The 125,831-nt window shown below is 39.7% G+C and overlaps 2 protein-coding genes across 2 annotated transcripts in view; one reads left to right on the forward strand and one right to left on the reverse strand.

The window, feature by feature from the left end:
* ANGPTL5 (angiopoietin like 5) overlaps nt 1–10,606 on the reverse strand; it is a 14,624-nt gene extending 4,018 nt beyond the window's left edge. Inside the window, exons 1-6 of the mRNA XM_047070215.1 lie at nt 10,511–10,606; nt 8,777–8,921; nt 6,601–6,704; nt 5,460–5,553; nt 3,258–3,358; nt 1,105–1,225 (exon numbers count right to left, since the gene is read on the reverse strand). Coding sequence (XP_046926171.1) covers nt 1,105–1,225; nt 3,258–3,358; nt 5,460–5,553; nt 6,601–6,704; nt 8,777–8,921; nt 10,511–10,606 — 661 coding nt within the window. The remainder of the gene's footprint in view (nt 1–1,104; nt 1,226–3,257; nt 3,359–5,459; nt 5,554–6,600; nt 6,705–8,776; nt 8,922–10,510) is intronic.
* Nucleotides 10,607–16,362: 5,756 nt separating this feature from the next.
* On the forward strand, nt 16,363–119,721 carry CEP126 (centrosomal protein 126). The gene is made up of 12 exons (XM_047070717.1): nt 16,363–16,490; nt 19,325–19,444; nt 52,360–52,505; nt 59,039–59,150; nt 70,026–70,224; nt 73,943–76,079; nt 92,561–92,673; nt 95,331–95,406; nt 97,629–97,838; nt 108,647–108,711; nt 118,390–118,472; nt 119,514–119,721. The coding sequence occupies exons 1-12, from the start codon at nt 16,363–16,365 to the stop codon at nt 119,719–119,721; spliced, it is 3,597 nt and encodes a 1,198-aa protein (XP_046926673.1).
* Nucleotides 119,722–125,831: the final 6,110 nt, after the last annotated feature.

Here is a 125,831-nt window from a genome sequence, read left to right on the forward strand (position 1 = left end):
CTTAACAGTATATTTTCCTTAATCCCAAATTTATTATTTTTTTTTTGAAATACACAAAGTACAAGGCAGTCTGTTCCCATGAACTGTACCTGCCTGAAGACATTTTTCTCAAAATTCAGTTAATTTCCCCATAGAAATAAGCATAAAGTGAGGAAGATGACAATTTGGAGCCTGTAGATCTAGGACTACTTGAATCAGGAGGTAGCACTTACCAGAAAATTAGGGGTCATGCTAAGAAGACACAATGTATTAGCTGCACTCCATAACATGGCAGCTATTCAGCTTTATTCATAATACATAATTACATTTCACATCCTTTCTACAATCACTAGCATGCAGTGGGGTTTTTGGCAACACAATACCACCACTTACTGAATCTTTGGATGACCTTATTATGGGATGTTAAGGCTTTTAAATTAAAACAACAGCAACTTAAAATAACAGCATAAAAGTGATCAAAATCATCTGCAAAAATTCCAACAAAGGTAAAATTTTGCAGTGTTCACAAATACTAGAATTTCTGTTTGCCGGCAAAAGAAATACTGTCATGCAGCAATAATGTAAACAGATTTTACAATTCTCTTGAGGTTTACAGTTTTCAAATTTTGAGGCATTGATTCTTACTGATATTTTTATACACTCCTCCCAAGTCATATAATTTGAATCTGTACACCATGTACCTCGATTCTCCGTTGGTGTAGACCCAGCACACACCTCAAGAATTTCAAGGTTCATGACAACCCTGCCTGCCATTCAGTGTTCCTTTCTACAAAAGGTTGTTGAGTATCTACCAGAATTCTGCTGGGTGCACAGTAAATACCTAATAGATACCCATTTTAGAATTTTCACTCAACCTCATTTCAGCAGGTATCCAAAGATAACAATTTCCATCGCCCAACCGAAAACCCGCATGTTCTAAAATAATACGACATGAAGAGAAAGTAAGTCCTATTTTGATATTCACAAGGATTTGCTATTTTTACTAATGATTTTGACCGACAGATAAACTATCAGTGTCATGCGAAAGAAAGAAAGAAAGAAAGAAAGAAAGAAAGAAAGAAAGAAAGAAAGAAAGAAAAAGAAAAAGGAGAAATAAAATATGACCTAAAAGGTCACCAAATCCGTCCAGATAATCACACCACAGCCTCTGGAAATCAGTGATCCCGTCAACCCTTTTCTGTATCACAGTCCATCCACCTCCTCTATAATCCATGTCACACATCACCTAAAACAGGCCCAGAAAAGACAAAAATCACATACTATCATTTTCACTCATTGATGGAAAATTTATGCTTCACTCTCAAGCCTAGAGAAAGAGAAGACCGTTGCACTAAAAGTTTCAATGCAATTGTATGCTATTAATATATTCAGACATTTTTAAATCTCTAGAAAGGACACTTTATTAAAAGGCAAACTTGAGGCCAACCTAATTACAGTCTCCTGTGTCAGTCATTCCGTTACAGATGCAGTGTTGGTAGCATTTGAGGTCACCCTCTTATTCCTCATGTCCACAGATAGTTTTCAGTTGAGTGGTGACCCTGCCAACCTGTAGCAGAATGAGGAATCTGCTAACTCCTTCATATTAAAACAGTGATGTTTTTTAAGTTTTAACCACATATGCGTGTGGGCCTGTCTTTGATCCCTCTTTTCCCCAGAGGCATGAACGGCCTATGTCCAGATGGGATCTTCAGACAGGAAGGTGTGATCTGTACCTCACCACAGCCTGTGATCCTGGGTGCATCTGTCAGTGCTCTGTAAAATCCCCCTAAGAGGACAATGGTAAGGACGCAGAAAATCAGATGCAGTTGTCCCCATTAGAAACTTCCTGCTCACAGAGAAAGGCAGTGTGGAGGAAGTTAGGGAATCAACACCTTCCCATGATTACAAAAGGTAATAACGCTTCCCACTGTTCACAAAATTAAAAGTCTTCCTTCCCTCTCCATGTGGGTTCAGGCTCAGTTTTGAATCTGTAGGTGAAGCAAGTTAGGTAATTTTTTTTTTTTAACGCTTATTTATTTTTGAAGGAGAGACGGAGTGTGAGTGGGGGAGGGGCAGAGAGAGAGGGAGACACTCTGAATCTGAAGCAGGCTCCAGACGTGGGGCTCAAACCCATGAACCGTGAGATCGTGACCTGAGCCGAAGTCAGATGCTTAACCGACTGAGCCACCCAGGCGCCCCAGTTAATTTTTTAAGTTTTCAGTTTATTTTATTATTTGAGAAGGGTGGAGAGACAGAGAGAGAAAGAGAATCCCAAGCAGGCTCTGCACTGTCGGCACAAAGTCTGACTCAGGGCTGGATCCCATGAACTGTGAGGGGCTGACCTGAGCCAGAATCAAGAGTCGGACACCTACCCGACTAAGCCACCCAGGTGCCCTGCAAGTTAGATAATTTTAAAATTATTTCCCTCCTAAATCCCAATTTTTTAACATCTGGTCAATGGATGTCAAAAAGCAAGGTTAGTAAAAAAAAAAAAAAAAATTAGTGAATAATGTTGGGAATTTCAAGATGAGGAACTGGTAGTATCTATTCAGAAAAAAAACTACTGTGTAATGAAGATTATCAATAAGGTGTGAGATTGGCATCATAAACTTTCTTATGCACAAAAAAGCAAGCAGAAAAAAATATGTGTAAATAACTTATACGTTACCATATATATTACTATGTTAGTATTATATGATATTATATATATCCTGCCAATAATAGATAATTTGGATAGAAGTTTCTTCCAGAAATCCTAGACATAAGGGTAATGTATTTTGTTCAATTTAAAAATGGATTAGCTTCTCGATCTATCTCATAGTGTAGTGAAAGCGGTTTCTTATTTATTAATTTCTTATATAACCACGTAAAATCGTTTATCACCCAAAGAAAGTATAACCACGTACAGGAAGGGAAATCTAAGTATGTTTGGCAAGCTCCAAGGCACAGCACCGCACTGCTTTCTAATATCCACAAGCTAATTAAAGCGAGCGTTTCTACTGCATATTTAGATTGTATATAAGATCCTGCACGAAATGTACCTACTGCAGAGTGTAAACATGACACCTCACGTGGAAAAGCGAAAGACTCTCAGGTCCTTTTACTGGCTTGTGGTTTGGGCAAAGAATTTCAGAAAACCAAAATTGGGAAACTGGAACTTCTACCCATTTATTTTAAAAATTTCAAGGAAAAATAAAATATGAGAAGAATTAAAATTTTAATATTAATTAAATAGATAGGTTGCTTATCCTATTCCACATAATAAGGGAAGACTTTACCTCAAATGGGTAACTAGATCCTTCCGGGTAGATTATATATAAACCACTTGGTGTTTTGGTGACAGAGCCAATGGTGTCTTTAATATCAGTACAATCTAAACCTAGAAAAGTAAAATTAGTTATTTAGGATATTTTCAAGTGTATACTTAATCATTTTGCTGTAGACATCTGACAGTGCTATCTGAAATTATGAATATAATTTCCATTGTGATATGATTTTAACTTCTTAGAAATAAAAAAAAATGATCTTGATTTTAGAAATCAGGAGAAAATACATGCAAGAAATGAGACTAGAGAATTTATGTTGAAATAAACCTTCACTAATAACATCACTGTTAGTGATTAGCCCTCCATACTACTTAAAATTTTCATTTGGGACCCACATTGATTTAATATAATTTATAATCATGCATTCTCACCCAATAAGTAATTCCCTTTCAGGAATCTAGGCTTATCTTGGGGACATAATGTGTAAAGGAAGTCTATGTGAATGGGAAGGAGAAACCCAAATGAATAAGTTGATTAACTACTACTGACACATCCTTGACTACTGGAGACTGCGGAGACTCTCATTGGGGACCACTGTTACAAAGAGCCAAGGGAGAGGACAAGGAAATCCCTCCTCCCCAAGAGGAAATTATGCCTGCGGCCAGAGCCTGCACTGCCGCCTATAGTTAAAAGTGGAGCGCCCCAGAATTGCCTTCTCCAAAGCATCCCGCTTCCCAGGGGACTGGAAGCACATTCTGTGGGTAAGGGTGTTGCATTTATTCTAAGACATTTTACTGTGTATTATCTTCTATAGTAATAAAATAAAATCAACTCTCATATTGTTAATCACCTGGTGAAACAAACACACGAAAGCCTGAGACTCCAGAGCCAAAAGCCTGCTTACCGCCCTAGCTCTTCTCCTCGGCAGCCGAGAACCCTCAGCAAACTTACCTGCCCGCTCTTCTTCTATCCTTTTAATAGTACTGTCCACTTTGTAGTGTTATTCTGGCAATTTACATACAAGGCATAGGGAGAGCACTTAGCACAGTGCCCAGCACACAATACGTGTGCAGAAAATGTCACCTACAGAAAATTCGCTGTGAAAAATTGTTTGCTTCCCCCTTATTGCTGGAAGATATGGATCCGTTGCTTGTGTTCTGAATTGCTAAGACATTCTCACACAACCTTATGCTCAGAGCTGTGCTAGATGTTCACAACGAAGGACCGATCTGGGCTGGAATCTCCACTCTGCCATCACCATTCACATAAGTATGAACGCATTATTTAGATTTTTCTGGGCTGCATATTCCTCCTCTGATGATCCTCGTCACCACAGCAAACCCTTCTATTGTCTTACTGTCATTCAGGCAGTATTCGAAGAGCTTTTCGTGTACTTAGCCATGCAATCCCCACAACAACTGTGAGGTACGTACTGCAGTTTGCTGATGAGGAAACGATCGAGGAAACAGGCCTCAGTGATTTGAAGACAGGTGGTCTGACCTCAGAGTCCACACTCTTAACTACATGAGCTAAAATAAAAATGTAAAATAAAATGCCATGCGGAAGTGCCTTAGTACCTGACACTTAGGAGACTCTCAGTAATTCTTTATTTCCTTCCCTTTGTAAGCAAAAAAATCATACAGTAGGCCCTCACTAATAGTTATTTACTTGGAACTCTGGTGTGAATTCATAATTGTAAGAGTGATGGGCTATTTTTCTTAGAAACACAAGCCTCTAGGAATTACTACACTGCATCTGAATACAAAAGGTTCTAAATTCCAGTTTATTTCTGTCTTAAGTTCCTTTTTTATTTCAAACTTTATGTCCCAATTTGAAATATTTCAGACAATTCAAAAAAACTGTTTGCAGGCAGAAAGAACTCTGAAAACTTTCTTTTCTTCTGACTGAAGACTAATTATGACTAAAATGTAAAGGACAGCCCAGAAACTAGTTACATAAAAGTGTTCCATCTGCGGTGGACTCGGGTTATCTGTGAACAGCCACGGCTTTTGGGCACCTGGAAAAGTTTCCCGATTCAGGAAAGTACATTTGTCTGGGCGGACGGCGGCCTCAGGGAACGTATTACCCCTCCAGTCTGTTAGATAATAAGGAGCTGTATTTTATAAACAAAACCTCTCAATGCACCAACCCGTCCAGGAAATTTTTACGCAATGAAAGTCAAGTCGTAAGAGGCAGAAATAGAAAAGTTCTCACCATGTGACTGCACTGGCCTGTGAGGAAGAGGGTCCAGCTGTTTTCGGAGAACTTCTGTCGTCAGAAGGAGAACTCGATTCATGAGCTCGTTAACCTGAACACACGGGCGTACCTTTCAGCACGTTTATATTTGAACAAAACTCCTTCCTCTGAATTGTGTAGCTGGCGTCCCTCAGCCTCTTACAAAGCAGCTCCGCGGTGTGTAACAGTGTCCGCCGCCCCACCCTGACGCCCCCAGCGCCGCAGCAAGGCCGCCAAGGCACCTGTCCAGTGGGCGCCGTGTACCCCACAAGTGGCTCACACCTGCCCAGGTGGGCTTGCAGGCCCCTCGTGGACGCGAAGGCACCTGGCGGGGGGTGGGGGGAGTGGGGGGCGCCGTGTACCCCGCAGGTGGCTCACACCTGCCCAGGTGGGCTTGCAGGCCATTCGTGGACGTGAAGGCACCTGGCGGGGGGGGGGGGGTGAGTGGGGGGGGCGCTGTGTACCCCGCAGGTGGCTCACACCTGCCCTGGTGATCTAGCAGGCCCCTCGTGGACGCGAAGGCACCTGGCGGGGGGGGGGGGTGAGTGGGGGGGCGCTGTGTACCCCGCAGGTGGCTCGCACCTGCATAGGTGGGCGGCTCCCCCGCCGGTCTCCCACCCTCGCTCACCTCCAGACCGGTCCCCAAGTGGGTCCTTCCCCTCCCCGATCACACACTACTGGCTGCCCCTGTACACCTGCCGCCTGCCCGCACCGCTGCAAACAGCAACCCCGAGCCGAAGAGACTGCTTTCTGAGCCGTCTCTGCGGCTTCCGAAGCAGGTGTGCGTCTTCGGAGACTCAAACCTCCGGCTCTCGCACCTGGAAAGCTATATCCCCTAGCGCGGACCTCGGAGTTCTCTTCTGCAAAACGCTGACAGCGTTCACAACAGGCTTTCAGCGCGTCTTCCTGTCCCCTTGACTGCGCACCCCTGGAGTGAAGGTCCATTTTTTTATGTTTGTTTTTGTTTTTTAATGTTTGCCTGAGGCTTCCTGGGATGCCTCTAATTGAGCAGGCAGTAAACACATGTCTAGACACAAATGCATTAAAAAAGTAAACAGTTGTACCTCTAATTGTATCGCTGTATCTGTGCAATAACAACACAAGAGGAAAAGGTCCGTACCTGACTGGATAAATAATCCAAGGAGGTTTGTTGCTCATCCATCATGTTTCTTAGCAGTTTTTTGGTACTTCGTGTGTAGGTAACAATAGAATTTTGCAAATTTCCTTAAATCATAATAAAAAGTGTTTGCTAAATATTGTTAGAGAAAATACGGTGAAAAATAATGAGCTTAAATGATTTTGGATAAACATAAGACACAATATATCTCCATCTATCTAAATACTCCAGTTTAACTTTTGTTTAACTCAGGATCACCCAAGAAAATAATTGTATCCACACTGGTTAATGAAACTATGCTTTCTAATAGTTTAGATTACCCCCAAATAAGTGAATCTGATGAAACAGAGAGACAGAATTTTGAATATTAATTTTCACTTTATGAAATGAGAGATACAGGGGCACCTTTGAGGCTCAGGCAGTTAAACGATTGACTTCAGCTCAGGTCATGATCTTGTGGTTAGTGAGTTCAAGCCCAACGTAGGGCTCTGTGCTGACAGCTCAGAGCCTGGAACCCACTTCAGATTCTGTGTCTCCCTCTCTCTCTGCCCATCCCCAGCTCATGGGCTCTCTCTCTCTCTGAGAAATAATAAATGAGTAAACTTTATAAAAAAAAATAAGATGAGAGATATGGAAGGAGGAGGTCTGGGAGTCCTCAATCCTTATCATATAAGAAAGGAAAAGGCAATAATCTATATCATGCAAGTTAATTTTCAAAATAAATATTTCTTTTGTTCTATTGACGCTATGTATTTTTATATAAACAAATGGCAAACAAATATAAATGATATATCTTTTTAAAAAATTTTTTTAACGTTTATTCATTTTTGAGAGAGAGAGACAGAGCGTGAGTGGGGGAGGGTCAGAGAGAGAGGGAGACACAGAATCTGAAACAGGCTCCAGGCTCCAAGCTGGCAGCACGGAGCCCAATGTGGGGCTCAAACTCACTGACCACAAGATCATGACCTGAGCCGAAGTCGGATACTCAACCGACTGAGCCACCCAGGCGCCCCTATAAATGATAAATCTTAGAGTTTTGGTTGGTCGGTTTCTGATTGAACTTTTACTATATATTTTCCTTTTTTTAGAAGGTTGTTTTTTTTTTTTATGTCAAAGGAATCTTACTCAGAGAATAGTTGCAAAAACAGTTTAAATAACTTTCCTAAATCATTTGACACCAGGCTGCCATGATGTCCCTTGATATTTCAGTCTGTATTTCTTACACCAAAGACATTCCTTACAACACAACTCTCAAAATCGGGAAGTAATCATTGACTACCATGTATTCCCCGGTCTCATACAAATTTCGCCCTTTACAGCAAAAGCATCTACACATTATTGCACACATTATTCTTTAAGAGGTGACTTTACCTCTACATTCCTAATTTTCACATTAATAATCCTTGGTATCTTAAAATGCACCCCATCCAGGCTCATCTCTCATTTCTACTTTCAGTCTCTTGCTTTCCATTAGAGCCTTCCTGGATTTAGGTGTCTGTCTTTATGGACCTAAGTGCAACTCACAGGTTTGAGAAATAGGAGATGCTTGTGTTGCACATAGAATTAAACACATTAAAGTGGGCTTTTTATGCTTTCTGGCCTAGGATTTACATCCTTTAAGACCTAGACCAGATCACCACTCCCTCCCTTTCTGATTCTCCTTCTTCATCCCACCCCCCATGTGCATATAACAGGCCATGAAAATTCCCACACTGTCACTCAACAGTTGCAGACAAAAATCAAGACTTTGAAAGTTTATTTTTACATTTTGCTACATAAATTGGCTATGAATTTGTAATATGCCTAATGTAGTATTCATTCAGTATTAATGAATTTCTCCCTCAAAACTAAGGTGAAATTTCGTAATGGCTCAGATATGGAAGTTTGAGAGTAGCCTCTGGTGAACTGATAAAACGTAACTCTCAGTGCCGTCTGGCTCGCCCCTCTCCTCTGCTGCCAGCTGAAAGGGCTACCTGGAAGGATTCATTCATTCATTCATTTACCAAACACTTACTAAGCACCTACTATGTGCCAAACACAGGAAACCTCTGACCTAGAAGGATCAAGATACATATAAAATGACCCAAACAAAGCTAAGGCGTATTTCTTTCTATGTATTCCATACCTTAGAAGTAATAAATCATATACCCTTATAATTGTGATTATTTTTATTACTTACTACACATGAAATGTTTTTCTTCTCGTGTAATTTTAATTTTAACATCACACAACTCTTCACAGTCTTCCTTATAAACAGTATCGTTACTTTTACTCTCATCTTTTGCATTAGATACATCTTCTACAGTGTTGACTCCTGGAGAATCCTTGACATTAAAAAAATAGAAATGAGAAAAGAATATATGAAGTATGTTATGTGACCTATACATAATAAATATAAAAGTACATGGAAAAGGTGAAATCTCAGGACATACACAAGGATTATCACTAGACAAGAACATAATGAACTGGTTAGAAGTCTACAAATAAACCTTATGGGTAAATTTTAAGGATCAATAAAAAGTATACATTAATTCAATATTTTTGCTCTCCCCTTTTCTTCCAAATACCAAAAGGATATACTTAGGGTCTACTTTCTATAACCGTGACTCCATGGCCTTTATCCTTAACTTTGGCATGTTTCCACATCTGATACAGCGCTGAGTCAGCCTTCTGCCAAACATCTGGAATCTGAAGTTCCTTGAACAGAACTAAGAAGGTTCCCTGATTATTCTCCATAGATTACATTTCTATGCCAAATGGACTTTCTGCCAGCAATTATCAGGAATTAGGGGTAGAGATGGATGTGTGGGAGGCTTGTCACTTTTATGTAAGCTAAAGTATTTACAGATTTGAAAGGTAAAGTACTCATTGATTTGAAAGATATCAAAACAGAAAAAAAGCCTGGGATTTTCCTTTGCAAAATCAACAACAGATGTCATCTTGAAAAGCCAGCTACCAGCCGCCGTTCCAAAGGTATTTATTCTTGTTAGTAAATGCTGGTTTGTCTACATAAAACATTCTTTGGTGGAAGTTATACAGACTTAAATAACTGTTTTTAAAAGAAAATAGTAACAAGCTTTATCTTCCTTTGACCTGGATATTGAGAGAAAGGTGAAAAGCTAATCATAGTATGAAAGATATTTGCCACCTAAAGATGCTTATATTTTGTTACATGGACCTACTTTTAACTTCTTATTCTTTCCCTTCTACTCCTGTAATAATAGGCATCCTAGATGTTTTCAAAAACCTGACAACAACTACATTTTTCCAGATCTAAAATAAGGTTTTTAAATTTTGAGTATTTTAGAGAACTATATTATTATTACTTCTGTAGCTTTCCTAAAATTTATCTTTATGAAACCTTGGAACTTTGGAATTTGGGATTGATATCACGGTAATACATTGTAGAACATTTTAAAATCATAAGCCAATATTTAACTATGTGAAGATTCAAATCACCATCTACTCAGAGTATTGCATATACTTTATTAGCTGTCACTTTCATATTGTTTTAAATGAAATTTTCTAGTTTCCTGGGAAAGGAAGCACAAGACTGTGTTTGAAATATAAACGTTTATAAAATATTTATTTTTTTAAATAACAAAATAAATTTTTTATCACCTACCAGGTATCTCATTATCAAAGTTAACCAGAAAGTTGCCAGCTGTTTTTTAAGTTAGGCCTGTAATTTCTTTAAAATTTTTTTCACGAGAAATATGTTAAGTGTCAATCCTCGGTTATGGTTTCCTAAGTTTAAAAATAATATTTAAGCAGAATCTCAGCATTTCTAAATACTTTAAGTTTTCCATAATTATATTGGATGGTACAATTAATCTTTTCAAATTTTAAACATGTATCTTGAAAACTATATAATCATACTTCCTAGGTCAAATAATATTGCTGAAATTCTTACCGTAGAATGATGTACACAGTTACCTTGTATAACTTCTCCACAAATAAAAATAAATGTATTTAAGAATAGAAGTGAAGCTTGAGGAAGATACATCATATTCTTCTTGAAGAAAAGAAAAACTTCTTCAAATACCAGTCAGCTCTCTGTGGAAAGAACTACAGTGCATAGAGTCTTCAGTTAAAAACTTCTGGAAAGTGTACAACAAAAACAGAAGCCAAAACTTACTGGTTCCATGCCCTCGTTTGAAACAACACCCTTCATACGAAAAACAAAGTAGCCTCTAGAGATCCTGTCCTTTTTAAGTTATGCAAGCCTTTTTTTATCACTACATGCCTGCTTTTAGAATACAGGCAATAACTAGATAAATAAATAAATGGATGAAACGTGAATTTATAAAGTCATCTAATGGTAAAGTATCCCTCAATAACTGTAAACCAGTTTGCATAAAAACAGGAAGTAGAAATGAATGATGGAGTAGAAAGAATGTTATATTGAAACTATTTTGGGGCATCTGGGTGGCTCAGTCCTTAAGTGTTGGACTTCGTCTTAGGTCATGATCTCGCACTCTGTGAGTTCGAGCCCCACATCAGGCTCTGTGCTGACAGCTCAGAGCACGGAGCTTGCTTCAGATTCTGTGTCTGTCTGTCTCTCTCCCTTCCCCCACTTGTGCTGTCTCTCTCTCTCTCTCTCTCTCTCTCTCTCTCAAAAATCAATAAATGTTAAAAAAAAAAAAAAGAAAAAAAAGAAACTTTTTACGAAACACCAAGCAGAAATGCAACCAATGTGGACATGCAGGGAAGCTAATTCAGATGTAAAATATGCTTCTACTTATTTTGAATTTAGCCACCAATGATGGTCACATGAATCCTATCATTACCAAATTTTAGATCTCTGATTTGTATGTTTTACATCTGTATTACTAAAACTTCAAAAATTGGGGCGCCTGGGTGGCGCAGTCGGTTAAGCATCCGACTTCAGCCAGGTCACGATCTCGCGGTCCGTGAGTTCGAGCCCCGCGTCAGGCTCTGGGCTGATGGCTCAGAGCCTAGAGCCTGTTTCCGATTCTGTGTCTCCCTCTCTCTCTGCCCCTCCCCCGTTCATGCTCTGTCTCTCTCTGTCCCAAAAATAAATAAACGTTAAAAAAAAAATTATTAACATAAGGGAACTATTGTTATTGAAAATGATCACTCTCTCAAAGCTGATAGATCAATGTCTGTAATGACTCTTCAAACACTCCCTTACAACAGTTCCTTCTCTTCAGTATAGAAGAAACATGTTTCTATACTGAAGAGTATAGTATTCATTATGCTAAAATAAAATAAAATAATCCAAAACTTTCCTGAGTCTTGCTTTCAAGGTATTATTTTCTCCATTTCATTTGCCAGCCTCAGAAGTACCAGATGGGGACCACGCCATGGTTTTAATGGCACTAATATAGTGACTGGGACCACAGGCACTAAAATATTAATTAATGAAATAATATCTTAAACCAGTTATGTATTCTCTGACTTTACTTCCTCACCACCACTGTTTAACCCAACCACTTATCTCCTACTCTCCTGAGGAGTTTGGGCAAGCCGGCTCTGGGACCAATCTGCCTGGGTTTGAACCTTGACTGCACCACTCCTTTGCTCTGGGACCTAATATCACTATATCTTGATTACTTCCTTTGTAGAATGAGGACAACTGTGTGGATTCGATGATTTTTATACATAAGCACCTACCACAATGCATGACAAAAACAAACATCCAAATGTTAGGTATTACTATTATTAGTATTATTTGACTTGATCTATATTGCAGTTCTAACATTGCTGACAATATTGATGACCTTTATCATCTATATTAGGGGTAGATGAGAAGTTACCTCTAATCCTAAATTTCTAGTTGAGATCTTGCAAAATTGTGACACCTATAGCAGAACTTCAGTAATTTTACATCAGCCATCAGATGTTAAAATTCTTCCTTCTTTCACACCTTTCCCAGAGACAAATCCAGGAAATTCTTACCAGAGCAAGAAAATACTTCAGCAGAAGATGCAAAAAATAGCCTCAGTCAAGATGAAAGTGGAAGCTCAAGGATTGTCCATCTCAGGCTGCTTTGTGTAATTCACAAGGTTTTTATGGTATTCAAATTAGATAAGCTATGTGAACATGCTTTGCAACCATAAAGGCATTATTATTGATTTCTTTTGTAGATAGAACATCATTAACAACTTATGAAACGTGTGAATGAAGTGGGGTGTCTACTAGACGTGTCCTAATCAGCTCATGTCTGAAGCCCAAGTCTTATTCCTCCCCCTTCAACTTGCTCCTCCCCATCTTAGTAACTGGCAATACCTCTCATCCACTTGGTTCAAGCCCAAATCACAGAGTCACATTTGACTTTTTTTTCACTCACAACCATTTCACTCACTTGCCACAACCATTCATCAAAACATCTTATTGGGTCAAGGTTGAAAATTCTGAACACTTTTTGGGGCGCCTGGGTGGCTCAGTCCGTTGAGCGTCTGACTTTGGCTCAGGTCATGATCTCGTGGTCTGTGAGCCCAAGCCGCGCATTGGGCTCTGTACTGACAGCTCAGAGCCTTGAGCCTGCTTCCAATTCTGTGTCTCCCTCTCTCTCTGCCCCTCCCCTGCTCATGTTCTGTTTCTCTGTGTCAAAAATAAATAAATAAATAAATAAATACGTTAAAATTCTGAACACTTTTTACCACTTCAATCACCACCATCTAATCTCTCCCCTGACCTACTGTAATGACATTCAAACTAACCTCCTCATTTCTAGCCTTATCAACTAGAGTCTAAGTTTCCCTATAGCAACTAGAGTGATATATTTCTCTCTCTCTCTCTTTTAAATTTGAGAAAGAGAGAGCATGAGTGAGTGGAGAAAAGAGGCAGAGGGAGAGGGAGAGAATCCCAAGCAGGCTCCATGCTCATCTCGGAGCTGGACATGGGGCTTGATCCCACAACCCTGGGTTCATGACCTGAGCCAAAATCAAGAGTCTGGAGCTCAACTGACTTAGCCACCTAGGTGCCCCTAGAGTTATCCTTTCTAAAGAGTGACTTACATCATATTTTTCTCATACTCAAAACTCTCCAATGGCTCCCTCTTCATTTCAAGTTGGATATTATACTGATTCCTTGAATACTGTCTAAATCCCTGGTAAGGCTCAAGTACATCCACAAGGCATTTCTATAATTTCATGTCCTTGCGCACTTCCCCTGCCTCACCCTCTTCTAGATACAGTGTCTTCTCTCTGGTCTACAAATATGTCAAATATAGGTCTTCCCTCAGAGCTTTCTGTATCTACAGCACCCTCTGCCTCTGACATTCTTCATCCAGACATCTGAATGGTAACCTCCGTTCTTCGTTCAGACCGCTGCCCTAATTTCCCTTCTTCTGAGGCTTTCCCTGAGCACCCTACCCAAAATACAGCTGGGTCAGTCTCTGTCCCCTACACTACTCCATCTCTGCTTATAATGCTTTTCACTCCCTAATATATTCGCTGGGGGGAGGGGAAGAAAACTAAATACAAGCTTCATGAGCATAGGGACTTTGAAGTTTTGTTCACCGCTGTATTCCCAGCACCTAGAATGTGCTTGGCACATAGTAAGTGTTCAATGTATATTTCCTTAATAAAAGAATGAAGTTTGTTATTATATAGAATATATCATGGTTTTAAAGTGCAAAAGAATTAAGCATTATATTCAATTCAGATGTCTTCTGACAAAATACAGAGATTTTAGTGTAATATTCTTTTTTATTGCTTGAATCATACTTGACTTTCTGCCAAGAGATGAAGTTGATAAATGCCTCAAATTATCTATTATCCAAATATTTAATCGTAAAGGCTCTTTCTTTAGAATCTAGGACTATACAAGTCGAATAAACATGGAAACCTAATATTTTGAAGAAATAATTTAAAGGTTAAAAAAATCCTATGATTAAAAAAAAAAAAAAAAAAGTAACTAGGGCGCCTGGGTAGCCCAGTCAGTTAAGTGTCCTACTTCAGCTCAGGTCATGATCTTACGGTTCAGGAGCCCGTTGATGGGCTGTGTGCTAACAGCTCTGAGCCTGAAGCCTGATTCAGATTCTGTGTCTCCCCTCTCTGACTCTCCCCTGCTCGTACCTGCCTCTCTCCCTCTCTCTCTCTCTCTCTCTCTCTCTCTCTCTCAAAAAAAAAAAAAAAACTAACAACGCTGTTTAAATTTTCTTTTCTTCTTGGTCATCATTGTAAAGCAACATTTGAACAAAGAATGATTATATAAACAAGCATTTCCAGGCAATTGAGAAACCAAGCCTTGCTTCTTAATGCTAATAAACCATGCAACAAAGCACAAAAGTGCCAGACTAATAACAAAAGTTAGACTTTCGAGAAGTCTAAGCATGCCTAAATACTCCACAAGAGTACTTAGTCCCACAACAGCAACCACAATCTTCTGTTGTTTGCACTGTGTGTGCCCTGCCCGCTTTTCTTCCTCTCTTTCAAATAGGCCCTAGAGAGACAGACTTGTGATGATAGGTCAGCGCCCTGGCTAGGCTGGTCTAAAACTTGCCAAGATAGCTAATGATCCGTGTATGCACAGTTAGCTTCTCTTTGTCAACATTATACATTCTATCCTCTAGGCATGGTCCTGAAGGGAGCTTATGTGTTCTGTGTTTTAAGTCAAAGCTGGATATGTTGTGGCACTTTTAAATCTCCGTCACCAGATGACATTTCAATTTGAGTCACTGCATCCAACTTGGCAAAAACTGTTTTAAATAGTTTCAACTGGAAAAGTTTATCTTTGAACTCCAAAAATGAACAAACTGATTCACAAAGGCAGAGGCATTTTAATGGTGGATGAGTGATTTTTATTTGGTTTGTACATTCTGCTTCCAGTCTGGGAGTTTTTCCACCGGAGGGGAAAAAAAAAAAAAAGAACCCTGGCTGAAACAGAATTTATATGTACTTTTCTAATGAGCTCCAACAAAATGTTGCAGCCTTTTTTCAAAACTTCACTAGCAAAGCCATTACATTAATGGCCCTAAACTCCATTCTGTTCTCCACGCCCCCTGCAGCAATGCCAGCGTGGTGACCACCGTAGGCACATCCTCCCGGGGGAATGTGTCCAGGCCACACTGGGGTGGTCGGCTCCCAGCGTCTGGCAGCGAGACAGGCAGCGTCCGGAGCCTCTGAAAGGCAGACCTTTCCAGCGGGGAGCTGGCAGACAAGAAAGACTGCGGAGGGACTGGCCGAGCATCCCGGAGCGGCGCGGGGATTCGGGGCAAGGAAATTTCCACGTCAGCAAACCTTGTCAGGGATGCTGACTCCCAGAAGACTCCCAGCTGGAACCCCACCGGAGTCGGCGGTTCCAACACAACCCCGGCCACGCCGCCCGGAAAGATCCGCACCGCAAACCCCACCCCGCTCTCAACGCTCCCGCGACCACGCCCCGCGAAGGCGGGGGTAAGACTGAACGCGGCGCTCAGGCGCCGCGCAGCGAGGGGCTGCTGCGCAGACTCGGCTCTGGGAGAGGCCGGAGCCCCGCCCCCGGCGCCTATTGGCTGCCCGGCGCGCCGTGGTTTCGGTCGCCAAGGACGCGGCGTCCGTTGGTTGCCAAGATGGCGGCGGCGTCGGCTGGGCTGCTGCCGCCCCCTCTGCCGGTGCCGGGCAAGGTCGCCGCCGCCACAGCTACCGTCGCTGCTGCACGGGAACCGGGGCTGCCGCGGCCAAGCCTCCCGCGCCCGTGACGCGAGGCCTGAGAGACGGAGTGGGGGGGGGGAGGGGGGCCGAGGAGGACGACGGGGCCGGGGCTGCCATGAGGGAGGCGCCGGCGGCGGGCCGGACGGCGGCGCTGAGGTGAAGGATGCTGGCCTGGAGGCCTGGAGCCCGGAGCGCAGTTGCGGCGCGCGGCACCGAGTGTTCGGACGCCCGCGACGGAGCCCCCCTTAGCCCCCGCTCGGGCCGCGAGTGCCGCCGGCCTGGCGCCGACCTGTATCCTTCCAGGAGGCGGCGGGGGCCGGGTGCGCGGAGGTGACTGGGGTGCGCGCCGGAGGGGATGGGCAAGGGTGAGCGCCGGAGGGGATGGGCAAGGGTGAGCAGGGTGACGGCGGTGCGCGGAGGTGACGGGGATCGGTGGCTGCGGTGAGGGCGGTGCGTGGAGGTGATGGGGATGGGCGGCTGGGATGACGGCGGGGGGGCGGCGGGGGTGACGGCCGTGCGTGGAGGTGACGGAGATGGGCGGCTGGGGTGACGGCGGCGGGGCGGCGGGTCCCCGGCCCCGCGAATGAGGCTGCGCGCGGGACGCCCCCACCCGGCTCCGACCCGCTCAGCCCGGCTGACGAAGCTGTGCGGGGCCCCGCGGACGGAGGCGCGGAGCCGGGACCTGGCCTCTCTTCCCCCGGACTCGGTGCAGCCCACCTTCGGTCGAAAATTGTGCGAGTTTTGTTGTCCGAATCCGTGGGCCGATTTGAGTTCTGCAGAGCACGGCAGCACAGTCAGAATTAGCCCCTGTGTCCGCGAAGGGCGCGTTGGCGGCGGTGGGGACCGTCCGCAAGCGAGCGGGGAACGGCGTGTCTCCTGTTCCAGTTCGTCTTACGTCCGGGTCGGTCGGTCTCTCTCTGTCTCTCTCTGTGTCTCTGTCTGTCTCTCTCTCTCTTTCTCAGACACACACACACGCACACACACACACGGAGTATGAGTGGGGGAGGGGCAGAGAGGCAGCCCCAGAATCTGAACCAGGTTCCAGGCTCCCAGCTGCCAGCACAGAGCGCGACGCTGGGCTCGAACTCTCGAGCTGTGAGATCATGGCCTGAGCCGAAGTGGGACGCTTAACCAGCTGAGCCACCCGGGCGCCCCTACGGCAGTAGAAATATTGCTGCACCCACCTTGCCTCTTTCCTCCCTGCCCAGTCTCCTACCCTACTCTTGATTTCCTGCACATGCTCTCTCACCAACATCCTTGGTTCTTTGCAGCCCTGGTCTTCGGCCTCAACCACCCCGTAGCTACTACAGCCCTACTTCTCTGTTCCTTCACTCGAGTAAGAAAAATGCTGCAGAGAAGAATCGCAGAACAACACAGACCGCCACCACACAGACTACCAGTTTCCAGCTTTACCTGAACAAGAACAGGGTCCTCTGTTGTTCCTCTGAACGCCTGTGCCAGGTCGACGCCTCCAGCTCTCAGTGGACTGTCCTTCCACTTCCTAAGACAGCAGCACCACGAAGGCTCTCAGGTCCCTCCTCACAAACCCCACAAACTCCCATACTCCCAAGCACCACCCCCTACCCCCAACCTTGTTTCAGGCTCACTGATGGGATGTCACGGTGCAAGGTGCGTCTGTTCACCTGTGCCCTTATTTGCATAGCTTTTCTTCTCCTCAGCACCCCTGGATTGTAAGTTATCCCACCGCTCTTATAATTTACCTTCAACTGCTGATGCCATTCCTTCCCTACAGCTTTATAAACACACTCAGGTCTTGACTATCCTTAAAATTAACTAAGACTCAAACCCCTTGATCCTAAGAACCCTTTTGACTTTATTCTAGTATCTTCTCAGTCTCTGTATTCAGACCTCTGAAAAGAGTAATCTAAATTCGCCATCTCTACCTTGTGTCACACTTGGTACTGCCTTCTGAAATAAACTTAAGTCAATAAAATAGAAGTATAAAGTTGTAAAAGAATACAGACAGAAAGTAGAATCTCCTGTTTTTTTTCATGTGTTTGAAGGTATAGGACGTTTACCTTTGGAAACGAAAGAAATTTTAAAGAAAAGCTACTTCAAAGATGACTCATTAGTTTAAAACTTTAGTGTAAGGAGAAATTGTGTCAGTGCAATGAACTGGGGAAAATACTTCCACTATAGTAGATGATTACTGTCTACACTGTCTACACTACACTACAACACTAAAAACTATAAAATATATATATACATTGTATATATATAAACATGTATTTATATGTATATATATAATATATATATATTTATATGTATATAAACAACACTAAAAACTATAATATATATATATATATATATATATATATATATATATATATATATATATCTTGTCCTGTATGTCTGTGGAGAATTTTCTCCAAGGAAATGGTTCAGTGAGGTTTTATTAAGCCATTACTATATTCTAAGCACCATGCCATGCATTGGAGTTCTAGAAATGTAGAGACAGATATTTGTAGCATGTACTCAGGAAGATGTCAAGTTCTCCAGTGGCTAGAAAATAGGAGAGGAACTGTGTGCGGTGGCCCCAGGCAGATGTGGGGAGTTAGCCAAGGAGGTGCTGGGCGGTGGTAATGGTATGAAGCACCCGATCTGTTCCGTCAGTGTCTTCATGTGTCTGGACATAGGATTCATGCAGGGAAACGTTGAAAATTGAAGCGGAACAAACAGACCGGATTATAAAATGCTTTATATACTGGGTCTAGAGATAGAGAATTTATTGCAAATGTGACAGGGAGCTATAGAGAACAACAAAGAATGAGAAATCCAATCCAGATTTGCATTTAGCTGGTTTTGTGGAGGTTCGTAATGAATGTAAAGCTATGCAGTCTCATTATCTGAATTCATAATACCTAAAAGTACAATTTTTTCCCCAGGGAAAGTGAGATGTGTCTTCAGTGCTAATACTAATTCAGAATCTTTTTTACGTAAAACATTTGCTGGCCATATGCTAACACTAATGTATACACATATTAATTGTTCCGCAAAAAATCATTGCATCATTAATATGAGGCTGTGATTATATCTATCAGATAGCACTGACACTCATCCACTGAAGACATGAGCCATTGTCCTTAACTTTGTGCTATCATTAGAGATATGAAAATCCATCTAGAGAAAAATTTGGAAGAAGAGCGCCAGATATTACTGCAGCAACAAAAAATATGTCGAAATCGAGCTCGTAAATATTTTGTGGAATCAAACCGGAGAAAAAAGTAAGTAATCGTATTTTCTTCAGAATTGTAGAAAATCAAAGTCATTATACATTAATAGTTTCTCTACTTTGTAGCATTTTATGAACTTAAGTCGTGACATTGCTTTGTCTGTAAAACACTGATCAAGATTTTTGTCCCTTCATAAATTTTCTTACTGTTTTTTTTGCCTAAAGCACAAAGATGTTGGTATGTTGTCTAATTCCACTGACTGTGACCATAGCAGTCTTTTCTTGTCACAGAACTTCCTATAACAGTGTCATGTGACTGCAAAATGTACTGTTCTCTTTGTCTTCCGTATCATTTCATGACAAATTAAAAGATGACCAATTAGAGCCTTAGTCTCTAATGGAATGTAACTTGATTTTGTTATTCACTTCTATATAATTTTTTATATGGCTGTCTTCATTCATCCAATCAGAAAAATGGGGGAAAATATAAACAATTGTGGAAATATGATACAAAGAATATTATAAATGACTTCCATAAAAAAATGCAGTTTTCTAGTGTAAACTGGAAGCCTAATAAAGTAAAAGTGTAAACCATCCAGTCACTGCTTCACATTTTTCAAGGTTTCTTTGAATTATTAGATTTTGGTTTTTTAGACAGATTGGTAACAATGTTTTTGCTACCTTGTCTATATTTCCACAATACGTCAATAGCAGCAAATCCCTAGCGTTTATCAACTGCATCATTGGGCATGTGTTGCAAATCCCATTTGGGGAATACAAAATTGTTTACCTGTAATTTTTTTCTGGCATGGTATTTCTCTTTAGATTAACTCTTTCATTATCTGGTATAAAGTTATTTAATGAAGTTTTGTTTTGTATTTGTGTCTTACTGTGTTTCCCCTACCTTTTGGCTCTGGGGACCTATAAAAGGCACGTGCCAGGTGTTCAATGAAGATGAATAGTCATATGTTGGAACAGTCATGGGCTAGATCAAATATCTAGGTTTAAATCCTCGTTCCATGAGTTAGAGCAAGGTATTTAATCTCTCAGCCTCAGTTTCTTGTTTTTATGATTGGAATCAATAACATGTAACTCAAGGGATTATTATGTAGAGCAAAAAGGTAATGTTAGAAGAGGAATAGTTGAAAACATGTGGAAAAATACGTATCACAGTGTCTGACCAGTACTGCTTCTTCCTTATTTAGTTTATTTTGTTGATTAATAATATTTGTCAATTGTGTGTTTTCTAATAATTGAGTTGCTTTGTAAAATAGCACAAAGTGACTTCCTGTTTTCTCTCATCAAATACTTTTCTCATCAAAAAAAAATTCTGATGTAGAAAGAAGAGAAATTTTGGTTTAAAATTCTAAGAGGACATTTTCCAATATAATTTAATTATGTTTTATTTTTGTTACCTTACAGTGCTGTGTAAAGACATGTAAAAATTTCCTTTTAAACACTAATCATTTCATTTTTTAAAATTTTTAAAAATTTTGTTATTTTTTTTAATGTTTATTTATTTTTGAGACAGAGACAGAGCATGAACAGGGGAGGGGCAGAGAGAGGGAGACACAGAATCTGAAACAGGCTCTAGGCTCTGAGCTGTCAGCACAGAGCCTGACGCGGGGTTCGAACCCACGAACTGTGAGATCATGACCTGAGCCGAAGTCGGACACTTAAACGACTGAGCCACCCAGGTGCCCCAAATCATTTCATTTTTTATAAAGGGGGCCACGTTATTTTTGCACTCCTGAATTTCAAAATGTGTCTATTATAATGGCCTTTTGGGCCTTGCTGTTATCTATTTATGTTTTACTTCATGTAAGTTTATGCTGTCTGCTCCCATCATGGTCACAGTTTCTGTCTAAAAACCATTTTTTCCTACAAGCAGAGCTGTTCTCCTTCCACTCTTAGATAAGTTATACTTTGACATTGTCAGTGCTGTGTCCCCAGTAGTATTCAAAGAAAGTGTCCGTAGCATCAATTTTTCTTTATTTATTCCCATTCATTGCTTAAAATCACGCACATTTAATTTTCTTGTTATTTACTACTGTTTTGCTTTTCTATCTGCCAGTATTTTTCTTAAATGTTTTTATCACATTCTCAAGTTTTCCATTCTTTTATTCAGTATCTGTAGAACGGAGTCCCCTTTCTTTTACTCCAAGACCTCCTACCTTCTGTAGATACTGCCCCCATATGTACTGGCTATCTGTAGGCCTAATGCATAACTGGCATTCTGGGACTTCCCCTTTTTGCTCTTGGGATTTGGAGACACAGTTTCTTATTTCCCATAGCATCCCTTTTGTTTTGTTTTATAACAGTTTGCTGGAGCACATCCTCACATAGTTTTCTATTATGCTACTATGTAGACCAAGTAATCTTAAGATACACACACACACACACACACACACACACACACACAAAGAAATGAACTATTTCCTACATTTTTAAAAATTTCAATTTTGGAACTATCTTTTATCTATAACTAAAAAGGCATCTATTTACTGAACAAGCATAACTGGTTGAGTACAAATGATTAAACATTATATCAGGAGAAAAAAAAATTGTGTTTATTCTATTATTAAACTTTAGAAATGACGATCTGATTTAATGTGACTTCATAAGGGTAAGAAATTGAAACAGATGTTAAGAAGAGTCCAAAAGGAGCCTCAGATAGTTGTGGTTTTCTTTAAGTTTGTTTTAATTTTGTTTGGTTTGTATTTTTTTTTAATTTATTTGTTAAACTCCAAGTTAGTTAACATACAGTGTAGTATTGATTCAGAAGTAGAACCCAGTGATTCATCACTTACATATGACACCCAGCGCTCATCCCAACAAGTGCCCTTCTTAATGCCCATCACCCATTTAGCCCATCCCCCCATCCACCTCCCCTCCAGCAACCCTCAGTTTGTTCTCTGTATTTAAGTCTCTTATGGTTTGCCTCCCTCTGGTTTTTATCTTATTTCTCCTTCCCATTCTCCTATCTTCTTCTATAGTGTTTCCTAAACATATGAGTGAAATCATATGAAATTTGTCATTTGCTGCCTTTGGTTCCATGGATCTGTGTGTTTATTTTTATACCAATATCATACTGTTTTGATTAGTCTAGGTTTGCAGCATAGTTTGAGATCAAGAAGTGTGATACCTCCAGCTCTGTTCTTTCTCAAGATTGTTTTGGCTCTTTGAGATCTTTTGTGGCTCCATATAAATTGTAGAATTATTCTGGTTTTATAAAATATGCCATTGGTATTTTGACAGGGATTGCATTGAATCTTTAGATTGCCTTGTGTGGTATGGACAGTCTAACAATATTAATTCTCCCAATCCATGAGCACAGAACATCTTTCTGTTTGTTTGCATCTTCTTTTTTTTTTTTTAATTATTTGTTGGCGGGGGGAGCAAGCAAGCGAGGGGCAAAGAGAGGGGGCAGAGGATCCAAAGTGGGCTCTGCACTGACAGGCTGACAGCAGTGAGCCCAATGTGGGGCCTGAGGTCACGAACCACAAGATCATGACCTGAGCTGAAGTCGGAAGCTCAACCTCAACTGACTGAGCCACCCAGGGGCCCCTTATTTACATCTTCTTGAGTTTCTTTCACCAACGTCTTCCAGTTTTCAGTGTAGAGGTCTTTCATCTCCTTGGTTACATTTATTGCCAGATATCTTATTCTTTTTTATGGAATTATAAATGGGATTGTTTTCTTGATTCTCATTATTAGCGCATAGAAATGAAATGGATTTCTGAATACTGATTTTGTATCCGCAACTTTACTGAATTTATAGATTCGTTCTAGCAGTCTTTTGGTGGATTCTTTAGGGTTTTCTGTATATAATATCATGTCATCTGCCAATAGTGACAGTTTTGTTTCTGTCTTTCCGATTTGAATGACTTTTTTTTTCCTTGCCTAATTGCCATGTCTGGGACTTCCAGTTCTCTATTGAATACTAGTGCCACGAGTGAGCATCCCTGTTCTTAGAGGATCACCATTATGATGTTAACGGTGGGATTGTCATATATGGCCTTTATTATGTTTAGGTACATTCTTTTCTACCCACTTCGTTGAGTGGTTTTTATCATAAATAGATGTTGACTTTTGTCATGCTTTTTCTGCATCTATTGAGATGTTCATATATTTTTTATCTTTCATTTTGTTAATATAGTGAATCATTTTAATTGATTTGCAGATGTTGAACCAAGCTTGCATCGTTGGAATATATCCCAGTTGATTCTGGTGTATGACTCTTTTTTTTTTTCTTTTTCTTTTTTAAAGTTAATTTATTTATTCTGAGAGAGAGAGAGAGAGAAAGACACGAGAGGGACAGAGAGAGAATCCCTACCAGGCTCTGCACTGTCAGCGCAGAGCCCAGTGTGGGGCTTGATCTCATGAACCATTAGATCATGACTTGAGCCGAAATCAAGAGTTGGACTCCTAACCAACTGAGTCACCCAGGCGGCCGTGGTTTATGATCCTTTTAACGTATTGTTGGAATTGGTTTGCTAATATTTGTTGATTTTTACACCTGTGTTCATCAAGGATGTTGGCCTGTAATTTCCTTTTTTTGTGATGTTCTTGTGTAGTTTTGCTCTCAGGGTAATGCTGACCTTGTAGAATTTGTTTGGAAGCTTTCCTTCCTCTTCTATTTTTTGGAAGAGTGTGAGAAGTATAGGTATTAAATCTTCTTTGAATGTTTGGTAGACAATACCAGTAAAGCCATCTGGTCCTGGACTTTTGTTTTTTGGGGGATTTTTGATTACTGATTCATTCTCCTTACTAATAATTGGTCTGTTCTGATTTTCTGTTTCGTCATGATTCAGTCTTGGAAGATTGTGTGTTCCTAAGAATTTTTTCGTTTCTTCTATATTTTCCAATTTGTTGATGTATAATTGCTCCTAGTAATCTGGTATGATCCTTTGTATATCTGTGATATCAGTTGTAATTTCTCCTCTTTCCTTTCTGATTGTATTTGTTTGAGTCCTCTCTCTTCTGTTCTTGGTTAGTCTAGCTAAGGATTTGTTGATTTTATCTTTTCAGAGAACCAGCTCTTAGTTTCAGTGATCTTTTCTATTGTCCTTTTAGTCTCTCTGCATTTCTTTCTCCTCTGATCTTTATTATTTTCCTTCTTCTAGTTTGGGGCTTTGTTTGTTCTTTTTCTAGTTCCTGTAGGTGTAAAGTTAGATTGACATTTTTCTTGTTTTTTGAGGTAGACCTGTATTGTTATGAACTTACCGCTTAGAACCGCTTTTGCTATATATAGATTTTGGCACGTCATATTTCTGTTTTCATTTGTCTCTAGATTTTTTTTTAATTTCTTCCTTGATTTCTTCTCTTACACAGCTGGTCAGTAACATATTGTTAAACTCCACATATTTATAGTTTTCCCATTTATCTTCTTGTAATTAATTTCTAGTTTTACACTATTGTGGCTGGAAAAGATGCTTGATATGATTTCAGTCTTCTTGAATTCATTGAGACTTGTTTTGTTATCCAATGCATGATCTATTCAAGAGAATGTTTAATGGGCACTTGAGAAGAATGTGTATGCTGCAACTTTTGGATGGAATGTTCTGTGTATATTTATTAAGTCTGTGTAGTCTAATGTGTTTTTTAAGGCTGATGTTTCCATATTGATTTTTTTATCTGAATGATCTATTGATTAATGAAAGTGGGTATTGAGGTTTCCTACTGTTATTGTATTGCTTTCATTTTCTCTCTTTAGGTCTGTTAAAATTTGCTTTATATATTTTGGTGCTTGTACATTGGGTTCCTATGTATTTATAAATTTTATGTTTTCTTGCTGGATTGACCCTTTTGTCATTATACAGTACCCTCTTTGCCTTAAATTACAGTCTTTGTTTTCAAGTCTCTTTTGTCTGATATGAGTATAGCTCCTCCATCTTTCTTTTCATTTTCATTTGCATGGAATATCTTTTTCCATCCCTTTCTTTCAGTCCATGCATGCTTATTTCTGAAGTTAGTCTCTTGTAGGCAGCATGTAGATAGGTCTTGTTTTTCCTTTTTCTTTTTTTATTTTCTTTTTTTTTTTTTTATCTCTTCAGTCACTGTCTTTTGATTGGTGAGTTTAGGCCATTTACTTTTAAAATAATTATTGGTAAGTATACACTTATTGCCATTTTGCTCATTGTTTTATGGCAATTTTATTGTTCTTTCTTGTTTCTTTCTTCTCTTGTCTTTTGTGATTTGGCTTTCTATAGTGTCATGTTTAGATTCCTTTCTTATTTTCTTTTGTGTATTTGTTATAAGTTTTTTCCTTGTGATTGCTGTCAGATTCACATAAAATATCGTATGTAAATAACAGTCTAAGTCGATAGCAACTTAATTTTAAGCATATTCCAAAACTTTACCTTTTTACAACACCCCCCCAGCTTTTATATTTTCAATAACACATTTTACATCTTTTTGTCCTATGTTTCCTTTAATTAATTATTGTACTTTTAATAATTTTAACTACTTTTGTCTTTTAACCTTCATGCTAGCTTTATAAGTGATTGATCTACTACCTTTGTTATATATTACCTTTTCTAGTAAGGTTTTTACTTTTCTGTGTTTTCTTATTAATTAGTGCCATTTCTTTTCAGCTGAAAGAAGACCCTTTAATGCTTCTTACAGAGCTGGTTTGGTGGCGATGAACTCCTTTAACTCCAAATCTGTCCTTCAATCCTGAGTGGTAACTTCACTGTGTAGAGAATTCTTGATTGAAAGATTCTGTTTTCTTTCAGCATCTTAAATATGTCATGCCACACCCTTCTGGCCCATAATGTTTCTGCTGGAAATTCTGCTGTGAGTTTTTGGGGTTTCCCCTTGTGTGTAACAAGTTGTTTTTCTCTTGCTGCTTTTAGGATTCTCTCTTTATCCTTAACTTTTATCATTTTGATTATAATATGTCTCAGTGTAGATTTCTTTGTGTTCATCTTATTTGGAACTCTCTGGGCTTCCTGGACTTAGATGTCTGATTCCTTCCCCTGATTGAAGAAGTTTTCAACCATTATTTCTCACATAATTTTTCTGGCTCTTTCCTCTGTCTTCTTCTTCTGGGATCTCTATAATGCGAACATTATTCTGCTTGATAATTGTCCCAAAGGTCCCTTAGAGTATCATCACTGTTCTTAATTCATTTTTACATTTGCTGCTCAGTCTCTGTGAGTTTCATTGCTTTGTTTTCCAACTTACCGATTTGTTCGACCTCATTCAGGCTGCTGTTGAACCCTTCTAGTGAATTTTTCAGTTCAGTTACAACTTTCTGTTCAGTTACAACTTCTGTTACAAGTTCAGTTCAGAATCTCTTATTCCTCCAGCAAACATTACATACCTTTTATGTTTCTGTCTCTTTGTTGAGGTTCTCTCCGTGTTCATCCATTTTTCTCTGAAGTTCGGTGAACTTTATAACTATTACTTTAAACTCTTTATTAGGCAGACTACTTATCACCATTTCATTTAGTTTTTTTCCTTTTTTTACTTTTTTTTTTACATTTATTCATTTTTGAGAGACAGAAAGAGCACAAGCGGGGGAGGGACAGAGAGAGAGGGAGACACAGAATCTGAAGCAGGCTCCAGGCCCTGAGCTATCAGCACAGATCCTGATGTGGGGCTCAAACTCACAAACCGCGAGATCATGACCTGAGCCGAAGTCGGACACTTAACCAACTGAGCCACCCAGGCGCTCCTCATTTAGTTTTTCTGTGGTATTATCTTGTTCTTTCTTTTGGAACGTATTTGTTTTTCTCCTCCTTTTTCTTGATGCTCTGTGTTTGTTTCTATATATTTAGGTAAGACAACCACCTCTCCCAGTCTGGAAGGGGTAACCTTATGTAAGAGATGTCTTACGAGGCTCAAAAGTTCAGTATCCTCTGGTCACCAGAGCATGGCACTCAAGGATGGTCTTCTGTGTGGGCTGTGTGCACCCTCTTACTACAGTGAGGCCATAGCTGTGCGTGCTAGTGGGCGGGGCCGGGACTCAGTCTAGCTGCAGGAAACCCCTGTGACTGCTGTCATGGGTTGGCAGGTAGGGGTGGCTCCCGACCCCAGTTGCAAAGCACATTCCTGACTGTGCAGCATGTTGGTGGGCACAGCTCTCAGGGGCATAGGCATTGGTGCTAGCAGATTAGAGGAAGAATTTCACAAGGGTGCTCCCTGGTACTAGAATTAGGAAGGTAAACTGAGTGGCTTCTGCCATTGTTTCTTTCCCCAGGGGAAAGTCCCTGCTGTTTCCAGTCCCTCCCACAGACTTTTTAAGGTGAACGAATGGGTCTCCTTTCCCTATTGTCTGTGTGCAGTTCAGACTAGTGTTTGAGTCTGTGCCAAAGCCCGTTAGAGTGAGTTTTCTGTTCCCTATGGTTTTATAGTTTTCCTGAACATAATCCCTGTTCACTGTTTTGGGGGCTCCTCTCTCCTGTGCAGGATCTAAGGTTTGGGATATGGAGTTCGAATCTCTTACTCCTCCAGCAAACATTGCATACCTTTTATATCCCTTCTGATTGTGACCCATAGCAGCTGGGGTGTTGTTTTCCCCTAACAAGTTCGTGTTTCTGCCTCCCTCTCTTACTGATGTTGCCCTTTTATCCTTTGTTTTGGAGGCTCCGTTCATTCCATTTTCAGGTCCCTTTCAGTGGGAATTATTCCACACATAGTTGTAGATTTGTGTCCAGGGGAGGACATGGTTCAGGACTTGCTGTGCTGCTATCTTGGACCCAACTCAACCTCCAAATAGTTTTAAAATACTAATGTAAGCATATAGACTTAAAAGATCAGATTACCAGACAAAATTCCTATGTAACTAACTGGCAGAAAAAGAGAAAAAAAGGACAGAATGGGGAAATTTTCCCAAATAAAGAGAACAAAGACTACCAGGTAATAAATGAAGGGCAAATACTTTGGAAGAGTCGCTAAAATTTGTAAGACAGATTTCTTAAATATCCTAAAGGCAGAAGAAAATTGGCTAGAGAATCATGTAATGAATTACCTGGTGAACATGAAATATGGGGTAACTGCATTATCTGTTTGGGAAAATGATGAAGTTTGAAGTTTCCCATGAAGCCGAAAATATATACCCTTAGAATAAATAAGAAGAAATTATACTTTACATAGTAAGTCATGTTTACCAAACCTCTACATGTGGATATATATCGTAAGCTAAAAAATATAAATAGATTCAAGTAGGTTTAGATATCAGTATGTGTGAATATCCATGGTTATATTATCCATAATATATTAAAAGAAAAATTCAAGGAATTTAAGACATTTACAAGTGATTTTTGAACATTTAAAAATAATCTAGAAGACAGCCATTTATTCACTAAAGTAATATTTGCTGGGAGACTTAAAGATTTCATATACTGAAGAATAAAAAAGTAAATGCATGATTCCTGCCCTCAACTTACTAATAGTGAAGGAATAAAGGCTGGCGATGCTATGCAATGAATACTGTGACGTACTATGGCAGCACATTCACATAGTCCGGAACAAAGAACTTCTGGAAGTCTTGTTAGATGACCAGGAGTTATCCAGGCGGCCGGAGCAGGAAGGGAATTTAACTCAAAGAGGACAATATGTGGAGAGGTTTAATGTTATGGAATATAAGAGAGAAACGTTATGTGATTTACACACGGGAAAATGTGGAAGAGCATTAGGAGATGAAGCTATAGAGTGGGTAAGGAGATATTTCATAAAACCACTTGTGTGCTGATCTAAAAAGCAATTAAACCCTGTCCTTAGTACTCGGAGATGCTGTTGAAGGAGGAAGACCAGAGTGTCATGACTGCATTTACATTTTAGCTGATTACAGCCAAGGACTAGAGGATGAAATGAAAGCACCTGGAGACAAGAACAAAAGAACAAGTAGAGAGTTGTTACACTGACCTGGCAAGAAGGGGGGGAGGGTCACTGGGGGGTCTCAAGTCATGGGTGGTGTGTAAGGAGCATTGTCAAAATGGGATACTTATGGATTTTGTAAACCTTAACGTTTTTAATACCAGTCTTCCTAAATTTCTGTGATCTTTTATACAAATTATGATAAATTTTTGATTTTTCCTTTATGCCCTAGGATTATTATGATAAGCATCAAATATTCCCTGTTGTATTGCTGTTTTGCCTTGAGCTGTTAACCTTTATTTAGTTTATAATAGTAGCCTGACAGGTAAGCTTGGTGAGTTTATCTATTAAAGATTTTCTCTCTATTGGCTGAAATTTCTCTTTTTTAAACTGAAGTCTTTATTTTAAGATAGTTGTAGATTCACATGCTGTTGTAAAAAAAAAAATAATAGGAATCCCATAATACCCTTTACTTAGTTTTCCCCAATGGTAACATTTTGCAAAACTATAGTTCAACCTCAAAACCAGAATAATGACACTTAGGCAGGCAAGATACAGAACATCGTCGCAGAGATTCCTGACGTTGCCTTTTATAGTGACACCCACTTCCCTCCCACTCCCACCCTCTGGAGATCACTAATCTGTTCTCATTTCATCTCAGGTTTTGCATTTCTAGAGCGCTCTATAAATGCCGTCATACTGTATGTAACCTTTAGTGATGGACTTTTTTCCCTCGGTGCAGCACGCTGGGATCCGTCCAGGTTGTTGTGTGCACCAGCAGTTCACTGTTTTTATTGCTGAGTGTTCTCCGTGATGTGGGTGGTGCACCAAAGGGGGGTTAACCTGAAGGACATCTGGGTGATTTCCAGTTTGGGTTATGACAAATAAAGCTGCTGTAAATACTCATGTATATGTTTTGTGTGAACAGAAATTTTTATTTCTTTGGATAAATGACTGAAAGTACAATTGCTGGATCATATGGTGATCGCATATTCGTGTTTTTAAAAAATTGCCAAACTGTTTTTCAGAGTGACTGTACCCATCACCACTGTAAGATTGATCAGTGTTTCACATCCTCACCAGCTGGCACCATTGTTGTTAATAGTTTTCATTTTATCCATTTTTATGGGTGTGTAGTAATAGCTCATCGTATTAATTTTCATTTCCCTAATGGCTAATGATGACAATATCTTTTCATGTCTGTATTTGCTATCTATCCTCTTTAATGAAGTTTCTCTTAATGTCTTTTGTACATTTTCTAATTAGATTACTTGCTGTTTTACTGTTGAATGTCAGAGAACTGTATACATTCTAGATACTTTGTCAGGCATGTGCTCCTCTGGAGCTTAGCTTTTCATCTCCTTAGTTGGGTCTTTCCCAGAGCACAAGTTATTATTTCTATGAAGTCCAATTTATCCACTTTTCTTTTTATAGATTGTGCTTTGATGTCAAGTCTAAGAACTCTGTGCTTAACGACCTAGATCCTAAAAATTTTCTCTTTTTCCTAAACGTTCTATTTTAATGTTTTATAGTTAAGTCCATGATTCATTTTTAAAAAAATTTTTTAAGTTTATTTATTTTGAGAGAAAGAGAGAGGAGAGTATCCCAAGCAGGCGCATGCAATCAGCACAGAGCCCGACACAGGGCTAGAACCTACAAACCGTGAGATCATGACCTGAGCCAAAATCAAGAATCAGACACTTAACCAAATGAGCCACCCAGGCACCCTCCCCCCATGATTCATTTTGAGTTAACTTTTGTATAAGGTGTGAGACTTAGGACCCCCTCATCAGAATTCAGTTGAGCGTATTCGTGTGGGTCTATATCTGGGTTCTCTCTTCTGTTAATCTCTTTTGTTAAACCTCCACCATTACTTCAGTTTTTATTGTGATTATGTAGCTATATAATATGTAGTTATATAATTATTCTTGTGTAATAAGGTAGGTCTTCAAATCACATAGACTGATTCCTCCCACTTTATTCTTTCTCAGAATTATTTTAGGTATTCTAATTCCTTTGCCTTTATATATAAACTGTAGAATAATCTTATCTGTATCTGCAAAAAACATTGATGAGTTTTTTAATAAGAATTGCATTATACCTTTACATCTATGTGGTGTGGAGAGAACTGACATCTTTTCTTTAATCAATCTGAGTTTTTTATTTCAGTTATTGTATTTTTCAGTTCTAACATTTTCAATTGGTTCTTCATAGTGATTCTGTAATCATCTATTCTTGAGGCTATTTTTTTCATTTGCAAACATGTTCATAATTGCTGGTTGAGCACTTTTATCAATCATGGCTGCTGTAAAATCTTTGTCAGATAATTCTGACATCTCTGTCATTTTGGTGTTGATATCTGTTGTCTTTTTTCACTCAGTTTGAGATCTTCCTGGTTCTTGGAATAAGTGGTTTTCTATTAAAACCTGGACATTTTTGTATTATGTTATGAGACTCTGGAACTTCCTAAAGTGTCACCTTTAGCTGGCTCTGGCACCGTACCAGCTGGGGAAGGCTATGGGGGTGGACGCTGCCTCATTACTGACAGATGGAGGTGGCGGTCTAGTTCACCCCTCAGTCTCTGTGGACACCAGGTTAGGGGAGGGGCCCCTTATTACTTCAGGGGGCGTGGGCGTTTCCATTGACACCGCAGTGTGTGTGGCCTCATTACTGCTAGATGTTGATGGAGAAAGTCTTCCTCAGACACTACCCAGTTGGGCAGAGATGGGCAGAGACTCGTCCTGCCAGACTCCGGACCTCTTTTCTGCTAATACCGGGTGATGAGGTGGGCCTCATTACCGCCAGGTAGGGATGCAAGCCCGGCGTTCTGTTCAGCTTCTCTGATGTTATTCCAGCAGGAGGGCTGGGGGTGCCCTGTTACTGCCTGGCAAGCGTGGAAATCCAGGCCCCCCAGCAGCCTTTGCTGGCAAGGCCAGAGCCACAGTGTTTCTTCGGTGGTATTTGGATAGAGTGGTGGGCTGTTGAATAAAAGTTTTCTGTCTTGCTGGGTTGGCTTTTCCTCTCCTGGGGCTAGAGAGAGCAAGCTTCGTTTGGCTAGTTTATTTGTTTATTTTGTCTAAACCTGTTGACATATACACGTTGCCTGATTCTCCCACTCCAAGTATGGGATATTTGAAGCCAAAAGAAAAACCAGGAAACTTACCATCGTGTCGTTCCTCAGGTCCCGGGGTCCATGGTTCCTCTGCTTCCTTCTTTCCACCTTTTACTTTTTTATTCTTTTTTTAAATATATGTAATGTCTAGGATTTTTATTTGTACGTAGTGAGAGAAATGGCAAGAAGTATGTGTACTTCCATTTTACCTGAAGCAGAATTTGTTTCTTTTTGATGTTAGTATTTCTCTTTTAGAACTAACCCCTTCGCCTTGCTTCTTTTATATTTCTAATACATTATGACCTAGTAAATAGAAGATTTTCATTAGAACTGAGTCTGGGATACGAATATATGTGAAGAAGGACCTAGGAGACTCTCTAATGATTAAAACGTATGAACTTTAGTTAACTGATATTGGCACGGTTTTTCTGGCTGACATCTCAGTCTGTGAAAGAAGTGAGGTGCCGTTAGGGTTTCCTTTTGCAGTCCGTGCGTTACTAGTCATGTGTGGGAAATCAGAGCGTAGATCTTTGTTGTTTGGGTGTTTTTTCCTGCACTGGTGTCTTCATGGCTGTTTGAAACTTTCCGTTCATTTTCTTTTCCAGTCAAGGGAAAGTCGATCAGTGGGAAATATGATGTTTCAATACAGGTTTTTGGGATCTCAAATAATTTTAAGTGTTAACAAGTAAAGGATTAACTGTGACACGTGTTTCTTTGACAAGCAGCGAAATGTGACAGTATATTCTTGTATTTAGTGTTATTTCTTATAAGCTATTGGCATTATCATGTATTTAAAATCTTATGCTTTATTCCTGAAAACTACTCTTTCTCCAGTTATAGTTTTTTTTATTGGAGGGCTGTTTTGTTCGATTTTTAAAGTTGATTTGTAATTATTTCAAAATATAGTTTTTAAACTTTTAAACTAAAAAAAAATGATCATATCTCTAGAATATTGTACCTATTTAAATCTTAAATACAGTTCCATCCAGAAAAAAGAAATACATTACAAAAGGCCAGCTTTCCAGTTCTGCCTGTGTCTCCTGTGACCTCAGGTGCTCTTAATACTATGCTTAGGTTCTCTTGCTAAAATTGTTGCCATGACAGTTATTTCTTCACTTTTTAAGAATATTGCCAGCAGAAGAAAATAATACTCCATAGTTGTAGATTCCTGGAAAAACAGAACAAACAATCTGACATGCGACCATCATGTGATGCGGGGCTCACATTGAGCCAAGGTGGTCTACATGTTTCATGAGGCAGAACTGTACACGTTAAATAGACCCTTCAAAATTTGCTGAAATGAATTATTCTAGTAGCCAAGATAGGAAAATAATCTAAATGTTCATCAGCTGGCGAGTATACAAAGAAAATGTGAGACATACATACACCATGGAATATTATTTCAGTCTTAAAAAGAGGAGGATACCCTGCCATTTGTGACAACATGAATGAACCTGGAGGACATTATGCTAAGTGGAATGAGTCAGACACAAAGACCGCATGATCTCACTTATATGTGGAATCCAAAAAAGGTTGAACTGCAGAGAGGGGTGGGGGAAAAGGAGAGCTATTGATCAAAAAGAACAAACTTTGAGCTGTGAATAAGTTCTAGAAATCTCATGTACAGCATGGTGACTGTAATTAATTAATAGTGTATGGTATAGTTGAAATTTGCTAAATGAGTACACCTCCAGTTTGCTCATCAGCAAAAAGCAAAAGATAACTATAGGAGGAGATGGATATGTCCACAGCTTTGGTTTAGACAATCATTTCACAGTGTTTACACATATAGACATTATATTGTACACCTTCAATATATACAATTTGTGGTTTTCTTTTCTTTTTTTTTTTTAGTGTTTATTTTTTTGAGAGAGAGACAGAGCATGAGCAGGGGAGGGGCAGAGAGAGAGAGAGGGAGACACAGAATCTGAAGCAGGCTCTAGGCCCTGAGCTGTCAGCACAGAGCCTGATATGGGGCTCGAACTCATGAGCTGTGAGATCATGACCTGCGCTGAAGTCAGATGCTTAACTGACTGAGCCACCCAGGTGCCCCAGTTTATGTTTTCCAAGCACAAATCAGTAAATGAATTTTTTTAAGTTGCTAAGACAGGCCATGTTTCTTCCATGAAAAAGGCTAACTTCAAGGGGTTGCACTGAATGTGTAGATTTTGTGAGCCGTATCAACATTTTAACCATGTTTGTTCTTCCAATCCATGAGCATGGAATGTTTTTTCATTTTTTGTGTCTTCAATTTTGTTCACAAGCTTTGTGTAGTTTTCAGCATAGTTTTCAGCATGTAGATCTTTTATCTCTTTGGTTAGCTTTATTCCTAGGTATTTTAAGGTTTTTGGTGCAATTGTAAATGGGATTGATTCCTTGATTTCTCTGCTGTTTCATTATTGGTGTTATAGATATGCAACTGATTTCTGCACATTGATTTTATATCCTGTGACTTTGCTGAATTCATGTATCAGTTCTAGCAGATTTTTCGTGGAGTCTTTTAGGTTTTCCATGTCAAGTATCATATCATCTGCCAATAGTGAAAGTTTGACTTCTTCCTTGCCAATTTGTATGCCTTTTATTTCTTTTTGTTATCTTATTGCTGAAGCTAGGACTTCCAGGACTATGCTGAATAACAGTGGTAAGAGTGGACATCCCTGTCATGTTCCTGACCTTAGGGGGAAAGCTCTCTGTTTCCTCAATGTGGATGGAACTAGAGTATATTATGCTAAGTGAAATAAGTCATTCAGGATAAATATCATATGATTTCACTCATGTGGAATGTGAGAAACACAACAGATGAACATAGGGGAAGGGAAGCAAAAATAAGATAAAAACAGAGAGGGGGAAAACTATAAGAGACTCTTAAATACAGAGAACAAACTGAGGGTTGCTAGAGGGAGGTGGGTGGGGGATGGGCTAAATGAATGATCAGCCTTAAGGAGGGCACTTGTTGGGATGGGCACTGGGTGTCATATGTAAGTGATGAATCAATGGGTTCTCGTGAAACCAATACTACAGTGTATGTTAACTAACTTGGAGTTAAATAAATAAATTGAAAAGACATAAAAAGTGATGATTACCTTAAAAAAAGACTGATTCCAGGGTTAATGGGAAGCAGCACCGTGCCTTTCCAGCTCTGCCTTCTACAGTGGCAAGAGCAGGTGTCTTGTTTTTATCACAAGCCCCATCTGTTCCCAGAGTACTTACCACAATGCCTGGCAGATAACTGCATGAAGGGGAGTCGGTGATGAGGGAAAGAACTACATCAGTCACCTCTACGATTGCTTATTAAAACTTTCTGTCTATGGACTTCAACCTGTATTACAAAGCTGTAATCATCAAGACAGTATGGTACTGGCACAAGAACAGACACTCAGATCAATGGAACAGAATAGAGAACCCAGAAATGGACCCACAAACATATGGCCAACTAACCTTTGACAAAGCAGGAAAGAATATTCAATGGAATAAAGACAGTCTCTTCAGCAAGTGGTGCTGGGAAAACTGGACAGCAACATGCAGAAGAATGAACCTGGACCACTTTCTTACACCATACACAAAAAGAAACTCAAAATGGATGAAAGACCTAAGTGAGACAGGAGGTCATCAAAATCCTCGAGGAGAAAGCAGGCAAAAACCTCTTTGACCTTGGCCACAGCAACTTCTTACTCAACACGTCTCCAGAGGCAAAGGAAACAAAAGCAAAAATGAACTACTGGGACCTCATCAAAATAAAAAGCTTCTGCACAGCCAAGGAAAAATCAACAAAACTAAAAGGCAACCGGCAGAATGAGAGGAGATATTTGCAAGTGCCATCTCAGATAAAGGGTTAGTATCCAAAATCTATAAAGAACTGATCAAACTCAACACCCAAAAAACAAATAATCCAGTGAACAAATGGGCAAAAGACCTGAATAGACACTTCTCCAAAGAAGACATCCAGATGGCAAACCGACATATGAAAAGATGCTCATCATCACTCATCATCAGGGAAATACAAATCAAAACCACAATGAAATACCACCTCACACCTGTCAGAATGGCTAACCTTAACAACTCAAGCAACAACAGATGTTGGCGAACATGCAGAGAAAGAATCTCTCTTGCACTGCTGGTGGGAATGCAAACTGGTGCAGCCACTCTGGAAAACAGTATGGAGGTTCCTCAGAAGATTAAAAGTAAAACTACCCTACGACCCAGCAATCGCACTACTAGGTATTTATCCAAGGGTATTTATCCCTGTTTCAAAGGGGCACATGCACCCCAATGTTTATAGCAGCACTATCAACAATAGCCAAAGTATGGAAAGAGCCCAAATGTCCATCGATGGATAAAGAAGATGTGGTGTAAATATATACAATGGAGTATTACTTGGCAATCAAAAAGAATGAAATCTTGCCATATGCAACTACTTGGATGGAACTAGAGGGTATTATGCTAAGCAAAATTAGAGAAAGACAAATATATGACTTCACTCATATAAGGACTTTAAGATACAAAACAGATGGACATAAGGGAAGGGAAGCAAAAATAATAAAAAAAAAAACAGGGAGGGAGACAAAAACATAAGAGACTCTTAAATATGGAGAACAAACAGAGGGTTACTGGAGGGATTTTGGGAGGGGGGATGGGCTAAATGGGTAAGGGGCATTAAGGAATCTACTCCTGAAATCATTGTTGCACTATATGCTAATGAACTTGGATGTAAATTGAAAAAATAAATAAAAATTTAAAAACAAAACTTTTTGTTGAGCCCATCACTGAGTTCAGGAGTAGAAACTTCTGTCCTTGATCACATTCCATCCCTGGTTTAATTTTATTCAGTCTGGAACACACATTATTTCCTATGGTCCTAGAAAGTACTGTGTGAAATTATTATTACTTTGTATATGCATTTGAGCCCAGAGAACAGTATTAAATACTAGTGATGGTAACTTGCTATCAGAATTGCTCCCTGATTATAGCAAAAAAAGCATCACCTGTTAGCTTTAGAAATTCATCGTTCCTCACTGTCGAACTTGGCTAAACTGGTATTATTGTCTTACTTTCTTTTTCTCCCAACTTACTGTTTTGGCATGCTCTTCCTTCTACCTAGAGCACTTTTTTCCACTCACTTCTTTTCATGACTGGCCGTATTCTGAATTTTTAGCTTAAATGTTATGTTTCCAGAGAAATATTCCCTGTTTCACCTCATTTAAAGTGAGTTCCCTTAGGGGCACCTGGGTGGTTCAGTCAGTTAAGCGTCCAACTCAGGTCATGATCTCATGGTTCGTGAATTCAAGCCGTGCGAGCCCCACTGTGCTGACAACTCAAAGCCTGGAGCCTGCTTTGGATTCTGTGTCTCCCTCTCTCTCTTTGCCCCTCCCCCATTCATGCTCTGTCTGTCTCTCTCTCTCTCTCTCTCTCAAAAATAAACAAACATTAAAAAAACTAAAAATAAAATAAGTTCTCTGTCTTGGACTAGAGTTTCTTTACTTCACAGCACTTATGACAATCAGTAATTCTTTGTATACTTGCTTTTGTTAGCTTGCTTCATTAGATTATAAATAACTGCATAGGGACACCTGGGTGGCTCACTCTGTTGAGAGTCCAACTCTTGATTCGGCTTAGGTCCTGATCCCAGGGTTGTGGGATCGAGCCCTACATCAGGCTCCATGCTGAGTGTGGAGCCTGCTTAAGATTCTCTCTCCCTCTCTTTTTCTCTCCCCCTGCATCTCTCCACCATTCATGTGCTTTCACCGTTTAAAATTAAAAAAAAAAAAAACTGCACAGATCACATCTATTTTTGTTTACCGTTATATTCCCAGCAGATAAATTGTTAAATCAAAATAATAAATAACCGCTTTTAGAAGTGCTCTGATTATATTTGAAGCTGACATATGAACAAGCATTCATTCAGCAATTATGTATTAAACATCTTTCAGGTTCAAGGCTTGGTGTTAGGCACCAAGATTCCAGAAATTAAAATTTCAGTCCCCACACTTAATAAACTTAGCATCTGATGGGGGAGATAGTTAAAATACAATTAATTCTTTTATTCAGCAATTCTATGTAGTTCCTATTATGTTTCAAGCACTATGTTATGTGCTGACACATTATCTGTCTTGTGATACTTGAAGTCTCATAAGCAATACAGAAAAGTAAACAGATAATTACAATTTAGTAAGATAAACACTATGGTAAGTTAAGCTTAGGATTCCATGGGAAGGCAAAGTTGTGTATGCGTCGATGTTGAGAATAGAGGTGCCTTGAGAAAAGTTATAGAAAGTCTGTTATATGGTCTCTAGGAAAGCGATTAAAAACCAGGAAGAGTCAGACTGCCTAGCTTAGACTCCCTGTTTGTTCTATTTAATGATTATGTGACCTTGAAAAAATTACTTACCCTTTCTAAGACTCATTTCTTTCATTTGTAAAATATTCAACTCCCAGAATTGTGGGCTAAAGCAAGACCGTACACATGAAATTCTGATGCACTGCCTGGCCGTGGTGAGCACTTGTAATAAATGAGTGGTGTTCTATTCCATTTTCACAGTCCATCTTATGTGCAGTGATGAACTTTGCTTTGCCAGAAGACTTCTCCCAAACTTACTTTCTACATCAGTCCCTACAATCCTGATTGTATCCCCTGTCCCAAAGACAAAAGTCAGTTACATAAGCAATTACCCATAAGTGTAGTTGGTGCCTTTTGGAAGAGAGCAGACACGGGAATGTTTAACCAAAAGGAAAAGTAAGACAAAGGAGTTGAAGACATGTGATTGTATTAGAAATTTGTTAGAACTCAAATTGAGGTTAATATGGATACAAGTAATTTTTAGGTATGGAACAAATTCTCTGCTTACAGCTTCTATTTTTGTTTATGATAAAGAATGTGGGAGGGAAGGAGTAGGTGATATTGTGGGAAGTATGTTAAGACACTATAGTAGATACTTGATAGACACACAGGATGAGGCCTGAAGAGTCACTATTGCTTTTCATTGTCTCTTCTAACCATTGCACTTTTCTTTAAAGTCCCTTAGCTCTTTTATTTTTTTAACTTTTTTTAAGTTTATTTATTTTGAGAGACAGTGTACAATGCACTTGCACATGAGTAGGGGAGGAACAGAGAGAAGGAGAGAGAATCCCAAGCAGGCTCCACACTGTCAGCGCAGAGCCCTGTGCGGGGCTCTGTCTCGCTAAGGGTGAGATCATGACCTGAGCCAAAATCAAGTCAGACTCTTAACTGACGGAGCCACCCAGGCACCCTTTTTTTTAACTGGAATAGAGTCGACATATATTGTTACATTAGTTTTAGGTGTACAACGTGATTGGCCCTCTCTGTACCTTATGCTCCCCATAAGTGTATCTATCCCCATACAACACCGTCACAATATCATTGACTGTGTTCCCTATGCTGTGCCTTTCATCCCCCTGAATCTCCCACTCCCCTCCACCCATTTTGCCCCTTCCCTCATGCCTCTCCCCTCTGGCATGCATCAGTTTTTTCTACTTGTGGATCTGTTTCTACTTTGTTTCTTTTGCTTTTTAGATCTTCTAGGTGAAATCTTATGGTATTTGTCTTTGTCTGTCTGACTTACTTCACTGAACATAATGCCCTCTAGGTCCATCTGTGTTGTCTCATATGGCAAGATCTCATTCCCTTTTATGGTTAAGTAATATCCCTGTGTGTGTGTGTGTGTGTGTGTGTGTGTGTGTGTACATATGTATATATTTACATCTTTTTTATTCCTCTGTTGATGGACACTTAGATTGCTTCCATATCTTGACAATTGTAAATAATCCTGCAATAAGCATAGGGGTGCATATACCATTTTGAATTCATGTTTTGTTTTCTTTGAGTAAAAACCCAATAATGGGATTACTGGATCATGTGATATTTCTCTTTTTAGTTTTTTGAGGAGCCTTCCTACTGTTTTCCACAGTGGCTCTACCAGTTTGCATTTCTCCAACAGTGCACGTGAGTTCCTTTTTCTCCACATCATCAACAATACTTATTTTTTCTTACCTTCTTAATAACAGCCATTTTGGTAGATGTGAGGTGATACCTCACTTGGTTTTGATTTCCATTACCATGATGATGAGTGACAGCCATCTTTTCATGTACCTATTGGCCATCTGTGTATCTTCTTTGGGAAAATGTGTATTCAGGTCCTCTAACCATCTTTAATGGGATTATTCAGTTTTCTGGTGTTGAACGGTATAAATTTTTTTATTTATATTAGATATTAAGCCCTTATCAGATATATCATTTTGCAAATGTCTTCTTCCATTGCCTTTTCATTCTGTCAGTGGTTTTCTTTGCTGTGCAAAAGATTTTTATTTTGGGGTAGTCCCAATAGTTTTGCTTTTGTTTTTGCTTTTGTTTTTCTTGCCTGAGGACATCTATGGTTGATGTCCAAGAGATTATTTGGATATCTTTTGTTTTCTTCTAGGAGTTTCATGGTTTGGAGTCTGACATTTAGATTTTTAAATCATTTGGGGTTTATTTTTATGTATGGTGTAAGAAAGTGGTCCAGGTTCATTCTTCTGCATGTCACTATCCAGATTTGTACCAGGTCGTTTGTTCTTGGAGAAGTGAGAAGCCTCCTAAAGATCCCTGGCCCTCCAGCAAATTTCTGGGGTTAGTAACTAAATCTTCTTCCTGTGTGCCCCAGGCACTTTGCGAACTGCTGTTTCTATGCCTTAGCTCAAAAGCTCACAGCGGTGGTTTGTTAGCTGTCTCTTTAAGGGCAGGGACTCCGTTTCCTGTAGCCCTCACCCTCTGCCTCTCCCGGAGCTAAACTCACAGATTTTAAAGTACCCAGAGTTAAGCCTATGATTGTAAAATCTCAAGAAGTTTGGCTCCACTGGCTTTCAGAGCCAAATGTTCTAGGGATCTGTCCTCCCGGTGCAGGGCCCCTGTGTCTGGGGAGCCTGGTGGGGGGTCCAGTTCCATGCCTTCTTCATGCCTGTGGTGACCCTCCCGTTCGTTCGTGGTTAATCTCACTGGAAGTTTGGTTCCTGGCCACATCTCCACCCTCCCACCCATCTTGATGTGGCCTCCCCTCTACTGTTAACTGTGGAGAGACTGGCCACTTTTTGGGTTGTTTTCGGGGTTTGCCGACCCATGTGGCTTTTACCAAGGTGTATCTGTTGGGTGTGGTGAGCTTCGGGTCCTCCTGCCCCACCGCCCTCCCAGGCGCCCACATTGACTCTTGTTACAAGGCTCCTCCCGGGTGGTCCCGGGTGGCCAGGTGGCCGCAGCAGGACAGAGCTGTGTCTTCCACTGCACTGATGTCATGCTGTGCTCCTCCCGCTGCTGAAGCCATGCTGGCCACGGCCCACTCTGAGCCCTTGAATGGAAATGTGTCTTCCTCAGCTGAGGATGGGGAGGTATGTCTGTCCTCCCAGAGCACTTGAGGTCTCCAGTCCTTGGAGCTACACCTATAGCTCAGCACCAATCACATGTCCTTGATGCTGTTGGGAGAGGCGGATGGGTATCCACCCCTGATAAACCGCCCCCCCCCCCCCGAAAGAACTGGTCCCACAGCACAAAGGGGAGGCAGCAGACCCTTGGTCCTCAATCCTCTTCCTCCCCATGGAGACCCTCCCATGTCTTTTCACTGGAGCATTTAGACCATTTACATTTAAAGTAATTATTGATAGATATGTACTTATTGCCATCTTGTTCATAGTTTTCTGATTGTTTTTATAGTTCTCTGTCCCTTTCTTCTTTTGCTTTCTTTCCTTGTGATTCATGACTTTATTTAGTGTTAGACTTGGCTTTCTTTCTCTTTCCTTTTTGTATTTATTATAGTTTTTTGCTTTGTGGTTATCATGAGATTCATATATCCTAAGAATATAGCATCACATTCTAAAAGAACTTCATTTTTACTTCCTCTTCCATATTTTATGTATATATTGTCATATTTTACATCTTTATGTTTTTTGAGTTCCCCTTAATTAATTTTTTAGATAAAATTGATTTTACTGCTTTTGTCTTTTAACTTTTTAGCTTTACAAATGATTGCTTTTATAACTTTAGTGTGTATTTGCTTTTAGTCATGGTATTTTTTCTTTTTATAATTTTCTAATTATGGCCTTTTCATTTACACTAAAAGAAGTTCCTTTAACATTTATTGTAAGGCTGGTTTCATAGTAAATTAACTCCTTTAATTTTTGTCTGGGAAACTCTTTATCTCTCGTTCTATTCCGAGTGATAGCCTTGCTAACCAGAATATTCTTAGTTCTAGGGTTTTTCCTTTTAGCACTTTGAATATATCATGTCACTGCCTACAAAGTTTCTGTTGAAAAAAATCAGCTGATGGCCTTGTGGCATTTCCCTTATACATAATTAGTTGCTTCATTTTTGCTGCCTTTTTTTCTTTCTTTTTTTTTTTTTTTTCATGTTTATTTGTTTTTGAGAGAGAGAGAGAGAGACAGAGCATGAGCCGGGGAGGGGCAGAGAGAAAGGGAGACACAGAATCCAAAGCAGGCAGCACAGAGCCTGACGCAGGGCCCGAACTCATGGGCTGTGAGATCATGACCTGAGCGAAAGTCGGATGTTCAACCAACTGAGCCACCCAGGTGCTCCCACCTTTGTTGCTTTTAAAATTCTTCCTTGGTTTTTCATCTTTGGTGTTTTAATTATTATGTGTCAGTGTAGAGAGAATTTCATGGGTCCATCTTGTTTGGAACTCTGTGTGCTTCCCAAACCTGGATGTCTGTTTCCTTCCCCAGGTTAGGGAAGTTTTCAGCTATTATTTGTTCCAATATGCTTTCTGTTCCTTTCTCTCTCTCTTCTCCTTCTGAGATCCCTGTGATGTAAATATTTGTTTGTTTGATGTTGTCCAAGAGATCCTTTAACCAATCTTTTTGTTTTTCCTCTTTTTGCTGTTGAGCTTAGGAGTTTTTTTTTTTTTCCATTACCCTGTCTTCCAGATTGCTGATCCATTCTTCTAATCTCCTGTTGATTCCTTCTAGTGTATTTTTCATTTCAGTTATTGTATGCTTCAAATCTTGATTGGTTCTTTTTTAATGTTTTCTATCTATTAAAGTTCTCACTTAGTTCAACCACTCTTCTCCAGTTTGGTGAGTATCTTGAAGACCATTACTTTAAACTCTTTATCAGGTAGATTTGTTCTCTCCTTCTCATTTAGTTCTTTTTCTGAGGTTTTGTCTTATTTCACTTGGAGCATATTCCTCTGTCTTAATTTTGCTTTACTTTCTGTGTTTGTTTCTATGAATCAGGTGGAACAGATAATTCTCCTAAACATGATGGAATGGTCTTGTGTGTCATTGTTCCTTGTGTAGACTGTGCGTGCCGGTGACTGGAGCTATGTCTGGCATGGGCTGGGGATCCCAGGGCAATCTATGCTGTGACTACCCTGCTGGAATAGCCATAGCTAACGTGGATATGGGCCAGAGTGGGTACAGGGTACCCTGGTCCCAAAGATCTTTTAAAGCACATGCTATCTAACTGTACTGCTCACTATTACCTGTCTTACCTGTCTTACACTATTACCTGTCGTAATAATATCACTATTATTATGATGCTCTATAGATCCTCTGTGTCATTGCTTGAAAGTTTTAGCACCTGGCTCTTCTTGCCTCCTTACCACTGTCATGCCCAGAATTCATGATCCCCAAAGACCACCAGGGAGCCGAGTCCGATGCAAAAGCAAAGAGCCTTTATTCGAGCTAGCTCGAGCTCAATCCCGTACCTGCACCGACCCAGCGGTGAGATGCCAGAGAGAGCCAGTTTCAAAAGGACAAAGGTTTTATTGGGGCCTAGGGGCAGTTGGTGAGGTAATGGCTGTGGCCTCAGCCGATTGGCTGGGGAAGGGTTGGGTCGGAGTCCTGTTAGGCAGGTGAGCGGGAGGTTACTCAAGGGGAGGAGGCGTGGTCAAGGTGAAGGACACAGAACAAGATAGAGTCCGTCCGGCGTAGGCCCGCCCTTTCAACCACTATTCCAGTGATCGTTCTTTGTAATTTCAGTATCTTCATGGATCACCCATTCAACATAGTGACCTATCATTTTCTTGAACTTCACCCATTCAGTGGCATCTCACCTCAGCTACCACCAATTATTTCTCCACCTCCAAAATTTCGGTTCCTGGAATCTCAATCTATGATCTGTACCACCTGCCTCTCCGTGTCACTTCCTCTTGTACCCCGAGTTTAGCAATTGTAAGACCCCACCCCAGTCCATCTATCTTATCACCCTTTCTTTGTTATTCTTATCCCTTGAGTTCTCACTTCTATTCAGACTGAGCTTCTCACTCCCTAGTTTGTCCCTGTCATTCCCTTGCATATACTTTCAAATCCATTATCATCAGTCTCCACCCCTCAACAACCACTGTTCTGATTTCTGTCATCAGAATTAGTTTTGCCAGTCCTTGCACTTTTGTTAATGGTTTCTTTTACTTAATGTTGAGATTTACCCATGTCATTGCATATATCACTAGTTTATCCCTTTTTTTTTTTTAATTTTTTTTTCAACGTTTATTTTATTTTTGGGACAGAGAGAGACAGAGCATGAACGGGGGAGGGGCAGAGAGAGAGGGAGACACAGAATCGGAAACAGGCTCCAGGCTCTGAGCTATCAGTCCAGAGCCTGACGCGGGGCTCCAACTCCCGGACCGCGAGATCGTGACCTGGCTGAAGTCGGACGCTTAACCGACTGCGCCACCCAGGCGCCCCGTTTATCCCTTTTTTAGTGCTGAGTGGTTTTGCATTGTCAGGATATATCATAATTTGTTTATCGATTCTCCTATTGATGGACATTAGGTTGTTATAATTGAGGCTATTAATAAAGCTGCCGACTGAAAGATAATTCAAGCTGAAATTGTAAAACTTGAGAGAATCAGTTACTATAAGACATCTTGTTCTGGACATATGTTTCATTTCCCTTGAGTAAAAGTAGAATTGCTAAATCCTAGGGTACATTTGTGTTTATCCATATATGAAACTGTCACAAAGTTTTCTGAAAGGACTAACCATTTTACACACCCACCAGCAATGTCAGTCTTTTTAATTTTAGCTGTATAGTAGATATGAAGTAGTTGTAATTTGGACTCCCCTGCTTACCTATTTTTATGTGATTTTGGTGACATCTCTGTTAAATATTTTGTCCATTTAAAAAAAAAGTTTTTTTAACGTTTATTTTTGAGACAGAGACAGAGACAGAGACAGAGCATGACTAGGGGAGGGGCAGAAAGTGATGGACACAGAATCTGAAGCAGGCTCCAGGCTCTGAGCTGTCAGCACAGAGCCTGCGGCAGGGCTCGAACCCATGAACCATGAGATCATGACCTGAGCTGAAGTCAGACACTAACCAACTGAGCCACCCAGGTGCCCCATTTTGTCCATTTTTAATTGGATTGTCTTCTTTTTAAGTTGTAAGATTTTTTTATATATTCTGGATATAGTTCCTTTGTCAGAGATATATATTGCAAGTATTTTCTTCCGGTCTATGGCCTGCCTTTTTATTTACTTCATACAATCTTTCATAAAGCAGTTTTAAGTTTTGATGAAGTATGGTTTGTCAGTTTTTTGTTCTATATTTAGTGATTAAAAAAAAAAAAAGCTTGAGGCACCTGGGTGGCTCAGTCAGTTAAGCATCTGACTTCGGCTCAGGTCATGATCTCTCAGTGAGTTCAAGCCCCATGTCGGGCTCTGTGGTGACAACTCAGAGTCTGGAGCCTGCTTCAGATTCTCTGTCTCCCTCTTTCTCTACCCCTCCCCTGCTTGTGCTCACTCTCTCTCCAAAATAAATAAACATAATTTTTTTTAATGTTTATTTATTTTGGAGAGAGAGACAGAGACAGAGAGCATGAGTGGGGTAGGGTCAGAGAGAGAGGGAGACACAGAATCTGAAACAGGCTCCAGGCTCCGAGCTGTCAGCCCAGAGCCCGACACAGGGCTTGAACTCACAGACAGCGAGATCATGACCTGAGCCGAAGTCAGATGTTCAACCGACTGAGCCACCCAGGAGCCCCAATAAACATCTTTTTTAAAAAGTTTATTTAGCAGAGACAGTGCAAGTAGGGGAGAGGCAGAGAGAGAGGGAGAGAGAATCCCAAGCAGGCTCCATACTGTCAGCACAGAGCCTGACATGGGGCTCAAAATCACAAACCGTGAGATATGACCTGTCCAAAATCAAGAGTCAGTTGCTGAAGTGACTTAGCTACCCAGGAGCCCCTATAGATAAAGCTTTTTGTGTACTCCAGAAGACATTTTGTCTATTCCAAGGTTATGAAGAGTGTCTGCTTGTTTCCTTCTGGAAAGTTTCTGGTTTTGGCTTTTAGGCTTACCATCCATATCAGAGTCTGTGTCTGTGCTCTTATGTAAGGCTGGGCTTTATTCCTTTGAGTTGGTCCAGTTGTTCTAGCAGCATCTGTTGAAAAACGATTCCTTTCTATGTTTAGTGGCCATGCCACCTTTTTAAAAAATGAATTGGCCATGGGGTGCCTGGGTGGCTCAGTCGGTTAAGCGTCCGACTTCGGCTCAGGTCATGATCTCGCGGTTCGTGAGTTTGAGCCCCGCGTCGGGCTCTGTGCTGACAGCTCAGAGCCTGGAGCCTGCTTCACATTCTGTGTCTCCCTCTCTCTCTGCCCCTTTCTGCTCATGCTGTGTCTCTCTCTGTCTCAAAAATAAATAAACATTAAAAAAAAAAACAATATTTAAAAAAAATGAATTGGCCATGTATGTGGGGGTTTATTTCTGTATTCCATATTGTATTCCATTGGTCTGTTTATCTTTACACCAGGACTATACTGCCTCGCTTATTGCGGCATTATGGCAGAGATTTTCAACAACGCTGCTGACATTTTGGATGAGATGTATTATGGGACGTATCCTGGCCTCTACCTACTAGGTACCAATAGTATGCCCAGTGGCGGCTCAATTAAAAATGTTTTCAGACATTGCCAAATATTTACTGAGAGGGAAGGGGCAAAATTGCCCCCAGTTGAGAACCACTGTTTCATAATGAAATAAGGCAGTGCACACCCTCCAGTTTTGTTTGCTTGTTTCTTTGGTGTTTACTAATTTTTTGAGAGAGAGAGTGTGAGCAGGGGAAGGGCAGAGAGAGGGGGAGACACAGAATCCGAAGCAGGCTCCAAGCTGTCAGCACAGAGCCCAAATGCAGGGGTTGAAGTCATGAACTTTGAGATCATGACCTGAGCCAAAGCTCAACTAACTGAGCCACCCAGGCACCACACCCTCCAGTTTTGTTTTAATTCAAGATTGTTTTGTCTCTTCTTGGTATTTTTTGCTTTTCCATATAAATAACCTGCATGGTTTTGAACATACCATGATGAACATACAGATCAATTTAGAAAGAATTGATATAACAATATTGAGTCTTGTAATACATGAAATCCATGAACACAGTATATTTCTCCTTTCCTCTCTCCTGTTTTTTTCTTTTTGTTGTTGTTGTTTGTATAATTTCTTTTAGCAGTATTTTCTGGTTTTCAAAGTGAAGTTCTTACATGGTTTTTGTTACATAATTCCTAAGTATTTCAAATTCTATGATGCTGTTTTAAATGGATTTAAATTTCATTTTCCATTGTTATATGTAGAAATATTGATTTTTCTACATTGACCTTGTATTCTGAGAACTTGTTAAATTCACTCATCAGTTCTAGGAGTTATTTTTAAATTCCTTAGCATATTCTGTTTGTATAATCATGTCATCTGAAATAAAGGGAATTAACTTCATCTTTCCAATTGATGTGCCTTTTGTTTTTATGTTGGCCTTGTTGAACTTTTTAGGAGCTCCAGTGTAATGGGGAATAGAGACAATATAATGAGCTTTTTTGCCTTTTGTCCCTTTGGAGAGGGAAGTATTAACTATTTTACAGTTAACTGTGCTGCTAACTATGGATTTTTGATAATTGCCCTTTATCAGATTGAGGAGGTTTCCTTTCATTCCTGGTGTGCTGAGAGTTCTTATCATGAACATGTATTCAATATTGTCATACAGCTGTTCTCCTTTATTTGGTCAGTGTGGTTAATTTTACTGATTAACTTTGACATTTATTTATTTGTTTGTTTTAGAGCACGTGAGCAGGGGAGAGGGGCAGATGGAGACGGGGGGGGGGGGGGGTGGAGAGAGAGAGAGAGAGAGAGAGAGAGACTGTGCCCAGCACAGAGCCCAATGCAGGGTTTGATCCCACAATCCTGAGGTCATGACCTGAGCTGAAATCAAGAGTCGGATGGATGCTCAACTGACTAAGCCATCCAGGCATCCCTTTTTATTTTTTATTTATTTTTCTTTTACTGATTAATTTTGAGATATCAAGTCAGCCTTGCCTTCTAAGGGTAACTCTCATTTGGTGATATGGGAGTTTTCTTAATAAACTGGTGGATTTTATTTACTAATATTTTGTGAAGCATTTTTGTGTACAGTTTGGTCTATAAATTTCTTGTAATATCTTTGTGAGGTTTGGAGATCAAAGTTATACAAGCTTTATAAAATATGTTGTGGGTGGTGGGGGGAATGCCTGGCTGGCTCAGTTGGATAAGTGTCTGACTTCAGCCCAGGTCATGATCTCATGTGGGTTTGAGCCCACATCGGGCTCTGTGCTGGCCGCTCAGAGCCTGGAGTCGCTTCGGATTCTGTGTCTCCCTTTCTCTCTGCCCCTCTCCCACTTGCACTGTGTCTCTCTTTCTCAAAAATAAATAAACATTAAAAAAAATTTTTTTTAATAAATAAAATATGTTGAAAAAGTGTTTCCTCCACTTCTATACTTGGAAAAAGGTTCTATGATTGTTATTTCTCCTTTAAATGTTTGACAAAAACTAATAATAAAAAATCTGAACAGGGAGTTTTCTTTGTAGGAAGCTTGCTAATTATAAATTAAATTTATTAATAAAGTTTTTGTATTTTTTTGTCAGTTTTGCTAAGTTGATTCTTTCAAGAAATTGATCCATTTTATCTAAGTTGTTGAATTTATTAGCAGAAAGTTGGTCATATTATTCTTTTAATGTCTGTGGTATTGGTAGTGATAGCCTATCTTTCATTCATGAGAGTGATCATTTTGTTTACTTTTTTTTCTTCACTCTTTTTTTTTTTTTCATTCATCATTCTTGGTAGGAGTTTATCAATTTTACTAAGGTTTTCAAACACAACTTTAGTCTGTGTGGTCTCTATTTTTTAGTTTAGTGTTTCATTGCTTTCTTCTTTTATTCATTCCTTTCTTCTTACCAAAGAATAAAGTTGCACGTCTTCCATCTTCTTAAGGTGGGAACTAAAATCACTGATTTAAAGTTTTTATCGTTTTCCACTGTAGGCATGTAAAGTTATAAATTTCCCTCCGGGGGGCGCCTGCGTGGCTCAGTTGATTAGACATTCAACGTAGGCCCAGACCACCGTCTCACGGTTCATGAGTTCAAGCCCCACATCGGGCTTGCTGCTGTCAATGCAGAGTCTGCCTAGGATCCTCTGCTCCCTCTCTTTCAAAATTAAATAAACACTAAAAAAATAATAAGATAAATTTCCCTCTGAACAACTGCACTCAATAAATTTGGTATGCTGCATTTTCATTTTGTTCATTTTGTTTTGCTACTTCCCTTTTGATTTCTTTTTTTTGACCTATAGCTTATTTGGAAGTATGTTCTTGTTTTTTTCTTAATTTCCAATTATTGAGCTTTTCTAGATACCATAATTGATTTCTAATATAAATCTATTTTTTAATTGGAGAACATACTCTAAGATTTAAATCTTATGAAATTCATTGGCATTTGTTTTATGGGCCAATGTAAGATTTCTTATGTTGCACTCAAAAAGAATATGTATTGCAATTGTTGGGCCTAAATAGTTGTTCTGTAAATATCAACAAGGTCAAGGTAGTTGATAGTGTTCAAATCTGTATTCTTACTGATATTTTTTTTGTGACTGTTCTATCAATTATTGAGAGGTATGTTGCAATATGCATCTATAATCGTGGATTCATCAGTTTCTCCCTTTAGTTCTTTGCTTCATGTATTTTGAAGGTCTCTTATTAGGTACATACATATTTATGATTTTTATGTAGCCTTGATGAGCTGACCCTTCTATCATTATGAAATATTGTTTTCATCTCTGGTAATACTCCCTGTCTTAAAGTCTACTTTGTCTGCTATTAATTTAGTAAATGTCTTCTACTGTTTCATCCTTTTGCTTTCAACCTGTCTGTGTTTGTGGAAATCCTCTTGTGTCTTGGTTATATTCAGTCTAGCAAGCGCTAAATCAGAAACTGTGAAGAACTATATAGGATCTGAGGTTTTGACAAGCAAGCTAATTTTTTTAGCTTACCACTATTTCATATGCATTGTGGCAGGCTGAAAGAAAACAAACTGTGTATCACTCGTGGAAAAAGCGTAGCCAAAGCAATGTCTTGTGTCAGTTTCCTAAAGTCTACTCCCCAAAGGGCAATGCTGTGAGGGCCAGATGGCTCCTGCACGGAGTAGGAACTAGTTCATTACAGACTAAGAACCACGACACATGGAAACTACATGGCCGCTGCTATCCCCCTCTTCAGAGAGAAGGAAACCTTATGTTTGATCTGGAGTGTAAGCACTCTTTGGAGAAGAGAGAGATCTTTATCTTCGCTACCCCACGTCTCCAGGAAGGGAGACCTTTCTTTGCTTTACTATACTGCACTGTCTACACACACACTCTTAAGTTGGCTGTGAATGTCTTCATTCAGAGAACCTGGGCTGTGCAGAAATACAAAATATTTACAGAGAACTGTCTCCCAAAAACAAGACTCTGCCTTGTGTTTAGTCTTTTTACATCTAATAATTCTTAAAGCAGTTTGATGTAGGTCTCTCATTTAACTATGTTTTCTATCAGTTCTATTTTTTTTTCTTCTTGTTTCTTCTTCCTTTCCTGCCTCCCTTTGAGTTAGTCAAAATATTTTCAGTTTTACTTTTTTTTTAGTGGCTCCTCTAGGCATTATAATATTCATTCTTAACTATTTAGAGTTATAACTGGACCATTTCACATAAATATAAGGATCCTTCAACTTTATGATTCTGTTAGTCCCACCCCCGTGTTGGCATCCTTTTGCTCATGGATTTTCTTTATGTCTGCATGTTATGAAGTTCGCAATACAGTGTTGTAATTGTTGCATCAAACCCACTATCTCCTACCTACCACTGGGGTAAGACCACTTAAATATACATATCCCTACTTCCCAGAAGTGTACTTCCCTAAATCTGAGTTATTTAGAGTAGAATAATGCTCCAGCCAGTGAAGGCCTTTGGAAGGATGGTTAATAGTAATGCATGGCACTAAAAATCTTAAAGACTTCTTACCTACCACCTCTCAGCCCCATGCTTTCTGAAGAGGAGAACCACTTGGCAGTTTCTCAACCAGTGAATTGCAAGCCTCCTTTTCCATTTTTTTCATTGTCTAGCAAATAATTATTGAAACACACACACATATTTTTCACAAGCAAAATTAATTTTTTGAAACAGATGAAACTAGAGAATATAAACTCAAGTGCCCAGGTGCAATCAGAAATAAATTAAATAGGAAAGTTAAGAAAAATAGGGAATGTGTGAATAGGAGTTCATACTTGACAAATCTTACATATTTTCCAGAGGAGGTGGAAATCAAGATTTTTACGTAAATTGCATGGATTTTTAGCATACTTCAGACTTATCATGACAGCCAATTTTAAACTTTTGGTCTAAAAGAAAAAAAGAAATATACAGCATTGTCCTGACTGCCCCATAATTTGTGAGACTGATTCTTTCACCAATGAATTAGCTCTTCACATTCCAGAAAATAGTAACAATGCTTCCACAGCAGGCTTTGGGAGGTGGAAACATGTATGTAGGCCTGCCAGGCCTGGATAAGGTTCTGGAATTACCACATATAAAGATATTAAAATTCTTATCTAAGGGCCTTTTTTTTTTAATTTGTTTCTAAGTAAGTAGACTTTTGAAATATGAAAACATCACTGTATAATAAATCACCAGTTTGAAGCTATTTGTATTGAGATTTTTAAAATTTAATCCCTAATTCAGTTATCTACTTTGTGTTTTAAATATAGAGCTTTTGAAGAGAAACGAAAAGAACAAGAAGAAAGAGAACAACAAATCAGAGAACAAATACTTCAACAAAGAAAAGAGAAGTTTGAAGAAGTCACTGAAAAATTCCAACGTGCCCATATTCCTCTTTCACAACGGAGGAGAGCAGGTACCTTAATCTCTAGAACAATCTGAGAACAAAAATGAAAGTTATATCTAATATTCAATATTGAGTAGGCAGTAAAATGATAAATTAAGAAAGAAAATATAGGGGCGCCTGGGTGGCGCAGTCGGTTAAGCGTCCGACTTCAGCCAGGTCACGATCTCGCGGTCCGTGAGTTCGAGCCCCGCGTCGGGCTCTGGGCTGATGGCTCAGAGCCTGGAGCCTGTTTCCGATTCTGTGTCTCCCTCTCTCTCTGCCCCTCCCCCGTTCATGCTCTGTCTCTCTCTGTCCCAAAAATAAAAATAAACGTTGAAAAAAAAATTTTTTTTAAAAGAAAGAAAATATAGGGGCACATGGGTGGCTCAGTCAGTTGAGCGTCCAACTCCGACTCAGATCATGCATGATCTCACAGTTTTTCAGTTCAAGCCCTGTGTTGGGCTCTGTGCTGACAGCTCGGAGCCTGGAACCTGCTTCAGATTCTGTGTCTTCCTCTCTCTCTGTCCCTCCCCTGCTTGCCCTCTTTCTCCCCCTCAAAAATAAACATTAAAAAAGAAAATAAAAAAAAAAAAAGAAAGGAAGTATAAATTCAAACTAAAAAAATATGCCTTTGAGTAATAAGGTTTTAACCAAGTGAAAAATTGTAATTTGATTTAGCTTTAACTTGGAGAATATTTTGTTGGCTCTATTAGTAAATTTTGAAAGCTTGCAAGTTTGATTCTACTATATCCTGGCTCACAATGCTTTGTCTTTTTAAAACTGATTTAGTAAAAAGAAAATTTAACATTTAGGTTCAGTAAATTAGTGTCACATTCATTCTGGTATTTTATTCACATTTTGGTTCAAATTCCTGTTTGAGAAACATTTAAATAAAAATAAAGTGTACAAAGTGATACAATCCAACAATCTGAGACCTAGAAGCTATTAAGAATCTAAATATGAGTATGGTTGATTCTTTGGTATCACATCTACATTTTTTATACCTTAAATAGCAACACAGAATTAAGAATAAAATGTCAAAGCTTCAAAAAGAAAAGGACAGGCAAACCTTTATGTTCAACAAACATACGTTGTACTACATTGTACTTAGCCCTGGTCTGAGACAGAGAGAAATCTAGTCCTACTCTACCATTAAAGATCTCACAGCTTATTTTGGAGGTGGGAATAATGTAAACAATGTCAATAAATACACTGATGATTGCTGTGGTAACAAAATATGTGAAGCTCTGTGTGAACACAGAAGGAAGAAAACTACAGCTGTACAGGGACATCAAGGACATTATCCCTGAAAAAATGACTTAATTTGAATCTTGAAGAATGAGCATTTTGTCATGCATAGAGAAAAAAATTTTTTAATCCCCAGCGGAAGGAAAAGCTTTCACAAATAAATTATGTATTTTGGTGTATCCTGAAGCATAGGGTGGGGAAAAAGTGAAGAAAAATGAATGTAAGTCTAAAAAACTAAGTTAGAACCAGGACCCAAAGAGCTTTGCATATCATGCTAGGAGTTTTGTCTTTCTCCAAAATGCAATCCACTTAAAGGTTTTTAAATGAAAATGAAGCCATTACTGTGTGTCACAGTGAGTAAGGGCAGGTGGTAACACCATTAAAAATAATAACAGCTTAAATATGGCGGGGTTTATTTCTCCCTCTGATAATATGAAGTCCTGAGGTAGGCAGTCACAGCTCGTTTGGGGACTGTGCAGTATCACTGGGAACTCTAATGCCTCTGTCTCTCAGCTCAACTGTTCTTAGTTTGTGATTTATATCTTCACCCTCATGGTCACATTGCACCTGCGAAAGCTCCAGCCATCATGCCATGTTGTAGGCATGAAGAAGGAAGAATTGTAAAGGAAAAAAGGTTGTACCTCTGAGCTCCTTTTAAATTATGTTCCTAGAAATATCCATATGTCTGCTTAGTGTAATTTATAATTGGCAACTTCATTTGCGGGGGGTACTGAAAAATGAAAAAAAATTTTTTTAAGGCTCTATTGCTACTCCTCTAACTATTAATGTAGGGTCTGTTGCCAAGGAAGAAAGGGAAAATGGATATTGGGTGGGAAACTTGGGGTCTCTACTATAATTAGATTTGTTTGTTAGAAAGATAATTACAGTTACAACATGGATGTTGGGTTCCAGTAAAGACACTGAAGTAGATAGACTAGTATGAGACTATTTCGTTATTTGTGGCAAGAGAGGTCCAGCTGCTAAATTAAAGCACTGTACTGGATGTGGAGGGAAGTGGTAATATATTCAGGAGATGTAATCAGTAGATTTCAGTTACAATCAATGGAAAGTGGCAAGGGTGGAGAACAGTGCCCTAGGATTTTGCAGAGAGCCTCACACGTTTTTAGACATTTTTACAGAACTAATGATTTTGGTAGATGATCATATTAATCAGGGTTATGGGTGAATCAGGTTACAAGTGTGAATGATCATTAAGTTTTAAATGTATTGCTTTTGAGCCTCCTTTGGCTTGTCCAAATGGAGAAATCAAATCAGCAACTAGAAATGTGGGTCTGAAACTTAAGAACAAGATACAGAATAGAGATGTATATATTTAAGAGTCACTAATGAATGGATATATAGTTGATAAATGAAGCCATGGGAAAGATAAACTAAACAACAGGATATAGACCATAGATTGAGGGTAGGGCCTAAAATAGAATCTTAACACATACCAGTGTATACTGTAGGTAGAGCAAGAAAAACCAAAAAATGGATTTTGAGAAGTCGTTGTCAAAATTAAAATGTATATGTAAAACCTTGGTTTGTGAGCATAATTTGTTCCGGACACATGCTTATAAACCAAAGCACTCATATGCCAAAGTGAATTTCAAGAACCATTGGCTCAGTTCTGATCATGTGACATTTGGCATCACTCCTTTATCTTGCGACGAGTTGCAACAAGTGCAAGCCACTCATTTATCTAGTTAAAATTTATTAGAGAAATTTCATCTTGCGGAACACTCACAGAACAAGTTCCCCGCAATCCAAAGTTTTACTGTATTTACATTTGCTTGTATTTGCATAAAGAAACAGTGAAAGAATATACAAGTGACCAAGGAGAACAAGACTTCCAAATGTATCATGTATATTTTTCACTTCTGAGTATGAATATGTCACCTATGCAAAATGTCAAAATAAATTTTATTTTAACGTTTATTTATTTTTGAGGCAGAGAGAGACAGATCATGAACGGGGGAGGGTCAGAGAAAGAGGGAGACACAGAATCTGATACAGGCTCCGGGCTCTGAGCGGTCAGCACAGAGCCCAATGCGGGGCTCAAACTCACGGACCATGAGATCATGACCTGAGCCGAAGTTGGACGCTTAACCGACTGAGCCACCCAGGCACCCCTGTCAAAATAAAATTTTAAGAAAAGCCAGTGCTATCAGTGAAGAGCAAGAACAAAGCTATGAAAGACTACTACTTAATTGACTGTTAGTTCACTTTATTCCCAAACCCTGAAGGCTAACCGCAAGCTCACCAGGAAGCCTGGTGGTCGGCTCTTCCCCGTGCTACAAAGAAGGGCAGCAGGCTGGGGGTTTGAATGAGGTCAGAAAACCGTTGGAGTGAGCATATTAGGGTAGAAGAACTGGAAAAACCAGAGCTCCTGGGCTAAATGAAGGAATGCAGCTGTGGTCTGCAGTAAGACTTGAAAAATAACAGGCTTCCAGGATCCCCAGCGCATGAGGGGTGGTAACCAGGAGTCGTTAGATTAACAGCAACAAGAAGCAGTCATGGGTGGTCGTACACTGATCTAAGGTAGTTTTCATTTTCTGAAGTATAACTGACATATAATATCCTATTCATTTCAGGCGTGCATCATTGTGATTCTTTATTTTTATACGTTATTAAATGATCCTGACAATAAGTCTAGTTCCATCTGTCACCACACAAAATTCTAACAGCGTCACTGACTCTTCTCCCTGTGCTGTACATAACATCCTCATGACTTACTTATTTTACAACTGGATGTCTATACCTCTTAATCCAACCCCCCAACCTATCTCACACTGCACCAGCCCCTCAACCTTTGCCCTCCCTAGTAACAGTTTGTTTCCTCTCTCTGTGAGTCTGTTTGTTTTGTTCACTTGGTTTGTTCTGTTTAGATTCCACATGTAAGTGACATCATACAGTATTTGTCCACTGTCTGACTTATTTCGCTTAGCATAATGCTCTCTAGGTCCATTACATTGTCTCAAATGGAAAGATTTCATTCTTTTTTGATGGCTAAATAATATTCCATAATGTGTATATACCACATCTTCTTTTTTCTTGAATTTTTTTTAACATTTATTTATTTTTGAGAGACAGAGCATGAATGGGGCAGGGGCACAGAGAGGGAGACACAGAATCCGAAGCAGGCTCCAGACTCCTAGCTGTCAGCACAGAGCCCAGTGCGGGACTCAAACTCACCGAACTGTAAGATCATGACCTGAGCCGAAGTCGGACATTTAACCAACTGAGCCACTCGGGAGCCCCAGTATACCATATCTTCTTTATCCATTCATCTATCAGTGGACACAGGTTGCTCCCATTTCCTGGCTGTTGTAAATAATGCTGGGGTGAACATACAGGTACATCTGTCTCTTCGATGTAATGTCTTTGTTGACCTGAATTAGCATTAAAATTAGTGTTTAGGCTCTCTTTGATAGGCATCAAGTGGTGAAGGTTAATAAAAGCAAGTCTCAGACTCTAATCTTGTATGACTAGACACAGAACATTCATACAGCTTGTTCAGTGAGCTGAATAAAGTCCCAGCTTTCTGTCCTTGTAGGTACTCTAACTATACCTTCTATGAGAGGTCTGCCGAGATACACACAGCCACATTCCAGAGACAGAACTGTGCCATCTGGCATTGGACATTGAGAAATGTTCCTGTATTAACGGTCAGACACAAGGCTGAGTAGACATCAAGACTCAGAGATCACCGATAGGGTAAAGGATATAGACCTCCCTGCATTCTTATTCCCTGTTCATGTAAAGGTAGGGAGTGATTAAAATATATTTATGAAAATGGACTTGTCTTGAATACCTTTAATTTCAACAAAGAAATCCCATTTTTAACATTCAACAAGATATTCACCAGGCTGTTCTTTTCACCAACAAAAACCCATGTTAGACATTGAGTATACCAATTAGAAAACCAGTTGATATATAACACTTGACAATATCTGCCTCAAAAGGATTGGTCCTTTATGATTGGAATATCCTGCAAGCCCTGTCATACAGCTGTATTCATCAGAATATTATGCCATCACCTCTTAATTAAGGAAATGGACTGTCTCTAGAGTTCCGTCTGAACTAAAGCATACATAATAATGTACTGGCTTTGCTTTAGAATTTTAAGGTAAATAACAAAGATTGCAATAATGAAAAAGCCTGAAAACATACAGGATTTTTAAAGGAGAAGGAGGAAAGACAGTTTGGAGGTGTCTGTAGAGAGCTAGAAAGTCAGCTACCCTACCTCCAGGCTTTGAGTTTTCTGTAGTATGTGATGCAAAATAATGCAAAATAATGCCTCCATTTAAGCAGGTGAGTTTCCATTTAAGACAGCTGAGTTTCAACTTGACCACATAAGTGAAAGGGTATTTCGAGAACTAGGAGAGGTTGAGTACGTTGAGACCAACGTGCCCAGCAAAAGGGCTTTGCAAAGTGGCTACTACGCACGCAAAGTAGAGTTGGGTAAGAGGTTGTACTGTGTAGCATGTCAACGAACGTCCACGTGGTCTATGACCTCGAACAAGATACTTACCTTCTCTATGCCTCAGTTTCCTCCATTGCAAAATGGAGATTCAAAGAGCATATGCCTCACAGGCTGTAGTGAGGATTACATTTGTTACAACATGCTCAAAAATAATGTCTGTAATGGTAAGTGCTCAGTAAACATCAGCTGGTGTTTTTATACCTTCCCTTTTTCTTCATAAGAATATTAATAAATTTTGTCAGAAATTTATGGAGTCATGAGATCAAATACAGTGTGGTTTGCATGCCGGGATGAAGGGCCTGAACATTTCTCAGTTTTTTTTCCAGATAAATATTCTTAAAATTGGTGACGTGAATTTTGAGGTCACAGTTTCTCTTTGAGTAATTAAATATCTAAATTTAAAATATTTACACTATTCTAAAAAATATTTTCTTTTTTCAAAAGTTTTAAAGTATTTATTGGGGCGCCTGGGTGACTCAGTCGGTTGAGCGGCCGGCTTCAGCTCAGGTCATGATCTCACAGTTCGTGAGTTCGAGCCCCGCGTTGGGCTCCGTGCTGACAGCTCGGAGCCTGGAGCCTGTTTCAGATTCTGTGTCTCCCTCTCTCTGACCCTCCCCCGTTCATGCTCTGTCTCTCTCTGTCTCAAAAATAAATAAAAACGTTAAAAAAAATAAATAAAAAATAAAAGAAAGAGTTGCTTAAATAAATAAATAAATAAATAAATAAATAAATAAATAAATAAATAAATATAAAGTAGTATTTATTATTGACCAGTTAGAATAGAAGATGAAGTGATTCTATACTATTTGATTTTTCTTTATTCTCTTAGCTTTTCAAAAACCAGTTCCTCCTTTGGAAGAAGCCCTCAAACAAATTCAGGAATCCAACTTAAAATCAGAAGTAAACCTTCCCTCTTCCCATAGACCAACAGTAAATTGGAGGTAAGTAATCTATTATTATTATGTATAATTATTAATATGTAATAATTAAATAGCTTTCTATTACTGAGTTTGTAGGCCATTTCATCAGTTACTCCTCACCCTTGTAGAGTTTAATGTTTTATTTTCACAGATTAAATTAAGGTAGAGTAGAATATAAATTGCTTCCAGAATAAGGCAAAATTCTAATTTATTGTCTTTGGTATTACAGTGCTGCCTATGTTGAATAAATTTCTATGGAAACTATCATTCAAACCATTTTAAAATATTGATGTTCATTATTTATCTTCACCTCAAGGAAAAAATAGTGTTGAATTGTAGTGATATATTTTTAGATAAAAGGAGTAACTGTATGGGAAAAATGGGTGTTTCCTCATGGAGAATCTTTCCTGGGTGTCTTGAAAAAGGTAATGGCTTGTGGTTCCTCTCCAGGAGCTTAAATGAATTATTAGAAGCAATAGAGTCGATCAACCATCACACAGTGCCCTGTGACATCTTTTATGTCTCCATTTATTTATTATAAATGTTTATTAAAGCTACCACTTGCATAACATTAGTCAGGCTTTGTAAAGGGGATATGGGGACGAAGAACGTGGTAAAATACAATTCCTAGTGTACAATCTAGGAGAGAAGTGTAATACTTCAAAAAGTATAGACTAGTACCCCAAGAGTAATGATAATAATATGTAATATTTATTTATATAAAGACATTTACAATGGAGACATTAATTAATGTTTATATTTTGCCTGTACATAATGTTATTTACTAAAGTACTTCCATTTTTAGAATATCTGTGGCCAGTAGTTCCCTTGATCAGAGCTAAGAACAATTCATTTTCTCAGTCTTCATTGTAGTTGAGGAAAGACCTCATGGAATAGAAGATTCTTCAACAAAGCTTTGAAGAGACTAGGGATTAATTATGAAATGAGTGAGCCCTGGTACTCCAGACAGAGAGGGATGAGTGTGTGTGCAGGACAAGAGTGGTAGAAGGAGTGATGTGCTCTGGGAAGGAGAGCACGTGGAATGCCAGAGCACAGAATCCCAGTAGCCTGTCCAGGCAGGAGATTGGAGGGGTAAATGCGTCTGTGCGCTAAGGAGTGCACACTTTATCCTGAGAGTTCGAGACGAGTCAGTGAAGGATCTTAAGTAGAAGGGGGGTAAGATCAGCTTTTCTCTTTTATCACTTATCATTCCAATCTACACATATGGATAAGAAGAGGACAAAACAGGAGGCTATTCCAATATATGTCATTGAAATTATATGAGTTCATAGCTCGAGAGAAAGATACAGGCTTAAGTTGATTCAACACAGCTCATGGATGAGACGCAGCCATGGAGAGTGTGTACCGCGATGGCAGGTGTAGGGCAGAGCCCTGAAGAATAGGAACATTTGAGGATGTAGAAATCAGGCCTACAAATAGGAACAAAAGGTTGACGTAGGACGGGACAGGGTGGGATCATGCAAACTAAAGAAGTGTGGAGTTTCCTGGAAAAAAAAAAGTAGTTAGTAGAGTTCAAATGGCTTCCAGGGAGTTAGTGACATAAAAACCTGTTACCCTGACATGAAACAGGTGGCACGTAAAAAAGGGGTGACAGAAAAGAGGTGGATAAAGGAAGTGCAAAGCCAACAAAGAATGATGAAGTGCCCCAGGTACTGAGAATAGAATCAGCATGACCGTGACCACCTCGGAGCTGAACCGGAAGCTCTGCAGCTGCTGTGGAAGAGGGCTGCTAGCCAGCCCGTGGTCCCGGGTAGGGGAGCATTGCCGAGGGCAGAGGGCAGAGGGCAGGCTAAAAGGACAGTTCTCAAGCGCCTCTTCCCTCTGTCGTCCTGTCTCTTGTGCCTCCCATCAACCAAACTGAGCCATAAATCAGAAGGCAAAGGATCATTTAGTATCTGCCAAGCAGAGAGAAGTGGAGAAGCCCAGAAAGTGAATCTGGAGGGGAAAAGACAGTGTCCACTATAGAAGCAGTGTGTCTAGGGGCGCCTGGGTGGCTCAGTCGGTTGAGCGTCCGACTTCGGCTCCGGTCATGATCTCGCGGTCCGTGAGTTCGAGCCCCGCATCGGGCTCTGTGCTGACAGCTCAGAGCCTGGAGCCTGTTTCAGATTCTGTGTCTCCCTCTCTCTGACCCTCCCCCGTTCATGCTCTGTCTCTCCCTGTCTCAAAAATAAATAAAAAAACGTTAAAAAAAATTTTTAAAAAGAAGCAGTGCGTCTACTATATTTCACAATAAAAAAGTCACAGTGGTGACTCTGTCAGAGTAGTTTCAATGAAGTGATAGGCACAGGAAAGAGATTACTAGAAGTTGAAAAGACACGGAGAGCAAGAAAGTAAAGATAAGAAGCGTAGTTTGTCTTCAAAAGGAAGGAAAAGAGTGATAGAAAGATAGCCAGAAAAGATGTAGGGCCCAGTCAGGTCCCACAGACTGATGAGTAACAGAACGTGGTCTAGAAAGACAGAGGAGGGCAAGCATGTGGAGCATCTTACGTACCTAGTTTGAGCTGGACGAGGATTAGCATGGGTTACACTATGAGTGAGATGTGGTTCTCCTCTCGGGAAAGGTTTGCAGTTACGTTAGAACACACACGTAACACTGTGTAAGGGGAGCTGTAACGGGAATATTAGCCAAGGGCAACGTATGAATCGTGAAGTTGGAAAGAAGTCCTAAAGGATGGGTGCACGTTGTCTCATAAAGAAGCAGAGGCCGAGTGTAGGCCTGTTCAGGCCTGCAGTGTGGTAGGAGGAAATAGGACTCGCTCAGAGAGACGGGACCGTAGGGCGTGTTGCTGGAAGGACAGGAGATGGTCCAGAAAATGGACTGAAATTGAATGTGAAATGTTTTCATTTCTGGCTAGGAAGTTTGAGGTTTGTTCTATAACTAGTAGAGAACCCATGCAGGTGATCGATCAGGGAGTGATCTCATCCTCTGTTGTTTTAGAAAGATAACTGGTATGAGTGTTGGAGAATGAAAAGGATGGAGAGACATTGAAGGCAAAGGGCACAAGACGAAATTAATGGGATGATCCCAAGGAGAGGTCATCACTGCCAATGCTGGACTAGTACAATTTTGTATAGCGAGGAAATGATAGATCTGTTAAAGAATATAAATATTTTGAGTGATTAGAAGGAAAGGATGAGAGAAGAAGAAATGAAAATGCCTTTTCACAAAACAGAGAAGTGACATAAAGAAATAAGGGTTTAAGAATGTTGATCGACTAGACATATACAAATTGGAGCACAGAGTGATTAGTGGCAGGAAAATCAGGAGGCACAGCCATGAATTTAAAAGGACTTATGTTAAAAGAAAGTTGAAAAGAAAGAAGGAAAAGACGTTTCATAGAAATAGATTATAGAAATTAGATTATGAGTTTGGTGTATGAGGGAATAAAGAAAATGAAAAAAACGAAATCAAAAGGAACCGAAATTTTGAGGTAATTTGGTGACTTTAAAAAGAAACAAAATGAAACAGTACTGGTTTGGTGAGATATTGCTGAATTTCATTTGAGGCTTCTAGGGGCGCCTGCATGGCTCAGTCGGTTAAGCCTCCGACTTAAGTTCAGGTCACGATCTTGGGGTTCGTGAGTTCAAGCCCCACGTCGGGCTCTGTGCTGACAGCTCAGAACCTGTATCCTGCTTTGGATTCCGTCTCCCTCCCTTTCTCTGCCCTTCACCCAGTTGTACTCTGTCTGTCAAAAATAAACATTTTTTTTTAATTTTTTAAATAAGTAAATAAATTTCATTTGAGGCTTCTGAATTGAGGGGATAAATATCCAAGTAGAAATGTATAAAAACAATTTGACCTAAGATGAAATGAGAGATCAAGCTATAGAAATACATTTGAAAGTCATGATTATGTATATTGTTGCTTGTTACATGTACTAGTGTCTCCCCAACCGGATGTGATAAAGGCTAGATGTCACACGTGCAGGTGCTGTGCCGGTGGTGTTCCTGGCTCAGTGCTGTGCATGTTGGAGGCATTCAGTAAATACTTGGAGTGGAGAGACGTGAACACTCCTCAGAGAGTATGAGCTTGATCTGAAGCTTAATTGATGAGGAGGGTATTCAGGAAAGGCAAACACTGGGAGGGAACCACAGACGAGGGAACAAGTCGTGTGCGGAAGGGCATGATGCCATGAAAGAGCATGTTGTGTTACGGGACTGAGCGCAGTTCGGCCCGTCTGGTGTGCGCACAGAGAGGAGTTGGGGCAGATAGGCTGGCTGAAAGGAAGCCACAAGTTAACTCATCAAGGGCCTTGTTAAAGAGTCTGTCCTAAAAACAATTACTGAATGAAACATTCCACGCGTATACTTCAGAATGACTGTCAGAATGGACAAAAGTAGGGTAAGGCTAACGGTGGGAAAATCAGGTCAAGTGATACTTAGTGCAAATGAAGACCTCGTGAGAGCTGTTTAGGAGGTGGAATCGAACTGGAACCAGGGGTTCAGGAGGAGTGAAAGGGATGGAGATTGGTCAGTTACGAGGTAGTGACACCGTTTATCAAAAGGATTGTTAAGGAAGGAGAGGCTTAAGGGACAGAGCAACTGGCAAGAGGATAGCAAACTGTCGGGACCCATGTAGGATATTCCCGAGCCAGTTTCTCATGGTTAGAAATCTCAGCCACAAATATAGATGTGATCGTTGCCAACAAATGGATGGAATTAAAGACGTGGCTCGTGAGTTCAGCTAGGCCATCGGACTCCCACAGCTACAGTAAGCCGGGTTTGGCTTCACTTAGAGGACAGAGCACACTTCATGGCAACGGACAAGATTCTATTTCAATAGGAGGAGTCCTCGTGGCTCAGCACAAAGCGGTCAGTCTTTGCTATGCCCCTCGCCCCTCAAGTGACATCTCAGCTGTAAGGAAACAAGGTCCCAGTGGGACCTTGGCAGAAGAGCCACCCTGGCAGAAACCCCATCTTCCAAACAGGAACCAGTATTTCTGGCGATGGCTCCAGAGCAGCGATGCCGCCGAGGTCCATGTGAGACACGTGTCCAGGTACACGAGTTACCACACTCAGGGAAACCCAGAGCTGTAGCTTGATGTCAGCTAGCTGTGGTGTATCCAACAGTCCTCTGGATTGTACGCAGGGTGGGGACAGAGAAGCAAGGAAGTGGGTCGTGCGACTCTCAAAAATCCCAGCAAGATAAAAAAAAGTGATTCTTTCTGTCAAGAGTACAGCTTGTAAAAACTCACCAAAATGCATAGTTGTTTTTTTAATTTAAATGAAGTTTCAGAACTTTACTGGATTTCAATACATTAGCTTTTACATCAAAACTTTATAAATTAAAATTAGAGTTCAGACTGTATCTTTTTAACAGAATTACCTGGAGTAAGGAGATAAAATAATTGTATCTCTTTTGACCTTTTGAAAAGTTTTTTTAGTTTTACAAACACATTTAACAAATCATTTTTTTTTATGTTTATTATTTTGAGAGAGACAGAGCATGAGCGGGGGAGGGGCAGAGAGAGAGGGAGACACAGAGTCTGAAGCAAGTTCTAGCTCCAAGCTTTCAGCACAGAGCCCGACGCGGGGCTCAAACTCACTGACTGCGAGATCATGACCTGAGCCAAAGTCAGACCCTTAACCGACTGAGCCTCCCTGGCACCCCAACAGATCGCTTTTAAAGCAAGAGTCCATTTCAGTGTTTAGCCATTCTCTGGATTTTAGAAGCAAAGTACCAGTCTAGATGAGCATCCCTAAGGGCGTGCAGACCCACAGCATACGTTCCTAGTCTTGGCTATGCTGGCGATTTTGTCTTGCAGTGTTAGGTTAAGCAAATCAGATTAATTCTCTTTGGAACTTATTCTCCCAACACTTACTGTAATGGCAAAGTGTTTACCAGATACTTAATGAGGTGGTTTGTGAAAAATACCATCTAATTCAAAAACACTATTGATATTGAACACCAGATTGCACTGTGTAGTAGTCAGTCAGTTAGGGTATTTTTTTAAATTGTGGGTCATTTTCTGATTCCCATTTTGGGGGTTCTTAAATCTTAGCAAGCATTACCAGTAATATGTACCAAAAGTCCTTTTAAACTTTATTTATTTAAAAAAATTTTTTTTTTCTGGGTAGAAAAAGAGAGTGAGAGCGAGCAGGGGAGGGACAGAGAGAATCGTAAGCAGGCTCCACAGTCAGCACAGAGCCCACCTTGTGGCTCGATCTTGCGAGCCATGAGAATATGACCTGAGCTGAACTCAGGAGTGGGACGCTTAATGGACTGAGCCACCCAGGTGCGCCTAAACTTTCTTGAAAGTTTGAGCAATTGGCTGTGTTTGAACAGTAAAATAATAATCCAGGATCAAGCTGTGAGTGCCCAGAAGGGAGACTGTGCTAGGTGCAGTGTAAAAGCTATGGTCTTTCTTCCCCCGCTGTTGATAATCAAAATATGAAGTCAGAATGCTTTAAGCTTAGGAAACAACCGCTGACAAGTTTTGGTTACAAGTTTTGGCTGCTGTAAAAATTTAAAAGAAATTTTTTGTACTTTTTTTTCATTTAATTGGAATAATTTTTAAGTTTCTGCAAATAAGGTAATTGTAAATTTAAAGCAGTAAGCATTTATTGGTGAATAATATACATATTCCCATTCCAAGAAATATAAGTAAATGAAGTTGAAATAAATTCTTTAAAGTTTACTATAAAATAATCCAGCGTATAAAGGACAAGCAAAGAGAGGAGCTCAAGAGGGAACGTGAGAAGGAACACCCGGGGACGTAGGGAAATAACCAGGAGAGCAATGGCATGAAGACCAGGGGATTCCAGTCAGGAAGCGTCCGTGTTTGCAGCTATTCGGTCAGTTCGTCAATCACGAGTGAGAGCTGGGCCCCGAGCAGCGGAGGTGGAGGCCAGCTGGCAGTGGCTGAGGGACAAGTGGGAGTCGAGGCAGGGACAGCAATAGACTTTCAGAGTACTCGGCAGGAAGGGGAAGATGACAGACATTTACAGGAGCTTTTAGGGCCCGGGAGGAATTTAGAGTAATAAAAAATCCCAATCGTTTAGTATAAAAGTAATACGCATTTTTGTATACAGGTTTTCCTTACTCACAGCTTTCTCTTTCCACGTATCAGTAGTTATCCTTTGTGATATCAGATATTTTCAATAAAAAAGGCTCTTTAGTACTAGAAATGAAAGGCTAGACCTTTTTTGCTCAACAGTGTACAGTTCTTTAGAGTCTTAGAAGAGATGAAGTATCAGAATAACTTTGATTTCCCTGTAGCAAACGTAGCTAGCACTACACCCAATCTGGGCTAGGACCATTAAATAGCACACATCATCTTTGTTTTATGAGACGTGCTCTCCATTCTAAACTAGAGTATATCATTTTCATATGCTATTGTAATATATTCTTTTGACCATGACTTCATGACATCTATACCCATGTATGTATATATACATACATATATATACATATATATATATATATACATATATATATATATATATATGCACTCACACACACACACATAAATGTTACGTATTTAGAAAACAACAAATGTATACAGAGAAATTTTATAATTTGTATATAACAAATTTACAGAGAGAGCACTATGGCTTACTTATTAAAAAGGTGAATTTTTCTCCACAGATAACGGTATTAAATAATATGTATGAAAATGTTTTGTAAATTATAAAGTGCTATACAAATATGAAATATCAGAATATTGAGGATCAGGTATTAATAGAAATACTTATTTGTACTATTTATTGAAAATATGATTAAGCTACAAATATTGTCACATCAAAAATACATTGCATGTGGAATATAAACCTAAAATGTGTTAAGGAATAAAGTAATGCCAAGAAGTAGGGAGCATCCAAGGAAATTGATTCTATTGGTACTCAAACACAATTGTTCTAATGTGGAAAATATTAGTGGCAGATAATAACAGTAGGATGTTGGTAATGTGATAATCTAAAGGGAAAAAATTGTATGAAAAACTGGAGGGCATTCAATGCTGAAGCATCAAGAACAATCAGAGAAATAAATCCATATGAAAATAGAAGTTGCTCAGGAAGTAATGAGATATAAGAATATTAATAAGGAACTAACATTAAAAATACAAGTAATCAGCCTTCCATCATGAGCAAATCTTTATCACAAGGATAACTTACTTCACCCTTCTGGTAGATATAAGGTAAAAGAAGCTGTATTTCCCCCAAATTAAAGTTTTATACTTTAAAATGATGATGTTAGATATCTATCTCCAATATCCATGTATTTGTGGTGAGACAGGTGATCCTGAGCCACATGCAACCCTGAGAAATCTGGCCACAGCCCAGCCGTGGTCCACTGGACCTCTGTTTTCCTTCCATACCAGTAATGTAAATCAGATTTTTCTAGCCCATGTTCATTATCCAGTTGACTGTCAGGCCTCCAAGAGGTGAAAGTACTCTTTCGAGGAAAGAGAAAAGGGGTCGTGAATAAACTACACACAGCTCTCCCCACATGTGCGAGGGCGCTGGGTGATGAGAAGAGTGTCATGCATGGGCCCTCAGGACCAAAATATGATGCGAATCAAGAGCCTAGAGACAGCCTAATGAACGTCAACAACAAAAAACATCTTAATGAGGCTGTCTCTCTACCTGCCTGTCCAAATGCTTTTCCACCTGTGCAGATCCATTCCTGCCTGTCCAGCTGTTCCCACACCTTATCCCTGCTTACCTGTTCAGCTGTCTCCTGTGCGGGCCCCACTGCTATCCCACCGTTCCCAGATCCTCCCTAGCTGTCCCACTGTTTCTACCCCCCACCCGCCCCAAGCCCTGCCTGTCCGCCTGGCTGTCCCCTCTGTTCCTCCAAAGACCTTTTTACCAGCCCCAATACTGTCCTCCCCGGTCACGTATCTTCCTCACCCCCCAGCCCCAGTAACCACCAGCTTTTCTAGCAGCTTCCCCCGTCTACCAGCCCCGATGCCTTCTGGCCAACCTGACCGTGTGCCCCACCCACCCCGAAGTTCTGTGGTCATCCCTGATCCTGACTCACAGGGCCAGTTATTCTACAAAACTTTCAGACCCAGACATTGCCCCCCACAGCTTTGTACTCCAGCCACTCTAATGCCTGCCCTTGTTCGCCGTTCCCTTCCAGCTCGACTGGTTGTATCCCCAGTCCCCATGGAAGCTCTCCCTGCTTTGAAGCCTTCCTGTTTACCCAGTCACCTCCCTCATCAGCCAGCCCCCACTCTCCCTGATACCAGTCTGGTGCCTGCACATCCCACTATCTTAGATCCTTTCCGGTCAGCCCAGCGGTCTGTTCCACAAACCACAACATTGTCAGATCTGTCCCAGGCCTTTGTAGACCATCCTCTGGCCTCAGTCCCCTGCCATCTGCCTCCCTGTCACTCTCCCTGCTCCTCTTTGTCTCCATCACCTTCCACTTCCACATCCTCTCCATCCATTCTGTCCTCTCCCTTCCTCTCCCCTCCCACTTCTCCATCCTTACCCCCTTCACCCACCCCTCTTTTTTCTTCACCTCTGCATTCAGCTCCCTCACCATATTTGCCTCCAACATGTTTAAATTTTCCCTTTCCAGCCTGTCCTGTTTCTTCCTCCTTTCCCCCCGTGCTTTACTCTCCCTCTCTTCCTGCCTCCCCATCTCCTTTTATTCCTGTTCATCCCCTCAACCCTCCTCCCTGGGGGAAGAAAGTAGAGAAGAGAAGAGAAGCAAGTGGAATAGAGAAGAAAGAAATAGAGAAGAAAAAGTTGAGAGACGTCAACTTTAAAGGTAAATAAATTGAGTTTATCAGATATTTTGTAGATTTAGCAACATTCTGTTTGGGAAGGGTGACTGAAGGGGAAGGAATCTGTAAGAGTAGGAAGCCTACAAGGAAGAGAGAGAAACATACTCCCAGTGCTCAGGGGCTTGCATTAAATACCCTCCCTGTGGTCACAAGAGGGTAGTCAGGAATCTAGGCCCTGACTATTCCATTTGTCCAAATAAAGACATATATGCGTATTGGAGATAGGTATATGGTACATGCGGCCGTGTGTCCTCCAAACATTTTTATCCTCACTCAATGGGGAATAATGCAAGTGAATTGGGAATAAAGCCCTTGCGGTCCATTCCACTGGCTATAATGCAGCAGCAGTCAGCTCTTTGATATACTTCCTCCCCATCCCCCTGAAACACTGCTCCTTTGTTCTTTGCTTTTCACTGTGTGCATATGCTGAAATCGAACATGCTGTAAGTTTCCAGAAGATGCAGAATTTTCATAGAAGGTGATGTCACCCACTAATAATTTGTGGGTGCACTCGCACACTAGAAGTAGACCCTGTACTAAAGATACCCTTTCTGTGGCGTGAAAACCATGTTTACATTTGTAAACAAGTGTGTATACTGTCCTCCCTTAAGTAAGACCCAGGCTCCCAAGCCTAGTAAAGTAGGATGGAAATTCCTGCCTCCCCTGACAGGCAATTTTCATATTTTCTGTCTGCTTGAATCCTCAACCAACTTTATTTGGGTTATAGGAATACCTACCAGCTATCACATCGACTCAGAACTAAGGGTAATACAGCATATTCTTATCCAGATAGGAATGCTCTTAAAGAACTAAGGACTGACTCTACATATCTATAGAAATTACTTCTACCTCTATCCCGAACAATAGAGGAATAGCATTTAATAATCAAAGCCGTGAATAATGGGGTATTCCCACGTCAAGGTGGAGTACTTTATTGGCACTATAATCCCACACCCATTTTATTCTGTTGACTGCCTTAAATTCCCCTTGCAGTATCCTTACATGTGATTATCTGAACACACACACACACACACACACACACACACACACACACCCCAAACATAAATGTGTCATTTATATAGAGAGAGAAACTAACTTTATTTAAATGTACTAAATATTTTTTGTGTATGGTTCACAGAGCTATAGATAATGCCTTGCCTTCATCATTGTCAAAAAATGGTCACAAGCATCAGAAACATCTCTTATCCAAAATCAATTGTGATAAAGAAATGAAGGAAAACAACAGGGCAAACTTGGCTACTAACAAAGATGCGTTCCAGCTTAAACTGGAAGAAACTCAGAAACTCCTAGAAGATCAGCATCTAAGCAGTTTGCAAGTATGAAACTATAAATGTTAATATTTTAATATCTAGTAATAATTCTGTCCCATCTCTGCATATTCTACACTAAAGAAAAGTATGCCATTCACCGAGGGTAGCACGTGGATGAATCAACACAAATTCATCACAGATACTACAGAAATAATTTTTTAGATTTTTCTACCTTTTGCTCACTTTTCACTCTGCTTTCTCGATTCTTTTGCCGTCTCTCATATTTGGAAAAATATGCTTTATGAATGTTATTTTCTGACCAAAAATGAAAGCTATTTTAAGTAAAATGTAACGTAAGTATCATTGTTAGACACTGGATTATAAAAAGCATCCTTAAAATTTATAATACATGTGGACATTAGGTTCTTAATGAAAATATGTCGCAATTAGCTAGAAATGGCATTTCTGTTCTAGCTCTCTGGTCAGGCATTCACTTTGTTTTCTTTCCCCACAAATGAGTATGAGTTTCAGCTCATTTTCTTGAAATGTTTGCGCACTTTATTTTTCATGAGTAACTATACACCTTTATGAGATTCTTAATAGGCTGGTATCAAGATTAAATTCATAACCTTGGCCTGATTTATCCAATAACTAACCAATTGTGACAAAGCTAAAAAATAGCAAAGCAGGAGACTTCTGGCTACGATGAAATGCCTTCCTGCTGTAAACAGCCATAATTCTGAATAAAGTATCTGAAACAGCTGTGTCTAGACATTAGCCAACAGGCACTATCAGCTGTGATCTCAAAAACAGGTGAACAAATGAGAGGAACCCTATACTCACTTAGGCTTTTTACCTGGACATATTCTCTGGACGAGCCTCAAACAAATCCACAGCTAATCCACTCTCTGTCTCTTAAAGACTAAAATCTAGTCAGACAACATAAGGTCCATGATGTCCAATATTCCATCAAAACTTACCAGACACGTAAAAAAAAAAAAAAAAAATAGGGCCCATAACCAGGAGAGAAATTAGTCAATATAATCAGTTACACAGAGGGCAGAGATGAAAGATTAACAGGCAGGGAATTTAAAACCGTTTTTGTAAATATTTTTAGGGAATTAAAGTAAAAATGATTCTGTTGGAAAAAGATATTTTTTAAAGAACCAAATAGACCTTCTAGATCTGAAAAATATTTGAAATGAAAATTTCACTGGGTGGACTTAACAGTGCAAGCATTACAGACAAAAAAAAAAAAAATCAGTGGCCTTGAATACATGGCAGTAGAAATGATCCATATCGAAGCATTGTAAGAAAAAAGATGGGAAAAAAATGAACAGAATCTTGAGATGACATCAAGCAGTCTAACATACATTTAATTAAAATCCCAGAGTATTAAAAGAAATAATGGCTGAAAATGTCTCAAAGTTGGCAAAACTGTAAATCCTCAGATCCAAATAGCTCAGCAACCTCCCCAAAGGAGAAGTATGCACACGTGTACACACTCACACACACCCTGCAAAGGCGCATCAACATTCAGTGCAGCTACACAACACAGGGAATGTAGTCAGTGGTGTGATAGCTTTGTGTGGGGACTGGGGCGGCCACACTGGTGCTGAGCACGGCATCACATACAGATTTGTGGACTGTGTTGTACACCTGAAACTAATGTAGCATTGTGTGTGTCAACTGTACCCATTTAAAAAATTATTTTGAAAAATTTACCTAGAGAGAGAAAAAGATCCACCTACACATGTGGGTGAACAAAGGCAAGACAGACCACATTAACTGCAGGACAGAAGGCAGCAAAGCATTTTTAAAGTTCTGAGAAAGAACAGAAAACTTCCAACCTAGAATCCCGTATCCAGCTAACAATATCCTTCTAGAACAAAGGCAAAATAGGCATCTTAAACAAGCTGAACACCACCGTGCTACACCAGCATCTGAGCTAGAAGAAATGCCACTGGAAGTTTTTCAGGCAGAAGGAAAATGATACCAGATGAGAACTCAGTTCTGCAGTGACAGCAGATTAATGGTGGTTAGTGGTGGACAGGTACGGACTTTCACGTTAGATATGGTGGGTCTGGGTGAATAATTCGTCAAAATCCATCAAACTATATACATTTAAAATGCATTTAGTAGATAAGTTTACCTCAATAAGGTTGATTTTAAAACTAAAACACAGAAATACTGAAAGACAACAATAAATTAGTACAGTTACATCAGTAACTTACAAGCAGAAGTTGAAGCTGATTATAGGTTTCATTTCTTAGGTATGAGAAAAAATCTGGGGGAAAAAATAGTTTAGTGAAATCAGAAATTACTAAACTTCTTTCCAGGTGCTTTGGGATATGAGGCCATCAGAGACCTATGACAACAGAAATCTTAGAGCCATGAATATCACACATACGTCTAGAAAGACCCTCAAACCCAGATTTCTACATCTTATTACATGTAAACTCAAAGGAAGCCCTCCTGGGTTTCCTTATCATTATCTATTAAAACAGCTCATCTGCAGAAACAGGCAGTGAAGGACCTAAGCTCTGTTTTGTTCTCCCGATTAGGCTAGTGACCGACCATCGCTTTAAAAAGACCCCATAGTCCTGAAGGATGTGAGAAGTAGGTGGTAAACGCTAGGAATATCAAACTCTCATGAATCTTTTTCAAAACTTACTTCATGATAATATATCAATAAGCATCAACTATACAAACTAAAATATTTTTATTCTGTAATCAGTTTCCTGGGTTTCTTCATTTATTTAATGGGCTAGAAAAATAGTATATTTTTGTTTTGGATCAGAATATTTAAATTTTCTAGAATTCATGAAAAATCTTTGAGGACAATAATTTCCTTTTGAGTCCATTTAACTTTTTGACTAGGATTTACAATCTAAAATCCTCTTGAATATATTTATTGATATGTGATACAGATCAGTACATTCTAGGTATATGTGAGAAATTAGAAATACCTTTAAACATATACCATACTTTGAAGTAATCATGAAATTTTATTAAAGACTGATAAGTTCCATTAAATTTCATTGAAATCGTGATGAGAATGTCTATGAAATTCATAGAAATTATTACTGTTTTAAGTCTCAGAAAAGGAGTCATTAAAATCCAGAATTCTCAATTCTGCATCCACATTAGAATTACCTGGGGAACTTTAAAACAAAAATACCAATACATGAACCCCATACCAGTCTTAAAGCAGCAGGACCCAGGCCTAGTTATTTCTACGAAGCTCCTTATGTGATTGCACTATGCAGCCGGAGTGGAGAACTCGACTGTATAGGCCACAAGATTAACTGTTATACAAAGATGTAGCCCTACCTACAGGAAGCTCACGTTAGGGTCACAGAACTTTAGGGATCTCATGCAAATCCAGTGAAGGTTTCAGGGGAAAAAATACCATTTGTAAATAACTATTTTTCAGAATTTTCACTTGCTGTTATGAAACTTTCAAGAAACTCAATACTCCAAATGGAATAGCAATAGCAAAATTATTTTCTAAGCTAGAACTGTGACTAGAATAATTAGGTAGTTAGTTCAGGTGTAGAAATTAAAGCAAACACACTTTATTGTAAGTCTTTGTTGGCTCCCTCTTTTTCACTCTGAGGACTACTCCAGGGATATAGACTATTTATATACTTACAGTGTTTGTAGTCATTATTTTATATGCCAAGGACAATAGGTCTCAGTAACAGTGGGGTGTTGAATCATTAATTTTGGCATTTGAAAAGTTCTAAGCTATGGAACAATGGGTTTTTTTTTTTTCTTTCAGAAATTTTGTGATGAAGTTAATCAAATAACAAACTCTGAAACCCTCTCAAGTATAGACAGTCTCGAGGCTGGGGAACATGAAGAAATATATTTAACAATTAACAAGGAGCTTTCCACATCAAACCAGCAAAATTCTGTTTCTCTCAAATCAGTAAATCTACAATCAACAAATCTAAGCTGCTTTGATGAAGATAAACTGTCACTCTCTAAAACTCAACATATAAATAATTGGCTCATAAATGTACATGATCCAGATACTCGGACTGTCACTCCTTTCTCAGATATTTTAAGTAAACCTAATGTTCTATCTTCTTGTGAACGTTTTAACGGTACAGAACAAAATCCACCTGTGGAAAGAGTCGCAAATACTGCTAATAATTCAGTAACCTTTGTGTATAGTCCTCCCGTATGTGTACAAGATGGAAAAAACAAAGAGGTCTCCAAAACCAGCGCTGTGAGAACAACTCAGTCCTCTACTGGAGTGTTCAGAAGAGAGAGACCCTCTGTTACTGAGAGCCCGGCATTTAAGTTCAGCAGGTTCTCTAACCGCACCACTCCAGACTCCCTAACACAGGAAACGGCTGCATCTACAGACCAAGGGAAAAATTCCGAATTAATACAGGAAAATAGAACTACTTCAGTTCCTACTTCATTTGTACCCACGGCGACACCTTTGTTTTTGCCTAATATGCAATCAGCTAGGCCCCTACCAAACAGCAGCCTACATATAAAAGAAATCGACCCAGTGCAGTGTTCTGATAAGTTAGGAGAATTGAAAAATGTAACAGATGAGAAGATAAAATATTTTAATTGTAATAAGGTAGACTGGCCTTTATTTTCAGATGATTTTCAAGTTGCCTACATACCTCACAACTCTGATTCAAAAGATAGAAAACAAAAAATAGCGGAAACATCAACATCAGTGTCTAACGTAATCTCTAACTGTGACTTAGTCGGTCAGCACAAGAAAATGAAATACAACATTCATGAGAGAAACGGTGTAAGGTTTCTTAAAAGTATTTTAAAAAAAGAATCTAAATACGAACACGATTGTTTTAAGGCACTAGTTATAAACCGAAGCTTTAAGTTCGGAAATCAAAGAGCAGCAGCTATCAGAGATAGTATTGAATTAACAAAAGAAAAAGGTACAGAAATACCAAAGACTATTAAAAAGCTGAGGTGGTTTGATGAAACTGGAGATACAGAAAAAACTGCTGCGGATACTCATTCATTGAAGAAGAGAACAGAACTATCTCAACAGTGGTCTCAACCATTCCACGTCCAGACTAAAAGTGGTGCTGCCAGCAACATCATTAACGCTCCTGCCTGTCCTGTGAATTCTGCTGAGGGAACAAAGCCCACGGAGGGCTCTGTCTCTGAAAATGCCGCTGCTTTAGGAGAACCTGGAACACACCGTGTGCCTCGGAGCTGTCTCATACCTTCAGGTTATGATGTTGCTAAACAAGCGTGGCCAGCCTCAGAAAAAGAGGAAAGCCAAGCCCCTATACCTAGTGGTAATTCTAAAGCTCAGAAAGCTCACCCACGAAGAGGTGGCGCAAAAGTCGTGAGGAGAACAAGATGTGCTCAAGCCCAGGCACACTCTGCGTGTACCAGCAGAAAAGGCACTGTCGTTCGGCCACAGTCCGCAAGCAAAGCCGACGCATTTTTACCAGCTCGGGGTAGACTGACTGTGCCTCATCCTCCCCCTAAGTCTCCGTCGCATATGAGGGGTGGTAAAGATACACAGGTGTCTCAGTGTCCATCAGTAACGCTTGAAAATTCTCAAAACGTCACGACACAGAACTATTTTAATTCACAACCTGTGCTTCCAACAGAACACAGGTTAAATGAATGGAATCAAGAAAGTAGTTTTCCGCCCTCAGATGTTTGCTCTGAATTAGCCACTACGATGCCTTCTCTGCCATACTGTTCTCCTGAGTGCCGAACTTTAGCAAAAATACATCTTTCAAACGGCACGCAAACGGTTGCCCAGCAAGGTGGGGTGTTTCACTGCACCCACAGATGTCCTGTTTATGAAGAAAGTCATCACACTGTGACTCTTAGAACTACTAAAGAAGAATCTGTTCCCTTGTGGAAAAGACGAAATAATATCCTGGGTCAAAATGAAAAGGCTGCTGGTAAGAAAAAACTTAGATATTTTTATAGATAAAGCATGCAGCTTTTAAATTCATGTGAAATTTTTCTCATTGAGGTATGGCTGTGTACACCCTATAGATATAATATTAAGTAATAACTTAGCCTTATAAAAATAACTAATCTCATGAGGCACCTGGGTGGTTCAGTCGGTAAAGCATCTGACTTCAGCTCAGGTCATAATCTCACGGTCTGTGGGTTCAAGCCCCATGGCGGGCTCTGTGGTGACATCTCGGAGCCTGGAGCCTGCTTCAGATTCTGTGTCTCCCTCTCTCTCTCTCTGCCCCTCCCCTACTCATGCTGTCTCTCTCAAAAATAAACATTTTTAAGAAAAATGTTTAAAAGTAAATACAAATTACTAATCTCCCTTAATATTCTATCCTTGTCTATCTAGCTGAAGCTTTTAAGAGAATGACCCAACCTTTGCTCAACTAAAATTAGAAACTTTTCCCAGCCTCCATTTTTTTCTGTGACTTTTCTTGTTAGTTTAAAAGAGGGAAAACAAAGAACAGGGTCCAATTCTTATCCCATATCTTTCTGTCATTACATTACCCCAGTATTATAGTCAAAATTTCTGTCAACATAAGCACAGTGAAAAATATTTTTAATTAATTATTCTAAATAGGTAAGTAAATGTGGTTATAATACTTTCTTTCATTTTTCTTTGAAATGTTAAATTGAATAGTTACAAGCTAATCATAGGTGGCGTTTGACCTTCCCACTCCCTTTCCAAAAGAGCGGCTGCTCTACTTTTAGATGTTATGTATGCTGGGTTACGTGTGGGGGAATGATAGCATTCCTTTATACAGTTTTGAAAATCAGTTCCCTATAAAATGCCATCACCCTTAGTAGCTAGTTAACTCCTGGTGAAGCTATTTTCCTCTGGAGGAATGGACTAGAAGCCCGTAAATTTGCCTACCAGTAGTAATCAGTTGCCTATTGAGAAATAGATAGGACTTGGGAAAAAGTCAGAAAAGCAATTCTTTCCTTTTCTCAAAGGTATGACTAAATACTAAGATGATGTAAAGAGGGAGTCAGTTTAAATTTTAATATTCAAACTCTTCTATAATTAGACTGTGAGATTTTAAGGACAGAGGGCTTTTATTGTAATTCATTACATGGTGCTTGGTCATCACCCAAATTTTTCTTAAATTGATGGACACGAGTCATATCAGCTAAATGCAAAGACTCCTATCTAAAAATCTTCAGTAGTTATCTATAAAAATCTAAATTGTTTTTTTCATTTTATTTTCTTCTCATCAGGACAAGTGCCCTCCTTCATTCCCATCCCCTGTTGCCCCAACCCTCACCCTCACTTCCCCTCTGGTGACCCCCAGTGTGTTCTGTGTAGTTCAGAGTCTGGTTCTTGGCAAAAACCTACATTGTTTTAGATTATTTTCCTCACTAAAGATTTTATTCTCTTTTTATCCAGTCATTATACAATGTGACTTTAGTTTTCACCCTACTTCTCCCCCTAAAAAAAGATGAAAGCTTTATATAGATTGGATATTCTAAAGTAATGATAAATTAATTATAATGGTTACGTTTTTGAGTTCCTACTCTGTGCCAGTTACAGTGCTAAGTATACACTTCGTGTCTCATTTAAGCCTCACAACAAGCCTGATAAATAAGTATTTTTTAAAACCCCATTTTGCAAAAAGGAAATTGAATTGCCCAAGGTCAAAAGCTAATAGATACCAAAGTTAGCATTTCACTCCAAATACCTGTGGCTCCAAGTCCCAGGAGTTTTGTACTAAAACTGTATAATAAATGTAGGTATTAAGCAAACATCATCTTTCAGAGCCTGAGCTGATCAGGAAAAATATAAGGAAACATAATTTCCCAACAACTTAAGCATGGAAGAGTAGCATATTAAAATGATGTTCTCATTCTCAGATGAATGAATATAATGTATGTTCATCTGGAGAAGTCAATATGTTTCTAACATTTAATCGTAGAGGTAGTTCTTCGGGGTAGTTGAGCAGGAACACTGGAAAATATAATGAATTTAACAGTCCTTTTTTTTTAATATTTTTTAATGTTTATTTATTTTTGACAGAGAGAGAGAGAGAGAGAGAGAGAGACAGAGTGCAAGAAGGTGAGGGGCAGAGAGAGAGGGAGACACAGAATCTGAAACAGGCTCCAGGCTGCGAACTGTCAGCACAGAGTCTGACGTGTAGCTCGAACCCATGAACCGTGAGATCATGACCTGAGCTGAAGTCAGACACTTAACCAACTGAGCCACCCAGGGACCCCATTTTTAGTCCTGCTTTTAATATTTCTTTTTAATTTTTCTTGACCTGGAGATCAAGTCACATGCCCTATTGACTGAGTCAGCCAGGTACTCCTTTTTATTTATTTATTTATTTATTTATTTTATTTTTTTAATTTTTTTTTCAACGTTTATTTATTTGTGGGACAGAGAGAGACAGAGCATGAACGGGGGAGGGGCAGAGAGAGAGGGAGACACAGAATCTGAAACAGGCTCCAGGCTCTGAGCCATCAGCCCAGAGCCTGACACAGGGCTCAAACTCATGGACCGCGAGATCGTGACCTGGCTGAAGTCGGATGCTTAACCAACTGCGCCACCCAGGCGCCCCAAGGTGCTCCTTTTTAAAAAAATTTTTTATCAGGCAAGCCTGTTTTTAAAGAGATACAAATACTCAAACTGTTGTGTGTTCTTCGTACGTAATCATACTCAGAAAATCCAGTACTAACAATGCTAAATACATGGTTTGTCCAAACTATCTAAATATTAAACATTTCAAGTGAACCCTTTACTGTATGGAATTAGCAAAATGACCCATACCTCACACCATACACACAATCCCAGATGGACTATAGATATAAATAACGAAAGTGAAACAGGAAATAACGTAGGGAATATGTTTATGACTTTAGGGTGGGCCAAGATTTATGTGAATGTAAAAAACACCATTAAGGGCAAGATTGACAAATTGTACATTAAAATTACAAATTTTTTTCATCCAAAAGCACCCGTAAGATAATGGAAAGGTAAACCACAGAGAGATGTTGGCAGTGCCTAATACCAAGAAAAAGCTCATATCCAGAATATATGAAGAATTCTTATAGGTGATAAGAAAAAGACAACCCAACTGTATCAGTCAGGGTTCAACCAAAGAAGCAGGTCCAGTGAGATGTATTCACCTTTATTGCAAGGGACTGGCTTCTGTGAGTATGAGAGCTGGCAAGTTTGACATTTTTAGGGCAGGCCAAGAGGACAGGCAAGCCAGAGCTCACAGGGATGCACTGAAAGTTGTGGTCCACAGGCTGAACTTTGTATTCTCTCAAGGAAGCCTCAGTCCTGCTTTTAAGACCTTTGAACTGATTGAATCAGACGCACACAGATTATCCAAGGTAATCCCCGTTACTTAAAGCAAATTGATTGAGCTAAAACCATCTATAGAATACCTGCACAGCAACACCTACAATAGTATTTGACTGAACAATGGGACTGTAAACTAGGTGGTACATCAGAAAGACCAGCACACCCATTTTTTAAAACAAAATATTTAAATAAGATTTTCAGGGGCACCTGGGTGGCTTGGTTAAGCAGCTGACTCTTGATTTTGGCTCGGGTCGTGATCTTGTGGTTGTGAGATTGAGCCCTGTGCCAGGCTCAGTGCTGGGTGTGGAGCCTGCTTGGGATATTCCGCCTCTCTCTCTCTCAAAATAATAATAATAATAATTAATAGTAATAATATGTTTTTCATATAGGAGGATAGCCAAAAGGTCAATAAACATGATAAGATCTCAGGCTCAGTCCTCAGGAAAATCCACATTAAAACAATTAGATACAACTACGTACAGCAGCATGGCTGAAATTAAAAAGATCCAATACTAAGTGTTGGCAAAGATGTGACACACCTAGAAACTCTCATATCTGCTAAAGTTAAATTCAGTTAACCTTGAACAACACAGATTTGAACTGCACCGGCCCACTTACAAGTGGATGTCTGCAGCACAGGACTGTAAATGTATTTTCTCTTATGATTTTCGTATCGTTTTCTTTTCTGTAGTTGACTTTACTGTGAGAATACAGCATATAATATGTATGACTTACAAGATACGTGTTCATCTAGTGTTTCTGTTATCAATGAGACTTCTTTGTTAGCAGTAGGCTCTTAGTTCAGTTGTGAGGGAGCCAAACATTGCAGAGTTTTGGCCACACAGAGGTCTGAGTTGTTCAAGGGTCAACTGTGATGGGCATGTCCTATAACCCCACAATTCCAGTCTGACAGAAAAAGACATGTCCACGAGCTGTATAGCCAGGACCTGAAATTACCTCAGAAGTCCTTCAACACTGATATAGAAAGAAAATGAAATCACATCACTCATTCCATGAAACACCACAATGAATGAAAATCAGGGAGCCACTGCTAGGGAACAGTAACATAGATGAGTCTCACCCCATAATACTGTGCAAAAGAAGCCAGTCACAAAAACACACATTCCATTTCTATCAGGTTTATATTCATCTTCTATCAAGAACAAGCAAATCTCTGGTGGGGGGCGGTATGTGAAAACAGGGAAGGAGGGACGCTTTCTCCGTGCTGGTTTTACTTCTTTTTGATTTGGATGGCTGTGCAATCTGGGTGTTTATATGGGATCTGTATACCCATAATTTGTACACATTTCTACAGGCAGTTTTACTTGGATTTCTTAAAAAGCCAAATGATGTCAGCATATAAATCCTTCAAAATATGATTTCAAACAGGATGCATTTTTTTTTCCTTTTCCAGGTAGTATCAAGAATATCTTCGAAGAATAAGAAATGTGATTACTAGAAAGAACCAAAGATACAATTGAGTTTAACTCCTACATTTAATGGATAAGGACATTGATACACATTATAAGTGAAATTATAGCTTGAGATAACATAGCTAGATTAAAGCAGAGGCAGGATTTTGTATTACAGCCCTAGTGTTCTTACCTTACAGTAATCTAGTTTTCATGAGATCAGAAGTTTTTTTTAAATGTTTGTTTATTTTTGAGACAGAGCGAAAGACAGAGTGCAAGTGGGGGCAGGGCAGAGAGAGAGGAAAACAAAGAATCCAAAGTGGGCTCCAGGCTCTGAGCTGTCAGCACAGAGCCCGATGCAGGGCTCAAACTCACAAACTGTAAGATCATGACCTGAGCCAAAGTCGGACGCTTAACCAACTGAGACTGTCAGGCGCCCATGATGAGATCAGAAATTTTTTTTTTAATGTTTATTTTTGAGAGAGAGAGACAGAGCGTGATCAGAGAGAGGGAGACACAGAATCCGAAGGAGGCTCCAGGCTCTGAGCTGTCAGCACAGTGCCTGATGTGGGGCTCGAACTCACAAAACATGAGATCATGACCTGAGCCGAAGTCAGACGCTCAACTGACAGCCACCCAGGCACCCTGAGATCAGAAATTTAATCAGAGACCCTGAAGCAAATTATTCTAGGTAAGGATTAGATAGTGTGCTGGTCACTATTCCAGGCACTTTACATATGGAGACAAATTTAATTCTCACAATAACTCTATGAGGTAAATAATATAACTTCCATTTTATAAAAGAGGAAACTGAGGCAGACAGAGGGCTAATAACTTGTGTAAGGGACATTGCTAGGCTAAATGGCATAGTCAGGATTAAAATGGAGGCATTCTGTCTCTAGCATCTATGCTCTTAACTACTTAGCTATTATGCTTGTTTAAAAAAAAAAAAAAAAAACACAACTCAGGGGCCTGGGTGGCTCAGTCAGTTAAACTTTAGACTCTTAATTTCGGCTCAGGTCATGACCTCACAGTTCCTGGGTTCAAGCCCTGTGTCAGGCTCTGCACTGACAGCACAGAGCCTGCTTGGGATTCTCTTTCTCCCCCTATCTCCCATCCCTCACTCCCTCTCTCTCTCTCAAAAAATAAATAAACTTTTAAAAAATAAATAAAATGCCTTAAGGCATAATTCTATGGAACTCTTAACTAACCTTATTGTGGTAATCATTTTGCAGTATATGTGTGTGTGCAATCATCAAATTGTATGCCTTAAATTTACATAATTTATATATCAATGCCTTGTCAATGAAGCTGGAAAATCAAAAACTAATTTTTATTGTATTTTTTACTTGAATTCCAGTATAGTTAACATACAGTGTTATGTTAGTTTCAAGTGTACTGTATAGTGATTCAGCCATTCCATACATTACTCAGTGTTAATCACGTTAAGTGCTGCTTCATTATTAGTGTATAGAAATGCAACAGACTTCTGCATATTAATTTTGTATCCTGCGACCTTACAGAATTAATTTATCAGGACTAGTAGTTTTTTGGTGGAGTCTTTATGACTTTCTATGTATATAATATGTCATCTGCAAATACTGAAAACACTACTCCTTCCTTACTGACTTGGATGCCTTTTATTTCTTTTTGTTGTCTAATTGCTATGACTAGGGCTTCCAGTACTCTGTGGAAGACTGTCCATTTTCCATCGCTTTTCTTGTACCTGACCTCGGGAAAATCTGTTTTTTGTCATTGTGTATGATGTTGCTGTGGGTTGTTCATACATGGCCTTTATTAGTTTCTATCCTTTCTCTTGTTGATGGTGATGTATCACAGTGATTGATTTGCAAATATTGAACCACCCTTGCATCCTGGGAATAAATCCCACTCGATCCCGGTGAATGATTTTTTTAATGTATTGTTGGATTCAGTTTGCTAATATTTTGTTGAGGAATTTTGAATCTGTGTTCATCAGAGATATTGGCTTATAGTTCTCTTTATTTTTTCAGTACCTTTTTCTGGTATTGGTTTCAGGGTAATGCTGGCCTCATAGAATGAATTTGGAAGTTTTCCTTCCTCTTCTATTTTTTGGAATAGTTTGAGAAGAATAGTTATTAACTCTTCTTTAAATGTTTAGAAGAATTCACCTATGAAGCTATCTAGTCCAGCTATTTTGTTTGTTGGAAGTTTTCTGATTACTGATACCATTTCATTGCTGATAATGTGTCTGTTCAAACTTTCTATTTTTTCCTGCTTCAACTTTGGTAGGTTATATGTTTCTAGGAATTTATCCCTTTCTTTTAGGTTGTCCAATTTATTGACATAATAATTTTTCATACTATTTTACAATCATTTGTATTTCTGTGGTTTCTGTAGTTATTTCTCCTTGTCCATTTCTGACTTTGATTTATTTGAATCTTCTTTTCCCTTTTATTTATGAGCCTGGCTAGAAGTTTATCCATTTTATTGATTTTTTCAAAGAACCAGATCCTGGCTTCATTGATCTGTCCTATTGTTTTTATTGTTTATATGCCATTTATTTCTGCTCTAATCTTCATTATTTCCTTCTTTCTGCTGTTTGGGGGTTTTGTTTGTTCTTTTTCTAGCTCTTATAGGTGTAAGGTTAGGTTGTTTATTTGAGATTTTTCTCGCTTCTTGAGGTAGGCCTGTACTACTATAAACTTCCCCCTTAAAACCACTTCTGCTGCATCCCAAAGATTTTAGATAGTTGTGTTTTCATTTTCATTGGTCTCCATGTAATTTTTTATTTCCTCTTTGATTTCTTGGTTCACCCATTCATTGTTTAGTATTTGTGTTCTTTCCAGAGTTTTTCTTCTGATTGATTTCTAATTTCCTAGGGTTGTGGTCAGAAAAGATGCGTGGTATGATTTCAGTCTTTTTTAATTTGTTGAGTCTTGTTTTATGGCCCAATAGGTTATCTACACTGAGAACGTTCCATGTGGACTTGAAAAAAATGTGTATTCTGTTTTAGGATGAAATTTTCTGAATACACTGTTAAATCCATCTGATCCCGTGTATCATTCAAAGCCACTGTTTCCTTGTGATTTTCTGTTTGGTGTAAGTGAGGTTTTAAAGTCCTATGATTATTGTATTACTATCAGTTGGTTCCTTTATGTTTGTTATTAACTGTTTTAGGTATTGGGGTGCTTCCATGTTGGATGCATACATATTTACAATTGTTAAATCTTCTTGTTGGATTGTTTCCTTTATGATTATACAGTGTCATTCTTTGTCTCTTGTTACAACCTTTGTTTTAAAGTCCAGTTTGTCCATGTAAGTATTGCTACTCTCGGCTTTCTTTTTACTTTCATTTGTATGGTAAACGTTTTCCATCCCTTCACTTTCAATCCTCAGATGTCTTTAGGTCTGAAAGGAGTATCTTACAGGCATATAGATATAGATATATCTAGCAGGCATATAGATGAGTCTTGTTTTTTTTTTTTTATCCACTCTGTCTCCCTGTTTATTTTGATTGGAGCATTTAGTCCATTTACACTCAAAGTAATTATTGATAGGTATGTAGTTACTGCCATTTTGTTAATTGTTTTATGGGTTTTTTGCAGTTCTTCTGCGTTCCTTTCTTGCTCTCTTCACCCACAGTTTGCTGGCTTTTTTTAGCAATATACTTGGATTCCTTTCTCTTAATTCTTTGTGTATCTGCAACTGGTTTATAATTTATGGTTACCATTAGGTTCGTATCTAACAAATTCTGCATATAGCAGTCTATATTGAGTTGATTGTCACTTAAGTTTCAACCCATTTTTTTCACTCCTCTGCCCTCCACATTTTAGGTATGTGGTGTCATACTTTACATCTTTTTATTTTATGAATCCCATGACTGATTTTTTACAGATATGCTTATTTTTACTGCTTTTGTGCTTCCTATTTTACTTACTCCTACTTTTGGTATTTCCTCTCTGTCCAAAGAGTCCCTGTAACATTTTCTTGTAGGGCTGGTTTCATGGTAATTAAGTCCTTTAACTTTTGTTTGTCTGGAAAACTCTTTATCTCTCCTTCTATTCTGAATGATAGCCTACGTGGATAGAGTATTGTTGGTTGCAGATTTTTCCTTTCAGCACTCTGAATATATCCTTTCACTCGTTTCTGGCCTGCCAAGTTTCTGCTGAAAAATCAGCTGATAGCCCTTTGGGATTTCCCTTGTATGTAACTGTCTTCTTTTCTCTTGCTGGTTTTAAAATTCTCTGTCTCTACTTTTTGCCATTTTAATTACTATGTGTCTTGGTGTGGACCTCCTTGGGTTGGTTTTGTTGGGGGCTCTCTTTGCCTCCCGGATCTGGATTTGTTTTTCCTTCCCCAGCTTCAGGAAATTTTCAGCTACTATATTCTTCAAACAAATTTTCCGTCCCCTTTTCTTTCTCTTCTCCTCCTGAGATCCCTATAATGCAAATGTTACTATGCTTGATGGTGTCACTGAGTTCCCTGAGTCTATTTTCATTTATTATTATTTTTCCTTCTCTCTGTCTCTTGTTCACTTTCACTGCTTTCCATTCCTCTGTCCTTCAGGCTGCTGATTCATTCTTCTGCTTCCTCTACTATTCCTTCCATCCAGTGTGTTTTTAATTTCATTTATTCAGTTCTTTGTGGATTGGCTCTTTTTTGTTTTCTATCTCTTTGTTAAAGGTCTTACCAAAGTCTTCCACTCTTTGCTTGAGTCTCATGAGTATCTTTATGACCATTACTTTAAATTATCTCTCAGAAAAATTACTTATCTCTGTTTTGCTTAGCTCTCGTACTGTGAATTTTTCCTGCTCTTCCACTTAGAACATATTCCTCTGTCTCATCTTGTCTGTGTGTCTGTTTCTGTGTGTTAGGAAAGTCAGCTCCATCTCCTGCTCTTGAAAGTAGTGTCCTTATGAAGGAGAGAACCTTCCATGTCCTGCCGTGCTGTCCTCTGTTCCCCAGAACCTGGCCCTTCAGGGGCATGTCCTGTATGTGATGTGCGCCCTCCTGTGGTGGCTGAGCCCCCTCTGCCTTAAGTCCAGTCGTCCGCACAGGGTGTCTTTGCCTATTGTGGGCAGGGTTTTGTCCCTGGGCTGTTTGTGGGCCAGTCTGGGGCCACCTTGGGTTTGAGTTGAGTCAGAGCAGGGGTTCGCCAGAGATGCAGTAGCACCGGCCTCGTGCTTGTTGCTCCCTGAGAAGTTTGTTGGTGAGCAGGGCCTGCCGTCAGACCAGATGTCTGCCCCCCCACCCCCACCCACTACCGCAGCCAGTTGGGACCGGTGTATGTGGTTGTCTTCCCCTCCCCCTGGGGCGGGACTCATTTCGGAGTGGCACTGGCCCTCGTCGGGGCTGCTTGCGCCCCGCCAGGCTTGCAGCTCCGGTTTGGATGAGCTCTGGACCCCAGGGGAACACGGAGGCAGGGCAGGCAGTATTAGCAAGGTTTGCAGTAGTGCTGTGCAGAAGGGGACCTGTAGCTGCCAGGACAGAGGCAGGCCGGGCTGGGGGGACTGGATCCCCAGCAGCACACAGGGCAGAACACAGGGTTAGGAAGGTTTGCGGAGTCTGCTGAGGGAGGAGACCTGGAATCAAGGCCTGGCTGGCGGAGCTGTGAGCGAGTCAGGTAGTGAGTGTAGGCCCTGTGCTGGTCCCCTCAGGTGGCCATGTGTTTTGCTGGGGGCAGGGGGAGGGGGAAGCAGGGGACTCCTGGAGGGAATCACTCCCTCCCCCCTGGAGGGATACTGGGAGTGATCCCTGCCCCTCAGCACTTGCCCTGAGATGACTAAACACTTCTCCATCCTGTGTGCCCGAGGTGTTTTTCAAATTGCTACCTATGCTGTCTCTTTAAGGGTGCAGACTCCGTTTCCTCCCACCTTCCCAACTCTCTGAGCCCACTGATTGTAAGAACTCACAAAATTCGGCCCCCTCTGGTTTTCAAAGTCAAACAGTATAGGGAGTCATCTTGCCCATGCAGGGTCCCAATGCGTCTCTGTTTCTCTCCCATGAGTCTCTCCCTCCCAGGGGCCCCTCAGGGTTCCATTTAGCTCCTGATGGCACCTCTGCCTCTCCTGCCCTCTTCCTCGTGGCTGATTCTCAACGTTCAACTGTGGAGACCATTCTGCCAGCCTTAAGGTCATTTTCCGGGTTATTGATGCTGATGTGGGTGTTCTCTTGTTGTATCCAGGGGACTAGCAAGGTGAGCTTAGGGTCATCCTGCTCTGCCACCTTCCCCAGAAGTCTCAGAAAATAGAAGTTAACTTACCTAACTTTTTAGAATTGAATATCCACAGATTTTTCAGTGATGTACATTAAAAAAAATTTTTTTAATGTTTGTTTATTTTTGAGAGAGAGAGAGGGAGGAGAGAGAGAGAGAGTACAAGCTGGGGAGGGGCAGAGAGAGAGGGAGACACAGAAACTGAATTAGGCTCCAGTCTACGAGCTGTCAGCACAGAGCCTGACGCGGGGCTCAAACCCACGAACCGAACCGTGAGATTGTGACCTGAGCCAAAGTCGGAGGCCCAACTAACTGAGCCACCCAGGCACCCCTGTACATTTTTTAAAAGTACATTGATCTATATACAATTTGTAGAAGGCATAAGAAAGTTATTAATGAAACAGAGAATGGAGTTAAGATTTAAATCCTCTTTTCTTTTTTTCTTTTTTTTCCAGGAATCTACATCTTATTTTTATTTCTTACTTCAACAACAAACAGAAAATTTAAGCAAGGTATATTTTATAGCACTAATAAAGGATAGAAAGTTTTAAAAATAAATGTCATAAAAGAAGTATAGGACCTTAACAGGGAACATCAAAAAATTTTAAGGGAAAACACTTAAGACCCAATACATAGAAAAACAATCCTTAATTACTTTCTTTAGTGTCATTTATCTGTTCCTCTATCTTCTTCATTTCCTGGAACTGGAATTTACATCTTAAGCCTTGGTATATTCAAGTTAAATATTTTTAGCTAGTTTACATCGCAGGTGATATTATCTAGTTTATATTTAATCACAGCAGGAAACATTTCTGGTTATCTCAGCATGAGTGAGGCTAAGAATAACCACTGAATTAGGGTGATTGACTTGATTGGAATGGTCTTCAGATTGTTATTACTTATCATTGATAATAAAATTTTTTATGGTCATTATAACATTTATAACAAAAGTAAAGAATCTAACAACAGTTCCCTTTTCCCATTGACATTGTAATCTATTTCTTTTGCTAATACAAATATACTTCAACTTCAATTGGACTTTTTCATATCATATATTTAATCAAATCATCTTTTCTAACTGAAGTGGTAAATCAGAGTAATAAAGTTCAGTTTGGCAAATATAACTGTAAAGTCGTGGCAATTTTTACAGTTTTTCTTATTGTGACATATATCTTAGAAGAGATGTATAAAAAAAAAAAGAAATATACAGTACAAAGTAAAGACTAATAATAAAAAAAGAACTCTGTACCCACTACTCAGTTTTAGAAACAGAAACTTACTGGGGCTCCTGGGTGGCTCAGTTGGTTGAGCGTCTGACTTCGGCTCAGGTCATGATCTCACAGTTCGTGGGTTCAATACCCACGTCGGGCTCTGTGCTGACAGCTCAGAGCCTGGAGCCTGCTTCAAGTTCTGTGTCTTTCTCTCTCTTTCTCTGCCCCTCACCCACTCATGCTCTCTGTCTCCCTCTCAAAAATGAATAAACATTAAAAAAGAAAGAAAAAGAAACTTACTGGTATTGCTGAGATCTCATAAGCCCCTCCCCAGCTGTATCTCCTTCATCTATTACAGACTAGACCACTATATAGGATGGTGTTAATTGTTCCATGCTTTTTTTTTTTAATGTTTGTTTATTTTTGAGAGAGACAGAGAGACAGAGTGCGAGGGGGGAAGGGGCAGAGAGAGAGGGAGGCACAGAATCTGAAGTGGGTTCCAGGCTCTGATCTGTCAGCAACAGAGCCCAATGCGGTGTTCGAACTCACGAATGGTGAGATCGTGACCTGATGACCTGATGATGACCGGATGCTTAGCCGACTGAGCCACCCAGGTGCCCCTGTTCCATGCTTTTCTTTATCATTTTACCGCTTGTAAATTTATCTCAACATATTTTTTGCCTAGTTCTGTAATTTATGTAAATGAAGCCATTTCATCTGATTCTGTGATTTGCTATTTTCAGTTTTATTTTTTAGATCCATTATTATTAGTTTAGGTGTACTTCATTCATGTTCATTACTGTATTACATTTCATTGTATGAATGCACAAAGGTTTTTCATTCTTCTGTCATTGGGCTTTGGGGTTGCTTCCAGTTTCTTGCTTGAATCAATAATGCTTCTGGGAATAGTTTGGTATGCCTGCTGGTACACACGTTGCTGGGTCATAGGGTTCTGTATTTTTAACTTAACTAGGTGCCAAATTATCTTCTGGAGCCATATATGCTCATCAAAACTGACAGTCAGACATGTTACTGTTTTCAGTCTTGTGGGTGAGAAATAATGTCTACTTAGAAAAACTTGCATTGCCCTGGTTACGAATGAAGGGAGCGCTGTCCTATGTTTGTGTACCGTCTGCCTTTCCTCTTCTGAGAGATATCTGCTCCTTAGTGATAGAGTTCTGCATATACTCCAGGATTCTGTGTCATTTTATGCATGATATCTATTTTCTGCCAGCTTGTGACATGTCCTTTCCTTTTTCTTGATGAATATAATTTCAGTTAAATGTGGTCTTTTCCTTTGCAGCTTCCCTGTATGTAGTTAATTAGTTTTTTTTTTTTTACAGTTCCAAGAAAAAGATCTCTGTCTTGACATTGTTTTTTTAAAAAGAAAAAAAGTCCCCACCCAAAAAGAGTTTGCTCTAGCTGTTAAAAATGTAATATAATTTTAGGCAATAATAAACAGATCTTTGGAAGTACTACTGCGCTCTATTTCATATATTGTCTTTATATTTCGGTGGCTATATAAACAAACCGGGGTGACCCCTCCGGAAGTAGGGGATGGGTCTGAAGACCAATAAAAGAACACAAGTTTAAAAGACATTGTAGCTGTGTACAAATATTTGAAGGTGTATTACAGGAAAGAAAGAGAAAACCTAACTGAATGAAGGGTGAAAATTGCAAGGATACTTTCAGTTCGGTGTAAGGACAAGTTAGAGCTAAAACCACCAACAACGCAAGAGGTGGGGGCTCCCCTTCACTAAGCCATTCGAGCTTCGTCTACCTGTGAGTGAGATCTGAGTGAACGGTTGACCTGTTAATTTCTAAGATCTCTTCCAAAGCTGTCATTCTTTGGATATCTGCAGAATTTTTCCTTGTGTTTATATGTAAGAATACTATACATATTAAATATGTAATAATTAAAACTTAGTAGCTTTGAGTTTTGGTGGTAAAACTATCATCTAGAATTTTCATATGAGACTAGAAATTTGGCCAGAGATGCCAGTGCAAACTATATTTTTTTGCAAATATCCCAAGGTTCTCATCTGTCCCTGGGATCAATAATTTACAATCAATAAAACTGAACACCTACACAAAGAATAATAAAGCTCAAAAACAAATAATTATGCTACAAATCAACAAAGTACAAAAGTGTGGGCAGATCTTGACTCCAAAAGATTAGAAACAGGCTTGAAGGAAGAGAAGAATTCTTAACACTGCAGTCATGTGGCCAAGGAAATTTTCATTTCAAGTATTTTCATTTTATCTTATTTTATTTTCATTTTTATTTGAGAGAGGGTGAGCGCAGGCAAGGGAGAGGGGAGAGGAAAAGAGAGAGAATCCCAGGTAGGCTCCACGCTCAGTGTGGAGCCTGATGTGGGACTCAGTCCCACGACTGTAAGATCATGACCTGAACCCATATCAAGAGTTGGATGCTTAACACACTGAGCTACGCAGGCACCCCTCATTTAAAACATTTTTAAAACTCCTAAAAAAGATAGGGACTTTTCAAGATTTAGTGAAAGACACTTCCAAGCATAGAAAACAGTATAGAAACTCATATTGATGCCCAGATGATCTCACTAAAAACTATAACATTTAGCATACCTAGCTTAGCATATTAGCATTTAGCTTAGCCATGTGGGTGGGAATAAAAATAATAACAGAAATTTTTAAACTATAGGATGTGACTTATTAGTGGATTATGAACTCATTGAGTTGTGATCAGAATTTTTTTAATGAAATATAATTTTAAAATCAGAATGTTCTAGGATAGAAACTACCAGAGGGCATCATATATTATAAAGGTAAGTATGTTTCATAGAACATCCTGGATCACAATGCAAAGTATCTTTCTGTGAGACACAGTCAAATCAGAATGAAAGTTGCTAGCTTAGAAGGTAAGAGCTAGAATTTAGATTTTAGAGACTGCTTGGAGGTAAATTCTAGCTTTGCACTTTACTAACTTTGTGACCTTAGGAAAGCTACTTTTCCTTTCCTGTGCCTAATTTTTCTGTAAAAATAGTGATGATAATAGTGCCAACGGCCCTTAGAACAATGCCTGGGCAATTATAAATACTCAATTAATATTAGTCTGTTTCTTGGTTTGCCTGCCTCACATATGATGGAAGCCTACAAAAGTGTTTTTTAGACTCTTGCCCATTTTGTGAGGAGTCATTCGGACGCTGTGAGATAGCAACAAATCCACCTACCAGGGCACACATTACAGTTTAGTTACACTACAGGAAGTGAGGGAGCACTAATTAATGATACCAGTGCCAACCTGTCACATGGAGAACCTGTACTGTCCTTCCAGGAGAGCTTTGTTTTACTATATGCAGTATATGACCGTCTACAAACCGTGCAAACTGACAAGGGCACCAGTGTCAACTGTATGTTACCGTAGTAAAGTTGAACTTCTAATTTTTAGATTATAAATTTAAATTGGAACTTTAGGGTCACGTGAGAGCCTCAGTTAAGCATCCGACTTTGGCTCAGGTCAGGATTTCACAGCTCATGGGTTCAATGCCTACGCTGGGCTCTGTGCTGACAGCCCAGAGCCTGGAGCCTGCTTCAGATTCTGTGTCTCCCTCTCTCTCTGCCCCTGCCCTGCTCACACTGTCTCTTAAAATAAATAAGCATAATTAATTAATTAATTAAACATTTTAAATAAATAAATAAACATTTTCAAGAGAAACATTTAAAATAAATAAACTAAAAATAAATAACATTTAAAAAAATAAACATTTATTTAAAATAAGTAAGCATTTTAAATAAATAAATAGAAATTCTAGTAGGTTCTTCCTACACAGCAGTGATCTGTTTTGCATATCCCCCTGGCATTCTAGCACCACACCTCAGAGGTCACTGGTCTAAGCCATAAACTCAGAAGCAGAGATTTTGTTTAATTCATCATTGTAATTGTGTCGTGCATGGTACATATAGCAAGCTCAATAAGAGTTTTGTTTTTTTTAATATTTTTTTAATGTTTATTTTTGGGAGATAGGCAGAGCGGGAGAGGGGCATAGAGAGAGGGAGACACAGAATCTGAAGCAGGCTCCAGGCTCTGAGCTGTCAGCAGAGCCCGACGCGGGACTTGAACCCACAAAGCGCAGGATCGTGATCTGGGCCGAAGTAAGACACTCCACCAACTGAGCCACCCAGGTGCCGCTCAATAAGAGGTTTCTGACTGCATGTATGAAACTTGAGGTTTTCTGTGATGTTTGAAGGTAACTCAGACATTTGTGCATATATACTATGTACTCGTAAATTTTGACATTTTGCTGGCATTTGTTTTAAGATTCTACTGTTTTAAGAAGAAAACGAATTGTTGAAAATAAGCAGAGGCGTCTTTTAGAACAGAAAAGACAAAATTCTGGATCTGTGGGACAGAAGTACAATGAGCAAATGAATGTGAGTACAGAATTAGTAAAAATCTCAATTCTGTGGTGAAAAATTGCTTGGAAAACAATGTTCTCAAAGGACTGTGCTTTTGCTATAAACTGTGGACCACTATGTAAATATAAGTATAGCCAAAGGCATTATGAGACAGCCTGGGAATCTATTCTAGGAACTTACTGTACTAGACTTATTTGCTATACTCTAATTTGCCTATATGATCAATTCCTAATGAAGCTTTTAAACCAACTTTAACAAATCACCATTATTCTTTTTTTTTAATTGTTTCTCTTTTTTTTAGTGTTTGTTTATCATTGACAGAGAGAGAGAGAGAGACAGAGACAGAGACAGAGTGTGAGTGGGGGAGGGGCAGAGAGAGAGGGAGACACAGAATCTGAAACAGGCTCCAGGCTCTGAGCTGTCAGCACTGAGCCCAACGCGGGGCTCGAACTCACGGACAGTGAGCTCATGACCTGAGCTGAAGTCAGACGCTCAACTGACTGAGCCACCCAGGTGCCCCAACAATCACCATTACTCTTTTATTTTGTTATTTATAGTCACCTCTGGATTACCAACATGTTTATTTACAACAAAGTTTTTAAATATACGTTAAAAAAGAAAGGTAAGTTAGAGCCCTGGATAGAGGAAGTATGTATGTTAATCATGAAGACTAATCTAGTTTCGTGTGTTTAAATACCCTCTTTGGATCTGAGCTTCCTGGAAGACATGGCAAAAGGAAAACAGGATGAGGGAGGTGTACAGTTCTCAGGAATTATTGATAATGATGCTGTTGGGGGTTCAGTACATTAAAAGACACTTCCCACTGAGGCTTTTCTGTAGGGCATGTTGAGTTCATAACAGATCTATTCCTATAAACAGTCAACAATGAATGAATAAGGAGTTTCATATGGCTGTTTGAGACAGAGATCTTCAGTAAAAGTCAAAAGGTTAATAACAGTAATTTTAAAATTAATGGAGGTGATTCTGTGAGAGCAAAGTAAACAGAGGTCTAGAGGTCTTACTGATCCAAGGATTGAATTTAAAATATTAAAACATCTAGATGGGTGAGTAAATCGCATTTCACTTGGAATTTCTACTTTAAATACCACTTCTTTTGATTTTTTAATAGAACTGGAATAGATTGCCTTATGAAGAATTTATATCCGAGTTATGAGTTGAGGATTCTATTGTTTGTATATCATAAGAACTATTAATTTTTTATATGGGTAAGATTTTTAATATGAAGAAATCCATGAAATAGTCTTAATGGCAAGACAAAAGTCATGTAGTTGTATGTATCGTGTGAATAAAGCTGCCCCGCTACCGACATGCTCTTACTGCTTCATAACATAGTGCTCACTCACAGACATAACTTACTGATTACAAATACAATAATGCCTCCTAAGTCCTTCCTTTTTAACCTCCACATTGTTCACATCAAACATCTCAAAATCTGTCAAGTGAACAATTTTTTTCTTTATTTTTATTAATACATTTTAAATTCTAAAGCAATATGTACTTGTTCTAACCAAAAAACAAACAAAGTTTTAAGTGCTTGTGATTAGTGCCCTCTCCAAATTCTTTTTATTTTTCTGGGTCTTATTCTGTCCCATGTGTTCTCCCTCTGCACTCGGTCTTACTGTTTTTAGAGTCTGTTTTTGCTTTTCTTTCCAGAAGCCTCACTCCCATCTTTACACACATCTTCCATTCACACGGCTGTTTAAACATCTTCCAGAGTCTTAGCGTTAGAATAGGTGAATCAAAATCAAGTTTTGAAGTTTAACTTTCTCATCCCTTTTGTTTTGTTTTGATTTTTTTTTTGTTTTGTTTTGCTTTCTAACTAAGGATCCTACTACACAGGGGTTCAGTCACCCAGGAGTGTCCACCACGCCCCCACAACCAGTCACCATGTACTGGGAAACGTGCTTTATCCAACTGGATCTGCCCAGCCCACCACTTCCACATGGAAAGCACCTGAAAGAGACCAGTGAAAGCTAGAAAAGGCAGAGATGCCACTTGGTGTCTGGACTGGGTCAGTCCAGTGAGCCTCCCATCTGCAGTGGAGGCCAGGCGAGGCCGCCCAGGCCATGAAAGGAGGGCTCTTGCGCAAACCTGCGCCAGCGGCTGTTTGGATCGGGCCGAGCACAGGCCCGGGGTGGGGAGTGGCAGCCAGGCCCTGTCCTGTGTGAGAGGCAGTCCCTGCCCACTGCGGGGCATTTTGGGGTCCTTCCGGGCCGGAGAGCCGAGCGGTGCACCAGCGGCCAGTGCTGTGAGAGCTCCCGCTTGGCCGTTCCAAGCCAGACACCTGTCCCAGACATCAGTCACCTGCGGCCGCCCCCCCCTTGCAACGACAAACGGAGGTTAGAAACCTCAAGGGAAATGTTTGCTGTTCCTTTAGACAGCACCTAACTTCCTTCTTCCAAGCATCCACGACAACACAGCAACCTGAAATTTTTTCAAAATTGACATAAAATATATATTTTTTAATATTCAGGTACCCTAGAAAGGACTTATTCCAGTAATTCTTGATTTCTGATAAAAAAAAAAAAAACCCACAGGTTACATGAGCAGTGATAACCAAAAACATATAGAGTGAATACGGGTTTGTTTAATGTATAATAATGAATTTTTAATATGGAATTATGTTCTGATTTCCTGTTATATTTTTATAGAATTTTGGACAAAGTGTCCAGCTAAGTTCAAGGGAGCCAAAACAAACAACAAGGGGTACTTCTGATGTTGAAGAAGGTATGTTTCGGTTTAAAATTTCTCTCTGAGCTTTGTTCCCCATGATTTCATATTTTGTTACATGTATTTTCCTAAGTGCACACATACCTGAGCGGTGAACCACCATGTAGGGGCTGAGCCCCCCTTGCCCTGCACATTCAGGCTGTTGCCAGGTTTTTTATTCTAAATAATAATGTATTGGATGGATGTGAGGACGATCTGTCTGCGACATCTGTCACCCCATCGATCACCAGGGTTGATTTGGCTGATCTGGCTGGCTAGGCGGGTGTCCCCTTCCTCCCTCACCGGTCCATGTGCGTCCCTTCCAAAGCTGAGCGCTCGGTCAAAGAGGACGACATTCCCCTATAGAGGAGGACCGTTCTTCCATCAAGGGTATACGATTAGCTGCGCTCCCCTGCTAGAACCTCCAAACTAGCTCTCAAGGTCCATTTGTAGGAAAACGTAGGGTTGTCTAGCTTCCAAGACTCCAGACACATCCACATGAGGCGCTGCAGGTGGCAGTTGCCTTTCTTTAAAAAAAAAAGAAAGAATAATAATAGTAATTAATAATAATAATGATGATGTTGATGATGATGATGTATTGGACATCTTTCTACATGAAGCTTTTTCCTCACTTTTCAACCATTTCCATGAGATGGAGATTCCCAGAATTAAAATTACACTATTTGCCATGTCATTGACATCCAATAAATACTTGTTGAGTGAAACTCTGTATTACATGAATACTGGATCAGAGGGAATAAGCATTGTTATAGCCGTACATATATATCCCTAAAATACTTTCCTGAAAAACATCATTTAAAACTTTTCTGGGATGTGAACCAACTTGAGGTGCAATTATTTCTATGATTTGCTTACATGATAGGCAAAGAAATTGTGTTTTATTGTTGATTTGTATTCCTTTTATTAATAACATGCTTCATTGTTTTGTATGTGTGTTAACTTGTGGTGATTTGGTCCTTCATACTCTTATTTCCTGTAGGTACCAGCGCTCAGGTAGTTCCTTAGTGATTCCTGCAAATTCCTTAAATGTCAGGAGTTCTTTTCTTCATATTAGTTGCAAATGTTTTTACTACTTTATTATTTGCATTTTATTCCACTTAATATGTTTACATATAGAAGTCTTCCTTTGCATTTTTCATTCAACAGATGACAGCTAATTTCCTGCATACAAGTAAAGATTGGATACACTGTAATGAACAAAATATATAAAAGTCTTGTCCTTCAAAAATTTAAAGTCTATTAGGGAAGACTGGCCTTTAAATAAACATGTTTTAGTCTTTTCTTAGTGATTTTTCCATTACTTTTAAGATCAAAGAACCTTTCCCTTACAGAAATTCAGAAGTGTTTATTTCTTTCTCCTCCAGATTGCTTTAATGGTGTGATTCATTAAATTAAATTCTTTAATTACCTTTGATTTTGTTTAAACATATGATGTAATAGAAAACTGCAAACTGATTCTTGTAAAAGCAACAAACTAATTTCTTGAGTTATCTCTCCCTTCTCTCAAGACTCTGATGCTTCTTTGATAAGTTAAGTTCTTCGATCTGATTGGGTCTTTTTTCTAAGCTGTCAGTTCAGTTCAGCTCATTAGCTCACTTTCTAACTTTTCCTTACTTTCCTTTTCTTTTACTCTTTTTTATCTTAATTGTTATTATAAAGACAATCTAGAAGTGTCTGGGTGGCTCAGTGAGTGAAGTGTAGGTCTCTTGGTTTCAGCTTAGGTCATGATCTCACAGTTCCTGAGTTTGAGCCCCATGTCGGTCTCTGCACTGACAGCTCGGAGCCTGCTTGGGATTCTCTCTCCCTGTCCCTCTGCCCTTACCCCTCCCAGGTGTGTACCCTCTGTTTCTCTTTCTCACGCTCAAGAAAAAAAAAAAAAAAAAGACAATCTACTTCATTGTCTCTTTGTACTACCAATGAGTAACAAAAAACACAACACAGGAATAATCAATCTAAACATGCTGCATTTTTCCTTTAGCTCAGATAACGTGCCAGGAATGTTTATTGCCTCGCCATCACTTTGACTTTCTGTGTTTTAATTAGGGATGGGAACATGCTAGATACGAATAATCTTGATAAATAAAATGCGAAGTAACAGAAGATTTAGAGGGTTTCTTTTTGTGAAGTGAATACATACATACATGTCCGTTAAGTAGGTGTAAGAGAAAATCCCAAAGAGAAAAAAGGACCGAAGAGTAATTAATGTAAAGTTTCTGTAGTTTCAGATAGTACTTCTGAGTTTTTGATGGCTGAAAACCTAGTGAAAGCTTCAGTGCCTGAGGATGAAATTCTCACTGTCATAAATAGCAAGCAGCTACAGAAACCAAATCTGACTTCAAATAAGACCCCGCCGTTCAACATCTGCGCACTGTCAGCTGATGAACAGAAGATCCTACAGTCCCTCAGTCGTCTCAATGAGAGGCTGTCCTGTAAGTGTGGAAGATCACCTTTTGTGAGAAATGTTACACTTCGTACTTAGATAATTGTAATTTAAAATTTATTTTAACTTAATAATTAGAAATAAGAATCCTCAAGATGGGTAGTCTCACAGAAAATCCTCCCTCCATAAAGTTGGGCCTCCCAAAGAGCTACACCCCACAGACACACACACACACACACACACACACACGGGTGGAAAAGCATGTACATCTTGAACTTCAGCATTGAGCCAGTGAGGGAGGAAAACAGGCAGGCTTTGTTCACCTCTCTGTGTCTGTGTGTGTGTCTGCGTAGGTTGTAGCCCTTGCCCTATGTTTTGTTAATAGCAGCCTCATACTAAAGGAAATGCTAAAGAATGCACTTTAGCAGACCAAAAGTAATTTCAGATGGACAGTCTGAGAGTGTAAATTTGAAAAAACATTGCATAAAATACTAAATGTAATAAAGTAGTGTGTGTTTCAAAGAAAAAAACATTACCATTAGAATGCCTACTAAAGGGAGCACCTGTGTGGCTCAGTCAGTTAAGTGTCCCACTCTGTTTTGGCTCAGGTCATGATTTCATGGTTCATGAGATTGAGCCCCACATTGGGAATCTCTCTCTCCCTTTCTCCCTGCCCCTCTCCTACTCACATGCTTGTTCTCTGTCTCAAAATAAATAAACATCTTTTAAAATGCCTTTTAGGGGCGCCTGGGTGGTGCAGTCGGTTAAGCGTCCGACTTCAGCCAGGTCACGATCTCGCGGTCCGGGAGTTCGAGCCCCGCGTCAGGCTCTGGGCTGATGGCTCAGAGCCTGGAGCCTGTTTCCGATTCTGTGTCTCCCTCTCTCTCTGCCCCTCCCCCGTTCATGCTCTGTCTCTCTCTGTCCCAAAAATAAATAAACGTTGAAAAAAAAAAAAATTTAAAATGCCTTTTAAAAGTAATGCATAAGTTGGGAGAACATAAATAGTGTTAAGTTGCGCTGGGATTCTTCTTAAGGAATTTGGTGCAGATTAACTTTTTTCCATTCATATATAGTTACATACAGTGTTATATTAGTTCCAGGTGTACAATATACTAATTTGACCATTGTATACATTACTCAGTGCTCATCACAATAAGTGAACTCTTTTTTTTTAAATTTATCTATTTATTTTGAGAGAGAGAACATGTGCACATGGAGCAGAGAAAGAGAGAGAGAGAGAAAATCTCAAGGAGGCTCTGCACTGTCAGTGTGGAGCCCAACTCGGGGCTTGATCCCACAAACGATGAGATCATGGCCTGAGGCAAAGTCAAGGGTTGGATGCTCAACTGACTGAGCCACCCAGGCACCCAATAAGGGAACTCTTAATCTGAACTCTTAAAGCTGAAAATAAAGAAGATAGAAAATATGTACCAAACAAATTCTAACCACAGGCAAATTGGTTTCAGTGTCTTATTATGAGACAAAATAGAAAATATTAAATTACATAAAAAAGATCATGATGACCAAAGTTTTAATTCAGGGATTAACCAAGAAATTAAAAAGGAAATTAAAACGTACATAGAAGCCAATGAAAATGAAACCACGACAGTCCCAAACCTCTGGGACACAGCAAAGGCTGTCATAACAGGGAAGTATACAGCAACCCAGGCCTTCCTAAAGAAGGAAGAAAGGTCTCAGATACACAACCTAACCTTACACCTAAAACAGCTAGACAAAGAAGAGCAGACAAAGCCCAACACCAGCAGAAAAAGGGAAATAATAAAGATTAGAGCAAAATTCAATGATATTGAAATCATAAAAACAGAAGAACAGATCAATGAAATCAGGAGCTGTTTCTTTGAAAGAATTAACAAAATTGATAAACACCTAACCATTTTGATCAAAAAGAAAAAGGAAAGGACTCAAATAAATAAAATCACAAATGAAAGAGGGGAGATCACAACCAACACAGCAGAAATACAAACATTAATAAGAGAATATTATGAGCAATGATATGCCAACAAATTAGGCAATCTGTAAGAAATGGACAAATTTCTGGAAACATGTCAACTACCAAAACTAAAACAGGAAGAAATAGAAAATTTGAACAGACCTATAACCAGCAAAGAAATCGAATTAGTAATCAAAAATCTCCCAAAAAACAAGAGTCCTAGGCTGGATGGCTTTCCAGGGGAATTCTACCAAACATTTAAACAAGAGTTAACACCTATTCTCTTGAAGCTGTTCCAAAAAATAGAAATGGAAGGAAAATTTCCAAACTCATTCTGCGAGGCCAGCACTTCATTACCCTGATTCCAAAACAAAGACCCCACTTTTTAAAAAGGAGAGCTACAGACCGATTTCCCTGATGACCATGGATGCAAAAATTCTCAACAAGATACTAGCAAACCAGATCCAATAATACATTTAAAGAATTATTCATCACAATCAAGTGGGATTTATTCCTGTGATGCAGAGCTGGTTCAATGTCCACAAATCAATCATGGTGATACATGACATTAATAAAAGAAAGGATAAGAAGCACAAGATTCTCTCAATAGATGCAGAGAAAGCATTTGACAAAATAGAGCATCCTTTCTTTTTAAAATTTTTTTAATGTTTATTTCTGAGAGAGAGACAGAGCATGAGTGGGGGAGGGGCAGAGAGAGAGGGAGACACAGAATCTGAAGCAGGCTCCAGGCTCTGAGCTGTCATCACGGAGCCTGACGCGGGGCTCAAACTCACAGAATGCGAGATCATGACCTGAGCCGAAGTCGGACGCTCAACTGACTGAGCCACCCAGGCACCCCCAAAATACAAAATACTTTCTTGATAAAAACCCTCAAGAATATAGGGATGGAAGGATCATACCTCAAGCTTATAAAGCCCATATATGAAAGACCCACAGCTAATATCATCCTCAATGGGGAAAAACAGAACTTTCCCCCAAGGTCAGCAGAAGTCTCCCACTATTGCATGAGGGTCACAAAATTCTCTGGCACAAAACTTGTCAGAGATACAAAGCAAAGTTGACAACTGTGAGGACAGAAAACTTCCCTGCTCCCCCACGATGAGACCAAAAAGAGCAAAGTAGCAAGCACTAGAACTCTGCCAGAGGAGAGGCAGGAGCCTACAGAGAGCCTGGCTGGGTTGTGCAGGCACACAGGAAGGCCAGACACTAAGAGTGGAGTAGGAACATTGAAGAAAAAACCTCCATGACCCTGCAGAGACATAGAACAACACCGGAGGGATGTAAACCAGTGAGGGACTAAAGGCACAAACAACAAAGCAACAACAAAGCCCAAACCCAGGGGCACCTGCTGGCTCAGTGGAGCAGGGGACTGTTGATCTCAGGTCAGAGTTGAAGCCCCATGTTAGGTGCAGAGCCTACTTAAAAAAAAAAAAAAGTCTCGGGCTCCTGAGTAGCTGCATCATTAAGCATCTGACTTTGGCTCAGTTCGTGATCTTACAGTTCATGCGTTCAAGCTCTGCATTGGATGAGCTCAAGCCCCACTTCTTTCTCTCTTTCTCCCTCACTCTCTCTCCCTGTGCCCCTCCTGGGATTCTCTCTTTCTGTCTCTGCCCTCGCTCACTTGTGCCCTTTCTGTCTCTCTCAAAAACAAAAACAGAACCAAAAGCTCAATTCCTGGTGATTAACCACACACACGCCCCAGTTGTGTAGCAGAATAGGCATCCCCATTTCCTGGCATAAGTCCTATTTGCCTCACTAACCACCATTGTAAACATAAAGTTTAGCATTCAGTCAAAAATTAACAAACACCAAAAAAGTGAGGAAAGACGCTCACTGTCAAGGGACAAAGCAGGCAGCAGACACAGACCCAGAGGTGACTCACACACTGGAACTCTCGTGCAGATGCTTTTAGTGGCTGTGACTAACGTATTAAAGGTTCTAGGGGGAAGGGAGGCAGGTACACATGCTGCAGCCTCTTTCTGCTGGAGGAGAGTCCCAGGCAGCACACCAACAGAAAAGCCACAACTGCTGGGGTCATGTTCAGACAAGCTATCGCTCCATATTGGAAAAAAGGGATACCAGGTAGAGATTAAAGTGAACTCCTATCAAATATCATATATAAAATTTAGTGCCAAATTACTGTGGTTAAAGATTAAATATGAAATAAAATATATAAAGCTTCTGAGAGATTATATAAAAATATTTTCTAACCTCAGGGTAAGGAAATATTTCTTAGAGCACATGGAACATGATCCAAAGAGGAGAAAAATAATGAATTTGACTATATCAAAATTATAAACTTGTCTTTGTATCAAAACATGATTAAAACAAGGAAAAAGGCATGACGTGAGAGAATATTTAGAACACGTACAAGAAGGACTCATATTGGGGCACCTGGGTGGCTCAGTCAGTTGGGCTCTGTGCTGTCAGTGTGGAGCCTGCTTGGGATTCGCTCTTTCCCTCTCTCCCCCTCCCCAACTCACACTGTCTCTGTCTCTGTCAAAATAAATGAATAAACTTTAAAAAAAAGAAGAAGAAGGACTCATATTCACAGTATATAAATAGGGGCGCCTGGGTGGCTCAGTTGGGGTTGAGCCTCCGGCTCTTGATTTCCACTCAGGTCACGATCCCAGGGTCGTATGTTGGACTCTGTGCTGGGCATGGAGCATAGAGAGGCTCGCTCGCTCTCTCTCTCTCTCTCTCTCTCTCTGCCCCTCCCCCACCTCTCTCCCATCTCTCTCAAAATAAATACTTTTTTTTTTAAAGCAATGGAATACAGTTACATATTCCTCAGAAAGACACAGGTTTAACAGTGGGGGATGCCAGGCATTGGTAATGGTGTGCAGCGGTGGGAGCCCCTCCCGCAGTGCCTTTGGGGTGGGTGGGGTGAGTGGGTGCAGTCTCTTGAGGAAATGTCCTGCCATCATCCGATAGGTTGAACATGAACAGACCCTACAAGCCAGTAATTTCCCTTCCAGATGCATGCCCTCGAGGAAGCCTGCATGTGTGCATCAGGAGACATGCAGAAGTATACAAAGATCATCATTGTTTTTAGAAGCCCCAAACTGAAAACACCTAAATATGGAATATCCATGTGCCGCTGTTCAGCAAGGAAAATGAACAAACTCCAGCTACACACATCATCATAGATGATTCTAAACAATATAATTTGGGGCAAAATAAGGCAAATCACAGCACAAGAGCAACAAGTCAGGAGGAGTTAAGATGACAGATGAGTGAGGGGACCCTGGACTTGTCCCTCAAACTCGGCTAGATCAACATCAAACCATTGTGAACACCTAGGAAATCGATCTGAGGATTCACACAATGATCTGCATAGTTTGAGGGAGAGAACGCAGCAGGTGCATAGTGCTGAGAGGTGAACTGGGGGGCGAGAAGAGCCGGGGTACCTCGGGGGGGGGGAGTCGTTTTTGCCAAGAGGAGAAAGGGGGAGAGAGCAGCACCTCGAGTTTTTGCAGAAAAGCACTTCCCCCCGAAAGCAGCTAGAGAGAAAGAATGAAAACATGCTCTGGGGACTGGACAAGAAAATGTTCCCCAGAACCATTGATGGGGGGAAAAGGAGAGGGTTTCAATACCACCAGGTTTTTAGAAACAACAGTGTGCCAAGTGTGACGTTTCAGAGGTCAGCACCTCGGAAATAAAGCTTTAAAAAAAACCATTAATAATAGTAGGAGGCTTTAATACCCCACTCACAGCAATGGACAGATCATCTAAGCAGAAACTCAACAAGGAAACAATGGCTTTGAATGACACTCTGGACAAGATGGACTTAACAAATATATTCAGAACATTTCATCGTAAAACAGCAGAATATACATTCTTTTCGAGGGCACATGGAACATTCTCCAGTACAGATCACACACTGGGTGACAAATCAGCCCTCAACAAGTACAAAAAGATGGCGATTTTACCATACATATTTTCAGATCACAACAATGTGAAACTTGAAGTCAACCACAAGAAAAAGGTTGGAAAGTACTCAAACACATGGAGGTTAAAGAACATCCCACTAAAGAATGAATGGGTTAACCAGGAAATTAAAGAAGAAATTTAAAAAATACATGGAAGAAAATGAAAATGAAAACACAATAGTCCAAAACCTTTGTGATGTAGCAAAGGCAGTCCTAAGAGGGAAGTATATTGCAATCCAGGCCTATCTCAAGAAGCTAGAAAGGTCCAAAATATACAACCTAAACTTACAGCTAAAGGAGATAGAAAAGGAATGGCAAATAAAGCCAAAAGCCAGCAGAAAAAGGGAACTAATAAAGATTAGAGCAGAAATAAATGACACACAAACAAAAAACAGTAGAACAGATCAATGAAACTAAGAGCTGGTTCTTTGAAAGAATTAACAAAATTGGTAAACCACTAGCCAGACTTATCAAAAAGAAAAGAGAAAGAATCCAAATAGATAAAATCACAAATGAAAGAGGAGAGATGACCACCAACACCACAGAAATACAATCATAAGAGAATACTATGAAAATTTATATGCCAACCAACTGAGCAATCAGGAAGAAATGGACAAATTCCTAGAAACCCACAAACTATCAAAACTGAAACAGGAAGAAATACAAAATTTGAACAGACCCATAGCCAGCAAAGAAATTGAAAAGGAAAACTTTGAAACTCATTCTATGAAGTCAGCATTGCCTTGGGGATTCCAAAACCAAGGACCTCACTAAAAAGAATTACAGGCCAGTATCCCTGATGAACATGAATGCAAAAGTTCTCAACAATATATTAGCAAACCAAAGTCAGTACATTAAAAGAATTATTCACCATGAGCAAGTGGAATTTATTCCTTGGCTACAGCACTGGTTCAATATGTGCCAATCAATCAATGTGATACATGACTATAATAAAAGAAAGGATAAGAACCATATGATCCCATCAATAGTTGCAGAAAGAGCATTTGACAAAATACAGCATCCATTCCTGATAAAAATCCTCAAAAAGGAGGGATAGATGGACCTCAAGATCATAAAAACCATATACAAAAGACCCACAGCTAATCTCCTTAATGGGATAAAACTGAGAGCCTTTCCCCTATGGTCAGGAATAAGACAAGGATGTCCACTCTCACCATTACTATTTAACATAGTACTGGAAGTCTTAGCCTCAGCAATCTGACAACAAAAAGAAAAAGCATGCTAATCAGCATGGAAAAAGTCAAACTCACTATTTGCAGATGACATGATACTCTGTGTGGAAAACCCAAGAGACTCCACCAAAAAGGTGCTAGAATTAACATATAAGTTCAGCAAAGTCACAGGATATAAAATCAGTGTGCAGAAATCTCTTGCATTTCTCACCAATAATGAAGCAGCAGAAAAAGTAATCAAGGAATTGATCCTATTTGCAATTGCACCAAAAACAATAAGATACCTACAAATAAACCTAACTAAAGCAGTAGAAGATATAGAGGCGCCTGGGTGGCTCAGTTGGTTAAGTGTCCGTGGTTCAGTCAGTTAAGTATCCATCTTCGGCTAAGGTCACGATCTCACTGTTCATGGGTTCAAGCCCCACATCGGTCTCTGTGCTGACAGCTCAGCACCTGGAGCCTGCTTTGGATTCTGTGTCTCCCTCTCTCTCTGCCCCTCCCCCGCTCATGCTATGTCTTTGTGTCTCAAAAATAAATAGATATTAAAAAAATTTTTTTAATAAAAATAAAACATTAAATAAAAACAGAAGTAAAAGATCTATACTCTGAAAACTATAGAAAGCGTATGAAAGAAATTGAAGTGGACACAAAGAAATGGAAACGCATTTCATGCGCATGGATTGGAAGAACAAGCATTGTTAAAATGTCTATACTACCCAAAGCAATCTGTGTATTTAATGCAGTTCCCATTAAAATACCACCAGTATTTTTTGCAGAGCTAGAACTCACAATCCTAAAATTCGTATGGAACCACAAAAGATCCTGGATAGCCAAAGCAATCCTGAAAAAGAAAAGCTGGAGGCATCACGATTCTTGATTTCAAGCTGTATTACAAAGCTGTAGTCATCAAGACAGTATGGTACTGGCATAAAAACAGACACATAAATCAGTGGAACAGAAGAGAAAACCCAGAAATGGACCCACAACTATATGGTCAACTCATCTTTGACAAAGCAGGAAAGAATATCCAGTGAAAAATAGACAATATTTTCAGCAAATAGTGTTGGGAAAACTTGACAGCAACATGCAGAATGAACTGGACCACTTTCTTACATCATATACAAAAATAAATTCAAAATGGATGAAAGCCCTAAATGTAAGGCAGGAAACCATCAAAATCCTAGAGAAGGACACAGGCAGCAACCTGTGTTGCTTTGACCTCAGCTGGGGCACCTTCTCACTAGACAACATTGCTGAAGGCAGGGGAAACAAAAGCAAACATGAACTATTGGGACTTCATCAAGATAAAAACTTCCACACAGCGAAGGAAACAATTAGCAAAACCAAAAGGCACCCCACAGGATGAGAGAAGATACTTGCAAATGAGGTATCTGATAAAGTGTTAGTATCCAAAATCTATGAAGAATGTCTCAAACTCAACACCCAAAAAACTAACAACCTAGTTAAGAAATGGGCAGAAGACATGAATAGACATTTTTCAAAGGGGACATCCAGATGGCTAACAGACATGAAATAATATTCAACATCACTCATCATCAAGGACATACAAATCAAAACCACAATGAGATACCATCTCACACCGGTCAGAATACCTAAATTACCAACACAAGAAACAACACATGTTGGCAAGGATGCAGAGAAAGGGAAACACTCTTGCACCGCTGGTGGGAATGCAAACTGGTGTGGCCACTGTGAAAAACAGTATGACGATTCCTCAAGAAACTAAAAATAATACTACCCTACAATCCAGCAATTGCACTATTAGGTGTTCACCCAAAGGATACAAAAATATAGATTTGAAGGTGTACATGCACCCTGATGTTTATAGCAGCATTATCTATAATAACCAAACTATGGAGAGAGCCCAAGTGTCCATCAACTGATGAATGAATAAAGAAGATGGGTGTATATATTCAATGGAATCAAAGAGAATTAACTCTTGCCATTTGCAATGATGTGGATGGAACTAGAATGTATTATGCTAAGTGAAATAAGTCAATCAGAGAAAGATAAACAGCATATGATTTCAGTCGTGTGTGGAATTTAAGAAACAAAACATGAACATATGGGAAGGTGGAGGGGAGAGAAGAGAGGGAAACAAATCACCAGAGACCCTTAAATATGGAGAACAAACTGAGGGCTGATGGAGGGGAGGTGGGTGGGGGATGGGCTAGATGGGTGATGAGTATTAAGGAGGGCACTTGTGATGAGCACTGGGTGCTATATGTAAGTGATGAATCATTGAATTCTACCCCAGGAAACTACATTGCACTGTAAATGAATCAAAATTTAAATTTAAAAAATAATAAAAATTCAAAACAAAAATCAGGTCAGTTTTACTTATTTGAAGTTCAGAAACAGGTAAAACAAGCAATATGATATACATGTATACTCATGTGCTATAATTATGCAGACACAAAGCCCATGTAATCGGTCACCTCTGTGGGCAAGGAAAGGAAGTGCAATCCCCAGAGAGGCATGGAGATGGGAGCTCTGGGAAGCTCCTAAAATAGTGATAATGTGCACATTTCTCAGTCTAAGTCATTACATAGACATTAGCTTCATTATAATTAATTGCAATATGTATATATGCTCTATATGTTTTTTGTGTTAATTTAAAAATTAAAATTTAAGAATAAAATATTAATAAGAGTGCCTGGTGGGCAACTCTTGGTTTTGGCTCAGGTCATGATCTCGAGCTTCATGGGATTGAGCCCCACATTGGGCTCCACGCTGACAGTGTGGAGCCTGCTTGGGATTCTCTCTCTCCCTCTCTCTCTGCATCTCCCCTGCTCATGCACAAGTTCTCTCTCTCTCTCTCTCAAAAATAAATAAACTTTAATAATAATATATTAATAAAAAGCAGGGAGCTACAACCCCAGCAGCAATATATAACTAAGGCTGTAAGATGTCCAATTATGAAGATCAAGAGTAAAAAATTCAGGTCAGTTTTTTTAGAGGGTTTTTTCCTATTAGATACTTCGACATACTTAAATGCTTCACATAAAGGATTCTGCTTGAAGGTGTTTTTTTTTTCTTTTGCCCAGACCCTTGCTTTTATATGGACCAAAGCTTAAGCGCTGAAAAGGCAAGAGTTGACGAATTATTCAACTTTTATGCCTTAATAGCTAAATAAACATCTCTTCTTTCCTGAGATACTCAAAGAATCAAATTTACCTTTTGTTTTACAAAAGAAGAGGGGCACCTGGGTGGCTCAGTCAGTTGAGTGTCGACTTCGGCTTAGGCCATGATCTCATGGTTCATGGGTTCCAGCCCCACATCAAACTCTGCACTGACAGCACTGAGCCTGCTTGGGATTTTCTCTCTCTCTCTCTCTCTCTTTCTGCCCCTCCCTCGTTCATGCCCTGGCTCACTCTCTCTTGATTGCTCTCTCTCGCTCTCTCAAAATAAATAAATAAACTTTAAAAAGTAATAAAAGTACTGTATTTTTTAAAAAGGAAGAAAAAAAAGACAAGAAAACCCAGCATTTGAAGGAAGATTGTTATAGAATAGTCAAAGTATTAGGAATTTCTTTTTATCAACATTAATTTTATGTAATTGTTTGTCATCAAATTACTTCTATTTCCTAACCTAATGCAAGGCTAAAGACTGTTTCTGGTGACCAAAGAAGAAAGTCTGTTCCCCACATTGAGTATTTGACACCAGAACTTAACATTTGATTCTTCTCTGTCAGCATACGTAACTGAATTATTTTTGTGTCATGGTATGATTATTTCAGATGTACAAGAAACCATTTGCAAAAATCCATCCATCAAAAATACCTTACGAATAATACCATTTCTGGTAAGTACTTTAAGAAGCTCTTATTTTTCTCATTTTAGGAAATGTCATGATTTTGTGTGTAAGAATCCTGTATTGAAATTAATTTTTCTTGATAATTGGCTTTTAGGGAGTTTTTCTCCCAGTCAACTTTCAATGATGAGACGTTTTGTTAGAATCAGCAAATATCCTTTCATTTAAAACAATAAAAATATATAGGACGCCTGGGTGGCTCAATCACTTAGGTATCCGACTTCAGCTCAGGTCATGATTTCAAGAGTTCTAGCCCCACGTAGAGCTCTGGAGCTGCTTTGGATTCTGTGTCTCCCTCTCTCTGCCTTCTCCTACTTGCACTTACTCTCTTTCTCTGTCTTTCTCAAAAATAAACATTTTTTAAAAATTAAAAAAAAAATCAAAATATAAAGTTTTTTCCATCCAGAGTATTTCATCATCCATGGGAACAGAAACTGATATCATTGCACTACTGATATGTAGTATATGGGTATGTAGCCTAACCGGAAAATTGTTGGTTATTTTACCATGGTAATGATCCCACTCTTGCCCATCTCCCTTTTGTGTTTTCAAAGTTCAAAACTAGACATCATTATTTGGAATTTTGTTTTGGTTTTTTGCCTTGACACTGGATTCTGGTAAAGATACACATATAAGTGGCAATTTAGTGCATTAAGGAATTTTCAGTCTAACAGGGAGAAAGAACACACATGGATAGTGTATACAAATTACCATAATATGAATTAAGACTATGTGAGGCACCTGGACTCTTACTATCCTCAACTTAGGTGTTCGACAAAGAAATGCATTGTTAGAGGGGCGCCTGGGCGGCTCAGTCTGTTAAGCGTCCAACTTTGGTTCAGGTCATGATCTCCCAGTTCGTGGGTTCGAGTCCCGCATCAAGCCCTTTGCTGACAGCTCAGAGCCTGGAGCCTGCTTCAGATTCTGTGTCTCCCTTCTGTCTACCCCTCCACCATTCACACTCTGTCTCTTTCTCTCTCAAAAATAAATAAACATTAAAATTTTTTCTAAAAAAAAATGTTTTCTTAGAGAATTCATTGGATGCTTGCTCAATTGTTTTTCATCACATACCCTCAGTTCTGTAATCTTGACAGGAAAAAGTATGACGACACAAGTATACTTCATTTCTTATTATTTGCTCTTACATAAACAAAGTTACACATTTCCTGCCCACATTTTAGATTTTTGCTGTGTCCTGAGTGTGGTAGTAAAGAAGAAGAAGGAGGCTGCCCCTGCCTTCATGAAGCTTCTTATTTCGGTCTCTGCAAATGGTTCTCAGAAACGGCCTTTTTGGTGTGGCATTGTTGATGCAGTGACGATTGTACAGGAGTCTTTTGGCAACTGTCACTTTGACTCCTGATCTATTTTCTTCTATAATTTCTATAATTCTCAAAAATTATATATCTCTCTGGAAAATTCACGAGAGTGAAGTTTATATATTAATCCACCATGCTGCACCCCCCACATGTGTGTTTTATTACTGTTTTTTGTGTTTCCCCCCATTCTATCATTCCTTGTGTTTTCTTCTCCCACAGTGTTTGGTGGTGTTGCTTTGAGTTTTTCCTCTTAGGAAAAGAAATGGACTGGCATATTCACTCCTGTTGAGATACTTGGCTTGAATTTTAAAAGATAATTTTTCATTTTTAAAAATTATTTTTTGAAAAATTTTAATGTTTACTCTTTGAGAAGGAAAGAGAGAGCACAAGCAGGGGAAGGGCAGAGAGAGGGAGACACGGAATCCGAAGCAGGCTCCAGGCTCTGAGCTATCAGCACAGAGCCCAATGTGGGGCTCAAACTCATGAACCATGAGATCATGACCTGAGCCAAAGTCAGAGGCTTAACTGACTGAGCCACCCAGGTGCCCCTCACTTCTAAAAATTATTTTAAAAGACTTAAAACCATTTAAATCATTTAAAAACAATTTCTGGGAAGAAGTATAGTGAATTTCTAAAAGTGGGACTTTAGACACTTGTAACATGAGCAAAAGAAATAATTTTGAGCAGGATCTCTCAGGTGACAGGCAGTCAGCTTCCACCACTCAGAGCAAGTGCTGTTGTAAGATTTCAGAGGAACAAAATTTGGCCCATCCCTTCCTGTATCCCTTCACTGATTAGTCATAATCATCTTAATGGTACTGGCATCTATCCTCCAGTGTACCTGTGAGGGCTTCTAGAGAGAAGAACCAGTGTAAAGTATTTAGAACAGTGCCTATAACACAACACATGCTAGACACCATTGGGTTGCATTATCATTAGTGCCACTATTGTGATCATCTTATCCATTTACATCGTCTCAAAAAAAAGGTTGCATCGTTTCAGAAAAAGGTTACATTCCTGAAACTACTTAAGTGAAATGCACATGCAAAGCATAACTTCCTTGTAAATAATAGGAATCATAACAATTTGTAACAATTCATAGTCCCACCTACCTCTCTTTTTACACTATGAATCTTCCTTCCAGCCAAACAAATTTAATGCGTTGTCCTTCAAGTCTGAAGTACTCTGTATGCTGTCATGTTTTTCTCATTGTTTGTTCATGTTCACCCCAGCTCCAAACTGCACCAGCTGTACTTTTGCTCTACCTTCCTAATCCAACCTATCTAAGCACCAACTTAATGTCACTTCCCCCATGAATCTCTCCATGACCAATCCAGCTTATGATGACCACATTCTCCTCTGAACTTAATTACTGTAGTACCACTGGTTTTATACTTCTACTCCATAGGTATTTTTGTGGGTTGTCTTTTTACATGAGTGATCTTCTTTGGAACTATATTCTTGAGGCTGTTTTTCCATTTACCTGTCTACTTCATAGAAACTAGCACATACTACATACTTGAAAATATTGGTTGAGACTTTATGATTTTTTTATACCTGGTTTTTAAATATATGATGTACCTTTTTCAGGCTACAATAAAATGAGGTGATGTATTTGAACTGGAAACGTTTTTAATATTCTGAAGCAAGATTTTATGCCCCATAAAATACCACTGTTTTCTTGCAAAGCCCCTTGGTGAATGCTAAATGTCAATTAATACTCTTTAATGGCACCCAAATTTTGTTGAGATATATTTAGAAACAAGAATGGAAGCACACTTAAGGATTCCTACCACTGAAAAGCACTGTCCCAAATTATTTCACACACATTATCTTGTTTAATATTCTAAGCGAAGGACATCAAGGAATTTTCTCAAGTCTCACAAATATTCAGTGGCAGAGCCAAGATTCAGTTTCCCAAGTTTCCCCCCAAAACTCTTCTACCTCTTTTAATTCTTACTTCAGTTGATGACACCATCCTCCAGACTTCCCAGACAGAAATGTGTATCTCATCCAGGCTTCTCCTTCTCCCATGCCCACAGGCAATATGTCCTCCTGATAATACACCTCAAATCCATCCACTATCTTCATTCCTACTGTTAGTGCCTTTGTTTAAGAATTTATCATGTTTCAGGCGGCAAGGATGGATGAAGCAGAGCAGCGAATCAGCGATACAGAGGACAGACTTATGGAGAATAATGAAGCAGAAAAAAAAGAGGGAGACCAAAGCAAAAAAAAAGAGCATGATATAAGAATCAGAGAACTCAGTGACTGATTGAAAAGGAATATCATCAGAACCATAGGGGTCCCAGAAGATAAAAAGAGAGAAAAAGGGGTAGAAGGTTTATAGGAGCAAATCATAGTGAAAAAGTTTCTTAACCTAGGGAAAGACACAGACATCAAAATCCAAGAAGCACAGAGAATTCCCATTAGATTCAACAAAAACCAGTCATCAACAAGGCATATCATAATCATATTCACAAAATACTCAGGCAAGGAAACAATCATGAAAGCGGCAAGGGGAAAAAAGTCCTTAACCTACAAGGGAAGACATATCAGGTTTGCAGCACACCTATCCACAGAAACTTGGCAGGCCAGAAAGGAGTGGCAGGATATATTCAATGTGCTGAATAGGAAGAATATGCAGCCAAGAAATTTTTATCCAGCAAGGCTTTCATTCAAAATACAAGGAGAGATACAAAGTTTCCCAGGCAAACAAAAATTAGAGCAGGTTCATGACCACTAAACCAGCCCTGCAAGAAATTTTAAGGGGGACTCTGAAGGGAGAAAAGACAGAAAAAAAACAAAACAAAACAAAACCCAAAGCAACAAATACCAAAAGGACCAGAGAGCACCACCATAAACTCCAACTCTACAAGTAACATAATGGCAATAAATTCATACCTTTCAGTACTCACTCTAAATGTCAATGGACTAAACACTCAAAAGACATAGAGTAACAGAATGGATAAGAAAACAAGATCCGTCTATATGCTATTTATAAGAGACCTATTTTAGACCTAAAGACACCTTCAGATTGAAAGTAAAGGGGTGGAGAACCATCTATTATGGTAATGGTCGCCAAAGAAAGCTGGAGTAGCCATACTTATATCAGATAATCTAGATTTTAAAATAAAGACTGTAACAAGAGATGAAGAAGGGCTTTATATCATAACTAAGGAGTCTATCCACCAAAAAGATCTAACACTTGTAGACATTTATGCTCCAAACGTGGGACACCCAAATATATAAATCAATCACAAACATAAAGAAACTCATTGATAATAATACCATAATAGTAGGGTACTTCAACACCCCACTTAGAGCAATGGACAGGTTATCTAAATAGAAAATCAACAAGGAAACAATTGCTTTGAATGATACACTGGACCAGATGGATTTAACAAATACATACAGAACATTTCATCCTAAAGCAGCAGAATACACATTCTTCTCCAGTGCACAAGGAAGATATCTAGAATATCTGGACACTGGGACACAAATCAGCCCTCAACAAGTACAAAAAGATGGATCATACCATGCATATTTTCAGACCACAATGCTATGAAACTCGAAATCAACCACAAGAAAAAATTTGGAAAAATAACAAATACTTGGAGACTAAAGAACATCCTACTAAGGAATGAATGGGCTAACCAAGAAGTTAAAGAGGAAATCAAAAAGTACATGGAAGCCAATGAAAATGACAACACCAAAACCTCTGGGACGCAGCAAAGGCAGTCATAAGAGGGAAGTGTATAGCAATCCAGTCTTTCCTAAAGAAGGAGGAAAGGTCCCAGATACACAACCTAACCTTACAACTTAAAGAGCTGGAAGAAGAACAGCAAATAAAACCCAAAACCAACAGAAGACAGGAAATAGTGAAGATTAGAGCAGAAATCAATGCTATCGAAACCAAAAAAAAAAAAAAAAAAAAAATCAGTAGGAAAGATCAGTGAAACTAGGAGCTGGTTCTTTGAAAGAATTGACAAAATTGATAAACACCTAGCCATTTTGATCAAAAAGATAAAGGAAAGGACCCAAATAAATAAAATCACAAATGAAAGAGGGGAGATCACAACCGACACAGCAGAAATAAAAACAATAAGAGAATATTATTAGCAATTATACACTAATAAAATGGGCAATCTGGAAGAAATGGACAGACTCCTAGAAACATGTAAACTACCAAAATTGAAACAAGAATAAATAGAAAATGTGAACAGGCCCATAGCCAGTAGAGGAATCGAATTAGTAATCAAAATCTCCCAAAAAACAAGAGTCCAGGGCTGGATGCCATTCCAGGGGAACTCTACCAAACATTTAAGAAAGAGTTAACACCTATTCTCTTGAAGCTGCTCCAAAAAATAGAAATGGAAGGAAAACTTCCAAATTCCTTCTTCAAGGCCAGCATTTCATTACCCTGATTCCAAAACAGGACAAAGACCCCAATAAAAAAGAGAACTATAGACGAATTTCCCTGATGAACATGGATGCAAAAATCCTCAACAAGATACTAGCTGACCAGATTCAACAATACATTAAAAGTATTATTCACCACAATCAAGTGGGATTTACACCTGAGATGCAGGGCTGGTTCAATATCCGCAAAACAATCACTGTAATACATCAATAAAAGAAAGGATAAGAACCACAAGATTCTCTCAATAGATGCAGAGAAAGCATTTGACAAAATACAACATCCTTTCTTGATAAAAGCCCTCAAGAAAGTAGGGATAGAAAGATCATACCTCAAGATCATAAAAGTCATATATTAAAGACACATCACTAATATCATCCTCAATAGGGAAAAACCGAGAGCTTTCCCCCTAAGGTCAGGAACAAGACAGAGATGTCCTCTCTCGCCACTGTTATTCGACATAGTATTGGAAGTCCTAGCCTCAGCAATCAGACAACACAAAGGAATAAAAGGCATCCAGATCAGCCAAGAGGAGGTCAAACTTTCACTCTTCACAGATGACGTGATAGTCTATATGGAAAACCCAAAAGATTCCACAAAAAAACTGCTACAACTGATCCATGAATTCAGCAAACTCACAGGATATAAAATCAATGCACAGAAATAAATTGCATTCCTATACACCAATAATGAAGCAACGGAAAGAGAAATCAAGGAATTAATGCCATTTAGAATTGCAGCAAGAACCATAAAATACCTAGGGATAAACCTAACCAAAGAGGTGAACATCTACACACTGGAAACTATATAAAGCTTATGAAAGAAATTGAAAAAGACAAAAAATTGAAAAATATTCCATGCTTCTGGGTTGGAAGAACAAATATTGTTAAAATGTTGATGCTACCCAAAGCAATCTACGTATTCAATGCACTCTGTATCAAAATAATACCAGCATTCTTCACGGAGCTAGAACAATCAGCCCTAAAATTTGTATGGAAAAAATTTGTACAGAAAAGACCCCGAATAGCCAAAGCAATCTTGAAAAGGAAAACCAAAGCTGGAGGCATCACAATCCTGGACTTCAAGATGTATTACGAAGCTGTAATCATCCAGACAGTATAATATTGGCACAAAAACAGACACTCAGATCAATGGAACGGAATAGAGAACCCAGAAATGGACCCACAAACATATGGCCAACTAATCTTTGACAAAGCAGGGAAGAATATCCAATGAAAAATAGACAATCTCTTCAGCAAATAGTGTCGAGAAAACAGGACGGTGAAGTTCAGAATGAACCTGGACCACTTTCTTACACCATACACAAAAAGAAACTCAAGATGGATGAAAGACCTAAACATAACACAGAAAGCCATCAAAATTCTAGAGAAGAAAGGAGGCAAAAACCTCTTTGACCTTGGCTAGAGCAACTTCTTAACACATCTCCAGAGACAAGGGAAACAAAAGCAAAAATGAACTATTGGGACCTCATCAAGATAAAAACCTTCTGCACAGTGAAGGAAGCAATCAGCACAACTAAAAGGCAACCAATGAAATAGAAGATATGTGCAAACGACATATCATATAAAGGGTTAGTATCCAAAATCTTTAAAACTGATCAAACTTAACACCCAAAAAACAAATAATCCAGTGAACAAATGGACAAAAGACATGAATAGACACTTCTCCAAAGAAGACATCCAGATGGCCAACCGACACATGAAAAAATGTTCAACTTCACTCATCATCAGGGAAATACAAATTAAAACCACAATGTGATACTACCTCACACCTGTCAGAATGGTTAACATTAACAACTCAGGCAACAACAGATGTTGGCAAGGATGTAGAGAAAGAGGATCTCTTTTGCACTCCTGGTGGGAATGCAAACTGGTACAGCCACTCTGGAAAACAGTATGGAGGTTCCTCAAAAAATTAAAAATAGAACTACCCTATGACCCAGAAATTGCACTACTAGGTATTTATCCAAGGGATACAGGTGTGCTGTTTCAAGGAGACACACACCCCAACGTTAATAGCAGCACTATCAACAATAACCAAAGTATGGAAAGAGCCCAGATGTCCATCGATGGATGAACGGATAAAGATGTGATATATATATACAATGGAGTATTACTCGGCAATCAAAAAGGATGAAATCTTGCCATTTGCAACTACGTGGGTGGAACTAGAGGGTATTATGCTAAGCAAAATTAGTCAAAGAAAGACAAGTATCATACGACTCAATTCATATGAGGACTTTAAGATACAAAACAGATGAACATAAGGGAAGGGAAGCAATCATATAAAAACAGGAAGGGATGCAAAACATAAGAGACTTGTAAATATGGAGAGCAAACAGGCTTACTGGAGGGGTTGTGGGAGGGGGGATGGGCTAAATGGGGAAGGGGCGTTCAGGAATCGACTTCTGAAATATTGTTGCACTATATACCAGCTAACTTGGATGTAAATTTTAAAAAATTAATTAATTAAAAATTGGTTTCTATAAATAAAAACATCGAGTAAACATTAAATTTATTCTATAAATAAAAAACATTTTTAAAAAAAGAAGAAGAAGAATGTGTCATGTCTCACCTGAAGAGATGTGATCTGTCCAGGGTATCTTTCACACCATCAGCCCAGAGTAATCTTTGTAAACCGAGAATATGAACATACCACTCTCCTGTGTCAGCACTTACCTGTCACCTAAAAGATGAATTAAAACTCCAGAGAACTGCATTCACGACCTTCCCAGCTGCACCTCTGGTTGCTCCCCAGCTTGTAAGTTACATACGTGTGAGCGACAGGTAGGTCTCCCTGGAGCTCCCTGTCCTTCCAGGGCCCACACTGCCTTCCCCTCATCCCCTGCCTCACAGGACTTGTCCTCTTACATACTTCTCTCCTACTCATTCTTCCAGGCTTCATTTCACCGCCATTCCCTCTAGGAAGGCTCATTCAGCCCAAGTTTTATCCTGTCAAAGTTGAGAACTTCCTCTTTTTGGCAACTATAGCAGCCTGGTTTTTTTCTTTTCATAGAAGTTATCATACTGGTCTCCTTTTTTTCTTTCCTTTTCTTTTTTTAATTTTTTTTTTAATGTTTAATTTTGAGACAGAGAGAGCACAAGCAGGGGAGGGGCAGAGAGAGAGGGAGACACAGAATCTGAAGCAATCTCCAGGCTCTGAGCCATCAGCACAGAGCCCGATACAGAGCTGGGACTCACGAACCGTGAGATCATGACCTGAGCTGAAGTCGGCGCTTAACCAACTGAGCCCCCTGGGTGCCCTCTTTTTCTTCATTGAACAGATATTGCCTGGGTTTTCACTGTGTCAGACACACAGTGCCTGTGTGTGAGGGCTGGGACTAGAAAGAGGAAAACACTTTCCTGCCTTCAAGTCTCTTGCGTTCTAATAGAGACGACATGCAAACACTGTCCTCTCAGAGGCTTGTCCCAGGGCGTCCTGAAGACACCAGCCATGGCTTTTCAGTGTAAAAACTATGACTCTTAGAAGCAGAATTTTTATTTTGGAATATTTACTTTTTTTAATAAATTTTATGAATTTATGAATTTAATGAATTTTTACCTAATGCCCTCTCAAGCAACTTCTTTAACCCAATATATGTTGTTAAACTACACCTAGGGTGTTATACGAGTTGCTGGAGCTTCCCTTAGAAAATAAAATCGCTCAATTGTGACTATTTACACACCAGATTATGATAAAAGGCACCTGCTCATCACCTTTTCCAATAGCAAAGGGTGAAGATTATGAATTATTATCATTGGTATGATGCTTTATGTGAAGTGGTACTCATTATGTTGAGGTTGATGTCTATGTAGCACTTGAGAATTTGAATTATGAATTTAGTGTTATAGCATCCATAATCTGTAAGGAGATCCACCTGTGAATCTGCCTATGACTACTACAGTAAAATAGTGTTCTGAAATTATGTCACAGAACAGCCAGCCAAGGACCAGTCTATCTCCTGATGTTGGATCCAGAGAAAATACTGATGAAGAGTAACAGTAACTATTAAATGGAACCATTATTTTTGATAATCTCCTGTAAATATATCCTAGATTTCTGCATTTGTTAATAATTTAAAATACTATAACCATAAAATAAAGGTAAATCATAACATGGGTAATGGAGATAAACTGACTAGTTTACATTTATGCTACAAGTTTATTATGTATTTTATTGATACATTTTTAGTGAATGGAAATGCTTCATTGTTTTTAATGGGCATGCTTCTGAAAATAAATTCATTATATTTAAAAATACAACAGGATATTTTGTTATTAAAATTATGTATTAGCTGTAGTTGTGAAGCTTTGTTTTTCTAAAATTCCTAATAAATTCTATTAAATTTTGGTACAGTGGTGTAAAAAGTTGATGATTTTTTTTAAGTCTATTTATTTTGAGAGAGAGAGTGGGGGAGGGGCAGAGAGAGAGAGCAAAAGAGAGAATCCCAAGCAGGTTCCAAGCTGTCAGCACAGAGCCGATGTGGGGCTTGAACCCACCAACTGTGAGATCATGACCTGAGCTGAAATCAAGAGTCAGATGCTTAACCGACTAAGCCACCCAGGCATCCCTAAAAAGTTTATGATCAGTCAGTAATATCCCACATATAGAGTAAAGCTATTTGTTTAAGACTTTGAAGGATCTCTGTACTTTGGAGTTGTTGCCAAGGGATGTTAAGAAAACCAAAAGAGGGGCAAGGATCTCTCTCTGACACTCTCTGCCCCTCCCCCGACTCGTGCTCACGCGCTCTCTCTCTGAAAATAAATAAATAAATATTTAAATAAAGAAACAAGAAAACCAGAGAAACCCCTTGTATGATCATGAAACTTCATATGATTATCAAAGTTTTTTCATAGAATTATGATAATCGCATATGTCTTTTTATTTTCAATCAACCTTTCTACTTCAGGCTCTCTTCTGGATTGCTTCAGGCTGAGTTTCTGACCTCTCACACTAGTAAGGCTGACAGCCTGGCATTTGTAGAGCATGCTGAGATGGCCAGAGTGAAAATCTCTCGTACCAGGCCTGTCTTACAGGCCCTTGGCCCCTGGAGAGAATGTGCGCAAGGTTCCGCCCCCTGAGGCCTCCTGCCCAGCTGGCGGCCTGTTTGCCACCTTTCCCTCAGGGCACCGGTTCCCCCAGCCAGCACCGCACCCTGGGCTCAGCATGCCTTTCCTGTCCCACTACCATCCACCAGAGTCCCCTCAAACACTGCTGAGGTTGACTTCCGCGAGTGCTTCCTAAGAATCCTCTCTACTACCGCTGGTATAAATTATGTGCCTCCCTGACTGTAGTTGTTTGTGTGGACGTACCTCTCTTGTGGATAGAGAGCTCCTGACGGTTAGAGGTGGTCATTCGCATCGGTGGCCTTAGGAATTAAAGCAGGGACCCAGAGGCAAATCAACATAATGAACGTAGGGGAAAATATTCAACCGTTCCCTTTATCAAGCCCCTACTATGTGCTAGGTGCTGCTCCAGATATTAGGAACACAATAAAAAACAAAAGTAATTATTTTCTTGTCTCATGGAATTTACATTTTAGCAGGGAATACAGATTTTCAACATAAGAATATGCCAGCGGAGTTATAAAGCGTGCTGAATGAAAACCAGAGCGCAGTAAGGGGGCACAGTGCTGGCAGGGCGATTTCAGACAACAGGTAGGGTGGCCAGAGAAGGTCTCGGAGAAGGTGACGTTTGCGCAAACATCCACGTAAAGTGAAGGGGGCCTTGGTGGGAGTGGGAGGAGAGCTCAGCCAGCGGGCACGAAAGGGGGGTTTTTGTCACATGTGTCTGGTCCGTGGTCCACATCTAGAAAACAAGGGTCTAGAACATAACCTTAGCTGCACGTTGAACTTACACGGGGAACTTTAACACCAAGGTGCGGTTTGGGCATTTCCATTTTTTTAAATCTCCCCAGAAAGAATTGTAATGAGCAGACAAGGTTAAGAAACAGTGATCTGGAAGCAACAATGAGAAACCAGAAGGTCACCCCCCTTCCTGCTCTCCCAGTGGCTTTGTTGTCCCCAGCGCAGACATGCGCATGTGAGTGGGGACACTGTGACTTCAAGCTCTGTGAACACAGGGACACAAATGACATTCTGCATTGTGAAAAAACCTTCAGACTTCACCGAAAGAACACTGTTAAGAGAATGAAGAGAGAAGAGCCTCCCGGGCCTGGAGGAGACAGAGAGCAGGTGGCAAACACCATCCTTCCTGGGTCCCTACCCGGAGACTCCGGCCCTTTGGTCGTTACTCCATTCAACAAGCCCACCCGGAGCCCCTGCTCCGGCCCTCAGAGCTTCCTTGTATTCAGGATTGATCTAGGAAGAGGTTCAAATAGAGAACTCTAAATACAGACGCAAATAAGTTAGAATTTATAACTGTGCTCTCAAATCTGAATTGTTAACGAAATTGTAAAATGGACATTTCCAAAATGGGCATTTTACCTCCTCGGGTGAAGGTAGTGATGAAAATAGCACGAGGTGGAGGTGAGTGGTCCTGGGAGAATAAGGCAGGATTCACTGCACATGTGGGTGTTTGACAAGCAGGCCTGTTGGCAGCCGCAGGGCTTGGGCGGCCATGCCTATGTGCGTTTCTTCCCTCACGTTTCCAGAAGAGAGAAGACAGGACTCAGTCCCAGGGACAAGGGATGCTTCAGCCAGATCCGTCTAAGAGGACTGTTCACGTATTTAGAGAAACACTCCTTTCCTAGGAGTGGTTTTGGCCGAGGGTGCGCATCCAGGAATACCTACCATTACAGTACATGGATTGTTATTTGCTCCAGGCAGGCAGCCAAAACACATATTCTCATCTCCCTTTACAGGTTAGAGTTCAGAGACCCAGAGACGTTACTCCCATCCAGAGTCACACAGCTGGCCAGTGGCAGATTGAGATTCAAACCCAGGTCTGTCTGGCTGCAGCACCCGTGTTCTTTCTGCTACATATGGCGGCTACTGGATGAAATCAGGGAGAAGAGAAAAGGAAATGAAAAAACAAAGATTGGGGCGCCTGGGGGGCTCGATCAGGTAAGCGTCCGACTTCAGCTCAGGTCATGATCTCACGGTTGTTGAGTTCGACCCCCGCGTCAGGCTCTGTGCTGATGGCTAGCGCCTGTAGCCTGCTTCCGATTCTGTGTCTCCCTCTCTCTCTGCCCCTCCCCGGCTTGCACTCTGTCTCTCTCAAAAATAAATACGCATTTAACAAAAGGAAAAAAAAGAAGAAAAGGAAAAATGAAGATTAATGGGAAGACATGACTGAAAGAGGAAACATTTTGTACTTTCCTATTTTGGGGGTAGAAGCATAGGTTTCAGGAAGGCAACAGAAAATTTCAGGCTCAGGTTTTTTTTTTTTTAATTTTTTTTTTTTATGTTTATTTATTTTTGAGACAGAGAGAGACAGAGCATGAATGGGGGAGAGTCAGAGAGAGGGAGACACAGAATCTGAAACAGGCTCCAGGCTCTGATCTGTCAGCACAGAGCCCGACGCGGGGCTCGAACTCACGGACCGTGAGATCATGACCTGAGCCGAAGTCAGACGCTCAACCGACAGAGCCACCCAGGCGCCCCAGGCTCAGGTTTTAAAAAATAGAAAGCTGCATGTCAGTTCTAGCAAATAATTGGGGCATTTTTTTTATGCTATCAAGACACAAATTTGTGAATTGGGATTTTTTTTTTAATTTTTTAACATTTTTATTCATTTCTTGAGAGACAGAGTGCAAGCAGGGGAGGGGCAGAAAGAGAGGGAGACACAGAATCCGAAGCAGGCTCCAGGCTCCGAGCTGTCAGCACAGAGCCCAACCCGGGGCTCAAACCCACAGCCGTGAGATTGTGGCCTGAGCTAAAGTCGAACGCTCCACCAAATGAGCCACCCAGGTGCCCTAATTGGGATATTATTTTTAAAGGGCACTCCCGTGGGGCAAGCAAGCCAAAGGGATTTGCCGTGTTTTTTTGTGAAACATTCCAAGCACCTCAAACTCTATTTTATTAATTAAAAAGAAAGGCAAGAAAGCATAGTCACGTGCTGCTGTAGCCACACTGAGCAGCAAGCTGTGTGCCAAGCCAGTGTCATGGTTAATAATCCCCAACCCTAGTACCTGTTATCCGCATACCAAAGGATGTCTCTACAAACAAAGGATAGTTGAAAATAGTTTTAAAAATTTGTTAAAATCTGGTCAGTCTGGGCCAAACAAGTTTATCTGGTGAGCTTGTAAAGCAGGACAGGTATTTATTTTACTAGTACTTGTATGTTACCACATCGTCCTTCTGTGAGACTGTGGTGTGACCAGAGTCCCTATGCAATACCAGCCCTAAATCCTCCGGATTTAGGTGCCAGAATTTTCGCAGATCCAGAGAGGGCTCACTGACAGCGACAAAAGTAGATCAAGATTCGTCATCAGTTACAGTGAAAGAGAATAGCATTTTGCGTGCTAAAAGTGACGACAGTGATGATGGGGTTATATATATGTAACATTTTAAAATATAAGAAAGCAAAATGCCTATATACTGAGTTTTAAGTCTTCAGGAAGAAAAGGATCCTCTTTCAAACTGAGAAGATAAGTTCAGAGGAAATCAGAGGAAATGCCAGTTCTGTCAGTGACTAAACCTGGAAGACTCATTACAAGAGACAACAATCTTTTGGGCAAAGGATATCAAAAAATCAAAAGAAAAGTTTGGAAACATTTGTGAAAGGCAGAACTTCTAATAACTGGTAAGAGAAATTTAGATTCATCTTTAAAATTGGTGGCGCACCTGGGTGACTCAGTTGGTTCAGCCTCTGACTCTTCATCTCATCTCGGATCTTGACCGCTGGGTCATGAGTTCAAGCCCCACATTGGGCTCCATGCTGGGCATGAAGCCTACTTAAAAAAATTAAAATGAAGTAAGATAATTTTTTAATTAAACAAAAAGGAAAGCCACACAGTTGTTGCAAAGAGGATCCACAAATGAATCCTAACATTAGCTTCAACGTTTAAGGAGAAATAAGACCTTTGCATAGCCTCAAAGTATCTCCGTCAAAATATCTATTAATTACAAAAAGAAAAAAGTCATTTTACCGTAGGGACACCTGGCAGATATCACTTGACTGTAAGTAATCAAGGTCATAATTACCAGTAAAAAACGTTGAAATCATGTTGTGACCCCTGACACAATGTGATGAAAAAGGTGTAACTTCAATCAAGGAGAAAACAAACCATCACAAAAACTCAAATTCAGAGACATTCTACAAAATGCCTGACGGGTACTTTCTAAAAATGTCAAGGTCATGAAAGAAAAGGAGTAACAGAGGAACTGTCACAGATGAGCAGATACTAAAGGACATAAAATATAATATGATCCCTTGCATCGGACCCTGGAACAGAGTAAGGACAGTAGCGGAAAAACTGGTGAAATCCCGAGAAAATCTGTAGTGCAGTTAACAGTCTTACGAAAATGTTTGTTTCTAAGTTTTGATAACTCTGACATGGTTATGTAAGATGTCAACATTGGGAGAAGCTGGAAACAGGTATATAGGAACTCTGTACTATTATTACAAGTCTTCTGTAATCCCTGCACCCAACGTGGGGCCGGAACTCACGACTCCAAGATCAAGAGTCACACACTCTACCGACTGAGCCAGCCAGGTGCCCCAAAAAGTTAAAATTTTTAAAGCTCTAAAAATGTTTAAAATCTTGGGCTGTACCTTATGTTGCAATTTTTGGCTCATAACAAATACCACTGTAATCATATAAAATATTAAAACATATACTTAGTAGTTTCTTAAAAATGTATGAAGCACTTATATATAGATGCCATTTTGATATGGATTATACAGAGTAACGTTCGCACCCACAGGAATTAATAATCTAGACAATGCATTTGAAAGCCACATGCCGAGCCAACACCGGGGATATGGAAGGAGAGCGATGTCGCTGTTGCCACGGTAGAAGAGCCGCAAGGTGCTTGACAGCCGGGCAGTGCTGCCCCTCCAGGCACAGCCAGTGTGAGACCTGCGTGGATGTGGACACTGATGTCGGCTCGAGGCTCCTGGAGTGCCGGGGCCGTGGTGTCCTATAGAGTGAGGTTTCCCTCACCTCCCCAAGATTCTCATGCTCACAAGCCCTCTGTTGTCACTGGCACACGTCTCATCAAAATGAAAACATAAGCCCTTTTACTGCCATGGGAGGGGAAACATCCATTAGGTATGGGTTACTTGAAAGAAAACAAAAAGCCTGCATGCCAAGAAAAATGACTTTGTCTTGCAATAAAGAACCGTATCCTGTAATAACAGCTAACAGTTTTTGAAAGCTTATAATGTCAGACCTTGTGCAACACTGTGCGTATGCAGGACCTCATCCCGTCCTAGCAATGCAGTGAGGTACATGCTGTCGGGTCCAGACCCCAGATGAAAGAACTGAGGTGAGGTGAGGTTGAGTAACATGCCCAAGGTCACAAGGATGGGAAAGGACATATGAAGGAGTGAAACCAAAGTCTGTTTGACTTTAGAGCTCACTTAACCACTATCCTGTATAGCCAGGTCTCATTTCAGAGCAGAAGTTTCTAGATGATTTTGAGTATGGGCATATCTACAAGATTAAAAACTAGCTAAAAGGGTTTTTTTTTTTTAATCTTTTTGCAAACATATCTAAAGTGAACACATAACAAAAACTTTAAGAAACATATGCCTTTTGGATGGAGACTTGTTTAATTAGCTGATGAATACTTCAGGCGTGTTGAAACTTGAGTCTAACTCCTTTAGCTTTTGTAGAGCACGGTGGAATGTTCTAGGCACCCTGTCTTCCTCATGCTAAAGGCATCAGGGTGGCTACCTGCTAACCAAATGGCAAACAAAACCCCTTTACCTATATGGTTAGCGTAAGAAGGGAATGAAGAACAGGAATGATTTCATTTCAGCTGTGTATTTCTGACGTTAATATCATCCCCCAAGGCTTCCCAGGGAAATATTTGGGAAATCTACATTCTTCTCCAAAATCCCCCTTCCTTTTCTTATTTGGCAAAGCGGGACTCTCCCTCACCATCAGCAAGTCAACACAGTGTGTATTCAGGTTGCTTTGGAGATCTTTTTCAGTGGCCTGTACGGGAGAAGAGGGTGGAAGTATCCGTGGAGAGATTACGGGGAAATGATCTCGTGCCGGCAACTTTCCATAGCACTTGTGTTCATATATTTAAGCACTGTCTGTGTGACAGGCCCTACCACAGCTGGACAAATAAAAATGAGTTAACACATCATCTGCCTCCAGGAACTCAGTTTCCTGGGGAAAAGAGACACAAGCAACCACACAATAGGACTGAACGTGGCCCCCCAGGAACAGGGTGGAGAAAGCACATACTTGTACTTGACTCTGCCTGGGAAAAACA

Source organism: Lynx rufus, unplaced genomic scaffold (genome assembly GCF_022079265.1).
Source record: "Lynx rufus isolate CCGP_SWC_20201006 ecotype Redwood Valley unplaced genomic scaffold, mLynRuf1.p SCAF_9, whole genome shotgun sequence".
NCBI lineage: Eukaryota > Metazoa > Chordata > Mammalia > Carnivora > Felidae > Lynx > Lynx rufus.

Coding starts and splice junctions, on each gene's coding strand:
- CEP126 (XM_047070717.1), top strand. CDS start 16,363: ATGCTGGCCTGGAGGCCTGGAGCCCGGAGCGCAGTTGCGGCGCGCGGC. Junction 52,506..59,038: donor TTCACAACGGAGGAGAGCAG/GTACCTTAATCT, acceptor TTATTCTCTTAG/CTTTTCAAAAACCAGTTCCT. Junction 95,407..97,628: donor TACTTCTGATGTTGAAGAAG/GTATGTTTCGGT, acceptor AAGTTTCTGTAG/TTTCAGATAGTACTTCTGAG.